The sequence below is a fragment of the Gymnoscopelus braueri genome (assembly GCF_963280865.1).
Source record: "Gymnoscopelus braueri genome assembly, chromosome: 5".
In the NCBI taxonomy this organism is placed as follows: Eukaryota; Metazoa; Chordata; class Actinopteri; order Myctophiformes; family Myctophidae; genus Gymnoscopelus; species Gymnoscopelus braueri.
Genome location: NC_137606.1, coordinates 22768189 through 22901770, shown reverse-complemented (window position 1 = coordinate 22901770; position 133582 = coordinate 22768189). Strand labels below are relative to the sequence as shown.

The window sequence follows — 133582 nt, the reverse complement described above, 5'->3', positions numbered from 1 at the left end:
ATTTGACCCGGGGCGAGCGTGTTTTTGGGCAAAACTCATACAGTATACAACCAGCTATTGCAGCATGAACAAACAAGGTAGCTAAGATTAACTTGAGACCTTAGTCACCACACTTACTGATTTAGTGTAGTCTAATACATATTTGCTTCTAAGTAACATCTGTCACCATCATCGATTCATTATGTTATGTACTAGCCTACGTAGTAAATATTATGCGTGATTTGTCTAGATAGCAATTCTTCATGTTTAACATGACCAGTTATAGACAAAATGTGGCCAAAAGTGTCTGAAAGCACACATTACACTGACGTGATTATTGAACAGTCAATTTTAAATGTAATTAAAGTACTACAAATTATTGAAGCTATTGTTTATCATCTGGAAATAGCATGTTTGAAGCAGAGGCGCTGGATTGAGAAACGACCATGGGGGACATTAATTGTGGGCGTAGAATGCATATATTGTACGCTAAATGTAATGTCTATTTCAGGGAAAATCAAGTTTACTAGTTTGAACTCCATGAGACATGTTTTCATTACTTTTGGAAAATAGCAGATCTACAATCTTGTAGATCGGCCATTTTCAAATAGCCGATGTATATAGCGTTAAAGTGGTTAAACTGATATTGATGCAACACATTTTGCCGTGAGGTGCCCCAAATTTGTATACAACAAAAAAAGAAATGATGACACAGTCATATTAATACCAGATTGCTCTCTCCAGCGTCCCTGCATAGAACCAAATGGACCCGTGGTCCTGTACCCTTTCGCTCGCGGACTAACAAAAACAGGCAAAATGGATCTTTTAAGCCACCCACTCATATTGAACATAATTACTAAGTAAATAGTTTATGAGCGGAGCTAAATCAGTTTGTGTGCCTCAGTAAGGGCTTGTGTGCGTTGTCTTGTTGCTGTTTGTTCTGGGTCGCTGTTGGAGGCAGCGCTGTGTGTGTGTATTCCCACCAGACTCAACCTTTCCCTCTGGTTTCCCACCACCCATTTACCTAATTGTTTGCATCACACCACAGGGCTTGTTACAGAAACCGTGTCTCACATTCTGAATGGCTGCTATGCCTATAAAGGGCTTTACATAGCACGCCACGACAGAATAGTTGATCTCATAACTAAGGACATATCTAAACATTTTACACCATCAGTGAGAATGTACAAACATTCCTGTGTCAAACCTTCCATGTTTCAACTCTGTACTGAAAACCCTGAAATCTTTGCACATCTCTCTGCTAATACACCAGATGTTGTTTTTGTCAATGAAGGCCCCATATCAGTTTCCATTCTTGAAATGGCCTGCACCTTTGACTCTAGCTTAGAGGAAGCTTTTATGACCAAAGTCATTAAATACCAGCCGCTCCTCCATACCATCACAGAGCTAGGTTATAGGTGCAATCTACTTGTGTTTATTTTTGGCAGCCTAGGACATGTACATAGGTTGTGTTGTAAGAGGCTTCCAACAAGGGGCACGGTGGCGCAGTCGGTAGCGCTGTCGCCTCACAGCTAGAAGGTCCTGGGTTCGATTCCCGCCGGGGACGCTGTGGGCGCTGGGGGCGTGTCTTCTCCTCCGCGTCATCAGCGCCCATACCCTAGGTGGGGTTGGCGAAAGGGCCTACTCTGTGTGGAGTTTGCATGTTCTCCCCGTGTCCCCTAGGGTAGTTAATACCCTCACAAAAACATGTAGTAATCCTGGTCGCTATACCGCCTCCCCCATGACAGCCGGGGCGCCTGATGGAGGGGAAGGGAACTGGTTGGAATAACGTGTTCCTTCCACGCGCTACGTCCAACCAGGGAAACTCCCCCCTGTCAGGTGACAAGAAGGTCAGTTGGCTCTCATGCCTGAAGGAAGCATGAGCTCGGCCCTGGCCTCCCTACTGTGGGGGACTGGTGTAGTGCTGGTGTAGGGCTGGTGTAGCGCCCAGGATCACTTAGGAAATTGGCACCGGGTGAAAAAAATGGGTTACAAAAATTGCGGGATAAAAAAAAAAAAAAAAAGAGGCTTCCAACAATTTGGGATGCCAAAAAAAGCAGCTAAACGGCTTGCAAAATTCTGTGGAATCTCTTCTACTATTGGTAGCCGCCAAATATGGCGAAGACGCTGTTATTTGTACCCCTGAAGGGTGTGGGGGTATTTGTCCATGATTTGCTGACTGTAAATTTTTTACAGCACCTTGTAATATTTGTTTACTTATTTGTTTATTGTATCTCTTATGTGGACATAAATAAATTATTATATGTGTATGAGGAGTCAAGTCAATAGTTTGTTTGGTGGCGACGACCACACATTTTTTTTTATAGTTTGTTTGGTGGCGACGACCACACGTATTTTTTTTTCTGGGCTGTTTTCTTTGTGTTTATTTCCCATGGGATCCCTCCAGCGGCAACTTGCCGGTGTCAATTTAACTCTGAGAGGGTACAAATAAGACCTTTTGGAGGCAGGCGTTTCTAGTAAGGTTATGATCCCATACCATGGGAGGACGGCCGTCGTTCAGAGTATGGGGAAGTCTCCCCATTGGCTTTAAGGACAGCCAAAACGGGGAAGTCTCCCCATTGGCTTAAAGGATTGAAGGACAGCCAATGATGAAAAGGTCGCTAGAAAGTGTTTCGAAAGTGTTTAGTAGTTGATCAGTCTCTTCCTAGACCAGGCTGCAAGCAACCTGGTAAAAAACAATCAAGGATACAAGGGGTAACCTCATCTGCTTGTTTACTCTCCAGAGCGTAGGCCTCTTCCCACTTAGTAAAATAATCAACCATTACACAAACTCTGTTTTACTTCCTGTTTACCTGAAAGAAAGTTGAGTGACAAGTTGGCATCTGTATAGCTGCTGGTAGCCTATCTTAGCATGTAGATGCATGGGACATTCAGTTGCACAAGGCTCACTGATATTGGATTGTTGAGCCTTTTCTTTGAGGCTTCCTCACTTCTGCTGACACTCAGGACACTGTGCAACCTTAAAGGAGTAGTTCACCCAAAAAGGGACTTATTTTCAATTTCACACCCCATGAAGCCTTGAATTCATGGAGATTTGTTAGTTTGTTCCACTCCTGAGACAATAATGTGATGACGGGGTGGCTGGTCGGTAGGAGACTCTACTGGAGACTACGCCGGTCATCAAATGATTGGCTCAGGAATCTAACAAACTAACAAATATCCACGAATTGAAGGCTTCATGGGGTGTGTAATTGATGGAAAATAAGTCATGTTTTGGGTGAACTACTCGTTAAGTCAAATAATATTCACATTAGTGTATGTCACAGGCCTTTGATCAAGCACAAACAGTAATTGAAGGGGATATATATATACGACCACACGAGTGTTTTTATTTAATTAATTAAGTAGGCCTGCATGTACAAAAAAATATACATGTGGATGACCCAACTTACCCATTTGTGGATATCCGCTTCCATTCAAGGACAGTAATATCGGCTGATCACTGCATGTGGGTTTTCTCCACACCACAGTGACCGCCAATATTACTGGCATGGATTTAACCAAAAACAGCACTGTCCTCGGCAGCCGATTCCACTACCTACAGAGATTAGTGATATATAGGGATGAGATGCCTCTTTTTGACGGATTAAGACTCACAGAGAGCCCTGGGCCAATTTTCTTTGAGGGCCCCCCATGCTACCCACAATGGGCATACAGACACAGTACTCGTTTGTGGGTGAAGAGAGAACCTTTGTTTGCATGATGTACAGTCTAAAACATATCTTTCTGGGGGCCACATGCGGCCCCCACCTTCACTTAATGCGGCCCCCAGGTTAATATTGGAATACTGATATGTACAGTTATTGATTTCAGCTGTAACAATTCCAAACATGCAAACATGACCCACTTTAAAGGCCTTTGCAGACAGGGTGCGATTTTCCGCATGGAAAAAACGGACAATATCATTCTTTAAATGAACACATGGTTCTCAATGACCTCATACACACCGGCTCCGAATTTACTGTGCGGCGAGGCGATGCGTTTTTTTTCTTCAATCGAACCCAGTTCGATTTGTGCGTCTTTTCGCATGTGGTAAAAACTGATTGACTAATCGCACCCTGTGTGCAAAGGCCTTAACTACTTCAGTCTGTATTAGTAGCTTAATGACTAATATTAAAATTCTATTGTCTTCTTTATATGTCCAATGTATTTGTATTTAAGAAAAAAAAAAATTAACATAAGTATAACTAACTAAATGCATTTGAAATTAAATAAAAATGTTACTTTTCAGGATTCCAATGAAAAAATATTTTAAAAAATCAGGATTCCAATTCAAAAATAGCAAAAATAGCAGATCTACAAGCTCAAAACGTGTCGCACTAAGACGCGTTTTGAGCTTGTAGATCGGCTATTTTTACTACTATTGTGTGACAGAATGGCGAAGTATGGCATTCATTTACGAAAATTTAAAATACGGAGATAAGAGGTCTCTGACAGTGTATGCAATGTGGCCTTTGGAGTGAGTGTGGAAATATAGTGGCCCTCTCCATCATCAAAGTTGCATCACCCCTGATGTACAGTCTAAAAGGGCCAGTACGGGGCCTTGTACTGTACTAGAAGTAACCCCCCCCCCCCCCCCCAAAAGAAAATATCGTTTGGGGGTACAAAATCATGGAATAAAAAATAAAATAAAAAAATACCCAGAGGGTCCGCCCCCCCCCACCCCTTAGGGGTCCCTGGAGACCCTTGGGGTCACGGCCTGGATTGGGGTCTCCAGGCCATGACCTACAGACACGGCGAAGGAAAACTGTAAATCCACAGCCACGCATGCAAGATGTTGCACATGAACTCTGCAGCCGCATTGAGGCGCTCCAACACAAACACTCTGACATTAAGCTTCACACAACAAACATCAGCAGCACACACAACATTCACCACAATGACAAACAAATGACGTCCGCGCTAAAATAAGCGAGGGCTCGCTTATTTTGGGGTTCAAAAATCGTGGGATAAAAATTTCCCCCAATTTTTCTTTTACATTTTTTTAAATAATTTTACTTAGTCTTGGGACCCCCGCGAGACATCGCGGACCCCCGTGAAACATCGCGAACCCCATCGGCTGTTTTTGTTTGCACTACAAAGCCTTGACTACAGCAACAGGTGTGTGTGTGTGTGTGTGTGTGTGTGTGTGTGTGTGTGTGTGTGTGTGTGTGTGTGTGTGTGTGTGTGTGTGTGTGTGTGTGTGTGTGTGTGTGTGTGTGTGTGTGTGTGTGTGTGTGTGTGTGTGTGTGTGTGTGTGTGTTGCCAACATACGCTGGTGGGTGAGTGTGAGTGCACCGTTTTTCCCCTTCAGCCAATTGCAGTGCATTTTTGCCACCTCCGCGACTAATGTGACGCAACGGGACTTTTGAGATAGCCATGCCCAAAATAGGTTGCCTTATTCGGATACATGCGTGTGACTGCCCGCCCCTGCCGGTTCTCTGAATTTTTATTTTTAAATAGGCTCTGTCATGATTAATTGACCACATATATGAAGTGAAACAACTAAATTCTATCCAAACGATATTTTATAAGTAAATTCCGTGCCTCAAAGAAGAAGTTTGAGAGCGTTTTATAACCGAAAGTAAGAAGTGAAGGCACTCGCACAAACAACAATGGCTGCCGTTCGTCTTTTGTCGGCTGCACTGAGGCTGCACTCGGAGCCATTCGGGCTCACTCGAACTCGCCACCTGATTGGCCAACTTTTGCTGTCAATCACAGAACGATGAGCGACGACGCTGATAGGCTCGGAGAGTGAGGTTGGGTTGCCATGTCTAGGTGTTGTAAGCGTGAAGTGGGTGTAATTGGTTAGAGAAAGTGCGTAGCTTTGTGTTTTTTCATGAAGCTGGTTGCTTGTTGCTCGCGCACAATCTGGCAACAGCGGTGAAAGACGTGACCAGCGTGACCAGTTACATCTCGCGCATGCGCTTCATCTCGAATTGTAGTATAGATAGGCTGAGAGCCCTATGTATTTGAGTGTTAACCTTTATACATTTTACTAAAGTCTTATTGATCTACGTGGCCCAAGGCTGCGCAAGGGCCCCTGTTAGTCAAGGGCCTCTGGCCCCATTGGCCTGGCCAATAGTCTTCCCCATGCATGGGGAAATTCAAGTGTTTGAGCACCAAAAGTAAACATGAAACACATTTACCTCGGCCAAATGCTGCTCTTGTTTCTTTCTTCAGGTGCAGATGAAGTGAAGCACTCCAAGTAAAATAAATATTTAAAATAAATCTCAAATTACTTTTAAACCTGATGGCAAAATCTTAATGTCTAACTATAAGACAATGCATATTTTATGGGGATTCTTAATGTCACAGAATACACACCCTTGAGCACATATCGTTCGGCTCTTCTTTTGATATTCCACCTCTGCTGTTTAGTGAGGGCTTCAGTTATGGATTTTTGGAATCCATAATTTCCTTGTACATCTTAGTATCCATAGCCTAATCTCTGTCATTGTTGTATTTTTGTTAGGTATTTCTTTTCACGCGATGTGTCCACTCTTGTTTTCTCGTTAATTGAGCAAGCCCAAGCCATATGTCGAGTGTCGAGTGTGTGTGGGCGGGGCTATGTTGCTGCACGGCCGGGGACTCAAGTGGGAAAATATAAGTCATCAGTGGCTGTATTATTAATGTGTTATTTTGGGGATCTTGACATGAAAATGTTTGAGAACCACTAATAGTGTTCTGGCAGCATGATATGAGGGTATAACAGTCATCTAGTGACTTCTCTGCCTTGGTCTTGAGGATCAACATCTCCATGGCGTAGAGTAGTGGTTCTCAAATATTTCCATGTTGAGGATGCCAAAATGTATACATATTAAGTCACAGTCCCCCATTTGAAAATGTTTGGTACCAGGTACCCCCGTAATAAAACATTGTAGTCGTTACAGAATTCTACAACTGGTAACAAAAGGGAGGGAGGATACATTACATTCTCTAATTGGATTACGTTCTAGATGGTGAAATTATAGTGGAATAAACCCCTATTTTATGCATACTGTAGGCAAAACATCTAAACAATATTCATGTTTGAGGAACACATTTTCAGTGATGGTGTGGTCCAACTGCCCGCCTGTCCTCCCTTAAGCCAATTTTAATATAGGATTACTGTATTGTATTATTATTATGAGGAACTTTTATTTGAATAATAATAAGAAATAACAAATGAGAATGTAGAAGAATAAAAGGTGTAACCAGTGGTGGAAATGGCCTGGATTCGCTTTGGGAACCCTACTTGTCACACATGCACGCGCGCGCGTGCGATTTTTTGCGGTTAATTTCGCGGATTTGGGTACTTTATTTTCGTTTTTTTGTTACTTTAATTCGGGGTTAGGGTTATGTTGTTTAATTCTTATTTTTTCGATTGGGTGCCCCTGATTACTCAATAAAAATACCTTAAAATTATACTCGAGTACAGTACTTGAGTACATGTACTTAGTTACTTTCCACCACTCACTCTCACTGTCAGCGTTAGATTAAAATTACTTACTCACCTTCTGCAAAGATTGTCTTGGTTTCAGAGAGCAGAGCATGGTGGTAAATATGAACTTTTGCCCCAAACTTTAAGTCTTTATATTCCATATGTCCACGTCCGTGTGTTGCTGTTGTTTACCTTTTACTCAAGCCAAATGGTGTGTGAGGAGAACGTAGGAACGTAGTCAAGCAAGCGGCCACAGAAGTCTGTTTCCTTTCAAAGCGATGTGCATTTCAAATCTTGAAATGTGTTATAATTCAACACACGTTTTATTTTGAAATACTACTGGAAATAGAAGTAGCCAGGTAGCCTAGTTGAAACTACTTCACACGCTATTTTTTCCTGGAGCCCCCCCCCCCCCCACACACACACACATTGTGTGGTCAACGCTACTTCCTGTAACCCTTGTAACCATAGGTGGAAAGCGGGGACCCTGCAGTATTACGGCTGCCTATTGGCTGTGTTCAGAGCCATGTGCGTGTGTTGACAAACACACCCACGGCTCAGCCCTGGCTGGAGTGATGCATCCAAGTGCCGTAAGACTTATGGACGATTTAGGAAAACAGTGCTAAACCTCATAAGCGATTATAAAAAAAGTTGGACACTCTGAAGAGCGTTCCCACACGTGTTCACACCGTTCCCACGCAACGGTTGCTATGGGAACGCCGTTCCCAAGCGTGCAACGCCATTTCCACCACTGGGTATAACATATTAATAATATAAACTTTAGGTTTGATCAACTGTCAGTGACATTTTCAGATTCTTCTTTAAGAAGATTAGTTAACAATCTTTGAAAAGTTACGATTTTTTCCCCATTCCAAGTGGCTATGACTGCCTGTCAAAGTTTGCGGGCCCTGGGTAGACAACCCGGCCAGGCGGAGATTGGCGAAGATCTGCACTGAGGAGGAGCGCAGCATTACGTGAATCAATTGTACATAGTGCAGCCCTTCAGTAACTCTTTTGGCTTCATTTGCACACATCGCAGGCAATGCAATGCCTGCGATGTGTGCATGCATTGTTTAAAGTGCAGTGTTTAAAGTGCTCATGTGGCCTATAGACGAATCCACAGAGCGCTCCCCTGGCGCAATCATACTGTCAGAATGCACACCACAGCAGGAGTCGCTCTGTGGATTTGTCCATAATAGTCGCTTCGTTTGGCCTTGTTTTCCTTGACCTGTGTGTGTGTGTGTGTGTGTGTGTGTGTGTGTGTGTGTGTGTGTGTGTGTGTGTGTGTGTGTGTGTGTGTGTGTGTGGTGCGTGGTGCTAAACTCCTTCTGAAATGCTTTGAATTTGTGTGAGAGAAAGTGGTAGTAGCCTAGGCTTGTAAGACCCGCAGTTGTTTGTTTGCTTTAAAGCAGTGTAACGTCTAGCCCCATTACAAACCTCTCTCCGCTATACAGCTCCAAGATCGTCTTGAGAAGTTTGAGAAAAAAGAGACGAAAACAGCGGACAAAATTTCAATGGAGGCCCGTTCCATTTTTGTCGGCTCCATTCGGGTTCCACCTGATTGGCCAACCTACACTGTCAATCACAGAACAATGAGCGAGGACGCTGATAGGACAGTTCCTGTTATGAACTCCAGAGAAACGCCCAGACAGGCCTGCGGGCCAGACTCCTTGAAATCAAATGCAAATGTGTGTGTGTGTGTGTGTGTGTGTGTGTTGTTCGTAGCATTAGTTGCAGTCAACACAACAGTGGAATGCTTATGGCGCCGCAACGCGAGGAGATTAGTAAAAAGGGGAGGGGCATGCCTGAGGAAAAAGGACAGATCTTCAAGCTCACAACGTGTCACTTGCGCGACGCACTGTAAGTAGGTCGGGGAGATGGCTTATTGTCGGTATCAGCCGAGTAGCATGCGGTACAGATGCGCGGATTACGGTTTTAGCCGCTGTTGCCGCAGTTAACCGCAGTTTGGGTGGATTTGGGTCAATCAAATACAATAATTAATTAATATTGTATAAACCGCGGGTGAAATAGTGCGGGAATTAAATGAATGATATCAATCTATAGGCCTATTATAGCTTTTAACATGTGCGGATTTGGATGACGATAAACCCTATCCGCGCATCTCTAGCACGCGGGATTCTGTCCCCGTTACAATGCGCTAGACCCCTGGGAGCGCCACACCTATCCTCAGCTCCCAGTACTGACCACACGACTTACCGCACCCAAGCCCTGCTACTCATGCGCTGAGTTGGCGGTGCCCGGGATCGAACCCATGACCTTGTGGTCTGAAGGCGAGAGCTCTACCGACTGAGCTTATACACCCGTTTAGCTAAATCCTGACGATAATGTCATTGGAGCACATGCGGAAGTAAAAAATATATGGAAGTAATAATGTATATAATTGCAAACATTTTGTGATTTTTAGAAGTGGAGACACATGTGAAGGTGGAAAAGTAGATGATGCTGTAGGCAGAGCCATGAGCGATTTTTGTAGCAATTTGGGAGAGAATTGGACATCTGCTTTGGTGCTGATCTGTACCTCTAGTTTTTGTACAGACGGGTACGGGTACAGGCTGGAATTATGTAGCAGGATTATAGTTTTTACACCAGATCACAACACTCTGCAACAGTTTGATTTGATTAAAATGTGATTTTGATTGAACAGAAAACTACCACTGCATTGTTGAAGCTCTTCAGTTATGTTCTCTGTGATATGTAAGGTAGCTGAATGATAACTAAAAGTTCTTTGTAATGGTGATTTCCACAGACCACTACATTATCAAGAGACGGACCCCCAAAAGCTATTCAACATTGTCAGAGGACCAGCGAGAAATGGACCAGGGATGTGGACTGCTTGATGCAAGGCTGAAACCTGTTGTAAAGTTGTACAGAATAGGTATGTATCATATTTTACTTGTTGTTTAAACCTGTAGTAAAGTTGTACAGGATAAAGCTGAACAAGATAGGTATGTCAATTCAGATTTTTTTTTTACGGGTGGTTTAATCCTGTGCGTCCCGCAGGTCTCAAGGCAAATCTTGCGGGCACAGGCGGTATTTACATACCTCTAGCCGGAATTGGCGGTAACCCCCGCCAATTCCCCTCCCCCCAATGATCTATGTGATCTATGAATTTGAATGGTTCGGGCCAAAGACACATGCCTTTTATAAAAGGATAGATGTATGGATTAGGAATTAAGCATTTTATTTTCAGTGGAAGTTCCTCCATATACCACAGCTATAAAAGAGAGGAAACACTTAACACATTTAGTGGAGATATGGACCTTTTTCTCAAGATCCTATCATTGGAGTGGACGGAAGTGACGTTTTTATGGACTGGATTCACATCCGTCCATTCCATTTTACAGGGTCCTGGGATCATTCCTAAACTGCGTTGGAGCGCCCCTGTGGGACTTTTTTTTTGTGTGGAAAAAACGCCTATTGCGTCTAAAGTTTTTTTTTCTCATTTTATCTTTTCTATAGACTTCTTGCACCTCCTTGTGTGTAAAGAGGAAGTTTCCCTTGAACAGCAGGAGAAGAGCTCCAGTCTGTTCCAGGAGGAACCACAACCTCCACAGATCAGAGAGGAACAGGAGGAGCTTCTTCAAAGACCAGGGGAGGCTGGTGTGTCAAGACCGACATTAGTAGCAGTGAAAAGTGAAGATGATGATGATGAGAACAGAGAGACAAAGCCTGTAGCCAGCACCTCCATTGATCACATGAAAACACAAGCTGATGTAGAGGACTGTGGAACATCACAATCAACTAGTGATGACCAGCTCCTCTCTTCACACTGTTCTGAATCTGACACTGAAGACAGTGATGAGTGGGAGGAACAAACTCGCCCCGTTAGGAGTTGCACAGGGAAAAAAAGGTTTAGTTGTACAGAGTGTGGCAAAATGTTTAATCGAAAGGAAAGTTTGAAGAGGCACACGGTAATTCACAAAGGTAAAAAACCCTTTAATTGTACAGTTTGTGAAAAAGTCTGCATTGATAAGGGTGATCTAAAAAAACATATGAGGACTCATACAGGGGAAAAACCTTTTACTTGTAAAGTTTGTGGAAAAGGCTGTGTTACCTCAAGTACTCTTGAAACACACATGAGGACTCATACAGATGGAAAACCTACTACTTGTTCAGAATGTGGCACATGTTTTGTTTTAAAGAGGGATCTAGAGAGACACATGATGACTCATACAGGGGAAAAGCCCTTTGCTTGTACAGTTTGTGGCAAAGGCTTTAATCGTAAGAGTCACACCAAAAGACACATGAGGACTCATACAGTGGAAAAGCCTTTTACTTGTAAAGTTTGTGGAAAAGGCTGTGTTACCTCAAGTACTCTTGAAACACACATGAGGACTCATCGAGGTGAAAAACCTAATACTTGTTCAGAATGTGGCAAATGTTTTGTTTCTAAGAGGGATCTAAAGAGACACATGATGACACATACAGGGGAAAAGCCCTTTACCTGTGCACTTTGTGGCAAAGGCTTTAATCGCATGAGTCATCTAAAATCACACATGAGAACTCATGCAGCGAAAAAGCTCTTCACTTGTACATTTTGTGGCAAAAACTGTCATAGAATCCATAATCTTAAAGTACACATGAGGTTGCATACAGGGCACCTCCCTGTGTGTAAGGAGCAGGTTTCCCCTGACCAGCAGGATAGGAGCCCCAGTCTGGTCCAAGAGGAACCAGAGCCTCCACAGACTAAAGATAATCAGGAGCAGGTACGTCAAAAACCAGAGGAGGCTGGTGGGACATTACCAGCAGTAAAATGTAAAGATGATGGTGATGAAGGCTGTGTTACCTCAAGTACTCTTGAAACACACATGAGGACTCATTCAGGTGGAAAACGTAATACTTGTTCAGAATGTGGCAAATGTTTTGTTTCTAAGAGGGATCTAAAGAGACACATGATGACACATACAGGGGAAAAGCCCTTTACCTGTGCACTTTGTGGCAAAGGCTTTAATCGCATGAGTCATCTAAAATCACACATGAGAACTCATGCAGCGAAAAAGCTCTTCACTTGTATATTTTGTGGCAAAAACTGTCATAGAATCCATAATCTTAAAGTACACATGAGTACGCATACAGGGCACCTCCCTGTGTGTAAGGAGCAGGTTTCCCCTGACCAGCAGGATAGGAGCCCCAGTCTGGTACAAGAGGAACTAGAGCCTCCACAGTCTAAAGAAAATCAGGAGGAGGTATGTCAAAGACCAGAGGTGGCTGATGGGACATTACTAGCAGTAAAAGGTAAAGATGATGATGAAAACAGAGAGACAGAGCCTGTAGCCAGCACCTCCACTGAACACATGAAAACACAAGCTGATGTAGGGGACTGTGGAACATCACAACCAACTAGTGATGACCAGCTCCTCTCTCCACACTGTTCTGAATCTGACACTGAAGACAGTGATGAGTGGGAGGAACAAACCCGCCCCGTTAGGAGTTGCAGAGGGGAAAAAAAGTTTAGTTGTACTGAGTGTGGCAAAATGTTTCATCGAAAGGAGAGTTTGAAGAGGCACGCAATATTTCATAAAAGTGAAAAACCCTTTACTTGTGCAGTTTGTGAAAAAGTCTGTATTGATAATGGTGATCTAAAAAAACATATGAGGACTCACTTTACTTGCAAGGTTTGTGGCAAAGCCTTTGATCACACTGGTATTCTAAATAGACACATGAAGACTCATACAGGGGAAAAGCCCTTCACTTGTAAGATTTGTGGTAAAGGCTGTAGTCAAAATGGTGATCTGAAACTACACCTAATGACTCATACCGGGGAGAAGCCCTTTGCTTGTACAGTTTGTGGCAAAGGCTTTAATCGCAAGGGTCACACTAAAAGACACATGATGACTCATACAGGGGAAAAGCCCTTCACTTGTGAAGTTTGTGGTAGAGGATGTATACTCAAAGCTGATCTACAAGCACACATGAGGACTCATACAGGGGAAAAGCCTTTTACCTGTAACATTTGTGGCAAAGGCTATGTTTCCCCAAGTACTCCTAAAACACACATGAGGACTCATACAGGTGAGAAGCCCTACACTTGTAATATTTGTGGCAAAGGCTGCAGTCAAAATAGTGATCTTAAATTACACCAAATGATTCATACTGGGGAAAAGCCCTTCACTTGTTCAGTTTGTGGCAAAGGCTTTAATCGCAAGGGTCACACTGAAAGACACATGATGACTCATACAGGGGACAAGCCCTTCACTTGTGCAGTTTGTGGCAAAGGCTGTAGGCTCAATGCTGAACTTGAAGTACACATGAGGACTCATACAGGGGAAAAGCCATTTACTTGTAACGTTTGTGGCAGAGGCTGTGTTACCTCAGGTAGTCTTTCAACACACATGAGGACTCATACAGGTGAAAAACCGTTAACTTGTTCAGTGTGTGGTAAATGTTTTGGTCCTAAAAGGGATCTGAAGAGACACATGATGACTCACACAGGGGAAAAGCCCTTCACTTGTGCTGTTTGTGGCAAAGGCTGTGCACAAAGGGTTCATCTAAAAGAACACATGAGGACTCATACAGGGGAAAAACCCTTTACCTGTGCAGTTTGTGGTAAAGGCTTTAATGAAAATGGTCACTTAAAAACACACTTGATGACTCATACAGGGGAAAAGCCCTATACTTGTGAGGTATGTGGCAAAGGTTGTAGACAAATGTGTGATCTAAAGAAACACCTGAGGACTCATACAGGGGAAAAACCTTATACTTGTAAAGTTTGTGGCAAAAGCTTTATTTCGACAAGTATTCTAAAAACACATATGATGACTCATACTGGCGAAAAACGCTTTACATGCTTAGTTTGTGGCAAAGTTTTTGGTTCGAAGAGTGAACTAAAAAGACACACGATAACTCATACAGGCAAAAAGCCCTTTACCTGTGCCGTTTGTGGCAAAGGCTGTCGTCGCATTACTCATCTAAAATCACACATGAGGACGCATGTAGAGACAAAGCTCTTTACTTGTACATTTTGCGGCAAAAACTGTCATTATATGCATAATCTAAAAAAATACATGAGGACGCATACAGGGGAAAACCCCTGTACTTGTGAAGTTTGTGGCACAAGCTTTGTTCACAATGGTGAACTAAAAAAACACATGAGGACTCATGCAGGAGCGGGAATGCTTTAGTTGCAGTTACTTTGCGGCAAATGCTTTGGTTAAAAAGAAAATGGGAGATGGAGGACTTCATACAGGGAAGAAACTGTTAGATGAACACCAATTTTGTGAGGCAAACTGTTGCCTCCCAGAATTTTGTGTGAGCCCTTTCTTGACACTACATATAATGGGCCTTTATACGACAAAGAATTATACCAATTTCTTTACACCTGTACTTGTGATATGATAATAAAGTTGAATGATGGACTATCAAATGTTTGTGTTGCATTTTTTATTTATTTTTATTTACTGCTGCTCATGTTTTATTATTACTTGAAGCTTATAGGTTAATGATAGAACAATATGATCATTTTGTCCACATTCTTTAGGATTGTAAATGTTATATTGATTATAACATAAATCACTGAACTAAGAAAAAAGTTTATCCCGTAATAGCTCTTCTGCATGAGAACACGAGGGGTTCAGGGAACACTCTTTGTAAGGGCGGGGTCACTTTCAATAATAGCCCAGTTAGCTCAGATGATCGGTTGAATACGGTGTACTGCCATGCTGTGTTGGGTGACAAAGAAGGGCCAGGATTGAGAAACGTTCGTGCGTTTCTTTTTAATTAACCCATTAAAATCAGGAAAGCATCTGTGTCATTTTAGATTTGAACCACTTTTATACTTTGGCAATTCAAAAAATGCAGATATACAAGCTCGAACATTTTTTACTCCAATATTTTGCTTTTGGGGGTCCCTGGAACAAAAATAGTTTGAGATGGGGTCTGTGGCCAAATACATATAATTTTGGGGGTCCTTGACATGAAAAAGTTGGAGAACCAAAAGAGTGAGTTAGGGCGCGCTCTCACCGCACTTTTATTTTACCTCTGGGGCAGAATATGCCAATGCATTGTCAATGTAAATGCGTGGATTCACGCAAGAGCGGATTTTTCCGCTTGTCGCGCAGACCTTGCGTTTATCTGCTCTACGCGACATGTCCATTTGAAGCAGAAAACTGTTGGAGGCAGGAGCTGATTTTCCCCCTCTGTCCAATCGGGTGAGTCGAAGGCGGACCGTCCCAAGACTCAGGAAGCAACATGGTGCTCAAGGCAGCAGGCGGTGCGGGCTACGGGGACGGTCCTGAAAGTGAGTGACAGGCGCGTCACTCCCGTTTTTTAGAATCCGCTGGCTGCAAAAAACTGTGGCCGCGCACAACCTGCGTTTAACAAAGGCCAGCCAACTTTTGGTGAGAGCGCGCCCTTAGGAGGTTTTGTTCATCCTTGATAAGAACAGCTGAGGTTGGAGGTCAAAAGGGTATGGAGCCTGGAGTCAGCAAAACCAGCTGTTTTTTTTTAGAAGCGCTTTTAATACTTTCATTGTTTCAATACTTTTTTTGACCAACACATATACGTAAAGGGTGTTCATTAGCACTGATTTATGGGAAAAAATTGAGTTAGCTGGTTTCTGCCTGACGGCGACGATAGGTTTTCTTTTTTTTTCCAGAAAACTGTTAGGATTTAGAAGACATTTGTGGAATCGGTCTTAATGTGTTAATAGATCGGGCGATTGACGCCATATGCCTCATTGTGCGCCCATGAGACATGCACAGGGCTGCAACCCCTCTCATTGAATCTCTTTGTCATGTCGGCAGCTTTTTGATCAAAATCGCTATCATAAATGCAACGTAATCGTTGAAATTGACCGAAGGGAACATTTTTAATCAGGTGTGGTGGATGGAAAGAGTTGGCTCTAAGAAGAGTGCTCAAAGATTGCGAAGATTACCAGACTCATCTTTAAAAATAGTTTAAATAGCGTGTACTCAATAGTAAGTTTGATGTTATCATTAACATTAACTGTGTTTTTCACAGGAAAAGTGATTTTTTTCTCAGTTTATTTTTTTACATTGAAGTGAATGGAGCAGCAACTTTTTGAATAGCGTTTTCTCCTAGTTCCTTTGAAAAAAATAAAATAATTTTTTTTTATTTTTTTTTAATTTTTTATAAGAGACGTCAAAAGACGTCATTGGCACTCATGGCACACTGAAAACAGCCGTCAAAAGACGTCATTGGCACTCAATGAGTTAACACATTCACTGCCAGGGGTTTTCTAAAACAGGCTGTAGCCTCTGCCAGCATTTTAAGCATCCTGACTAAATGTTTCAATAACCACAGAATATTCTTTGCTATCACTATGTAAACACCAAATATCTCAAAAGAAAGATTATAATCTCTACGTTCAGCTGGGAAAAAAGCAAGTTGATGGAATGTTCCGTTTTTTTGTTATTGGTAGTTGAATAGACCAATTATTTGTTTACACACATTGAGACTGGACGCACAGGTGACTGTTTCATGTAATCAATTCCCAACAGATCCCCAAACCTGTTGTTTTGGGATGCGCTGGTTTCAGTTCATTCAAACCCCCTCTTGTGTGTAGGCTAGTGGGGTGCGCCCTAGCGAGACATATATACTTCATCACGCAACGGTATTGTGCGCCGAGAACAGCTGACATACAAGCTCACAACCGCGTCGCGGATGCCACTTCTGTGAGCTTGGAGGTCTGCTATTCTCGGCCGTTCTCTGTGCGCGACACCTTCGCGGGACGGAGCATTAATTAGGCTTGACGGGCTGCAGCTGCGCGAGCAAGAGCAGGTTCTGTTGCGGTGATCATAGAGCACTCCCTCCGTTCTTATGACAGCCACTGGAGGTGGGCACATACTGGTTGTTATCAGTGTGACGTCGTCTGTTAAGGCGTCTATACAGCTTGTTTTCACCAAAAACAGCTGTCTCTAGAAACAGAGACAAAGACATTTTTGTGAAAGAGACACAAGACAGGCAGAAAAGTGATTTGACATTTATTTTTGCCTTCAGTGACATCAGACATATCAACAGTAGTTGTTTTCAAAATGAAGGGGGGAAAAAACTGCTTTTGAACATACTTTTATGTTGCTGTTTCACTCCAATGTCATTCAAGTGTAATCTTTGTTCAGCTCATTTCAAACTCAATTTCAAAGCTATATACATCAAATCATAATAAATCAAAGTCAAAATAAATACAAAATGATTAAATAGAAAAGGTTCAGAAAAGGTTCAGAAAAGGTTCACGTGTGTGTGTGTGTGTGTGTGTGTGTGTGTGTGTGTGTGTGTGTGTGTGTGTGTGTGTGTGTGTGTGTGTGTGTGTGTGTGTCAATACAATTATGCATCATAGTAGTTCACCCTTTGCACCGCTCCATCCATCCCTGTTGTCCGTGTTGGCTGTTTGAATCAGACAAATTCATGTTGTAAATAAAACACTGATAATCTAATGTGTACAAATGCAATGATTTAATGTTCCACTTTCATGTATTTTAAAGCTCAGCTGCTGTCAATACTAACTGGAGATAAAGTTTCAAAAGGTTGACTTTTTTTTCTTTCCAAGACTTAAAAAAAGTTCTGAATCTTTGAAAATATTTTTGCAAGACTGAAAAAAAGTTAAGAATTTATTATACATCCCAGATAAACATACATTTAAGAATGTGCTGATTTACCTGTGTTGTGTTTCACTGATTGATCTGCAATAAACCAGTGGTTCTCAACCTTTTCAGACCGCAACCCACCAAAATAATCTTATTTGAACTGGGGACCCCCCAAAATAATCTTATTTAACTCGGGACCCCCCAAAATAATCTTATATGAACTGGGGACCCCCCAAAATAATCGTATTTGAACTCGGGACCCCCCAGAATAATCATATTTGAACTCGGGACCCCCCAAAATAATCATATTTGAAGTCGGGACCCCCGACTTTGACTCAGTTCGCACAGATAAATAGATCTACATGCTCTAAAAGAGCTTGTAGATCGGCTATTTTCAAAAAAGTTAGCTCTTTCTTATATTAATTGACAATTTGGCCAATGTTTGCCCAGTTTTTAGAATAGTTTGTTGATTACTTATGAAGCAGCAGCTATATGCTATATCCTGTTCATGATATGTGCAATAATCCAGACTGTCGTCTTTCTGGAAACAGATGATGTAACATTGTATCTTTAATCTGATTGGCTGATTATTCTAAACTTCAGAACGAGTCCTCCTTCATTCTCTTTCAGACTCCAGAACTTCTCTTTCAGTAAACATCTGTTTATTCTCATCTGTTTATTCTCATCTGTTTATTCTCATCTGTTTATTCTCAACTGTTAAATTCAGTTCAGTTTTGATCGATGATGATAAAGATTACAGCCACCCTCCTCATCCTCTCCTCTGTACTTCATGTCAAAGCGATCCCATGGAAGTAAGTACATTATATGTATGTTATTATATAATATATACATTTATATCTAATGTTATTATATAAAACCAAATATGAACAATACACAATACAAACAAATGACACACACACACACACACACACACACACACACACACACCCACACCCACACCCACACCCACACCCACACACACACACCTTTTACTACCTGTATATACAGTATTAGATCTTGAATGTTGTCCAAATACATAAACATTAAAACAGATGTTAGGAACTGTTGTTGTGACATCATGAAATAAATCATTCTGTATGAATTACTTTCATAATAAAAATAAATAAATACATAAAACATTTGAATCTGTTTCAGTGTGTATAAAACGTTTGACAGGAAGCTACTTTTAATATCCAACCTTTCACTTCATATAAGAACCAAACATGATTGTTTAACATGATGAATATGTGTTATTGTCACTGTGAAGAAGTTTGTTGTTGAATTTAATGTAATCTTTTTTTAATTTTTTTTCAGTGTTCCATGAGTTGATTAATGTCCTTGGCTGTTCAGACACAGTTAAAGACTCATATAAAGAGTGCATTTATGCACTGGATGGTGAAGTGTTGATGTACGCAGACTACAACAAAGGGAAGGTGGTGTACCCTCAGCCTCCGTTTGTAGATCCAATCATCTACCCTGCAGCAGCTTATGAAATAGCTTTGGATCGGCAGCACTACTGCAAAGCCAACCTGGACGCACTGCCTTGAAGAAACCACCAGTGAAAGGTACATGAATACTATGAACACAATAGTTATTAACTAAAACGGTTGAATGTATTTAACATGAATGAAAATGTTTAAACATGTATATTAAGCATTTATGGTTGTTATGGTGAAATATTTTCTATATAATATTTATTTTTAGTAAACTTGAATATGTGCTCGAGGTGCAGATAATACGATGTTACCATAAAAATAAAACATATCAAGATGTATTCATATTGTGAGGCATTTCTCTCTCAAAATAACAACCTTTCTGTGAGTGTTATCTCTGTTATCCTGGAAATACATGATGGGGTCTGACTGACAGACAGACAGACAGACAGACAGACAGACAGTTTACGCCACATGGCCGGATTAACCCTTCATGGTGCGCGGTGCTACGACCCGTTTGGGTGGCCCCCTGGGGGGTGGGGGCGTGGCTGTGGGCGTGGCTTATCACCTTGGATTGTGGTTTTAAAGCCGTGGGCGTGGCCTATCGGCTAGTTAGGGGGTGTGTGGTTTAAAACCGGGGGCGTGGCCTATCACCTTGGGGGTGTGGTTTGACACTTTGGGCATAGCCTATCACCTTGGAGGTGTGGTTTGACGCTGTGGGCGTGGCCTAACGTCTTGGGGGTGTTGGTTTAAAGCTGTGGGCGTGGCCTATCAGCTTGGGTGCATGGTTTAAAGCTTTGGGCGTCAAAAATAGCAGATTTAATCCTATTTGAACTGGGACCCCCCAAAATTATCATATTTGAACTGGGGACCCCCCAAAATAATCCTATTTGAACTGGAGACCCCCCCAAAATAATCCTATTTGAACTGGGGACCTCCCAAATAATCATATTTCTGTGAGCTTGTAGATTGGTTATTTTCACGTTTGCCTCTTTCTTATTTATTTGACAATTTGACTAATTTGTATTAAAAAGGTCTCAAAAGTCATTACATTGTCACTTTATAAATGTGCAGATACCCTGTATACACTTATACTGTATGTTGTTTTGTTTACTGTTAAGTGAGAAAACAATGTTACCTATTAAGCTAATCATCTGGGGACCCCCAAAAAAAGTTATCTGGGGACCCCCCCCCCCCCCCGAGTCAATGCACTCATTCAATTATTTGAATTGAATGATGATTTATTTGATACATTTGGGGGTTTTATAAAATATTGCAATTTAATTTAAAAAGCAACAGTTTTGTGTTTTCATTTAGGTTTGCAATGCAGGCTTTAATTACAGTATAAATAATGACCTTTATTTGTTTAATATAACTCAGCTGATTGTTATAATGATTGACCTGGTATCCTATAGTTTCTTTGAGGCTCTACATTGTTCTCTCTACTCTCTACTTATGTGACTATTTACCTTGTTTATTGACTAGGGGTGGGAAAATTACTCAAATGTTTTACTTAAGTAAAAGTATCAATACTGCAATCTAGAAGTACTCTGTTACAAGTAAAAGTCCGGAATTCAAAATGTACATGAGTAAAAGTACAAAAGTATTGGCATTAAAATGTACTTAAAGTACCAAAAGTAAAAGTACTAAAATGTTTGAAAATAGCAGATCTACAAGCTCTTGGCGCAGCACTCGGTTACATGCTTGTAGATCTGCTATTTTCAAAGCCAGTGAGCTGAAGGACATACAGTACATAAGGTCATTGAATTTCGATGGTGATGAGCTGAACAGGTGGGACAGTAGAGTAGATCAGTATGTTGGATACACTGAGCTTGGTGTGAAGAACGCAGAGCGCTGGAATAAAGATCCTACACAACTGGCTGTGGTGAGAGCACAACGAGAGGCAACCTGTAAACCAGACTACTCCCATGCTCTGAACAAGAGAGGTGAGCTGATCTCAGAGCAGCACTCAACACTCATCACCTCATAAACTATAACATGAAATCATAATAAATCATTCTATTCAGAGATGATTAATGGTGTTAATATTGATCTGATAATGATTATAAAACATGACTTAATCTACTGAGAAACATTTCAGATCCTCTTAAACACTTAAAGGGATAGTTCACCCCCAAAATGACTTTTTTTCAAACGATTAGTCACCCCATGGAGACTCGAATTCATGGATATTTCTTTGTTTTTGTTTAAGCTTTCATTTTTAAGCTAATAATTTGATGACCGGCAGCGGTTCCGGTAGGAGACACAAAGAGTCTCCTTTGTATCTCCTACCGGTCCGCTTGTCATCAAATTATCGTCTTAGGAATGAGACAAAAACAAAACAATATCCATGAATTCAAGTCTCCATAGAATTTTTTTTTTTTGGGGTGAACTATCCCTTTAAGCCTGATTTATACTGTATCCTAACAGGCTGTCACACAGTGGAAATAGCAGATCTACAAGCTCACAGCATATGGTGTCACCATCGTACACCGAGTATAAATGAAACGTATAGATCTATTTCTGAGCGTTTTCACCTACATATAATGACCTGCCTAAAACAGAGACACCAGGATTGATGTTTTTTTAAATGAACTTTAAAAAGAACCATGCATGTTTAAGTTACTTTATATAAATGCACTACTTTGTAGAAAACTGTAGACTATTGTAGAATCTACAGTATTCTATGAAATGTTGTTCTCTGGTGCTATCTGGTGGCCAAACACTGACATTTACAATTTACAATGTAGGCATTTATCAGATGCTCTTAATCCAGAGTGATTTACAGTAAGCAAGGAAAACACAAGGTAATACATCAAATGCAAAGAAATAGTAATCTAGGATCATAGGTAAAGCAAGATCCTATCATCAGTCTAAACAGTATAATATCAAACAAATACATAATCTGTACATTGAAACTATACAAACCTATAGAATGCCAGGTCTACAAATGACCTGGCATATGTCTACATAACATGATATCTAAATTACATTTTAACCTTTGCATAAGCCTACAAGGTCATCAAGGCTAGGTCTAGTGCTACGGGCTGAGTTGGAATCTGAAGAGGTCAATGGGAAATTTTTGTTCCACCGTTTGGGAGCCAGAAGTGAGAAGAGTCTAGGACGTGTGGAGCATTGTCCAGGGTGTTTTAGAGAAGGGAGAAGAGTCTAGGACGTGTGGAGCGTTGTCCAGGGTGTTTTAGAGAAGGGAGAAGAGTCTGGGACGTGTGGAGCGTTGTCCAGGGTGTTTTAGAGAAAGGAGAAGAGTCTAGGACGTGTGGAGCGTTGACCAGGGTGTTTTAGAGAAGGGAGAAGAGTCTAGGACGTGTGGAGCGTTGACCAGGGTGTTTTAGAGAAGATTCAGACAGCTCCCATGTGTTAGCTGATATGAGTGAGAGGGAGGGGTTGTAGGGTTGGATCAGGTTTGAAGATATGGGGGTGTCATACCTTCTGTTGCTGTGTAGGCCAACATCAGTGTTTTGTACTCTGTGAGGGCAGCAACTGGGAGCCAATGGAGGGAGAGGATAATGGGGGAGAGCCGGGAAACGTGAACATTTTGGCTGGTTGACCAAGTGTGTTGCAGCTTTCTGGATCATTTGGATATAATTTGGATTATATACAATTATTAATGATAATGACATGTTCCTATGACTGGTATATAATAATAATAATAATAATAATAATAATAATAATAGAAAGACGTGAAAAAGAAGCCCAAAGTCGCTTATAATAAGCAGACATGGCAACATAGACTTGCTGCGCAGCAGTTCTCTCTCTCGCTTTGCCGGTCTGCGGGGGGTCTCGAGGTGTCAACTGCTCTTCCCTGGGGGAACATGTCATTATCATTAATAATTGTATATAATCCAAACCTATCGGTTGTCCAGAACCACTGTGCGACAATAGAACTCCATGTATATGTGAACCGATTGATGTCATCAGGGATCCCCTTATATGGAAATAAAATTACTTATACAAAGGAAAAGATCTCCATGTATGGACATGAAAGGCAGATGAGGGGTACGGTGAGTTGTCTGACAAAAAGGGTACAGGGCGTATTTCATTGTCAGAGGGGAATACGTTCCCAACAGGCATCGTTCCCTATGGACATCGATCGGCCTTGTGTATACACATAATTGTCTCCGCCAGGCCGAAGGCATGGTGGAGAGTATATTTTACCCTCCGTCCGTCCGTCCGTGTGTCCGTCCGTCTGTGAACACCTAACATTGGTCAATTGGTCATTTTCTAGTTTGATGTGGCACTGGTTTAAATCTCTGGCAGACATGTTAAGAGACAAGAAGGTGGCCACACACAGTGATAGCCAAAGTGCCAAAATGTTATCCTAGGATGCAAAAAAAACAAGGCATCTGTACTTACATTACATTACATTACAGTCATTTAGCAGACGCTTTTATCCAAAGCGACTTACAATAAGTGTATTCAACATAGGTAGGGAACGGAAACTACTAATCACCAGAAGTCTTTAGTGCATTTTCTGCAAAAACAAGCAACCAAGAGTATACCTAGCGCTAAGGTAAAAGTGCAATATATCAGCTACCTATTTCCTTAACAGATGAGACAAAATAGCTAAATCAAATGAGCATGAGCTAAAACAAATAAGTGTATCGACTAAACAAGATCCAATAAACAATCCAATAATCCAATAAACAATACAGCAATAGAAAACAAGCGTTCGTACAACTAGTTAACAACAAGTAGGTCAGGCAGAGAGGAAGGGTAGTGTTTCCTGAAGAGGTGGGTTTTCAGTCTGCGGCGAAATATGGGCAGTGACTCTGCTGTCCTAACATCAGTGGGAAGTTCATTCCACCACTGTGGGGCCAGAACAGAAAAGAGTCGTGACCGTGTGGATCGGCCAGAAGGACCCTTGAGTGACGAGGCAATCAGTCGCCCCGAGGTGGCAGACCGAAGTGGTCGGGCAGGGGTGTAGGCATCGACCATAGCCCGGAGGTAGTACTCTCTCTAGGCATCGGGTCCTCCAATAAAATATTGGCACTTTGGCTACCAGTGTGTGCGGCCACATTTAATAATGTGTTAACACACATTGTAGCGCATTTAGTTTTCAAAGTAATGATTAGAAAAGCACAGGTAAGGTGGTGTCTGGTGTTGAAGCCAGTTAGTACAATTGCTTTATATATGTATGCCTTCTGACTTCGTGTATCTGATTGCTGCTATAGATACCATACCTGTCTTAAATAGGTTTAGCATACCTGCTTTTGTAACTTGGCTATTGTTTCCTTATAATATAATGGTATTAAAGGTAGGGTAAGTGATTTGCAATTATTCAAATAATTGCAAAATGGGTCTATGTTCTGATAGTGCTCGTTACTATAGAGTGTCCTGTCCATATAAAAAGTCTCCATGTCTCTCCAGCTCTTTATAAAACAGAAAATGTATTTTGTAGTTTTTTTTTTTTTTTGTAGTTTCATTTCCAATTTTATCCAACCAGGACAGAGAACTCAATCAGGATATAGATTAAACAAGTGAAATTGGAAGTGATGACACTAAGAAATGAGCAACTGGAACACTATACAAATTAAGCTTAAAAATGGGTACTTTCTCCTGATTGGCTGAGATTTTGACACCTACCGAAAGATTTATTTTCTGTTTATTAAAGAGCTGGAGAGACAGGGAGACATCTGTTACTGAACAAACACTCTATAGCAATGATTACTATCAGAATATAGTATTTTAACCTTTTAACAAAATACTTTTTGTTTTAACCAAAAAATATCACTTACCCTACCTTTAACTTCATTAACAACCCTGTAAGACCCAGCGATGCTTTTTAGCAACAATTATATTTCATAAAGAAAGGAGTTTAAATAATTTATTTTTCAGTTATTTTTTAATCTTTTCACCTCTAAATCCTCATTGGGTCCTATTGTTTAGTCTTACAATGCCATTGGCCAGGATATTTGCATATAAATACCCCCCACAGAGCCAGGAATCATCACAACTTGAAAAGAATCCGGGTCTTACAGGGTTAAACCTAGTTGTTATATTGCATTGTTGTGTTATCACTGTTTTTGCTGAACATGTCCCATCAATATTTGACTTATTGTACCAAGTGAGTGACAAATAAACCCTTATTGATTCATTCTTTATGATTGTTTTCTTCTTTTGTCTTGTATGACGAATTTTCAAGGTAATAATGATAAAATCACAGTAAGTTGGTGTCTGGCAGTGCCGCCAGTTAGTGCACTAAACATTCTACTATTTGATAATTTATGTTTAAAAAAAAAAATCGTATCTGTATCCCGTTTATAATGACCAAAGTCATTGGGTGGTGTGTGTGCAATATAATGACTGTAGTTACAATAAACACAACCCCAAACTACACATGTATTTGTCTGTAAAGGACACTGCTATACGTTCTACATGTCCTGATGTACAATTAACAACTCTATCCATGTCCTCATGTGTGAGAGTCTCTCTCTGTGTCTTCTTGTTATTCATTTATCTATAGAAACCTATAGAAACATCACATGATCTTAATGTATCTTGAAAAAGTGTTTTTATTGCCTCCAAAAGGAGGATTTTTACTATCAATCAAAGTTAATGAGGCGATTCAATGGCTTATAATTTATCAACATGAAATAATAATGAATAGTCTTCACATCAGATCAGGGCACACAATAGCAATCGTATACAAATGAAGTTTCTACAACTTGGTTGGCCTTGCAAGTGTCTCAATGGCTCTGCTTGAATAACAAGATGAAAGTGAGAGAGACTCTCACACACACACACACACACACACACACACACACACACACACGCACATCAGGACACTAATAGTTGTTTATTTCACATGTAAATGAAAGCAGGACATGCATGAGATTAAGACATCAGATATATAGTTGAACATATATGTTTCACAAATAATAGTTTTATATCTTTATTTCACGTAATAACAGAGCTGAGCTGTTAAGCTTCACAACCACACTATGATAGCATAACTTATTATAAATAGTTTTAAAAGAAGGTGGGAACTTTCCTCTTTCTGTAGCAACGTGTTCAGAAGACTTGAAGAATGCCATTACTTGTTGATGTCACTAAAGGGGCAGTTCATACTTTGTACAGAGGGGGGAATGATTTGTGTAACGTGGTTGAGTGTGACTGAGGGCCAGAACTATAATGAGATTTTAATGATTTATTCATTAAAGCAATATTGTATGTAATGGAATAATGTATGGATTTATTTTGTATTTTTAGTAGTCATATCTCAAGTTTCTTAGGCAGGTAAAGAAGGAAAGCACAGTGATGTTGAATGGGATCCAGGCAGGTCCATGATTCGCACAGTATGGCATGCATTAAACATCAGCTTTTCATTAAGCTTTATTCAACATGTAAATGACAGCAGGATATGCAGAATAGCAATGATAGCGGTTAATAGTTTACTTTTCAAAGTCAGATAATGGTTGTGCAGTGCATGGTCTCCCATTACTTTTGAGCTTTCAAAGTACATAAAGTGAAATTCCCTTGTGCCACACAAATTGTACATCTTCACTTGTGCTATTGATGGAGTCCATGGATTTCAGAAGTTGGTCTATTTATTTACCTTTTAGTAATAACATGGTTACAAAATAAACAGATTAAGTAGATTAGACTCCCTTTCTTTCCCCCTATTAGAGGGTAGATGATTGTCCTCATCTTTGAGGGCATTTACTCCTGTATTATGAAACATCACTTTTGATCACCCAGGATGCAAATGGTGAACCGGCCCATCAACACCTAGGATGTATTGAAATTCAAAGATGCATGATGACCCATTGTTGTTCTTTTAAGCAGTTTTTTTTATTAAGTCTGCTGAGCTGTCATGAACCTTTATTATTTTGTAGTACTTTCTTATTTGTATCAAGAGTTTTCAAAGTAATAATTATAAAACAATAAAGACTATTATGTGGTCTCTGATGCTACAGACTTTGTCTATAAAGAAGGACCGGAATGTCTCAAATCTCTCAATAGAAATGACTTCATTGGAAATGGGAGGGAATAGTAGTGTGGGGTGTTGAGGGTTTGCAGCAATGAGGTGTGAGAAATATATTTGTTTACTTTACAAGTACTTTACAACCCTTTACAAGCTCTTTCATGGCAGCTAAATTGCTCCATAATTTATAAGCTTTCCATTTACGTTCAGGCAGCACATCTACATGTCCTTCAGGTCACGTCGTTAACCCAGGGTGGGTGAATCAATGTAGGAACATTTTAGATAATTTAAGGGGGGCTACAGTGTCCATAAGGCAGCACATCATTGCATGAATCTAGTTCAAGTACCTTCACAGAACATGAATCTAGTTCAAGTACCTTCACAGAACATGAATCTAGTTCAAGTACCTTCACAGAACATGAAGAATCTGTCAGGTCCGGCTATTGATGTGCAGTTTTGTTATAGGATGGCAGGGGAAGAGGAGACATTGTTTTGGTTGACTCATCGTCTTGGAACAGATGTGTTCCAAGACTTTTTAAAATTACTTAAAAACAAACATATCATGTACGGTTCGGGACCCTCCATGCATTCACATAAACTTCCTTGTTTGTGCAGGCAGTTGGGGGAATACATTCTGTAAAAATTAAATCAATATCACCATTATTTCAAACTTTTACTTCTACAATGAATTAATGATTATTAAAAAAGTGAAAGTAGCAGATATCTTACACTTGTAGATCTGCAACGCCCATGCCTTATTAATTTAATAATCTATTGGCAGGTTATGACTGTATGTGTGTTAGTGTACTGTATGTAACTGATCAGGAAGTTGTGAAACAGTGTAGATGTGTTAAATAACAACTCTTACCCCAGAATGTCAAACTGCACCTGCTCCATTAAGAGCAGATGGAAACAGGATGAACCAAATAGCACACTACACATACCATATACCATTATGTATCATAATTATGATATTCATGTTTATACAAACAGTTATTTAGTAGTTCTTAATAGATTGAGTCCATCGTTTTCAAAGACAATTAGAAAAGAACTGTATGCTGGTGTCTTGTGTTGGAGCCTGTTAATGTTGTCTTCTGCCATTTTGCATCTATCTGTATTCTACATTCTGCTTCATTACATCCATTTTGTATTATTATCCTTTTGCTATACTGTATTGTCTTTGTAGCACATAATATGTGCTACAAATATTATTGTGACATAGATAGAAATAAACAAATCTCAATATTGAATGACCTTGCAAGTGTCTCAATGGCTCTGATTGAATAACAATTAGGACACTAATAGTTGTTTATTTCACCAACCAGACCACTGTCTTCTATGCACTAAAGTGACATCAATTTAAATATTGAATTTACATTGCTTACTTACTTAATTCTAAAAATGTACGAAGGATGTTATTCGTGTACAAGTCCAGATGTGAAGGACTACTTTGTGTTCATGACTATTTCAGCCGGTAACATAACATATCCTTTCAGCTTAACCTTTGACTGTACTGCCTGTACTGTCAATAATCATGTTTTCTATATTATATGCTTTGACTCTGACAGTGTCTATTCTTTTGGATTTATACTCGCTCCTGCTTTGACATGACTCACGTTCACATGGACTAATAGGATGTACTGACTTGTAATGAATTCACTCATATATCCATTATTGTTAGACTGCACATATATTACTCAGATACTCATTTATGAATCCTGTTGACACTGTACATTTATTCATGTTATTGGTTCGATGTACCATAGAATATTGTCATACATATATTTTTTTTATAAACAAACACACATGACCAGCAATAAAGCACAGATAGATTTGTATGTTAATAGATTATTTTAGGATTTATTTGTATTTTTGTTAGTCGTATCTCAAGTTTCTTAGTGGGGAAAGAAGGAAAGCACAGTGATGGTGAATGGGATCCATGCAGGCAGGTCCATGATTTGAACAGTATGGCTTGCATTAAACATGTGTTTTTCATTAAGCTTTATTCAACATGTAAATGGCAGCAGGACATGCAGAATAGCAATGATAGCAGTTTATATTTTACTTTTCAAAGTCAGAGATAGGTTACCTTTTAGTAATAACATGGTTACAAAACAAACAGATTAAGTAGATTAGACTCCCTTTCTTTCCCCCTATTAGAGGGTAGATGATTGTCCTCATCTTTGAGGGCATTTACTCCTGTATTATGAAACACCACTTTTGATGACCCAGGATGCAAATGGTGACACCTAGGATGTATTGAAATGCAATGATGACCCATTGTTGTTCTTTTAAGCAGTTTTCTTTATTAAGTCTGCTGAGCTGTCATGAACCTTTATTATTTTGTAGTACTTTCTTATTTGTATCAAGAGTTTTCAAAGTAATAATTATAAAACAATAAAGACTATTATGTGGTCTCTGATGCTACATACTTTGTCTATAAAGAAGGACCGGAACGGTATTATCACATTCAGAGGAAGGCTTTTATTTTTTTACCATTATCAGTCATATGACTTGAACATTTCCAAAACTAAACAAAAAGTGCCTTATGATAAGTGCTAAATAAATCTACAGAAAATTAACCAGTGCCATCAAAAACAGAAATGGCTGAAAGTCATGACTTTGCCACCTTATGGCTTAAGTTTTACTTCTTGTACAGAAATGTGGCCCTCCTCTCCTTGAGAGATGCAAATCTTTCAATGACAAACACCTAGCTAGATTTGAGGATAAGTAGAAAAAATACCCCAAAAAAACTAAAATGAATATGATAATACCTTTGTGCATGTTTGCTTGATACATAATCGATGGCCAAAATGCAAAACCTCCTATGTGCAAATTTCATGATTTTCGGATTTCACTGTGGATGAGGACTTTAGGCTATGCTGCACATGCTCAGTCTGTCTGCAAGATAGTCCCGCCCCTCATTTTGTCACAAAAGTCATTTGACTAAAACCTCCTAGGCCTATCTTGTTCAGTGCCAATTAGTGCTAAAATGTTGAAGCGCAAAACCTCTTATCTGCACCAGAACTAGTTGAGCAGCAGACAGAGCTGAAACTTGGGAATTCTATGTTATGTAGGGCGTCTAAATGTCTTTCAGTTTGTAGTAATCAATTATTTTCAAAATAAAAAAGTGTCTTCCACCCTTACTAGTTAAGTATTGGTTAGTAACTCTGTCAAGTTAATTGCATTGCCTTGTTGATTGCTAATGATTAGTGTCAGGTGATGACACTTTTATCACACCAAGAGATTGAGTGTGAGTTGATCAAAAATGTTAATGGTAATACTTGTTACAGTACTATAGAATGTCTTGATCTCAAAATGAGCATAAAAATCACACCCTGTGTGAAGTGGGCGGTGTATTGCTAGCTAATCACAATACTGAATGGAGTCAACCAATCATGTACAAAAAATTAATACATTTATTGAAACACTCTTTATGATGGAAAAAACCATAACTTAAAAAAAAACAATTTATGGTTTTTTTTAAAGTTATGGTTTCTTATATAGGGTTATGCACATGTGTCATGTGACACTGGCCAATCACAGTCCTGAATAGACTGTGATTGGCCAATCATGGTGCAGGGTTAGGCGGGGTACATTTTTGTAATTTTTTGGCCAATCACAGCGCAGGATTTGTTGTACAAATATCCAAACCTCACTTATAGGGGCGGTTTCTCCGCCCAAAAAAGCATTATTTAACAAAATAATGTTTGTTTGTAAGCTGAACTATTTCTAGGTAAAAACCTCCTATGTGCATCTATGTAGATAGGAGGTCATTTTTAGGTATAGATAGGAGGTTTTGGCGTTGAACATTTTGAACTTGTGGTTATGTGGGTGGGATTTGGGGGTATGAGGGTATGGGGTGGGATGGGGTTTTGAGTTATGGGGGTTGAGAGGTGTGGGCTGGCAGTTGGGGGGTATGGGGTTTGTGGAAGTGGGGGAGTATTGCAGGTGGTGGAGGAGTTTGGGGGTAGAGGGTATGGGGGGATTATGTTGAGGGGGGGCATAGGCCAGTTAGGCCGGATCATACAGGATAGGGTCTTTGCGATGCGAGAGTGTGGTCTAGCCAACACCAACTCGGGACTCCTGAAGTGGGATGGGGGTTTGAGTTATGGAGGTGGAGATGTGTGGGCTGGCAGTTGGGGGGATGGGGTTTGTGGGAGTGGGGGAGTATTGCAGGTGGTGGAGTTGGGGGTAGAGGGTATGGGGGGGATTTTGTTGAGGGGGGCATGGGCCAGTTAGGCCGGATCATATAGGATAGGGTCTTTGCGATGCGAGTGTGGTTTAGCCAACACCAACTCGGGACTCCTGAATCGCTGCCCTCCACACTCTCCTATCTAGCATTAGGGTCTTGATACTGTGTTGTTAGCTAAGCTGTTACGCCGAAGTGCATCTACGTAGGTGGTGCACTTCTTGTCTTTCCTGGCTTTGCCCTGGGTTGGCTACCATAGTGTCAGTTTGCTTGCCACTAGTTATGGGTGCCTGACACAGTGCCCTGCCTCATCCTTCTCTCTCTGACTTTGTCTGTGACCCATGGTAGGTTCCCGTAGAGGGCCACATTTCTGATGTGGTCCGTCCATGTGACTCCTAGTGCCATTCTTGGCCCTCTGGTACTCATCCATGGTGAATGATCCGTCTGGTATGGGAAGGTCATGGAAGACAGGAGCATCGGATCATCCTCTTCTTCGGTTGAAGGAGGATTTCCTAGGAGTGTTTTGAAGTGCTGGTACCATGTTTCAACTCGTTCCTCTGTGCTTTCTCCCCAGAAGTCTGAGAAGAGCTTCTGCCAGAAATGGCATTGATGAGCTTCCAGCTCTTGCCATGCTTCTGGTTAACATGCACCTCTTTAATGTCCCTGATCTTTTGGGTCAGCTCCTGTTGTTCCAGTTGCATACACATGGTATAGCTCCTCCTTCCTCCGCTTATATTCCTCCCTCAGACCCTCTCCTTTTTGGTCAGCGACAAAGTCCCTGTGTGCTGCTCTCATCTCCTCCCTGGCTTTGGTGATTCTAGGGTCAAGGCATCCGTCTTTCCTCCTTGCTTGTAGGCTCTTTAAGACATTCAATGATCTTACATACTATTCCACTATCCACACTGGACACAAGGTTGGTGATCCAGTTGTATGAGTTAGGGGAGTTGGAGGGCATGAGGGTTGGGGGAATGGGGGTTGTGGGAGTGGGGGGGTATTTCAGGTGGTGGAGTTGGGGGGTAGAGAGTATAGGGGGGTTTATGTCGAGGGGTGCCTGGGCCAGTTGTTTTGTAGTCCACCAATTGTATTCCTGTTGTCCTTTTTGTACATTTTATTTGTAAGCACTTTTTGTTGCCAGACCCAGGGGGTCTGGCCTACATGAGGCTTTGTCGGTCTGTCCCTCTTTTCCTACCCAGCCAATCGGCATGTCACCTCGACGTCACCTCGAGTATTTAACCACTAGGGGTCTGGCACATCCAGGTCGCCTGGTCTAGTATTTTAGATTCTTGCTATGGACTATTGTTTTTGAATAAAATAAAAAAGCATTCAATGCAACTCAGTGGTGTGTTCTACCGTGTTAAGCTGGATACGCCGTATACAGGGCAGATTTTTTGGGGGAAAAGCGTATACAGTCTACTAACCATTTCATCCATTGAAAACGCGCTAGTGTATACCCAAGACCACGTGCATCTCGTGCAGGGAATGATTATCGTATACCTCCGGGAAAAAAACTAGACCACACCACTGATGCAACTGTTTGCAGCAGTAAATGTATGTATTTACAGCCAGTACTATGTGTCATTATTTAGTTATGCAATCACTTTGTAAGTGTCTGTGACACTTGTCCTTTTAACTTCAATTGTTTCTTAAGTTTGAAGTTAATTTATTATTATTTTGCTTATTTTGGGATACCTTTATTTTGACACTTCCTGTGTATTTTGGGCTACCTTTTATTTTGACACTTCCTGTTACTTGACCGGCCTTATCTGAGGCGTGCTAGCGTTACTCACAGGACAGATCCATTCAGAGACCGTCAGAGCAGAGTGACAGTAGAGAGAGACACGGCCGCTCACCAACGTGTTTCCTAAATCAGCGCGACACGGTACGAAATGTTTGTTTGTTTGCTTTAACGTTCTGTGGCCTGTAACCTGTAACCCTGTATTCTGCACTTTAAATGCGCAGTTGGAGTAAGGTTGTTTATATATTGTTCACAGTGCCTGTTGTGACGTTTAGGGCAACTATGACCGTTTGAGTTACCTGAAGCCAAGGTGGTTTTGTATGCAGCCCATAGCACCCTTTGGATAGCGGAGCGAGGTAAAGGAGTGTTCTCTTGTTTGTTTGTTTGTTTGGATTTTCTTTCTGATTTAATTTGGGATCTATTAATTGTTTGTCTGGTATTTTGATTTAATAAAAACATTATTTATTTCTATTTTTATAGTTTTCACGGTGTTCGAACAAAGCTTCATTCTGTGTTGAAGAGAAAATAAATACACCCGTTGAAACCATCCACCTTCGTCATCATTCAAATCCAAGGGCCGCTACACACTTTGAAATGCAAAAGCTCCTATCTGCAGAATTACCCAGGAAAAGTGGGGAAAAACCTCCTATCTGCATTTGCAATATGAGATCAGTGTAATTAACATATAATATTGTAATATAGTCCAGAAATCCAGAAACTGTGTATTATGTGATGGGTATCATAAAAAAAATAGCATTGTGCAAAAGAAATACACCATTTTGTAGTTTTCTTTTTCATTTTCCCAACAATGTAAATTTTTCAGATAGGAGGTTTTGCGTTTTGGCCATATGCATTGGTTAGAGGTAACAGAGCAATGTATGCGGCCCCCCCAAGAGAGTGTGACCTCATTTATATGTATTTTAAAGTCTGATCATTATTTTCTACAATTTCGTTGTACTACTGTTTACCTTTCATGTTAAACATCCATGGAGCAGTGAGGACGGAACGTTTGTTCTTAGCCCACTTTCTCTGGGGACCCAATATAAGGGAGCACCCCTTCCGGTTCTCTTCAGTTGCATTCTGGAAAGAGAAACAACAAGTCAAGTCTTTTCATTGTTCCGTGTCTTTTCCTTTTTAATTCAGGTCAGTACAATGTAAACAAACCAACGTTTTATCTCATAAGAGCAGGCTTTAGTAATTAGGTATTTTCGCTAAATGTTATTGGGGTAAATGAGTGTTTAAAGTGACGTCTTTTACCGGAGGAAAAGTTTGAATGAAACTGAAACTGTCTATGGGTGACGCCATTTTGTGCCTACCATGTTGTTCAGAGCGGGGTGTTTGTAAGGGCTCCTGTACACAGTGGATATTTTGATTTGGGGTTTTATTGTTTTGTTTATGCTTTGATTCATGAAAACATGCACTGTTATGATGATTTTGAGTAACACCTCGAGTTATTTTCTATATATATATTTTGTCAATGTTGTGGAACACAATCATTTCAAAACCTTCATTTCAGTGTCCTGTGAGCAGCACAGAAGTATCGTCGCTTTTGGTAGCCAGTAGTTAAAGGGACAGTGCACCTTAAAAATGCACGTTGATAATGCACTTTTAAACAGTGTACAAGCCAGTCAGATGCTGTGTAAATTATACTTTAGTGTTAAAGAGTATTATTGAACTTAAAGGCCAACTTGCAGGTTAAACCCTACTCTTCAATTATGTGTAGTTTACATCATTGGTATCTAATTTCAATATTTATTTTTTTCCATTTTACGCCGGAAATTCCGCTCAGAAAGGGTTAAAAACGTCCACGCACGAACAACATGTATGGAGCCAGTCAAAAACCTTGTTAGACGCTATCAGCGCCGTGACGTCACCGAAGGTTACTTTTCCCTTCCTCTCATCCACTACAATGGAGTTTGACTAGCGCGGAAAGACATTTTCTTGATCCAAAATGGACGCCTTACAAGAGGAAAATGGGTTTAATCGTCGGAGAGACTTTGACGGACCAGCACCATACAATTTCGAGCCTGTTAGGCAACCGAGACCAGCAGCAGATGCCTCTTCTGTCAGACCTCGATATCGCCAGGAGATGGAGACATGGGGTCACAACAACATGTGGCGGATCGGTCAGACGTCTTGGTAAGCGCCATTATCAACAGTATAGCCTAGCGTTGCATTGTATCAATAACGTGCTGGAAAAAGTACTTGTATTACTTAAGTAAAAGTATCAATACTGCAATGTAGAAATACTCTGTTACAAGTAAAATGTACTTGAGTAAAAGTACAAAAGTACTGTCAAAAAGTACCAAAAGTAAAAGTACTCATGGTGCAGAATGTCCCATTTCACAAGTACAAAATGTTTTTGAAAAATCTTTTGAAAATAGCAGATCTACAAGCTCACAAGTGCTTGTAGGGCTGAAGTGGTTAGTTATGTTTTGTAATAATAATCGAAATCTACAAAGTAACTAGTAACTAAAGTTTTCAAAAAAATAGTACAATATTTGCCTCTGAGATGTAGTGGAGTAGAAGTAAAAGTACTGAAAATTGGAAATACTCCAGTAAAGTAAAAAAAATACCTCAACATTGTACTTGAGTAAATGTACTTAGTTACTTTACACCACTGTCAACCTTATTAAAAGTATGATAATTTGCCTCTGACCTCCATTTTCACAAAGTAGGCTACAAATATGTTGATTGTTACTTGAATGCTGTTGCTAATAGAATAGTCCAGGTTGTTATATAGCCTAAATAACTCATTATCAGTATTTTTTAATTTCAAGGACCCCCAGTTTGATATGCATCAGGCCACAGACCACATTGATATAATATATAGACCTTTTCTTTTTTTTGTCTTTGAACTCAGGTGTCTGTGTGGAGAATGTCAACCTATGACCACTGGTATAGAGAGCGTGTGTTGCAGAGAGAGACAGCCCTACTGGAAGCTAGTAGAGGATTTAGCACCCAGACCTGAGAACATCCGGTGTCTAACACAACACCCTGGATTTGAAGGTTCCTGTCTGAATCCTTTCGTGCTGCAGATAGCATATCTCGCCTTCCGCCAGGAGCATGGAGCACTAACCCTCAGGACTTTTGAGTAAGTTGTACAATATTTTATGAAGTTTTATGACGCACCTGAAATGAACATGACCTGTATTTCATGCCTACTGCAGTGCTGACACCTGAATTTCCCTTGTAGGATTAATAAAGCACAATCTATCTCTCTCTTCCAGCCAATACCGCTACACAGCATACAGACAGATGGTTCGCTGGGCTTACGGTAAACTTGGTCGCCACAGTAGGAGGGTCGTACCTGCCTGTGTAGTCCACGCCATCAGACAGACATTTCCAGAGGAAGGTGGAAACTACAGAGGCTTCTCATGGCCAGACTTGAGCCAATAAAGTTATTGAACTGAATTGACGGTATTCATGTTTTTCTTCTTTAGATGCCAAAAACATTTGGTCACTATTGTCAAAGATATGATATACTATATGCCATCTATGTTATCATTTATCACAGATTGACCATATGGATTAAGGCAATACAATTGGACTTGCTATAGCATTACAAGTCATAAATAACCATGCAGGGTTTTGATTAAGAACACAAAATGATTTTCTCATCATTTGCTTCTTACACAGTAAACGGTCATGTGTAGTATAGTCAACATTTAATCTTTTCTTCTACTTACAGACCAGGTTGTCAAAATGTAAATACATGTCATTAACAGATATCAAGAAGTAGCATTTATGTCAAAGTGCTTACCTAAAGAGCAGTTGCTTACACAACACAAGTATATCATCTGTTATCAACAGGGGAAGCCAAACGCAAGATATAGACTGAGTTGAAGAAAACATTTATTTATCACAGACAGACACACATTTGAAATATTTATTTATGTCCACATAAACAGAAGTACACGATGTACAAAGGACCGAAGTACAAGATGTACAAAGGACATAAACACTGCCAGTGCAGTCAGATAATGGGGAAACAGCCAGTTACAAAGTGCATGTAAGGCAGAGCATTGTGCATACATCTGTAGCCTAGCTGAGAGATGGTCTGCTCTAGCCGATGATATTTCAGCACTTTGGTTAGGAAGGCTTACTCTAAGCTGTAATCAAAAGTACAGCCGACCTCGAGAATGAACACCTCCCTATGGTTTTCATTAACAACAATGACATCAGGGGTGTTAGCTGAAATGTTAGAGAACACAGAATCATCGTTACACAGGTTAAACATGCTCGGCTTCACAGTAGAATGCTTATACAGCATGATGGAGGACCTGAAAATAGAAGTGATATCTTTAGATAACAAATCCACTATTCTGTCATGCCTACATATACATGGCACCCATTTAAGATGTGGGACATGGTTTCAGCTATTTGTTCATGACCATGATGTATACAGTGAGGAGCATGGTTGCCTGGAAACCAGATGGAGAGGTTAAGTTTAGAAGGTAAAACCTGCAACCTCGCTTTCAGAGTAAAGACAACAATGCATTCGTCTAAAGCAAAATTTTTGAACACAGAATGACAGACAGAATGGTCCGCAGCAGCGAGACATGCAGTCTTCCCTTGCAACCTCAGTTCAGTCCAATGCCTTTGCTGTTGTGCCCATAGGAGGGGATTAGTCAGTGGGAGTTGGTGTTCTGTTCCACACACAGTCATAGATGCTCTGACAGAGATACTGGGGTCAGATATAAAGTCCTCCAAGACAGCCATCGCCTCAGAGTTAGACCCTACCCACTTCAAGGTGACATCAGCCCAACACCACAGATAGCAGAGCTAGCGATCCTGGTGGCCAGAAGAAAAGCGGGACTGCTGTGTCAGGTACTGGGTCACAGCTTCAGCCTTGTCGACCTGTTGGAAGGTTCTTGCAACGGGGGCAGGAGCAGCAGCAGCCAAACCTTCACTGACGGCTCTCAGGGCTGATGGACTTCTGGCATATTGGTCCTTCAAAGAGCCCATCAAATCAAATGCATAGTCTGAAGAGAAGAGAATATTATATTGAAACACACACATTATAAAAGTATAGCAGTATTTCCAAATGTGCAAATTGTTGATAATTCCAAATAGTTATTGAACACACACCGTAAGATGGTTTGTCTTTGATAGGATGCACAACATGTTGCCCTTTACGGAACCTAGGGTAGGACACTGCGTAGCGTGGTTCTCCAGCACAAGTAGTGGCCACTGTTCTGTTCCCATTGTGGTTGTAATGTATAGCTGCTAAAAGGAGCCTATGGAAAGGAGAAACATTTTATGAGAATTAATTTTATGATAATTAATGTCAGAGATGAGGATGAAAACTGAAACGCTCGCACACTGTGGGCTCCAGTTGTAAGAACAGTGCTGCTGTGACGTTTCGAGAGCCCGAAACATCACAGCAGCACTCAGGTGTAATAAAAGAAATCCTACAACTGGAGCCTGCAGTGTGCAAGCGTTCTCTTTCAGTTTTCATGTTATATTTTTTTGCTTAGCACCGGCCCAAGTTTGGTTGTGGATTGCGCATGTCTCTCCTTCATTTAGAGATGAGGATGAAGGCACAGTTACCAAGGGTGCAAGTGCACACCAGTCCTTGCAAGGTGCCAGCCAACGAAATAAACACTGTGGGATAAGAGTCGCCACACCCTCGTAGCTGCCGATTGCAAAAACATATTGTGTACACAGGAGTGTGCGGTGACTTTTTATTCTACTGTAATGAGGATAAGATCTTTTCATTCAGAATACATTTACTTAATCATTCTGAAATTTCAATGTATTGAAATTTCTAATTTTGCATTTTTACTGCCAAAACCAAATTATCTTACGACACTGATCCTTAATAGTCTGACTGTACCTGCTATGCATTCCAAGGAAGGAGAACCCTGTGTGCTTTGGGGCAAAGCGGATCATCAGGGAGTGGAACGCCTCGAGTGAGTAGGTTTGGTTCTGGGGAGACAGCTGCCGTACGTCTTTGATGAACAGTTTTTGACTCACAAGAGCCTCCAGTTGAACAGCTGCTGATGAACCTGCACACACATACAACATCAACTGATTTTTCAATCTCTCCCTGATCATATTCTTTTTTGTACATATTTGTGAAAGGTTATTATACAACAGGTAGTTCCGACCAAGCAATCTGATTGGTTGAAATAGCCATCTAGCCGTGCTTCAAACCAGCATGATAGCACGGGCCTAATCACATAATAAATCACTCCGCACTGCAGTCCGCACCTGATTAGACCATATATGGCACAGCTGTGCTGTGACGTCACGCTGTCCCACGGTAGGAAAACAAACAGCAAGGCGAAAATAACTGATCTACAAGCTGACAACGCGTCGCGATAAAGCACACCCTCTCGTGTAATATTGCTTAATTCACATAGATATTCATTCAGACCATCAACAAAGTAACAGATCATGAAAAAGTGAACGTTTGCACATTCCTGAGCGATAGATACCTGGTTCAAGCCACTCCTTGTTTCTGTCCTCTCCTTCCAATGGCTCATGCTGACAGGCAGGGAATGCAGGCGTGTCATGCTCATGTATGTCTTGAGCATGATTGACCAGGCTTCTCCACTTTGCCTCCATCATGTCTGCATTTCCACTGGGAGTAGAACCGGCGGTCCAGTAGAGGTGGTTCACAACAGACTGCTTCCAGAGCTTTATAACCTCACAGTCACGTTCTCTGGAAAGGGCATCCAACTTCTTGCCTACGGCTGTTATTGCACGCACACACACACACACGCGCACACACACAAACACACACTTTAAAATGGCACTGACAAAATTGAACTACTGTGATTGGTCTTGCCTTCCATGTAGCCATGCATTTTCAAGGACAAATACTTACATTTGGCAATATGCCAGATATCAAAGAAGTGTTGTGTTCCTTCAGCGCACAGCACATCTCGCACCCATTTTGCTACCTGCAGAATTGGTTGAATTGTACAGATATATGCCAGAATTTATGAGTTAACTAACCCTTCAAGTAAACTTGAAATGCATTCACATTCAAATATTTCTATTTCTAAAGTAAAAAAAATACAAAAAGTAATCTATCACCACAGAGCCCCTCTCAGTTTCTTGATCGCCACAAGTTGATCGCCACATGAGACCCATTGTAACCAAATTGCCATCTTATAAACACAGGAGACTTTATTCAACAGCTTTCAGAGGTAAATATCTCCAATTCCACTGCCAACATTTATTTGGTTACCCTTGACGTGGCCTCCCTTAGTTTACACCAATATCCCCCCATGACTTTTCTGCCAATTCAACTATCACCAGAGAAAGTGTGTGTGTGTTTGTGTGTGTCTGTCTGTCACTTGTACCTGGCGGTTTCTGTCGGTGACAAGGACTGCGACTTTCAAGTCCTGCTCCTTCAGTAACTTGATGCTGCGTTGCAGGCCCTCTATCTCACACCAGTTGCTGTTAGCAACTTCTGAACTCTGGAGCACAATCAGAGAAACAAAAAACAAACCTAAACAAATGGGAATCCCAAACACAAACAAAGTAGAATGTAGCCACATAGATATGGCAGAAGGTACATGATGCATGAATAACAGACCTGTACAAGCTGAAGGTCAATGACTTTATTCAGCCGGTCCTCAATAAGGGAGTATGTCCCGTATTTGGCACAGTGTCCTGGACTGTCCGATCTGTAAAAAGCACAAGGCAAGAGGAAAATTATGGATAGATGCCAAATGTCTTAATATACAAATTATTAATGTTGTACTTATGTGTATATTCTAATGATGAATATAACAATGAGCATGGTAACCAACCTGCAGTCTCCAGACAGAATCAATCCTCCTTCCATCTCCTTCAGCTCACTGAGGATACTGGCTTGCTGGCTCTGCCAGGCCTGGATGACGGTGGGAATGGTGTAGTAGCGCTGATGGCGGAAGTAGGTGTTCACGCTGGTGCACTGTAGGCCAAATAGCTGGAGCATTCTGAATGTCTGCTGGGGCATACACCCTGAAAAGTGTACAGCTCCACTGAGCTGCAGGTTGCACTCAGGCATATTTCTGTGCAGCATTGACTGGTTTCGCCAAACCCTCTTGAATCCACATGCTGAACAGACCTATGAAATATATTCAAATGATCAGTGGTGTACTGTCTGTGTGTACTTTCTTATGGCTGAGGAATAAAGTGAGAACGTTTTTGAAGAAGAAAAAAACACAGAATTCAGCATAAGACACTGGGTTTTATGCTGAAATCAGATTGAAAGCACTATAGACCGGGAGCCAGGCCCAGCCCTCACGATGTTCTCTGCTAACTCTGCTTTCACTATTATTTCCTGTTTGCATATACCTTGGGCCATCACAAGTTCATACTGAACACCCCCAACTCGGGGCCGTTTGGTCTCAGGGGCCCCAAAACCCCTTTTTGGGGCGAAATTAATGTTAATGGCAATACTAATGAATACTAATGAAGTACTCAATTCAGTGACCTACGTTCAATGAAGTGAATGGCAGGTCGTTAAAATATGTGAATTCCTTCACCAGTAGCCATTAATTATCACCCCAAGAACGATAGCCACACACATGATAAGCCTTCACGGCTTCACCTCAGAGTTAGACTAGTCAGACGGTCAGACCACATTCTTGCTGTTTGTATTGCTGCCCCCCAGCCCAGCCACTCCTGGGTGCAGCGTATCAGATGCGTATCAACGTATCAGATACGCCGTTTCGAACCGTTTTTGGATGTATACGGTGGCGACGAAAAAGATCTGCAGGCCATACTGCGTACACAGCGTACCACGGTAGAACACATCACTGGCCCTAGGAGGGGTCCACGCACGATTGCTTATTTATTTATTTTTCTAGTTTGGATTTTTGGCATCCATAGGACCCCTAATACAGGGATTTTGATCATCCCAAGAAAAAAAGTGGTCCAAAGTGTTTTTTTCCCAATGTTTTATTATCCCTATGAGACCTGCAGGATTGCTGGCTGGAACGCTGGCGAGACTGTCTTTCGGAGACTTTGGCAGGCTCAAATTTAGACGTAGCCCAAATATAGAGATATCATTTGATTCTAGACAACCTCAGGTTTCCAATGGGACCAACCTTGTCATGCTAGACCACATTTTGGCGAGGGAAAAACAGCCCTCACCATTTTCCAAATCTCATGCAGTTTTGGGCAAGAACCATGCAGTTTTTTGCACGCAGTACAAATATGTAATTTCTGCCTATTGTAAAAAGGAGACCACTTTACTGTATCTATAGCTGTATGAGACCACTGTACTGTATCTAGACCACTGTACTGCATCTATAGCTGTATGAGACCACTGTACTGCATCTATTGCTATATGAGACCACTGTACTGCATCTATAGCTGTATGAGACTATAACTGTATTGCATCTAGACCACTGTGCTGCATCTATATCCCACTGTACAGAATATATAAACCACTGTACTGAATCTTTAAACCATTGTACTGCATCTATAGACCAATGGTCCAGTGGTCTACAGAGCCTGGGGGGGGCCCAGGCTCTGGAACAGCTTGCCCTCAGTGGGGGGCGGTCGCCGCAAAGACTCGGTAGATGCAGTACATTGGTCCACAGATGCACTACAGTTGTCTACAGATGCACTACAGTGGTCTATAGATGCACTAGAGTGGTCTATAGATGCCCCACAGTGGTCTACATATGCAGTTGAGTGGTCTACAGATCACAACAGTGGTCTACAGATGCACTACAGTGGTCTATAGATGCACTAGAGTGGTCTATAGATGCCCCACAGTGGTCTACATATGCAGTTGAGTGGTCTACAGATCACAACAGTGGTCTACAGATGCACTACAGTGGTCTACAGATGCACTAGCGTGGTCTACAGATGCACTGTGGTGGTCTACAGATCACGACAACGGTCTACAGATGCAGTATAGTGGTCTACAGATGCACTACTGTGGTCTATAGATACAGTAGTTAGTCTATATATGCAGTACAGTAGTCCCATACAGCTATAGATCCAGTGCAGTGGTCTCTAGATGCAGTACAGTGGTCTTAAGATGTAGGATAATGGTCTGTAGATGCAGTACAGTGGTCTTAAGATGTAGTATAATGGTCTATAGATGCAGCACAGTGGTCTCAAGATGCTGTACAATGGTCTTTATATGCGCAGTACAGTGGGATATAGATGCAGCACAGTGGTCTAGATGCAATACAGTCATGGTCTCATACAGCTATAGATGCAGTACAGTGGTCCAAATACAGTACAGTGGTCTCATATCAGCAATAGATAAAGTACAGTGGTCTCATACAGCTATAGATACAGTACAGTGGTCTCCTTTTTAAAATAGGCAGAATACGCAGTACAAATATACATATTTGTACTGCGTGCAAAATGGTTCTTGCCCAAAACTGAATGAGATTTGAAAAGTGGTGATGGCTGTTTTTCCCTCGCCAAAATGTGTTCTAGCATGACAAGGTTGGTCCCATTGGAAACCTGAGGTTGTCTAGAATCAAGGATCTCCATCTTTGGGCTACGTCTAAATTTGAGCGTGCCACAGTCTCCGAAAGACAGTCTCGCCGGCGTTCCAGCCAGCAATCCCGCAGGTCTCATAGGGGTAATAAAACATTGAAAAAAAACACACTTTTTTTCTTGGGATGATCAAAATCCCTATATTAGAGGTCCTGGATGCCAAAAATCCAAACTAGAAAAATAGATAATAAGCAATCGCACGTGGACCCCTCCTAAGGCCTCTACTATGACTGAATATTACATTTTCTCCGATTTGATGTATAGTGCAGAATTTTGGCTACAGAAAGAGTAATTTTCAAGATACAAAGGTCATCTTGGGCTCAAATTGAAGTTTAGGGACATGGGAGGTTTTCTATATACAAGTGAGGCAGTGATATTCACCATAAAGTGCTGGAAAATAATCATCTTTGTTGTTATTTGTCAAGCAGACAGTTTTTTTGTGTGTGTTTCTGGGGATGTTGTAGGTCATATTTAAAAATACAATGGTAGCAAGCACCAGAATCCTATTTTGCTACTTACCCCTATGTGTCAGGATAGTCCATGCCGAATTTCATATGTGTAAGACAATTTATGTAATTTTAGTAAATTTATATTGCCATTAACATGAATTTCGCCCCAAAAAGGGGTTTTGGGGCCCCTGAGACCAAACGGCCCAGAGTTGGTGGTGTTCAGTATGAACTTGTGATGGCCCAAGGTATATGCAAACAGGAAATAATAGTGAAAAAAAGTTAGCAGAGAACATCCTGAGGGCTGGGCCTGGCTCCCGGTCTACTAGCATAATGCAAAGTGATAACCCGCTTCAAACTGCACTAAGATCAGACAAAACACATGAAGTCCACTATGCAAAGTGAATGCATGACATTGACACATTCCAAGAGGGTACACGCCACCAGAGCTTTCTACAGGTGCAGGATAAAAAGTACCTGTTGGATTTTCACAAATGTCCCCTCCTGTCTCTGTATGATGGCTTGCGTGGCCTCACAGCAGCTCGGGCAAGTGGCAAACAGCTCCATGAGTTGGCTGTGACACACTATATACTTATCGATATAGCTGAGAAAAAATAAAGGAAAAAAAAACAAAAGTTTGATTAACACTGAACAGTCAGTATCGTGACATGAACAGATTAGTGTAACTGTGTAGTGTGTCTTACCAAGGGGCAGAGGAAGCTTCAAGGTGTGGCGAGTCATCTGAGTTCTCAGAGAAGAGCTCGTCTTCAGCCTCTGGAACCCAATTGTCATCACCTTTCTTTGGTGCTGAAATGATTAGTCGATACATCGATTAGTTCATCAACATAATTAACACATTCTGATTTTAAAAGCAATTAATATCATTCATTCGGTAGGGGAAAAAATGATCTTTTTTTTTATTTGTTTTTTTATCCCACGATTTTGTAACCCTATTTTTTACACCCAGTGCCAATTGTCTATGTAATCCTGGGCACTACCTTCCCTCTGCCAACCTAGGGAGGCCAATATCGATTATAATTGGTTGCACGGCCCCTCACCTGACTGCTCGCTATCACTCTGAGAGATGGTGCATTGGCTTTGCATCGGACTGGCCTCAAAGCTTGAAATGTCTGTCTGTGTTTCCACAGACACCATTTGGGGGACTGCCTGTGTCCCCAAGGACAACATCTGGGGGAAAACCTGGATGCCTGTAGAAAACAACAAGTGATATAATCGTAACCATTCTCTATAAAAGGCTGTGTTGGCTAAAACGTGCAAAGCAAATTAAAACCTACCCAAAGAACGGTGTGGTGGTCTCCGGTAGCTATACTGAGTTGCCTTGTGTGCCGACTCCCTTTGTGGCTCAGAGGGTGGAAGAGAGGGTTCAGAAGATGGGCCAGCTTCCTCCTCTTCCATCATAGGCTCCTCTGTCACGTCAGGAGTCGCAGAGTGGCTTTGAAGCGTCTGTTGTTAAAAAAAAGGAGCATTCAGTGTTTACGGTTCTCATAGTGGGTTCCAGGAGGTACCCATTAAAATGAGAAAAAGTTTTATTTCACTATTATTAATTACACTCCAACACTTAGACCGCAGGCAGGGCACGGACTGTGGACCTCAACCTTTTCAAATATTGGAAATAATTGTATATCTTCAACCCCTACACTAAAGTAACAGAACTAAGGGATGTTCATTATGCAATCTACTTGATCTGATCATAACCTTGCTTTCAATGAATCAAACTCACTCTGGCCTGTGCTCTTACACAGTGGTAAAAAACATTTGCTGCCTGCTCCGAACGCCATGAAAAACACTTTTATCATTACAGATTTTCCATACTTGTGTAGGAAACCTGATTTTACATGACAAGATAGTCTACAGTACAAAATATTTTCAAATGGGGTCTGCAGCCTAACGTGTAATTGACAATACAATGAGAGCCACTGACTTAGGAAACAGCTTGCATTAGACAATGATATTCTTGTACCTCAAGCTTTTGCATGTGGATAACAATTTGTAACATTTTAATTTGCACATGAGCCTGCAAATAGATCACATACTACACATGATACTAAATGTACATAGGATATCATACATTGAATAGCAGTGGTGTAAAGTAACTCAGTACATTTACTCAATTACTGTACAAATAAAAATGTATGTAACAATTTCACTACTTCTACTCCACTACACCTCAGAGGCAAATATTGTACTTTTACTCCACTACAATTATTTGAAAACTTTAGCTACTAGTTACTTCATAGATTTAGATTATTATTATTACAAAATATACGCCACTTCACCCCTATGATTATTTGAAAATAGCCGATCTACAAGCTTACAACTTGTGACCTTGTATTGAACTGTACTTCCCTGTATTTGTCTTTGCAAACTGTAATAAAGTATTCAATCAATCAATCAAAGGCTGATTGATTAGATCTGCTATTTTCAATATATATATATATATTTGGAAATATGATAACGTCTGAAATGGGACATTCTGCATAATGAGTACTCTTACTTTTAGTACTTGTATAGTAAGTATATTTTGACGCCAATACTTTTGTACTTTTACTCAAGTAAATTTGAATTACCGGACTTTTACTTGTAACAGAGTATTTCTACATTGCAGTATTGATACTTTTACTTAGGTACAAAACTTGAGTACTTTTCCCACCACTGTTGAATAGCATTATAACTGCTCAGTTTCGCCTAGCTGAGGGCTCATACCAACATTTATACTTATAGTGTTCAGGGAAATGCTGATAGCTTCTATCCTCCCCCTCCCTAGCCCTGAAACATGACTGTCATACCATGACACTGTCATACCATAACAGTCATGGTGCCGAGTCCCCCCGGTTTATAGCGGTGTTCAATTTTTTTACATTGCCAACTCTCACATACATAAACGTTCAGATTTCAAATATAAAGTGCTTACCCCCGAGCCACGGATGTTACAAGGCGACCCGGACCGCGATAAGTACCCATATCTCCCGTATTGTTCAATAAAAAGCATTTTAATCCCATCGCCGGCCATTTTCTTTTTTTTTGGGTAATGTATCAGAGTGCAAATACACATCCCAACCGTTAGTGTCGCATGGTTGAAAGTATCGGAGACTTTGGAGAAAATGGCCGGCGATCGGATTAAAATGCTTTTTATTGAACAATACGGTTGATACGGGTACTTATCACGGTCCGGGTTGCCTTATAACATCCGTGGCTCGGGGGTAAGCAGTAAGCACTTTATATTTGAAATCTGAACGTGTATGTACATGTGAGAGTTGGCAATGTAAAAAAAAAACGAACACCGCTATAAACCAGGGGGACTCGGCACCATGACGCTTGTTTACAAGCGTCATGTGAAGCATGGCTACCCCCTCCCCTTCTGTTTTTGGCATCGCTACTGACTGCTTACCAGTGGTGTAAAGTAACTAAGTACATTTACTCAAGTACTGTACGCGTTGTGAGCTTGTAGATCGGCTATTTTCAAACATGTGCGTACTTTTACTCGCTGTGTACGGGCATGTACGGCTCTCCCGTGTTGCCCATCATGTGCGAGAAACAAGCGCTGGTGTTACGACATCCGAGCAAAACAACTAACCATCATCGGGTCCAAAACACGAGCAGGACGGGGACACACACATCGCGGGGTCCTGGGACTACCAGGGGGTCCGGGCACCACCAGGGGGTCCCGGGACCCCCGCGAAAACATTACAAACAACGTCATAAACAACAGTTCTGCGTGCTGCCCCATGCCAGGGTCGGTGTTGCCAGGTTTAGCGAGAGAAAAAAAGCAACCAGGTATATGAAAACAAGCCTAAAAGGAGCCCTTCGCCCCCGGTGGTCCCCCGGCCCCGACCCCCACTTCGGCAGTGGCACGTAGGTGTCGAACTCTAGAGGTTCATTTTGATACCAATACTTTTGTACTAGTACTCAAGTACATTTTTAATTCCGGACTTTTATTTGTAACAAGAGTACTTTTACTTTTACATTTTAGTACTTTTTCCACCGCTGCTGCTTACATGTACTTTTGATAGTCCTGCAAATCCTAACACATGTTAGCGTCAAAAAGATAGTTAGATCCACACTTACCCGAGACAAACCAAGTTTGTTTACTGCAGCAACAGATCTTGCACCCACAGAAGCTTGTCCAGGCGACTGTATAGAAGGTACAGCACCTTCCATAAGTCTCACCCGGTCCAAAGTCCGGAATCCCAATCTATGGGAGATGAGATCCCCTTGGATATAATCCTCCTCTTTGAAATGGGCTCCACATATTACTGAGTGCCGGTCTTTCACCGACGACGCAGTAAAATCAGCCCTCTTTACCTGTACAAACCTCACCCATGATCTAAAGGCTGGCGTGCCTTTCTTTGGAAAAGCATGCACTTTATGTCCAGAAAGGGTGGAATTGGTACACCCACCACACGCACAAATATTTACCATTCTTGCAACTAAAGTCAGGCTAGAGAAGATAAAATAGCAGATCTACAAGCTCACAACGTGTTGCCTCGGTTAGTAGTCAACAAGTGCAACCAGGATGTAGTAACAAGAGGGCTCTTTGCTTCCGCCACTACCTGCGTGTGAATCTCAGCGCCCCCTGCGGGCCTGATACCTGCTGTGACGTCATCATTACGCTGACACACGCACGCTATGAAATGTGGACCAAAATATGCGCGTGCATGAGGGTCGTGGTTGGGCGGACAAAATGTTCGATAAAAACGCTAAAACTGGGTCAATTTCGCTAATTTTTTTTTCCTCTTCATGAAAGTCACCTTTGTCCTAGTCCACATTGTGTATTGAACAAAAATACAACCTGCAAGTTGGCCTTTAAGGGTCAATTAAAATATTGAATAGTAAGTAAGTAAGTACATTTTATTTATAAAGCACATTTCAAAACAAGGTTACAAAGTGCTGTACAATGGAACACGATTAAACAAAATGAAGAAGTTAACAACAGAGTATAAAGGTATATAAATAGAGTAATAAAACAATACAACAAGGATTAAAACAAAGCAATTTGTCCATGAAAGTCAGGTAAAACTTCATGGGTAAAAATGCTTACGGAACAAATGTGTTTTTAACATCCTCTTAAAACCTTCAACAGACTCTGCATTTTTTAGGGCCAATGGTAGGGCGTTCCACAGTGTGGGAGCAGCCACTGCAAAAGCCCGGTCACCCTTTCTTTTGCGATTGGACGCAGGTATTTTAAGAAGGCCTTTGTCAGAGGACCTGAGGGATCTCACATTGTCCTTAGGGGGCAGTAGGTCCGAAATATAAGGTGGGGCCAGCCCGTGTAATGCTTTATAAGTAGTTAAAATAAATTTAAAATCTATTCTGGACCTAATTGGTAGCCAGTGCAGTGCGGCTAACACCGGAGTTATGTGTGCTCTGCGGTTGGTGTTAGTGAGGATTCTGGCTGCTGTATTCTGCACTAGTTGAAGTCGGGATAATGATGGTATAGAGTCCGTTGCAATAGTCAAGACGGGAGGAGACAAAAGCGTGCATGATTTTTTCCAGGTCTTGAGAAGTGAGCATTGATTTTATTTTTGCAATATTGCGTAGATGGTAGAAGCATGACTGGGTGACCTTTTTAATATGGAACTCGAAGTTCATTTGATTATCGAAGAAGACACCTAGGTTCTTTGCAGTCTGTTTGACATTAGTTGCCAAGGGACCAAGGGACAGACGAATTGCATTTGAGCTAATCTCAGGGCCTGATGAGGATTTCGGTTTTATCTGGGTTGTAAAAAGTTTTGTGCCATCCATTTGTTGATACCCAGCCTGATCGCCAGAGAATTAGTATACATTGCACGGATCCAGTGCACGTCATTCCGTGCATAGTCGCCTAGAAACCCCGAAATTCCGTGCATATGTACGGCGAGTCCCACGGTGGGCGTAACCAGTCGCAACCCGGAAAAACCCAGAAGCAGAGCAGTCCCCACAACAAAATTTACGATTCTGTGCCTATCGGTACATAACTCAAACGGCACTGAGTAGGCACAAAGGAATGTCGCTCGCCTTAGCTCGCTCGGTGGCCCCTTACGTGGCGACAATTCCCTTGAGACTGCGCGCCTCCGAAATGGTTTAGTCACAATGGGAGAGATGCGAGGCGGCTATGCACGGATTTTTGGGTTTTCCATTTGTCTATTCACGGAATTTTAAAAACGTTCAAAGAGAACGTTTCCTCTGGCGATCGGGTTGTGATACCGGTTAAACAGTCATGCAAGACTGTGAGTTTAGTGAGATCATTTTGCTTAAATGAGAGATAAGTGTGTATCATCAGCATCAACTAAGGGAATGAACTTGTTCTCATGCTATTCATCGAAAATGTGGAATGCCCTACCAAAAGGAGTAAAGGAGTGTAAAACCCTACTCACTTTCAAAACTGCCCTAAAGATACACCTTCAGGAGGCTGCAATTCGAAAATGGCCCCTGTCTAAGTCTTAACCTACCCCCCCTACCCCCCCCTCCTTCATTTTCCTCTTTTGTATGTGTGTGTATATATATATATATATATATATATATATATATATATATATATATATATATATATATATATATATATATATATTTTTTTTTTCTCTCTTCATACCAGTAACCTGAAAGCTGATTGTATGACATTCTGTATAGTAGTGTGTATATCTATCTGCCTTATATTTCATCATGATTTGTGTGCATGGGGGTCTCATCTTAAACAAGCGTAATGCTTAATGAGAGTTCCAGTTTAGTAGACCTTGTATTGTGAATTTGTACTTCCATGTACTGTCATGTACTATTCTCATGTCTTACTAAATAAACTACATCAATCAATCAATCAATGGGGTGGAGCAAAGTATGTTAGATTGTGATTGGTGGAGAGATGGCTCTATTGTTCTCTTTGACCAATCATTCAAAGCAGTGGACTCAGGTCTTAGCATAAGAAGAGTTTGTAGTTGACAGTTCTCCACAACTCCTCCAGGATATCATTGATTGCTGATCAGATCTGATTGTGGACTCCAGGTGAAGATGAACTCTCTCAACTCCACCAGGGACAATTCTGCTGAACAGGAGGAACACAAAGACCCCGGTATGTTACCTGCTCTCCCTGCTTATTATTTTCCCCTGTTCTGTCATAGTTCTGTTGTTGTTTGTTGCTTTCCTTTTCAAGTTTAAACATACACGTCGCACTATTCATTTTATACTCAATTGTATATGTTGTTTCATTGTAATTTGACTAGTAGTTTTGCTGTAGATTAGATTTAAATCGTTTCAGTTTAGCCTCACAGTTCAGCGTTATGAATTGTGTTGCATTATGAATTGTTGTGAGCTTGTAGAATGGCTATTTTATATTAGGGTTTATATTGTATTATGGTTATTAAGGACATTGTTAGCTAGCTACTTGGCTAAAATGATTGTGCAATATAGTGTCTAAGAATACAAAAGTACTATCTTTTTACCTCTCAAATATATTTCCTTTATCTTTGTTTCCAATCCAGTGTTGCATCATCAGTCTGGCTTCCCTGTCATACCAGAGGTGAATGAACAAAGAAGCTTGGCTAAGCAAAAACTCCACTGCTGTGATCAGTGTGGAAAAAACTTCCCTAAAATGTCTAAGCTTAAAATACACCAGAGAATTCACACTGGTGAGAAACCCTATGGATGTGACCAGTGTGGAAAACACTTCTCTCACATTACCAATCTTAAAAGCCACAAGCAAATTCACACTGGAGAGAAACCCTATGGATGTGACCAGTGTGGACAACACTTCTCTCACGTGTCCTACCTTAAAAGACACCAGACAATTCACACTGGAGAGAAAGCATACGGATGTGAGCAATGTGGACAACACTTCTCTGAGATGTCCAAACTTAAAATACATCAGAGAATTCACACCGGAGAGAAACCCTATGGATGTGATCAGTGTCGTCAACACTTCTCTCAGATGTCCACTCTTAAAACACACCAGAGAATTCACACCGGAGAGAAACCCCAGCATGGATGTGACCAGTGTGGACAACACTTCTCTACAATGGCCCACCTTAAAACACACCAGAGAATTCACACTGGAGAAAAACCCTATGGATGTGGTCAGTGTGGACAACACTTTTCTCTGATGTCTAACCTTAAAAGACACCAGAGAATTCACACTGGCGAGAAACCCTATGGGTGTGAACATTGTGGACAACACTTCTCTCAAATGTCCAGCCTTAAAACACACCAAAGAATTCACACTGGAGAGAAACCCTATGGGTGTGAACAGTGTGGACAACACTTCTCTCAAATGACCAGCCTTAAAACACACCAAAGAATTCACACTGGAGAGAAACCCTATAGCTGCGAAAGGTGTCTGAGCAACTTTACGACACAATCTTCTTTAAATAAGCACCAGAGAATTCACACATGATTGAAATCCTAATTTTGGTCAATGTGGAATTAATTTTACTCTGTTAAGTGCACACATCAATGCAAAATGATTGTGAACAGTGTGACAAGCACATCATTAGAAGCCCATTGTTGTTCTTTTAAGCAGTTGTTTATTAAGTCTGCTGAGCTGTTATGAACCTATTACATGTATATTAGCATTGCTGACCGAGACAAGAAGGTGGGTGCACACAGTGGTCAGTGTGGAAAGGGTTTTACTTAGTCTAAATGAGCATGCACGCACACACATGAAAGATACATCTGATTAGTGTGAACAGTTTGACAAGAGCTTCATTTTTTATTATTGTTTATTTAGACTGGTAAACTGTTATGAAGTCATACAGATGTTCATCTTAGATAGGGTGACAATAGTATGAAGATGAATTAAATCTTGGTTGTGATACTCAATGAATTGCATGTACAATTTTAAATGACAATTTTCTGGGGGAAAATCTGTGTTGAAAAAACAAACAAACTATAACTGTTTGTCAATTGCAAATTGCGTTAGCACAGTCTTTGTGGAACTTGTCCCACCAAATGTTTACTTCTTGTACCCGAGTGACAAATAAACCTCACCTTATTGATCTTTATTATGTTGTAGTACTTTCTTATTCACTAGGTAAGGTGGTGTCTGGTGTTGAAGCCAGTTAGTACAAATTGCTTTATATATGTATGCTTTCTGACTTCTTGTATATTCCTAATTGCTGCTATAGATACCATACCTGTCTTAAATAGGTTTAGCATACCTGTTTTTAACTTGGCTATTGTTTCCTTATATGATGGTATTTTGAATTTCATTACACCTAGTTGTTATATTGCATTGTTTTGTTATTACTGTCTTTGCTGAACATGTCCCATAAATATTTGACTTATTGTACCAAGTGAGTGACAAATAACCCCTTCTTGATTCATTCTTGATGATTTTTTTTCTTCTTTTCTCTCGTATGAAGAATTTTCAATGTAATAATGATAAAATCACAGTAAGTTGGTGTGTGGCAGTGCCAGTTTCTACAACTTGAATGGCCTTGCAAGTGTCTCAATTCAAACACATCAGGACACTAATAGCGTTGTTTATTTCACATGTAAATGACAGCAGGACAAGCAATGAGATTAAGACATCAGATATATTGTTGAAAATATATTTTTCACAAATAACTTTGTATTTATTAAAACAACTAAACATGACCAGCAATAAAGCACAGATATATTTCTATGTTCATGGAATAATTTATGGATTCATTTTTATTTTTTAGTTATGTTCGGTATAGCATTCATTAAACATTGGCTTTTCATTAAACTTTATTCAACATGTAAATGTCCCGCTGTGTAACAGCAGGACATGCAGAATAGCAATGATAGCGGTTTATATTTCACTTTTCAAAGTCAGAGATAGGTTGTGCAGTGGTCTCCCATTACTTTTTGAGCCTTCAAAGTATATAAAGTGAAATTCCCTTGTGCCAAATAAATTGTACATCTTCACTTGTGCTATTGATGGAGTGGAGTCCATTGATTTCAGAAGTTAGTCTATTTATTTACCTTTTAGTAATAACATGGTTACAAAACAAACAGATTAAGTAGATTAGACTCCCTTTCTTTCCCCCTATTAGAGAATAGATGATAGTCCTCCTCTTTGAGGGCATTTACACCTGTATTATGAGACACCACTTTTGATCACCCAGGATGCAAATGGTGAACCGGCCCATCGACACCTAGATGAAAGATACATCTGATTAGTGTGAACAGTTTGACAAGAGCTTCATTTTTTATTATTGTTTATTTAGACTGGTAAACTGTTATGAAGTCATACAGATGTTCATCTTAGATAGGGTGACAATAGTATGAAGATGAATTAAATCTTGGTTGTAATACTCAATGAATTGCATGTACAATTTTAAATGACAATTTTCTGGGGGGAAATCTGTGTTGAAAAAACAAACAAACTATAACTGTTTGTCAATTGCAAATTGCGTTAGCACAGTCTTTGTGGAACTTGTCCCACCAAATGTTTACTTCTTGTACCCGAGTGACAAATAAACCTCACCTTATTGATCTTTATTATGTTGTAGTACTTTCTTATTCAATAGGTAAGGTGGTGTCTGGTGTTGAAGCCAGTTAGTACAAATTGCTTTATATATGTATGCTTTCTGACTTCTTGTATATTCCTAATTGCTGCTATAGATACCATACCTGTCTTAAATAGGTTTAGCATACCTGTTTTTAACTTGGCTATTGTTTCCTTATATGATGGTATTTTGAATTTCATTACACCTAGTTGTTATATTGCATTGTTTTGTTATTACTGTCTTTGCTGAACATGTCCCATAAATATTTGACTTATTGTACCAAGTGAGTGACAAATAACCCCTTCTTGATTCATTCTTGATGATTTTTTTTCTTCTTTTCTCTCGTATGAAGAATGTTCAATGTAATAATGATAAAATCACAGTAAGTTGGTGTGTGGCAGTGCCAGTTTCTACAACTTCAATGGCCTTGCAAGTGTCTCAATTCAAACACATCAGGACACTAATAGCGTTGTTTATTTCACATGTAAATGACAGCAGGACAACAATGAGATTAAGACATCAGATATATTGTTGAAAATATATTTTTCACAAACAACTTTGTATTTATTAAAACAACTAAACATGACCAGCAATAAAGCACAGATATATTTCTATGTTCATGGAATAATTTATGGATTCATTTTTATTTTTTAGTTATGTTCGGTATAGCATTCATTAAACATTGGCTTTTCATTAAACTTTATTCAACATGTAAATGTCCCGCTGTGTAACAGCAGGACATGCAGAATAGCAATGATAGCGGTTTATATTTCACTTTTCAAAGTCAGAGATAGGTTGTGCAGTGGTCTCCCATTACTTTTTGAGCCTTCAAAGTATATAAAGTGAAATTCCCTTGTGCCAAATAAATTGTACATCTTCACTTGTGCTATTGATGGAGTGGAGTCCATTGATTTCAGAAGTTAGTCTATTTATTTACCTTTTAGTAATAACATGGTTACAAAACAAACAGATTAAGTAGATTAGACTCCCTTTCTTTCCCCCTATTAGAGAATAGATGATAGTCCTCCTCTTTGAGGGCATTTACACCTGTATTATGAGACACCACTTTTGATCACCCAGGATGCAAATGGTGAACCGGCCCATCGACACCTAGGATGTATTGAAATGCAAAGTATGACAAGGTCTATGAGAACAGATGACCGTTCTGTACAAAACAACAACAGCCCTGTAGAGAACCAGACCACTGTCTTCTATGTACTAAAGTGAAATCCATTTAAAGTTTGAACTTACATTGCTTACTTACTTAATTCAAAAAATGTACAGGGGATGTTATACGTGTACAAGTCCAGATGTGAAGGACTACTTTGTGTTCATGACTATTTCAGTCAGTAACATAACATATCCTTTCAGCTTAACCTTTGACTGTACTACCTGTACTGTCAATAATCATGTTTTCTATATGATATGCTTTGACTCTGACTGTCTATTCTTTTGAATTTACACTTGCTCCTGCTTTGACATGACTCACGTTCACATGGACTAATAGGATGTACTGACTTGTAATGAATTCACTCACATATCCATTATTGTTAGACTGCGCATGTATTACTCAGATACTCATTTATGAATCCTGTTGACACTGTACATTTATTCATGTTATTGGTTCTATGTACCATAGAATATTGTCATACATATATGCATTGGTTAGAGGTAGGTTCATATATTGAAACTAACAGAGCAATGTATGTAATAGATAGATGCTTTTGTTACCACTTTCTTTGTAGAAGGTTGCATGGAGCATGTCTGGGGGGTGGGGGTGGAGCAAAGTATGTTAGATTGTGATTGGTGGAGAGATGGCTCTATTGTTCTCTTTGACCAATCATTCAAAGCAGTGGACTCAGGCCTTAGCATAAGAAGAGTTTGTAGTTGACAGTTCTCCACAACTCCTCCAGGATATCATTGATTGCTGATCAGATCTGATTGTGGACTGCAGACTTCAGGTGAAGATGAACTCTCTCAACTCCACCAAGGACAATTCTGCTGAACAGGAGGAACACAAAGACCCCGGTATGTTACCTGCTCTCCCTCCTTTTCATTTGCCCCTGTTCTGTCATAGTTCTGTTGTTGTTGTTTGTTTCTTTCCTTTTCAAGTTTAAACATACACATCATGGGGCGGCAGTGGCTCAAGGGTAAAGTGGCCGGGTAGAGTGAACTGGAAAACCGCAAGGTTCCCAGTTCGATCCCGGGCTGGGGCGCTCCCCTAGAGTTAGTGTCGAAGTGTCCTTGAGCAAGACGCTGAACCCCTAATTGCTCCCGATGAGCAGGTTGGTGCCTTGCATGGTTTCCTCCGCCATCGGTGTATGAATGTGTGTGTGAATGGGTTAATGGCACCATCAATGTAAAGCGCTTCGGATAGAAGCGCTATATAAATGCACCATTTACCATTTACACATCGCACTATTCATTTTATACTCAATAGTATATGTTGTTTCATTGTAATTTGACTAGTAGTTTTGCTGTAGATTATATTTAAATCATTTCAGTTTAGCCTCACAGTTCAGCCAAATGTTAAATGTAGAATGCAAGTGCCTTTAGTATTACTTCAGTTTGAATGAACCACTTAATATTATCATTTTCCAAAAGCAGTGTGTTGCATCATGAGTTGTTGTGAGCTTGTAACATGGCTATTTTAGCCATGTTAGGGTTATGAAGGACATTGTTAGTTAGATACTTGACACAATTGTTGCAGATTTATTGCACCATATAGTGTCTAAGTCCACAAAGTACTGTCTATCTAATTCTCAACGATCTTTCCTTTATCTTTGTTTCCAATCTAGTGTTGCATCATCAGTCTGGCTTCCCTGTCATACCAGAGGTGAATGAACAAAGAAGCTTGGCTAAGCAAAAACTCCACTGCTGTGATCAGTGTGGAAAAAACTTCCCTAAAATGTCTAAACTAAAAATACACCAGAGAATTCACACTGGAGAGAAACCCTATGGATGTGACCAGTGTGGACAGCACTTCTCTCGAATTTTCAGCCTTAAAAGTCACAAACGAATTCACACTGGAGAGAAACCCTATGGATGTGACCAGTGTGGTCAACACTTCTCTGATGTATCCACCCTTAGAAAACACCGGAGAATTCACACTGGAGAAAAACCCTATGGATGTGATCTGTGTGGACAACACTTTTCTGATAGGTCCACCCTTAAAATACACCAGAGAATTCACACTGGCGAGAAACCCAATGGATGTGACCAGTGTGGACAGCACTTCTCTCAAATTGCCAGCCTTAAAAGTCACCAGATAATTCACACTGGAGAGAAACCCTATGGATGTGGTCAGTGTGGACAACACTTCTCTCTGATGTGTAACCTTAAAACACACCAGAGAATTCACACTGGCGAGAAACCCTATGGGTGTGTACAGTGTGGACAACACTTCTCTCGAATGGCCCACCTTAAAACACACCAGAGAATTCACACTGGAGAGAAACCCTACAGCTGCGAAAGGTGTCTGAGCAACTTTACGACACAATCTGCTTTAAATAAACACCAGAGAATTCACACATGATTGAAATCCTAATTGTGCATGCACGCACACACATGAAAGATACATCTGATTAGTGTGAACAGTTTGACAAGAGCTTCATTTTTTATTATTGTTTATTTAGACTGGTAAACTGTTATGAAGTCATACGGATGTTCATCTTAGATAGGGTGACAATAGTATGAAGATGAATTAAATCTTGGTTGTAATCCTCAATGAATTGCATGTAGAATTTTAAATGACTTTTCTGGGAAAAATCTGTGTTGAAAAAATAAACAAACTATAACTGTTTGTCAAATTGCAAATTGCGTTAGCACAGTCTTTGTGGAACTTGTCCCACCAAATGTTTACTTCTTGTACCCGAGTGACAAATAAACCTCACCTTATTGATTCTTTATTATTTTGTAGTACGTTCTTATTCACTAGGTAAGGTGGTGTCTGGTGTTGAAGCCAGTTTGTACAAATTGCTTTATATATGTATGCTTTCTGACTGCTTGTATATTCCTAATTGCTGCTATAGATACCATACCTGTCTTAAATAGGTTTAGCATACCTGTTTTTAACTTGGGTATTGTTTCCTTATATTATGGTATTTTTAACTTAATTACACCTAGTTGTTATATTGTCTTGTTTTGCTATTATTGTCTTTGCTGAACATGTCCCATCAATATTTGACTTACTGTACCAACTGAGTGACAAATAAACCCTTCTTGATTCATTCTTGATGATTTGTTTCTTTTTTTTCTTGTATGAAGAATTTTCAATGTAATAATGATAAAATCACAGTAAGTTGGTGCGTGGCAGTGCCCTCAGTTAGTATACTAAATATTAGTGATTAAATCACTCGTGAGTGGTAAGGGTTTATATATTATTTTTGAATATCTTATAAATAATGTATTAAACATTAAATAATAATATATAGTCTTCACATCAGATCAGGGCAACAATAACATCTGCAAATGGTTTATAGAGTCTTATAAATGATTTGTTGGCGAGAAACCCTATGGGTGTGTACAGTGTGGAGAACACTTCTCTCGAATGACCAGCCTTAAAACACACCAAATAATTCACACTGGAGAGAAACCCTACAGCTGCGAAAGGTGTCTGAGCAACTTAACGAAACAATCTTCTTTAAATAAACACCAGAGAATTCACACATGATTGAAATCCTAATTTTGGTCAATGTGGAAATAAATGTACTCGGTTAAGCAGTCTAAAATGTCATTCATGCACACATCAATGCAAAATGATTGTGAACAGTGTGACAAGCACATCATTAGAAGTAGAAACATGCAACATGATGACCCATTGTTGTTCTTTTAAGCAGTTGCTTATTAAGTCTGCTGAGCTGTTATGAACCTATTACATGTATATTAGCATTGCTGACCAAGACAAGAAGGCGGACGCACACAATGGTCAGTGTGGAAAGGGTTTTACTTAGTCTAAATGAGCATGCACGCACACACATGAAAGATACATCTGATTAGTGTGAACAGTTGGACAAGAGTCTAGTACAGTACAGCCTAGTACATCCAAGACTAGTCCAGCCTTTTGGGAGAACAGACTAGGGGAGGGTGGTATAGGCTATACTAGCATGGAACAGGCTGGACTAGGCTAGACTAGGTTGTACTAGGCTGTACCACACTCTAATAATCTCTATTAGGCTGTACTAGTCCCTTGTCAGCCCTGTAGATACTCAGACCATAGGGAATAACCACTGTGTACACGGGCCATAGCTTGTGTGTGCACGAGCAATAGTTTTGCATGAACCTTTGTAGACCATAGTCCAGATCTGCCTTGTTCAGCCTAATATAGCCTAGTACAGCCTAGCACAGCCTACTAGAGATTAAAACAGCCTATTAGAGACCAGTAGAGTCTAGTACAGTACAGCCTAGTACATCCAAGACTAGTCCAGCCTTTTGGGAGAACAGACTAGGGGAGGGTGGTATAGGCTATACTAGCATGGAACAGGCTGGACTAGGCTAGACTAGGTTGTACTAGGCTGTACCAGACTCTAATACTCTCTATTAGGCTGTACTAGTCCCTTGTCAGCCCTGTAGATACTCAGACCATAGGGACTAACCACTGTGTACACGGGCCATAGCTTGTGTGTGCACGAGCAATAGTTTTGCATGAACCTTTGTAGACCATAGTACAGATCTGCCTTGTACAGCCTAATATAGCCTAGTACAGCCAGCCTACTAGAGATTAAAACAGCCTATTAGAGACCAGTAGAGTCTAGTACAGTACAGCCTAGTACATCCAAGACTAGTCCAGCCTTTTGGGAGAACAGACTAGGGGAGGGTGGTATAGGCTATACTAGCATGGAAAAGGCTGGACTAGGCTAGACTAGGTTTTACTAGGTTGTACCAGACTCTAATACTCTCTATTAGGCTTTACTAGTCCCTTGTCAGCCCTATAGATACTCAGACCATAGGGACTAACCACTGTGTACACGGGCCATAGCTTTTGTGTGCACGAGCAATAGTTTTGCATGAACCTTTGTAGACCATAGTACAGATCTGCCTTCTACAGCCAAATATACCCTAGTACAGCCTAGCACAGCCTACTAGAGATTAAAACAGCCTATTAGAGACCAGTAGAGTCTAGTACAGTACAGCCTAGTACATCCAAGACTAGTCCAGCCTTTTGGGAGAACAGACTAGGGGAGGGTGGTATAGGCTATACTAGCATGGAACAGGCTGGACTAGGTTAGACTAGGTTGTACTAGGCTGTACCAGACTCTAATACTCTCTATTAGGCTGTACTAGTCCCTTGTCAGCCCTGTAGATACTCAGACCATAGGGACTAACCACTGTGTACACGGGCCATAGCTTGTGTGTGCACGAGCAATAGTTTTGCATGAACCTTCGTAGGCCAAAGTAAAGTACTGTCTTCTATAGCCTAATAGAGCCCAGTACAGCCTAGCACAGCCTACTAGAGATTAAAACAGCCTATTAGAGACCAGTAGAGTCTAGTACAGTACAGTACAGTACAGCCTAGTACACCCAAGACTAGTATAGTCCAGCCTGTTGGGAGAAGAGACTAGGGGAGGGTGGTATAGGCTATACTAGCATGGAACAGGCTGGACTAGGCTAGACTAGGTTGTACTAGGCTGTACCAGACTCTAATACTCTCTATTAGGCTGTACTAGTCCCTTGTCAGCCCTGTAGATACTCAGACCAACCACTGTGTACACGGGCCATAGCTTTTGTGTGCACGAGCAATAGTTTAGCATGAACCTTTTGGGGGACTAACCACTGTGTACACGGGCAATAGCTTGTGTGTGCACGAGCAATAGTTTTGCATGAACATTTGTAGGCCAAAGTAAAGTACTGCCTTCTATAGCCTAATAGAGGTGGTCACACCCTCGAGGTCATGCCCTCGACGTTCTGTGTACAACACAAGCCTGTATGGCAATCAACTGAAAAGTTAGGCTACATAGCTTAAACGATTTGAGCCTTTCCCTGTTGGCCGTCTAAGTGCATCTAGGAAGTTTCATAGGTTTTCGATGCTGGGAATTGGAGTTATGGCTGTTTAAAGCCCAGCCAATAGGAACACAGAGGGGGCGGGGCTTAATACATTTCAGCTAATCCCTGTTGGCCGTCTAAGTGTACCTAGGGAGTTTCGCAGGTTTTCGATGCTTGGAACTGGAATTATGGCTGTTCGAAGCCCAGCCAATAGGAACACAGAGGGGGCGGGGCTTAATACATTTCAGCCTGTCCCTGTTGGCCGTCTAATTGTACCTAAGAGGTTTCATAGGTTTTCGATGCTGGGAATTGTAGTTATGGCTGTTTAAAGCCCAGCCAATAGGAACACAGAGGGGGCGGGACTTAATACATTTGAGCCTGTCCCTGTTGGCCGTCTAAGTGTACCTCGGGAGTTTTGTAGGTTTTCGATGCCGGGAACTGGAGTTATGACTGTGTAACGAATTTGGCGAGACTCCTCCCAGAAACAGCGGCCCGGAAGGTCACATGATTGTAAATGCCATTTACCATAGCATAGTTTGGGAGGTGTACACGCCATGTACACAGAGCACATTTCTAATAGTTGGCCTTGATTGATTGATTGATTGAGGCTAGCCTATCCTCGAGAGGGCCCATCGGAGGGGGGGGGGGGGCTTGGCACGAATTTGTGTGGGAGGTGTACACAGTTCATTTCTAATAGTTTTGGCTCATAGCCTGCCACCCTGCCACCCTGCCACCCTGTGGAATTATGCTTGAACTGCAAGATAGGACCCTAAAACGTAAACAAAGGGAAAAACATCCGTGTGGGTAATCCGTAAGACTGATGGGCGAACAAGTGGTGTCCACGCGCAGAGGGGGGCCCAGTGGAGCCCAAAGTGAGACTGAAGTCAGAGACTCCCCCTCGTCGTGGTGAACACACTCACATGCTGAGGTGCAGCAGCTACGACTTCTATCCTAAAGTGATCCTGGTGACCTGGTGGATAGGTCAAGAACCTTTGACCTCTGGTCTCTCCTCTACCGATGAGCTGTCTGATGGAGACTGGTACTACCAGTACCATTCCTACCTGGAGTACACACCCAGGTACACACCTAATAGACACCTATACATAGAAATACACACCTAATAGACACCTATACATATATTCTTTAAAAATAAAACAAGTGTTACTCACTAGCTGAAAATGGACCATTAATTGGTAGGCTTATATTAAGACACACACACACACACACACACACACACACACACACACACAATTCCTCCCGAGTCCCGACCATGTTTATCACCAGTCCACTCCAGACACAACCACGCAGCAAGCTCGTCGTCGTGCACGCATGACAAACGCACACAGAGACATGCGTGCGAGCGTGCTATACATGAATACACACACAGGAATACGCTATAACCTGCGTATCTCGTTACTAAGTTTCTTCTGCCTCTTGCCTTCCTATTTTTCCTGCAATGGGGAGGGAATAGTTGAATACACAATAAACACTAGAGCGGAGGAGAGCCCAGCGGGGCATTCACACTCCTACACAAAAATAGTCAAACAAAATATTAACAAAGATCAACGGATCAATGTGTCGAATCGCGGTGCGTTTCAGTGTGTAGATCGGCTACTACTACTGTGTGTGTGTGTGTGTGTGTGTGTGTGTGTGTGTGTTGCAGATCAGGAGAGAAGATCACATGCATGGTGGAACATCCCAGCCTGACCGTGCCTATCAAGATGGACTGGGGTCAGTTACTGTAATCTACTGTATCTCTCTAACTTTTTATTTTCAAGCACCCCCATAACTCAGAGAGTGCACACATTTTAAAGGTTTGTGTGTTTCTGGTAATATCATTTTCCACACATTTTTACGTCTATGGCAAAGATAGAATTTTGACAAAAATGTCCACCACAAGCCAGCATGGTGATGACCCCTGTTACTTACTTAATCCATTAAGACCGGGAACGCATCTGTGTCATTTTTAGATTTCTTTGGCTATTCTAAAATAGCAGATATACAATAGTGTGCGGCACTCTGTGCCGCACTATGAGCTTGTATATCTGCTATTTTTGAAAACATTTGTGCAAATCTTTGAATATATATATTTTTTGAAGCCAACCTTTTCTATTCAATATTATCTTCATTCTTCTGAAAGAAACTATTGTTGCTATATCAGTGGTGCTCAAACTTTTTCTTGTCAAGGACCGCCAAAAGTATTGGTCGCTGATCCCCATCAAAATATGTTGTTCCAGGGACCCCCCAGAAGCAAAGATTTGAGTAAAAAATGTTGTTTAAAAAATATATATATATATAAATGAATTATAATCAAAGATTTGCACAAATGTTCAAGATTTTTCAAAAGTAGCAGATCTAGAAGATCAAATACCAGATTGATTTGATAAAAGCAGATCAAAGAGTCATCATGGTTTTATCAATGTGAAAACAAGACAGTTTTCTAAGACAGAACAAGCGCTGATGTTCTTTTTTACAAACTGCCTCACAGTTCTGAGTCTATGACTCTGTCCCAAGATACTTTCTGCACATTCCACAGCCTGGTTTATAATCATCACAGTAAAAGGTTGATTCATGTCTTCTAAAATCTATCATCATATCCTTTGTTTTGGATGTATTTAGCTCTAAGAAGGACATGTCACATCAGGTGACAAACTCCTCAAGGACTGGACCAATAGGGTTGGACTCATTATTACTGAACAGACTCACAATGACTGTGTCGTCTGTTTATTGTTTATTGTGTTTGGTTGTTGTAGCTTATTGTCAGATGACTCCATGTCAGAGTCTGTGAAGAACAAGGTGTTTTAATCTACTGTAATAATATGATATGATATGATATAATGTTTGTATTGTCAGATGACTCCATGCCAGAGTCAGTGAAGAACAAGGTGGCCATGGGAGCATCAGGTCTGGTTCTGGGTCTGGTCTTCTTCCTGTCTGGATTCATCTACTTCCAGTGGAAGAAACAAGGTGATTAGCATGTTTAATTAACATGTTTAATAACATGTTTCATTAATTATTATACTACCAGTGGAAGAAATGAGGTCAGATCAACAGAGGATCCATGACATGTGGAACCCTCACAGAAATGCAAACACACAAACAAACATGTAAAGCCACAACCTAAACTGGTTTATATTGGTTTAGAACCTTAACCGGTTTAGACCAGAGATGTCCACGAGTCTCTGAGCTCGAGTCCGAGTCAAGTCTCAAGTCTTTGAGGCACGAGTCGAGTCAAGTCTCAAGTCTTTGAGGGTTGAGTCGAGTCGAGTCCGAGTCAAATCTCAAGTCTTTGAGGGTCGAGTCGAGTCAAGTCTCAAGTCTTTGAGGGTTGAGTCGAGTCGAGTCCGAGTCAAGTCTTTGAGGGTCGAGTCCGAGTCAAGTCTCGAGTCTTTTTAAAGTCTTAAAAAAAAATAAAAAAAAAATGGGGGGGGGGATTCTATTCTTAATTTATTTAATTATGTATTTATATGATGTAGCCTAAGGCTGAAATACAGTTATTACACACACACACACACACACACACACACACACACACACACACACACACACACACAAACACGAAGGCATAGATGTAAAAGTATAGACAGGTCATAATAAATCACATTAGATTCACAGATTAGAGATTTTATGTATTTTCCCCACAATTTATTTTCATTCAAATGAAATGTGATTGAACTTGCACTAATAATGACTTTAGTTGATTTTTCACTCTTTAAAATATAGTATTTCTTAATTATTAATAATTACAGCTTGTAGATTGGCTATTTTCACGATTTTAAATTGTTTTTAAATAATAATAAAAAAGGAACATACAAGATTTCCACCCGACAGCGATAATATATAGCCAATATGGTTCTGTATCAGTATATGAGTCAGTTTTTGCAGATTTCATTCTAATTGGCTACTATGCCTGCATATGAATTTCATGGGCCTGGGTAGGTCACCCTGGCTTGGCGGAGATATGCCCTGTTGCGCACAGGTTAGGCGAGCAGAGCAGTGGCGTCTTATCTTCTCAGCAGTGGCGTGATATCTCTGTGTCTCCTCAGCTGTCATAGACATGTCACTTGCTTGTAGTCAGTGGTTCTCAACCTGTGGGTCGGGACCACAACGGAGCTCACAATGCCTCGCAAGCTTGTAGATCTGCTATTTTCACAATATTTATCTGTGGAACCGAGTCAAACTAAATGTGGATCCCCAGTTCAAATATGATTCTTTTGGGGGGTCACGGCCTGAAAAGGTTTGAGAACCACAGCTTTTATGCAGTGAACATTACATGAGCGTAGCATTTACCGTGGTGAAGTGTTGAATATTCACCCAGCTGGGTTTAACGAAATGAAAATCCGATGTTTCCTAAACGTGCTGTCACAGATGATCCGACCATCTTATAAAAAATGTAAGCATATGCCAAGATAACTGAGGTTATATAGCTGATTCTGAGCTAAACATATTTGTTTAATTTCGAAGTTTTTATATTTAAACTTTATGATGAAAGGCCGCGGCGGCCACACACATAGCAGCTGTTGCGCTCGCCTCTCCATGTTTAGGTTAATGAGCAGCACGAAACAGCTTGACTGAAGCCGGCTCCGCGCAGCGCGCACTGGAGCGGAGGTTTCTTTGCGGGGGGGGGACAGGGGAGTGGAAGTTTTTTGGGCATTTCATTCATTTATTTGTCCAAAAAAAAAACATAAAATAAAGATTGTCCACGAGTCTTTGAGGCTCGAGTCGAGTCAAGTCTCAAGTCTTTGAGGCTCGAGTCAAGTCTCAAGTCTTTGAGGGGCGAGTCAGAGTCGACTCGAGTGCGACTCGAGTCCGAGTCCCTAATTCGAGTCCCCATCTCTGGTTTAGACCAGTTTAAACAACCTAGTCAAAGTGTGTTCTATGTTGTCACATTTAGCTTTAATACATCAGTGTTACATTTAGTCATAAATAAGAGTCAAATGTTCACATTAGTTCTGATGCAACATGCAATGACCCTGATGACTGTTCCCCACATGACTTGTGTTGTTCTGTTAAATGGTAAATTAATGGTGCATTTGTGTAGCGCTTTTCACCCATTCACACACCGATGGCGGAGGAAACCATGCAAGGCACCAACCTGCTCATCGGGAGCAATTAGGGGTTCAGCGTCTTGCTCAAGGACACTTCAACACTAACTCTGGGGGAGCCCCCCAGCCCGGGATCGAACTGGGAATCAGTTCACCCTACCCGGCCACTCTACCCCTGAGCCACTGCCGCCCCCTGTTATTGTGTTATTGTGTGTACATTTATGCATTTTATAGAGAAATACACACAATACAGTACATAGGATTTATTTGTGTGTCTGTTTTAACTGTCTCTCTTCTTCTATCAGGTCGTATTCTGGTGCCGACAACCAACGACGATCTTTAGACTCCTCCCACTCACCCAGGTTCACTTCCTCTTTCTTTTTACTGAACATTTTTTTTCTTTTTAATAAATAAAAGTGTATAAAACTAGAAAACATAAACAAAACAACATGCTTGTGTAAGAAGTGAAACAACTAGCCTGGTAAACCATCCCGGTCGCGTGAATTCACATTATCATGTGTCTATTGCATAATTTCTTATAATAATTAATCTAATAATCAAATTTAATAATCAAATGATTTGTTGTATCAGACAGCACTGATGACAATGTGGTCAGATGGGGGGTCCTCTTGGTAAACTGTGTAGTTTGGACCATTCATCAATCAAATATAAACAGGTGCAGGAGTTTAGATCCCATAGCCTGAGAAGACGGTGATCAAGTCAGGTGTCACAAGTGTCTGTGATTCAGTTCAGTGAAGAAACGACACAATGCAGCCAAACTCTGAACCGATCATTTGTCAGTGAACTGTACCAATGATTCAGTACATTGAACACAACATTTCAGTGAACTGTACCAATGATTCAGTTCATTGAAAACATTGATCATTCCATCACTAGCAGGATCAAAGACAGAACCTTGTGGTCCAAAGGAGAGTGTTCTACCAACTGAGCTGCCCTTCCTACTAAGATACACTATTGACAAAGTATTGGTCAAATGTTGTTTGAATGGACTGAGTTGTTTCTACTTGATGGTTACTGTAGTTGCAGGGAGGGTGCTGGGAGGTTAAGTTTTTAAGAAGTTTACTAATAACTTGTTCATGATCTATTAACTATTCATAGCATCGTTTTAAATCATTAACTGAATGTTAACAAACATTTAACAAGTTATGTTGTAACACATTAACTGATTATTTGGGAATGATTAATTTTACAATGAATTAACAATTATAAGGGAAGGTTATTCTAAAGTGTTAACATGTTCACACAGTTAATACATTCTGATTCTTATTGGTTTATTGTCTTTTCACAGAAAACCTGTGTGTGTCTTCAGAGAAGCAGAGAGTCATCGCTGCCCTCTGGTAGAGAGAGGAGGAAAATTGTGTGTCCATTCAGCTTTAAATACTCACAGCAGCATAATAACAGCAGCACAATGATGACATCATCAACCTTTTTCACAAATGTGTCCTTTAAAAATGCTAATTGGCTAGCCAAGGCTAACGATAATTAGTGTGCGCCCATGTCGACGTGGTTTTGAGGTTAGGGTTAAGGTTAGGTTTATGGACGTAATTTCTGTGAGGTTAAAGGTCAGGGTTGAGGGTTTAGGTTAGGTTTATAGACATAGTGTTTGTGAGGTTAAAGGTCAGGGTTTAGGCGCCACCTGGGCGACACACCAAAGGAAGAGGAAGTCCCAATTAGTGTGGGCGGTTCATCAAATTACTTTGTATAGTTTCTGTTGTCAGAAAACACAAACATAATATTTCAGTTCTACACTATATTGAAACATTAAATAAATGATCACACACACAATCAGAGTTCTTCATAACATTAATATTAATATCCATCTGAATGGAAGTCAGTCAACAATGTTTGTGAAAAAGGTTTTATTATTTTATAATTGACCATAAGTCATTTATTATGTATTCATTTATAATGTGTGATAATTAATGTGTTAGGATCATTATGACATCACTGTTTCCCTGTGATGGGTGGACCTGATCCTCTAGGGTGGTCTGAGGTGATGGGTGGACCTGAACCCTCTAGGGTGGTCTGAGGTGATGGGTGGACCTAGACCTTCTAGGGTGGTCTGAGGTGATGGGTGGACCTAAACCTTCTAGGGTGGTCTGAGGTGAGAATGGTAGACTGCCACAGTCTATGACATTAATGGGAAACGCTGATGACATGCAATCATTTATAATTGCATGTGCATATAAATCATTACTTAATATAATGATTTATATGTAATCATTCGTATAATGAGCAGGGGAGCATATCTTATTACAACTGGGGGGGGGGGGGCACAAACAAGGAACATTCTCATCAATAATATCACCAACACAGAGTTCAGTTCTTATTTTTGGATCCTGATTTGACTAATGATCAATACATCCAGTAATCAGTACGTTCCGTTTATTATCAATAATATCTACTGTAAATGATCAATTTCTAAAATGCTTAGAAAACTGGGCAGGGCTGCCTGTCAGTTAATAAATAATAATTCATTACTCAGCACTAATTGAAGGACACATGGTGAAGTGTCCTAAATGTGTCCTATATGTATAAACTTCAATTTAATACATGATCCATTGTTGGATCCATACATTCAGTCTATCCTGTCCCATCGTCCCATGAGGTTTTAATTATTAACAACTCTGTGGACAAATGATGATGATGATGATTAAGCTTGTGGATTCATTTATTTGGCAGTTGTTGATGATCAGGACACACGGGTGGCAAAAACAAAACCTTCAAAAAGTATTGTGTTTACTGTATGTGAGAATGATTTCAAAAGTGGAATCACTTTCTTGTAAATATATATTTTAAATTATATCATCTATTTCTAAATACTTTATTGGAGGAACATGTCAGACAAGACATGTCCCCTCCTTCCCCCCTGGGATCTGCGCCCCTGATCATGAATGGTTTGAAGTTCAGATGTAGGCTTTAATTTGCTTGGTTTGAATAGAATGTCACAATATCAATAAAGGAATGAGAAAACATAATTGTGCCTCATGTTCTCTTAAATTTCACTGCAGGTGGGTTGCCATTCCCATGTCCAGTTAAGGCAGTCTCCCTACATGACTAACAACTGTGGGAGAGTCCACCAGATTGTTTTTACTCACTATCACTAATGTCAGGTGAAAATCTCCCAATCACCCAATCACCCAAAAACCAGGGTGGGGTCAGCAACACAATGAAAATCACATAAATAATGATTTTGTAATAATAATAAAATCTACAAAGTAACTCAAAATAAGTAAAATTTACAATATTTCCCTCTGAGATGTAGTGGAGTAGAAGTAAATGTACAGTAAAAAATACCTCATAATTGTACTTAAGTACAGTACTTGAGTAAATGTACTTTGTTACTTAAATCAGTAGTTAAACAGTAGGGGGGAGAAGGAAAAAAGAGGTTAAGGGAAATTGAATGCTTAGAAAATGAATTGCTTAGAAAATGGAAGAGGAAATTAAGAAAATGTATGATTTGAAATGTTTAATTAAGTCTGATATAGAGCAGTGGGAAATAATTAAATATATGATTGAAGACATTAACATTGAACGCAATCACAGATATGGCCAGCTGACAAAACATGTCATCGAACTAAAATTTAAAAATATATTGAGTGAGATTGAAAATAATTATATGATTTAAAAAAGGAATTGAATAATTACAATAATGAGTTTTTGTTCAATATAAAGAAGGAAGCTGGTTTTAGTACCATATCTGATTCAGGAGTCCTTGTTTCTAAAGCTCTGTCTCTGTAAAAAAAAAAGAAGAGAAAAACGCTTCCTAGAATCTGTTGAAGATAAAGAGGGCCTTGTGGGTCTCTGATGAAAAAGAGAGAAAAGTGTTCTGAAATGTATAGGAAAGTTGAGCCCAATTTTGGTAAAATATCAGATTTTTTTAGAAGATATTCAACCTTTGTCTAGTGAGGAAACAATATCAATACCAGGTGAAATTACAAAGGAAGAAGTAAAAAATGCCAGTCTGCGCAACCAATTGGTAGAGCACATTTTAAGTCACTGTTTCCCAGTCACATGGATTCTCAGGTAGCCACTTTTTAGGAAGTGAAAATCAATTAAGCCACTCCTGAAAGGTGGGCTTTTTTGGTTGAAATTTCAGAGGTAAGATTATTTTTTTTGTCATATTATCATCTCAGAGGTGTTACTGAACCTGATTATGTAACTTGATACAATTTTAAAAAATCTAATAATGGTCTAATGATTTATTGAAAACATGCTCTACCAAACGGGTTGTTTGTCACTTTATGGTAAAAGTAGTGAAGCTAAACTAAAGTAATTAAAATGTACTATTTGCTATGGATAAATAGGGCTTCTGCTAATTCAGTGTTGTTAATATAATACATATAATGTTATTTCATTATATTTATGTTGAAAAAAATGTATTAGTATGATTTTATTCCCATCTAAAAAAACATGCTCAACCAAATGGTTGAATTGTCATTTAGTGGTAAAGGCAGTGCTGAAATAATAAATGGACCAATTTGATGATCTGAGTGATGAAGAAGATGACCAAACAGATGATGCTGATCAACTCTCACAAGCAGAAGAGACTGGGGAACATTATGGGAGACATTGATCTTTCTGACATTCTGGTACAAGACCCCAGGCCCAGCCAAGTCGAGGCGATGGCACTTTCCCCTGTTTGGATACATCCTAAACCTGTGCATCTCAAATTCCTCGCTGGTCTACAAGTGGGATTGTGTTCTACTGAACGGGAAACCAATGTCTCTCAAAAGGTTCTGGCTGGCAATTGTCCACAGTTTGAAGCAAGTCAACAAACCAGCATTCATAGTTGGTTAGCCATCATCTTCCTCTCCACCACAGGTGCCTTTTCAGAAGAAACGCTAAACAAGACCATCACAACCAGATGTGCACTATGACAACTGTGGACATTGACCACTTCGTTGTGACAAGCAGGGACAACGCATACTCTGTCCAAAGGGTGTGTCCAGATGAAGGTGCCAGAAATGCATGGTTTTCCTGTGTTTTAATCCAAAATGGAAATGCTTCGTAGCGTACCACCAGATAAGACAGTGTATCTAACACCCCAAAACATGTGTGCTGTTGCACCACACTCAAATCAGGCACCCAGCAGCCATATTGGAAAAACTTTGGGCCCCTTCCAAAGATACTATTGAAGGCTCTGTTCCATTCTGGTCAAACAGAGTCAGGGTGCTGATATTGTGCATGTTGGCTCACTGGAAACACTCTGTTACACCAGTGGGTCTCAGAGTGTGGTCCTGGGACCCTCATGGTTTATTGAGAGGGTTCCGAATGGCCCGTTACAGGTGTGTAACACTGAGAGTGTACAAATAAGGGTACATTTGGTTCCATTTGTACTCTCTCAAAGTTTTGGGGGTCCTTGAAATTAAAACGTTTTAGAACCACTGTGCTACACTAAATGGACCAGAGCCTTCATTAGCATCATTGGTAATGCCTGTGAAGCAAGTAAGGAAGAGGCTCAATTTCTTTCAAATATGTCTGCTGTGCATAGAGCCTATTAGTTTGGACTCAGGCCAGGTGTGATTGCCTAAATCAGCCACCACCCACCCTATTTCTACATAGGCTTGCACTTTTGAATGTATTTTGATAAATTCACTATGATAATGTATTTTGTTTTTGTTGATTATTTACATTTCCAACTTGTATACATAGTCATGTACATAGACAGAGATATGTATGAATAGAAATATCTATATTTCTCAGTGAATGCATAGAAATCAATGTTAATGCATGAAACTTTTACCATTACCATAAAGTGACATCTCAACTGTTTGGTAGAGGCCTATATTTGGAAAACTGTTGGGTCTGTTAAAGAAATTATAATTGATTGTTGTTACTATTGCCCCAAATAAATAAAAAAATGCAAAGAAATACTTTTTCCAATGCTTTTTTCTTGGGGTGACCTTTAAAGGGTTAAACAACTTAATGTAAATAAAAACCCAGGACCAGATGGCCTACCAGCCGAATTGTACAAGTTACTTTTTGAAAAGTACTTCTCACTCTTACTGCAGATTTTAATCAAGGGATTAACAAAGGTAGATTAAGTAACTCGTTTTTACCATGTGATGACAATGTTGCATACAAAAAGGAGACCGGAGCAATTTAGAAAATTATAGACATTTGACATGGATGAATACAAATGATAAAATACTGGCCAAAGTAATAATGAATAAATTGATTAACATTTTAGAGCAATTTGGGTTGGGGATACAATTTCTGGGGGGGAAATATATGGTAGCAATCGGAATGGCATTCCCAACTAACTACCAACTGCTACAATGATTTTATAAAAACTTTATAAAGATTTTTGAATATTGATTGGAGCACATTATCTTGTAAAATGATTTATTCTATGATTAATGAGGAAGTAAATGGGGGCATGACTCAATATGAAGGGTTAAATGAGGAATACAATTAAATGTGTAAAAAAAAAAACATCTATTCAAGAAATATATCATATGAAATGCAAGACAGAGCTTTTCTTATCTAAAGAAGCTTCCAGTTAGACGTGTTTTTTTTTTTTCTAAATTATTATCCCACGATTTTGTAACCCCTATTTTTTCACCCTAGTGCCAATGCCTAAGCGTGTAATCCTGGGCACTACCTTCCCTCTGCCAACCCAGGGAGGCCAGGGCCGAGCTCATGCCTCCTTCAATGCATGAGAGCCGTCTGACCTTCTTATCACCTGACAGGGGAGAGTTGGACGTAGCGCGTGGAAGGAACACGTTATTCCAACCAGTTCCCTTCCCCTCCATCAGGCGCCCCGGCTGGCCAGGGGGAGGCAGTATAGTGACCAGGATTACTGCATGTTTTTTGTGAGGGTACCTACCCTAGGAGACACGGGGAGAACATGCAAACTCCACACAGAAAGGCCCTTTCGCCAACCCAACCTAGGGTGTGGGCACTGATGACGCGGAGGAGAGAACACGCCCACAGCGTCCCCTGCGGGAATCGAACCCAGGACCTTCTAGCTGTGAGGCGACAGCGCTACCGACTGCGCCACCGTGCCCCCCAGTTAGACGAGTTTTGAGTGAATGTCCAGAACCCAATTGTTGCCATCCTGAAACTCTTCAACATGTCTTATTTGAATGCGACAGATCTAGAGAAGTGAGCCAGCATATGGAAGGAATTGGCTTCAATATTGAAATAAATAACAAATCATGCAGGTGTGGTATATTCAAAGATAAAATTGAGAAGGAAAAACATGTTTTCTTTTGGTGGATGTTACGGCCCTATGTGGCCTTATATTGTGTTGTAACCCTCTGAGTGTTTTCAGTGCCCTATTTGGTAATTAGAGGGTGGAGTGGAGATTGGAGGAGTGGCGTGGTGTCTCCAGCCAGCATAAAAGCCTGGGAGATTTTCAGGTAGGGTTGGAGTATTTTGGCTTTGGCCACCCTGAAGTTTGTTGCTTTCCCTGATCTGCTTAATTATCCATTGTAAACTTAAGGTTGATCCTGTTAATAAATTGTATACTTTTTACGTTACTCTGGTTTGTGATATTTTTTAGATATGTTACCCCTTTATAGCTTCTTGACCCTATAAGGTCGTAACAGTGGATTATGTGTGTTATATTTTGGAAAAACTTTGGAAAACAGGATGCAAAATATCACTGGGTCAAGTTCAAACAATCCCCTATAATGTTGTTTTTAACCAGATACTGACAGGTCTCCAAAGCGCTCGTACTCTGGATAAGGTTAGAAGTAAAGAAACACCTTGGCACCTTCTCGATTTTTAACAGTAGCCTTAGTGAATGGAAAGAATACCTGACAATGTTATCTTTTGGTGAATTAATAGAAGAATATATGTGAGTATTTAAATATGTGGTATTTGAGGGTCTGTCTGGATGTATTTTGTTCTGTAAGAATAAACAAAAGGAAACACACACACACCTTCGGTCAATTTCAACGAATATGTTGCATTTATGATAGTGATTTTGATCAAAAAGCTGCCGACATGACAAAGAGATTCAATGAGAGGGGTTGCACGCCTGTGCATGTCTCATGGGCGCACAGGCACTTGGCGTTAATTGCCCAGATATTTTAAAGACCTGAGGCCGATTACACAAATGTCTTCTAAATCCTAAGTAAAAAAAAAGAAAAACGTAATTCTATGTCAGTGGTTCTCAAACTTTTCATGTCATGTCACAATTATATGTATTTAGCCGTGGACCCCATCTCAAAAATATTTTTGTTCCAGGGACCCCCAAAAGCAAAGATTGGAATTTAAAATGTTCGAGCAATTTTTGAATAATCAACGTTTAAAAGCGGTTAAAATAAAAAATGACACAGATGCTTTCCTGGTTTTAATGGGTTAATTACAAAGAAATGCACTAACATTTCTCAATCCTGGCCCTTCTTTGTCACCCAACACAGCCTGGCAGATGGCAGTACACCGTATTCAACCGATCATCTGAGCTAACTGGGCTATTATTGAAAGTGACCCGCCTTTAAAAAGAGTGTTCCCTGAACCCCTCGTGTTCTCATGCAGAAGAGCTCCCACATTACAGGATAAACTTTTTCGCAATTCAGACACATTATCTTATAATCAATATAACATTTACAATCCTGAAGAATGCGGACAGAATGATCATGTTGTTCTACCAGTAACCTATAAGATGCAAGTAATAGTAAAACATGACCAGCAGTAAAATAAAAAAACACAACGCACACATTTAATAGTCCATCAGATTCAACTTTATCATCATATCACAAGTTTACAGGTGTAAAAAAGTGGGTATAATTCTTTGTCGTACAAAGGCCCATTAATTGTAGTTTCAAGAAAGGGCTCACACAAAATTATGGGAGGCAGTTTGGCTTGCGAAATTGGTGTTCATCTAACAGTTTCTTCCCTGTATGAGGTCTTCTATATTCCAATTAGCTTTTTAACCAAAGCATTTGTCACAAACTGCAACTAAAGCATTCTCTTCTCCTGCATGAGTCCTCACGTGTTTTTTTTGTTCACTCTTGTGAACAAAGTTTGTGCCACAAACTTACAGGGTTTTTCCCCCTGTATGTGTCCTCATGTGTACTTTTAGATGAGTAATGCGACTACAGCCTTTGCCACAAACACCACAGGTAAAGGGCTTTTCGCCTGTATGAGTCATCGTGTGTCTTTTTAGATCATTCTTGAGACCAAAACCTTTGCCACAAACTAAACACGTAAAGCGTTTTTCGCCTGTATGAATCATCATATGTGTTTTTAGATTACATGTGGAAATAGAGCCTTTACCACAAACTGTACAAGTAAAAGGTTTTTCCTTTGTATGGGTCCTCAGGTGCATCTTTAGATCACCGGTATGTCTACAGCCTTTACCACATATCTCACAAGTATAAGGCCTTTCCCCTGTATGAGTTATCAAGTGTCTTTTTAAGTGACCACTTTCATTAAAGCCTTTACCACAAACTGTACAAGTAAAGTTTTTTTCCCCAGTGTGAGTTCTCATGTGTGATTTTAGATGACTCATCTTTCTACAGCCTTTGTCACAAATTGTACAGGCAAAGGGCCTTTCCCCTGTATGAGTCATCGTGTGTCTTTTTAGATCACTCTTGAGACCAAAACCTTTGCCACAAACTAAACATGTAAAGCGTTTTTTGCCTGTATGAGTCATCATGTGTGTCTTTAGATCACACGCACGTATACAGCCTTTGCCACATATCTCACAAGTATAGGGCCTTTCCCCTGTATGAGTCATCAAGTGCATTTTTAAGTGGCCATTTTCATTAAAGCCTTTACCACAAACTGCACAAGTAAAGGGTTTTTCCCCAGTGTGAGTTCTCATGTGTGATTTTAAATAACTCATGCGCCTACAGCCTTTGCCACAAATTGTACAAGTAAAGGGCCTTTCCCCGGTATGAGTCATTAGGTGTTGTTTCAGATCACCATTTTGACCACAGCCTTTGCCACAAATGTTACAAGTGAAGGGTTTTTCCCCTGTATGAGTCCTCATGTGTCTTTTTAGATTACCAGTGTGATCAAAGGCTTTGCCACAAACCTTACAAGTAAAGTGAGTCCTCATATGTTTTTTTAGATCACCCTTATCAATACAGACTTTTTCACAAACTGCACAAGTAAAAGGTTTTTCCCCTTTATGAATTATTGTGTGCCTCTTCAAACTCTCCTTTCGATTAAACATTTTGCCACCCTCTGTACAACTAAACCTTTTTTCCCCTCTGCAACTCCTAACGGGGCGAGTTTGTTCCTCCCACTCATCACTGTCTTCAGTGTCAGATTCAGAACAGTGTGAAGAGGGGAGCTGGTCATCGCTATTTGGTTGTGATGTTCCACAGTCCTCAGCTTGTGTTTTCATGTGTTCAGTGGAGGTGCTGGCTACAGGCTCTGTCTCTCTGTTTTCATCATCATCTTCACTTTTCACTGCTACTAATGTCCCACCATTCTCCTCTGGTCTCTGAAGTAGCTCCTCCAGTTCCTCTTTAATCTGTGGAGGCTCTGGTTCCTCCTTGACCAGACTTTGGCTCCACTCCTGCTGTTCAAGGGAGACTTCCTCTTTACACACAGGGAGGTGCAGGAGGTCTATAGAAAAGATAAAATGAGAGAAAACGGTTTGAACTTCATACTTTTATATTAACCCATTGCCAAGGAACACTTGCCTGCCAAGGACGTAAACATACGTAATAAAAAAAATAAAAAAAAACAAGAGGGCACTCTAACACGACTTAGGAATGATCCCTTGACGTTGAGAGATCTTATATTAGGATTTGTAGGAAAACACATGTAGGTCGGATTTCGATTTCTTTTGGTGAAAACAAGCCTTATTCAACGGGCGATAGCAACAAAATGGCCGATCACTGTAAAAATGTCCTCCAGTGTATAGAGGAGACCCTCCCCCACCCCCCTTGTTTACTTCCGTGTCTAAAACATGGCTTCTGCGGCTCTCCAAAGATTGTCAATTGAACTCATTCAGTGCCATGACAAAAATACATTTAATTATTATCATAAAAATGTTTTACACAGGAGATAACGTGATCCGAAGATTTACTGCTCCATTCACTTCCTGCTTTAAGTATTTGGGAAATATTTTGTATCTCGGCTCCTGTGTTTTACTATGTATTTTTGGCGAGACATGCTATTTTCAACGGCGTATTACAAACGAACCGGAGGTCGTGATGACATTTTTTTTTCTTCGCGGAAGCACAGTGAAAGTAGGAACATCGAAAAATCTCTGGGACTGGGCAAACACAGCCAGAAAGAAGTCTGGCACTGAATGAGTTACGGTACAAAACGCTGGCATGGGGATACAAAAAAATATGTTTTAATCTCAGGGAGTCAAAGTGTTTCCACTCTTTTATAGCTGTGGTACATGGAGGAACTTCCACTGTAAATAAAATGCTTTTGAAATTGAACAGTCTCAGTTTTGTACTGTAATGTTTGAACCTTGGTGTATATAATACATAATCAGGACTTCATTTACTAAACTCCCGCTCTTGTTTTTTGGTTTGTTCCTTGTTTCTTTTTTTTCTTTTCCCTGTGGGACGCACAGGATTAAACAACCCGTAAAAATAATAAAAAAATAATTGACACACCTATCTTGTACAGCTTTAATCTATAGGGCTACAGGCTTAAACAACCAGTAAAATATGATACATACCTATTCTGTACAACTTTACTACAGGTTTCAGCCTTGCATCAAGCATTCCACATCCCTGGTCCATCTCTCGCTGGTCCTCTGACAATGTTGAATAGCTTTTGGGGGGCCGTCTCTTGATAATGTCTGTGGAAATCACCATTACAAAAAACTTTGTTATCATTCAGCTACCTTACAGAGAATATAACTGAAGAGCTTCAACAATGCGGTGGTAGTTTTCTGTTCAATCAAATCACATTTTAATCAAATCAAACTGTTGCAGAGTGTTGTGATCTGGTGTAAAAGCTATAATCCAGTACAATGGAGATGAACAATGCTGCAGAATTAATGTACAGGAAGTTGAACATGAAAAATGGTGTTTCATGAGCTGGTTGGGTTCTATAAAATCTGTTCCTCAAACATGAATATTGTTTAGATGTTTTGCCTACAGCATGCATAAAATAGGGGTTTATTCCACTATAATATTTGCTGTCCCACCGGCCTCCTCTGGTCTCTGAAGTAGCTCCTCCAGTTCCGCTTTAATCTGTGGAGGCTCTGGTTCCTCCTTGACCAGACTTTGGCTCCACTCCTGCGGTTCAAGGGAGACTTCCTCTTTACACACAGGGAGGTGCAGGTGGTCTATAGAAAAGATAAAATGAGAGAAAACGGTTTGAACATCATACTTTTATATTAACCCATTGCCAAGGAACACTTGCCTGCCAAGGACGTAAACATAAGTCTTTAAAAAAAAAACACAAGAGGGCGCTCTAACACAACTTAGGAATGATCCCTTGATGTTGAGAGATCTTATATTAAGATTTGTAGGAAAACACATTTCGATTTCTTTTGGTGAAAACGAGCCTTATTCAACGGGCGATAGCAACAAAATGGCCGATCACTGTAAAAATGTTTTTCCTCCAGTGTATAGAGGAGACCCTCCCCCACCCCCCTGTTTACTTCCGTGTCTACAACGTGGCTTCTGCGGCTCTCCAAAGATTGTCAATTTAACTCATTCAGTGCCATTGATGTCTCAGACGTCTACATTTTCAAAAGCCCAGAGCGCCATTGACGTCTTGTTAAGCTTTTTTGGAAAAACAACATTTAATCAATATCATACATTTTTTTTACACAGAACCAGGAGATAACGTGATCCGAAGATTTACTGCTCCATTCACTTCCTGCTTTAGGTATTTGGGAAATATTTTTTATCTCGGCTCCAGTGTTTTCATGTATTCCATGTATTTTTGTATTTTTGGTGAGACATGCTATTTTCAACGGCGTATTACAAGCGAACGGGAGGTCGTGATGACTTTTTTCTTCGCGGAAGCACAGTGAAAGGTAAGAAGGTTCTTCTCCTTGTTACCTCTAATCGCCCCACCTCATGCTCCCTGGACCCGGTCCCATCCACTCTGCTGCAGTCCACTGCACCCGAACTTCTTCCCTTCTTAACCCACCTTATTAACACCTCTCTGACGTCTGGCTACTTTCCCTCTGCTTTCAAGACTGCCAGAGTCACCCCCCTCCTGAAGAAACCGACACTTTCTGAGATCAAGAACTACAGATCGGTTTCCCTTCTATCCTTCCTATCTAAAACTCTCGAACGTGCTGTCTTCAAACAACTGTCCTCGTACCTCCACCAGAACAACCTCCTGGACTCCCACCAGTCAGGGTTCAAAGTGGGTCACTCGACCGAGACTGCCCTCCTGGCAGTGACGGAATCACTCCATGCCGCTAGAGCGAACTCTCTCTCCTCCATCCTGATACTCCTGGACCTGTCTGCAGCATTCGACACAGTGAACCATCAGATCCTCCTCTCCACCCTTGAGGGGATGGGCGTCTCAGGCTCTGCACTCTCCCTGTTTGCATCCTACCTGACGGGTTGCTCCTATCAGGTGATGCTGAGAGGATCTGTGTCAGAACCACACAGGCTCACTACTGGGGTTCCCCAAGGCTCGGTTCTGGGTCCTCTTCTTTTCTCTCTCTACACTACATCTCTTGGTGCTGTCATCCACTCCCATGGCTTTTCCTACCACTGCTATGCCGATGACACCCAGCTGATCCTCTCATTCCCCCCCTCTGACACACAAGTGGAGGCACGCATTGCTGCTTGTGTGGCTGACATCTCGGAGTGGATGTCGACGCACCACCTGAAGCTCAACCTGGACAAGACCGAGCTGATGTTCATCCCGGGGAAGGGCTGTCCGCACCGAGACATGGCCATCACCATTGATAATGCTGTGGTGACGTCAACTCGGACTGCGAAGAATCTGGGTGTGACCCTGGACGATCAACTGTCGTTCTCGGCAAACATCGCATCAGTGACACGGTCCTGCAGATTCCTCCTCTACAACATCAGGAGGATTCGCCCCTTCCTCACGGAGAAGGCAGCCCAGGTGCTCATCCAGGCTCTTGTCATCTCCCGCCTGGACTACTGCAACTCCCTCCTTGCTGGTGCTCCGGCATCTGCCATCAGACCTCTGGAGCTTGTTCAGAAAGCTGCGGCTCGTCTGGTTTTCAACCGCCCCAAGTTCTCCCACACAACTATCCTTCTCCGTTCTCTACAATGGCTCCCCGTAGCGGCTCGCATCCAGTTTAAAACCCTGGTGCTAGGGCAGTGAAAGAAACAGCTCCTTCTTACCTCCGGGCTATGGTCAATGCCTACACCCCTGCCCGACCACTTCGGTCTGCCACCTCGGGGCGACTGATTGCCTCGTCACTCAAGGGCCCTTCTGGCCGATCCACACGGTCACAACTTTTTTCTGTTCTGGCCCCACAGTGGTGGAATGAACTTCCCACTGATGTCAGGACAGCAGAGTCACTGCCCATCTTTCGCCGCAGGCTGAAAACCCACCTCTTCAGTAAACACTACCCTTCCTCTCTGCCTGGCCTACTTGTTAACTAGTTGTACAAACGCTTGTTTTATTGTTGTACTGTTTTATTGGATCTTGTTTAGTCGATACACTTATTTGTTTTAGCTCCTGCTCATTTGATTTTGCTATTTTGTCTCATCTGTTTAAGGAAATAGGTAGCTGATATATTGCACTTTTACCTTAGAATGCACTTATTGTAAGTCGCTTTGGATAAAAGCGTCTGCTAAATGACTGTAATGTAATGTAATGTAAGAACATCGAAAAAATCTCTGGGACTGGGCAAACACAGCCAGAAATAAGTCTGGCACTGAATGAGTTACGGTACAAAACGCTGGCATGGGGATACAAAAAACAATGTTTTAATCTCAGGGAGTCAAAGTGTTTCCACTCTTTTATAGCTGTGGTACATGGAGGAACTTCCACTGTAAATAAAATGCTTTAGTCCAAACCATTCAAATTCATCAAAACACTGACTGTGGTAGAAATTGAACAGTCTCAGTTTTGTACTGTAATGTTTGAACCTTGGTGTATAAGTGTCATAATACATAATCAGGACTTTATTTACTAAACTCCCGCTCTTGTTTTTTTTGTTTGTTCCTTGTTTCTTTTTTTTTCTTTTCCCTGTGGGACGCACAGGATTAAACAACCCGTAAAAAAATTTAAGAAAATAATTGACATACCTATCTTGTACAGCTTTATTCTGTACAACTTTACTACAGGTTTAAACAACCAGTAAAATATGATACATACCTATTCTGTACAACTTTACTACAGGTTTCAGCCTTGCATCAAGCAGTCCACATCCCTGGTCCATCTCTCGCTAGTCCTCTGACAATGTTGAATAGCTTTTGGGGGTCCGTCTCTTGATAATGTAGTGGTCTGTGGAAATCACCATTACAAAGAACTTTTAGTTATCATTCAGCTACCTTACATACCACAGAGCAGGGGTCTTCAACAGGGGGTCCGGGACCCCTAGGGGGTCCTCAGAGGTACTACAGGGGGTCCACCAAATCATTGTGTGATAGGAACTTAGTTTTTTACATTAACCACTTGAACCCTAGCATCCCTATTTTAAGGACAACTTTAGCCGAAAATAGCCGATCTACAAGCTCACAATGCCTCTCACTGCGAGGCGTTGTGAGCTTGTAGATCGGCTATTTTCGGCAAAGAGAGAAGGTAAAAGAGCAGACTAAGTACAGAGTGAAAGTTTACTAAGTATTGATGGTTTAAGTGGTTAAATGTCTGAAAATACACATTAACATGATTCCAACATCTATGAAAAGCTTTAATCTGCAACACAATTTCATGCAATATATAGTGGGGGTCCCTGCTTGGCTGCTTCATATCTTTCTCAGAGAGGGGGTCCTTGGGCTGAAAACGTTGAAGACCCCTGCCAGAGAGAATATAACTAAACTGAAGAGCTTCAACAATGTGGTGGTAGTTTTTCTGTTCAATCAAAGTCACATTTTAATCAAATCAAACTGTTGCAGAGTGTTGTGATCTGGTGTAAAAGCTATAATCCACTACAATGGAGATGAACAATGCTGCAGAATGAATGTACAGGAAGATGAACATTAAAAATTGTGCTTCATGAGCTGGATGGGTTCTAGAAAAGTCTGTGCCTCAAACATGAATATGTTTATAGTTTTGCCTACAGCATGCATAAAATAGGGGTTTATTCCACTATAATTACACCAGCTAGAACGCAATCCAATAAGACATACATGGGCAACTGGCGGCCCCCACCTTCACTTAATGCGGCCCGCAGGTTAATATCAGAATACTGATATATTATTGATTTCAGCTGTTCCAATTCCAAACATGCAAACATGACCCGCTTCAATAACTTCGGTCTATATTAGTAGCTCAATGACTAGTATTCAAATTCTATTGTCTTTTTTATGTCCAATGTATTTGTATTTAAGTTCATAAAGTTAATATAAAGTACAACTAACTGCATTTGAAATTAAATAAAAATGTTACTTTTCAGGATTCCAATTCAAAAATTGCAAAAAGAAACAATCACAACTCCAATTCAAAAATAGCAAAAATATCATATCTACAAGCTCAAAACGCGTTGCACTGCGACGCTTGAAGATCGGCTACTTTTGCTACCTTTGTGTGACATAGAATGGCGAAAAAGTTCAAATACAGAGATAAGAGGTGTCTGCCCGACAGTAAATGCAATGCGGCCCCCTGGAGTGAGTGTGGAAATATAGTGGCCCTCTCCATCATCAAAGTTGCATCACCCCTGCAATAAGATAATGTATCCTCCCTGGCCTGTGCTGTGGCGTGGCGGTCCAGGCACCCTAGGCTGCAATGCCAGCCTGACAGCGCGTCGCAGGTTCGACTCCCGTTCCCGACGACCTTTTCTGCGTGTCACCCCCCCCCCATCTCTCTCCCCATTTCCTGTCAGCCTACTTTCCCTCTCTAAATAAAGGCATAAAAAGCCCCAAAAAAACCTTTTCTTTTAAATAGAATGTATCCTCCCTCGCTTTTGTTACCAGTTGTAGAATAAATTCTGTAACGACTACATTGTTTTATTATGGGGGTCCCTGGTACCTAATATTTTCAAATTGGGGACTGTGACTTAACCCATTTAGGGCGGGAACCCCTATTTGTAACAATACCTTTCAAGATGGGAACCCCTTTTGGGGTTCCTGTTGCTATGTACAGTATATAGCAACATACATTTTTTGTCGTTTTTGAATAAATATTTGACGTTTTTCAGAAAACTTAGGTCAGGATTTAGAAGGCGTTTTTAGAATCGGCCTCTGGTCTAAATGGGTTCATATGTATACATTTTCGCATCCTCAACGAAAATATTTGAGAACCACTTTACTTGATGGAGTGCTTCACTACATCTGCACCTGAAGAAAGAAACAAGAGCAGCATTTGGCCGAGGTAAATGTGTTTCATGTTTACTTTTGGTGCTCAAACACCTCTGGAATGTCCCCATGCATGGGGAAGACTATAGGCCAGGCTAATGGGGCCAGAGGCCCTTGACTACCAGGCCTGGGGCCCTGTTACTGGCTGGCCTTACTGGCTGTAACAGGGCCCCAGGCCGTCCTATAGGGCCTTTTTAGACACATACATCATGTAAACACGTCTCTACAGGTGCTCTCTTCACTGTGTTTGCTGTGTTTGTATGCCCACCGACTACCCATTCTGGGTAGCATGGGGGGCCCTCAAAGATAATTGGCCCAGGGGTCTCTGTGAGTCTTAATCCGTCCCTGTCCCCATGGGGATCAAAAGAGGCATCTCATCTCTATATCACTATCTATCTCTGTAGGTAGTGGAATCGGCTGCCGAGGCCAGTGCTGTTTTTGGTTAAATCCATGCCAGTAATATTGGCGGTCACTGTGGTGTGGAGAAAACCCAGCATGCAGTGATCAGCCGATATTACTGGCCTTGAATGGAAGCGGATATCCACAAATGGGTAAGTTGAAGGGTCATCCACATGCATATATTTTTTTGTAAATGCAGGCCTACTTAATTAAAAAAAAAACACTCACGTGGTCGTATATCCCCTTCACTTACTGTTTGTGCTTGACCAAAGGCCTGTGATAAACACTAATGTGAATATTATTTGACTTAAGGAGTTGATTCTTGTTAATAATTTGATGACCGGCGGAGTCTCCAGTAGAGTCTCCTACCGACCAGTCACCCCGTAATCAAATTATTGGCTCAGGAATGCAACAAAAAACTAACAAATCTCCATGAATATGGCTTCATGGGGTGTGTAATTGATAGAAAATAAGTCTAACTACTCCTTAATTTAATTTAACTCCTTAATCCTTTAAGGTTGCACAGTGTCCTAAGTGTCAGCAGAAGTGAGGAAGCCTCAAAGAAAAGGCTCAACAATCCAATATCAGTGAGTCTTGTGCAACTGAATGTCCCATGCATCTAAATGTTAATATAGGCTACCAGCAGCTATACAACAGATGTCAAATTGTCACTCAACTTCTTTTCAGGTAAACCGGAAGGATAACAGAGTTTGTGTAATGGTTGATTATTTTACTTAGTGGGAAGAGGCCAACGCTCAAGCAGATGAGGTTACCCCTTGCATCCTTGATTGTTTTTTTTTTGTATACAAATTTGGGGCACCTCACAGCAAAATGTGTCCCATCAATATCAGTTTAACCACTTTAACCCTATATACATTGGCTATTTGAAAATGGCCGATCTACAAGATTGTATATCTGTCACCATCGTTGCCAGATTTTGTGAGAGAAATAAGCAACCAGGTATATATATATATATATATATATATATATATATATATATATATATATATATATATATACACACACACATACACATACACACACACACACACACACAAATTGAAAATAGCCTGTGTCTACAAGCTCACAACGCGTCGAGATGTGACACATTGTGAGCTTGTAGATCTGCTATTTAAGAAGAAGAATCTTGAAATAAAATGTGGAATATTTGAGAAAAAAATTAAACATTCTAAAAACACAAATCTGGTACAGGGCTCCCTGGCACAAAACATTGTAAGACAAACATTTTGACAACCACTGGTTTAAATAACAATTAAAACATTTGGAAGCAAGCCCAAATAAGCAACTACACTTTAGAAACTAGCCCCAAGATACCGCAACCCGCTAGCCTGGTATCCAGCCTGCTTCGCTACGTTCGGCGGACTTTTTTTTCTCTCGAAGCGAAGAGAGAAAAAAAAGTCAGCCGAACGTAGCGAAGCAGGCTGGATACCAGGCTAGCAACCCGCAACTACTCCACCCCAAAGTGCCCACTCTTCCAAGGTGCCCAGTTTTCCCCAGTTCCCAGCAGTGGTGGAAAAGGTACTCCATTTTTTCATTCAAAATTGACTTGGGTAAAAGTACAAAAGTAGTACCAAAAGTAGAAAGTACTCATTATGCAGAATGTCCCATTTCACAAGTTTTCAAATGTGTAAAATATATTTTAATGTACGTTTAGTAATAATAATCAAAATCTACAAAGTAACTAGTAACTAAGTTTTCTAATAATTGTAGTGGAGTAAAAAGTACAATATTTGCCTCTGAGATGTAGTGGAGTAGAAGTAAAAATACTGAAAATTGGAATACTCCAGTAACATATACGATACCACAAAATGTTACACTGGAATTTCACCAGTACAACCCGTATTTCTCCGAACATGTACAAATGCAAAATATAAGGTGCTTACCCGCTTGCCCCAAATGTTAACTAAGTGTCCGGCGTGTTTGTGCAATGTATTAGTCCATATTTTTCAATAAAGAAGTGTTTTAATCCCGTCTGTGGCCGAACACCATTTCTCTCCACGTTTACATCATGTTTGCATTGAGTGTAATTCCGACTTTGACCAGATGCGCCCCGTCCCTACCATCCATTGGGAACTTCCGATAGAATCGGCCACAGACGGGATTAAAACACTTCTCTATTGAACAATATGGGCTAATACATTGCACAAACATACCGTACACCTAGTTAACATTTAAGGCAAGCGGGTAAAGCACATTATATTTTGCATTTGTACATGTTTGGAGAAATACGGGCTTTACTGGTGACATTTCAGGGCAAACTGCCGGGGTGATCGTTAAGACTCTCGTAGATACGAAAGTAAAAGTCAGAGTCAGACTCGATAAAATACATCTACGATAGTCTTGATCTAAGGCTATGTATCTTCCATGTGTGTCTTTGTTAGCCTCCCTGTTCCAAGTGAGGCTTCGTGGCTCATTAGTTTTTCTCCACACATTTACACAAGCATAAAGTGTTTTACCTTCAAGATGTTTATCCGTGGAAGCAGACCGTTTGTGTTGTGAATATTATTGTTGTTGTTGTTGTTCAATGACGAGCTGTTTGAATCCCGTCTGGATCATAGAGTTATAATAGATCTGGATCATAGAGTTATAATAAATCTGGATGCTTTGTTGTTGTTCCCGGTTGTTCCACCATGAAAAACTACAAAACATTGCTTCCGGGTCACTGTGTTTCAGGCATGGGCAATAAAGGATCCAGGCACTGTTTGCCTTAATGCCTTTCGCCCCCTGGTGGAGGAGATATGTAACTGTCACTGCAGACAGAGACAGACAGACAGACAGACAGACAAACAGACAGACAGACAAAAACAAAAAGCATGTTGGCCATAAACAAGAAATTGAAGGGTAACTTTACGTCAGATAATGATGCACCGTGCATGTTCAACACATGTTTACTGATATCTAATTATTAAGCTTTGATTTTATTAATAATACTAATAATTTCCAACCATTTTCCAAAGCTGTCTGTCTGTCTGTCTATCTGTCTGTCTGTCTGTCTGTCTGACTTAGTCCACTTTTACTTTACTGGCTATTTGAAAATAGCTGATCTACAAGCTCACAACGTGTCGTGAGCTTTCAAAAGATTTTCATGCAAACTTGTGAAATGTGACATTCACATTCTACATAATGAATGGGACATTTTGTTTATTGTTGGTACTTAAAGTATATTTTGATGCCAAAACTGTCCTTACAGAGCAGCTCCCTGACACACTGTAATGACCATGTACATTATGTACTGTTCAAACTCAACTCATCTTAATGTCACATGGGTCAATATATAATTGCGGGACTTTTGAAGTCCATGGGATATAACTTGCATGCATTTTTATTAAAAGTATTTATGTTCATTATGATCATGTCTTTACAAATACCATCATTATTCACTATGGAAACAGTCACTTATTAATACAAAATGGCTGGATATCACTAAAATGTAATAACAACCACCTTCTAATTAGTTAAACAACACTAAAATGAGCTTAATCGAAAAATGTTTTGATCATTTTAATTTTTATGAAGCTAAGATAATCATGGCAGATACAAAATATTTCTAAATATATCAAATATTGTATGGAAAATAACACATTTTATCTGTGTCCGAGAAATCACTGTCAACTAAGTTACCCATTACAAAAACACCTCTCAAGGAGGTGTGTCATTTCCAAATCACATGACCTGCTCCACATGATGTCATTAACTCCTGAAAAACAGACTGGCAAGACTCCAAAGTATGTTCTTTCTCCTCTTTCTAATAATTTAACATGAAGTAGTGTGTGAGTCAAGTGTGGATTTATCGCATGTCAACAGTGTTACTACAATATTGTTATAAATAACTTTAAATTTTAATTTTACTCAATTGTATATCTAATATTTAGAAGAATCTTTCTGTAAAAATGCCATGTGGTGTTTGGTGATAGGCTGCCATGTTGATTTTAGACCTGAAAACAGCAAATATGTCAACTATGTTACCTGTCAACTATGTTACCCTGTAAAGGTAACTTAGTGGACTAAGTCTAACATAGTTGACAACATAGTTGATGTTCTTATAGTTTTCAGGAGTTAATTTACTATTCTAACTGTACAGTAAATAAAAACACTGTTTTCCATAAATATTCTAAAAGGTAAACTTGTTTTTCAGGAAAATGCCACGATTATCTGCTGCAGAAAAGCAGCGTCGGTATTCAGATTGGTCTCTGCACCCCGGGGTCACGGACCAGATCTGGGTCAGGTTTGGACGGTCCCAGGTAGACTTATTTGCCTCGGAGGAGTACACAAAATGCTCGCTGTTCTTCTCGATGAGAGGACAGGCTCTGCTGGGGCACTCTAGCGCACAAATGCTTTAAGCGTTCCCTCCGCTGGAACTGATCCACCCCACTCTGGAACGGATCAGGCTCCAAGGCCTGACGGTGTTGTTGGTGGCGCCGGCATGGGGCTCTCTACGAACAACCTTGGCCCCTCCCGCTGCGCTGGGATCTGCTACAGCAGGCGGGGGGCGAAATCTTTCATCCCAGCCCGTGAGAGGGAAAACTTGACTGTGACTGGACTTCCACCTAGAGTGGTGGCTACTATTCAGGCCAAAAGGGCACACTCCACAAGGTCCGCCTACGGGGCAAAGTGGGGCGTGTTCGAGGAGTGGTGTCTCCACCAAAAACCACCTAGCGGTGGTTACACCGACTGAGCTGGTGGCTTTTCACCCGCCTCCGTTTGCCTCGGAAGACGATCAGAGGCTGCACTGTCTCTGTCCAGTGAGAGCCCTGCGGCTGTATGTCCGGAGGACTGCGGTCCAGAACCGACCCAGCCAGCTGTTCATTTATTTGGGACTCGGGTCATGGGGAAAGGCGGTGACAAAGTCAGCGCTTTCCCGGTGGATTGTGGATGCTATTCGCTTGGCCTACACTAGTAGAGGAGCCCCAGTGCCTGAAGGCCTGAGAGCGCACTCTACTAGGGGTGTGTCGACGTCCTGGGCCCTCTGCAGAGGTGTGTCTATTCAGGACGTCTGCACGGCAGCGAGTTGGTCGTCTCCCTCGACTTTCGCTGCTTTTTATAGTCTGGACGTGGCGGCGTCTTCCATGGCGCACGCAGTACTGGGTGTGGCTTCCACCTGAGGGTGGGCATGTGCATGGAACGGACGTAGGGTCTGTTCATGCCCCTGTGCCTTAGTGTAAGATAGGCCGACGTCTGGGCCTTAGATCAATAAGGTGGACTTCGGTCTGTCAGGGCCCTCCACTAATATGGACAGGCTGTGCCTGTCTTTTAGTTCATAAGGCAGACCAATTGTATGTCAGGGCCCCACTTTATTCATGATCCTTGCCTCAGACCCGGGGGGTCTGATGGGGCCTGGGTGCCGAGGGCCACGCCCCGGGAGGGGCGGGGCCCTGGCGCATGGAGTGGGGCAGGTTTGTGATATATCGAATTTGAAGATACATTCCGGGGGTTTATATCTCCCATATGTGAACGACGAGAGAGTAATGAAACAAAACTATGGGTTACTTGCGTAACCCCGGTTTTGTAAATTGCGAACGAGTCATTCACAAAGATACCCTTCTTTCGCTTGGCAGAAGGAAGCTGGTGTGTAAGAGGAAGTACGTCCGCTTCCGGGGTCCTTCTATACCCTCTGGGGGAGGGACTTCCGGAAAGCGACTGACGCCCCACCGGACCAATAGGGATTGTTCCGAGGGAGTAAATGTGAAGCTTCTGTATCATCGCCAGAGGGCGCTGTTTCCCTAGGCCTGGCATGGGAATGTGAACTGGGAACTGCAAACTTCAAAATACTGATCCAATGAAGCACGCTTATTTATTTTTTTACTCAATGTAAATGTAATTTTTTCTTCAATATTTTGACCAGAAGCACTATTTCCAAAAAACATTACTGAGGTGTGAGTAAGTTTTGATACCTTTGTTGTTGTTTTTTTGCAGGTTAGGATCACTGTTTAATTTTACAATGTGTGTAAAATCTGTTTTAATAAACTTGCATGTGATCCATGTTAACTACTCTGTATCATTTATTTATGTCACAATTATATCAAATGGTCTTAATTAAATACACTAACAGGTGGAATATGCAGTTTGCGAACATAAAATAATTCATTCATAATTCATTTTGTTCATGATTAGGTTATTTGATAAATAAATCATTATACTTTTTCCAGTTTCCAGTCAACTCTGTTACTTTTGTCAACTAAGTTACCGTTAGGTTTTGTTTTAGAATATATATTTAATTGTTCCCTAAACTCTAGGTAAATAACTTAGAAACTTAGTAGCAGTGAAAAGCTCAGTATAATTTAATCTAGAAAATTACCATGAATTTCAGGAGTTTTGGAAGAAAACATCTAGACCGTTAACTGCATTCTGTGAATTTAGGGGGTTTACTGCAAAAAAAGGGCACATTTTCTTTTTAAATTGGGGATTATAATTATTCTTCCAAGAACATAGATTTTTTTAATATCTGACATTTATCCAAAGTTAAAACGTTATAGTTTTTGTCCGTAACATAGTTGACCAAATAAATAAATAAATACATATCTGAAATCAGTTATGCCTGAGCTTGGCAATTACTGAAAACATAATCTCTCAGGAATACTCTGTAAGTAAAAATTATAATATATTGGAAAAACATTTCCCCAGAAAATTTAAAACTCAAAAAGTCCCGCAATTATATATTGACTAACATCACATTGACACAACTTTTATGGTAGACTATATGAATATGTATTACATACATTAAAATGTATAACATGTATACAAATCCTTTGAAAATAGCAGATCTGCAATCTCACAATTGTGAGCTTGTAGATATTCTAGTCTATTTTTAAAGTATATATATATAAAGGTCAGAAGTGGTTTTGTAATAATAATCAAAATCTACAAACACTTAGCAGTGGTGGAAAAAGTACTCAGATGTTTTACATAAGTACAAATTATCGGTAGCACTTTACAATAATGACCCGTTATAAAGCATTTATAAACGTTTATAAGCAGTTTGTAGACTATTAACAAATCATTAACAACCTGTTTGTTGACATTTGTAAATTATCACTAAAACCTTTATAACTACAGTTACAAATCATTTATAAAGTATTAGTAAGTAGTGAACTAATCATGAATAAGCCATTTATATACATCTGTAAATGATTATTAAATCATTTGTAACGACCCATTCTAAAGCATTTATAAACGTTTATAAGCAGTTTGAAGACTATTAACAAATCATTAACAACCTGTTTATTGACATTCGTAAATGATTACTAAAACCTTTATAACTATGGTTACAAATCATCTATAAAGGTATTAGTAAGTAGCAAAACTTTTCATGAATAAGCCATGTATAATACATCTGTAAATGATTATTAAATCATTTGTAACTGATGTTACACAATATATACAAGCTATTGGTAGCTTGTTCATGTTTAACATATGCTTTGTAAAACATTCCTAAAGTATCTATAAATCCTTAGTACATGTTATTATGTGCCCTATAGTAAAGTGAAGACAGTTCATCATTTACAACTGTCTGTTAATGTGTTTGTTCATGTTTAACATATGCTTTGTAAAACATTCCTAAAGTATCTATAAATCCTTAGTACATGTTATTATGTGCCCTACAGTAAAGTGAAGACAGTTCATCATTTATGACTGTCTGTTAATGTGGACTTTCTCCTTACCTGTTGCAAACTACCTGGCTTTCATGAATGCAGACACCAAACAATTACTAGAATTATCTTTCATGTTAAGCAAATGATGCGTAAGACATTCGTAAAGAGTATGTAAACCATTTGCAGACGTTATCATAGGCCTGAGCCTAGTTGCTTCTTTTGGGCTTGTTTTCATAGACCTGTCCGCTTGTTTCTTTTGCAAAATCTGGCAACACACTGATTACCTGCATTACACCTGCAGTAGCCTACTAGGGAGGAAGTGAACAGTGATGCAGTTGCAGACTGGACAGAAATATGTCTAATTCATGTTTTATGTGTTTTAACTGTCTTGTTGCAGGTGATGAAAAAAATGGCTAATCTTACACACATGAAGTAGCATTATGACCAGGGGGTATTTTGATGGTGGCTGTTTGTATCCACAATGTTTGTTTTGATGTGTAGGCTAGTAATGTCCTCCATGCTTAGCAGTTTAGCTTAGCAGCTAAAGCTAACTTGCACTGGGAGGTGGTGACTGCAGAGGCTCCAAGCTGCTACTCTGTGATTCTGTTGTGATGAATTTCTTTGTTTAAATGTCAGTGTGTGTGCTGTGGCCAAGAGTTGCTACATTTTATATCTTAATAAATTGTTTTATACTTTTATACTCTATAACGTTACTTCTGCCACTTTTTGATGTCACATGTTTTACTAATCATTGTTAAACATGAAATAATAATGCATAGTCTTCACTTTACAACAAGGCCCATGATAACGTTTGCAAATGGTCAACATACTCTTTACGAATGTCTTACGAATCATATATTAAACATGAAAGATAATTCTAGTAATTGTTTGGTGTCTGCATTCATGAAAGCCAGGTAGTTTGCAACAGGTAAGGAGAAAGTCACATTAACAGACAGTTGTAAATGATGAACTGTCTTCACTTTACTATAGGGCACATAATAACATGTACTAAGGATTTATAGATACTTTAGGAATGTTTTACAAAGCATATGTTAAACATGAACAAACACATTAACAGACAGTTGTAAATGATGAACTGTCTTCACTTTACTATAGGGCACATAATAACATGTACTAAGGATTTATAGATACTTTAGGAATGTTTAAAAAAGCATATGTTAAACATGAACAAGCTACCAATAGCTTGTATATATTATGTAACATCAGTTACAAATGATTTAATAATCATTTACAGATGTATTATACATGGCTTATTCATGAATAGTTTTACTACTTACTAATACCTTTATAGATGATTTGTAACCGTAGTTATAAAGGTTTTAGTGATCACTTACGAATGTCAATAAACAGGTTGTTAATGATTTGTTAATAGTCTACAAACTGCTTATAAACGTTTATAAATGCTTTAGAATGGGTCGTGACAAATGATTTAATAATCATTTAGAGATGTATATAAATGGCTTATTCATGAATAGTTCACTACTTACTAATACTTTATAAATGATTTGTAACTGTAGTTATAAAGGTTTTAGTAATCATTTACAAATGTCAACAAACAGGTTGTTAATGATTCGTTAATAGTCTACAAACTGCTTGTAAACGTTTATAAATGCTTTATAACGGGTCATTATTGTAAAGTGCTACCAAATTATCAATACTGCAATGTAGAAGTACATTGTACAGTAAATTAAAAATACCTCAACATTGTACTTAAGTGCAGTACTTGAGTAAATGTACGTAGTTACTTTACACCATGGGTTGATATGTTGACAACAACATTATTCTATGGGGAGATATTTTGGTATTGGATTCACAAATACTTTTTGAGACAAATCTCTCCCCATACTGGAGGGGTCATTATATGTTTTTATGTATTCTGAAATATTGCCCTTTTCATGATGGGCTGTTCAAATTAAGCTACATTTGAAAGACAATGTGTTGGACCTGTTTTGAGGCAAAATCTTCAAGACAGTGAAGTAGTTATGGGGTCAGTACACATTTCAACATAAATATTAGGTGTATAATCTGAACAAGTAATACATTAAAGCAGGGGTGTCGAACTCATTTTGGGGTCCGGGCCACATTGGTCAAATGATGTGGGCCGAAACCAGTTGCGGACGCGCATACGCGCTCACACGCATTCAGTTCAGTTATACAGCATCTGTTGTCTCAGAAACACCAGTTTGACACCACTGCATTTAAGGGATGATGTGGACTGTCTCATAAGATATATATTAATGAATATAATAATGTATGTCTTTTAAAATCCTGGAAAAAGGTGAACACATTTATTATTACCTATGAGCTGCAAGCAATACAGACAAGACAAGCTTTTAATATTCCTTCATGGTGAATGTATGCACTCAAAATCCTTCTTTCACTACAGCTTTTACACATACTGTAAAGGTAAAGGGCTTTTCGTCTGTATGAGTCTACATGTGTGCTTTTAGATTACCTATGTTGATAAACCTCTGCTAAAACTCTGTACAAGTAAAGGACTTATCCCCTGTATGAATCCTCATGTGTTCTTTAAAGTCGGATTTGGAAAGTCAAAAAAAATAAATGGTTTTAGCAACCTCTGCTGGTCACTATCGTCATTGCATTACCCAGAATTCCATTTGTTTTCACCGGAAGGCGGAAGCGTTTCAAAAAGCGTTCTTTTTGTTGTTTTATACTATCTACGGATCGTTTCTCTTAGCCAGTGGAGCTTTAGTTACCGTGAGCTGTGTTTTCTTTTGCTGTTGTTTTTCCATCTTCAAATCCTGTAATGCCATAAAAACAGCGTGAGGGTGCGGTCCACCGTCCTTTTATTTTACCTCTGGGACGGAATCTGCCAATGATTTGTCAATACAAATGCGTGGATTCATGGTCTTGCACATTTTTTCCAAGAATCCACACATTGACAAAACATTGGCAGATTCTGCCCCAGAGGTAAAATAAAAGTGCAGTGTGACCGTGCCCTAAAATTCCTTTTTGTTACTAGCACGTTAGTTCCGGGACAAACAGGAAACCGGTGCATTTCCGTTTCCGTTTTCCGGCCGGATGACGTCATTTTCGTGGGAAAGACGCCCCTGTCCACTTTCAATAGAAAATATGTTTATAAAAGGCTTTCAGGGGTGAAATTCATGGAATGGGTGTTGTGAAACATTTGCCACTCACAAAAGATATACAATTTAACTTTAGTTTTATTTTAAATGTTACCTAGTATAACTTTAAATGAACCTTTACACACATTTTCTTTTCTGTCTGGATCCTCATTTGTGTTTTTATAAGACCCTTATCATTGGAGCCCTTGCCACAAACTGTAAAAGTGAAGGCATTTACGGCTTTATGGGTTCTCACATGTTTTTAAATGTCTCATGCGGTTGCAGCCTTTGCCACAAACTGTGCAAGCAAAGGGCTTTTCACCTTGAGTGAGTCCTCATGTGTGATACTAGATTACATTTTTGACTGTAGGCTTTGCAACAAACTGTACAAGCAAAGGGCCTTTCCCCTGTATGTGTCCTCATGTGTGTTTTTAGTTCCCCCGTTTGACTACAACCTTTGCCACAAACTGTGCAAGTAAAGGGCTTTTCCCCTGTATGTGTCCTCATATGTGTTTTTAGTTCATCCCTTCGACTACAGCCCTTGCCACAGACTGTACATGTAAAGGGCTTTTCGCCTGTATGAGTCCTCGTGTGTGTTTCAAGATGTGCCTTTTTACTACAGGCTTTGCCACAAACCGTACAAGTGAAAGGCTTTTCCCCGGTGTGAATCCCCATGTGCGTTTTTAGTTCATCCTTCTCACCGCAGCCTTTTCCACAAACCCCACAAGTAAAGGGTTTTTCTCCTGTATGGGTCTTCATGTGTCTTTTTAAATGACTTGTGTGACTACAGCCTTTACCACAAACTGTGCAAGTGAAAGGCCTTTCGCCTGTATGAGTCCGCATGTGTATTTTTAGATTACTAGTCGTAACACAGCCTTTGCCACAAACTGTACACGTAAAGGGTTTTTCACCTGTATGAGTCCTCATGTGTATTTTCAGTACTCCCTTGTGACTACACGCTTTGCCACACACTGTACAAGCAAAGGGCTTTTCACCCGTATGAGTCCTCATGTGTGTTTCTAAGTGTGCTCTTTTACTACAGCCTTTGCCACAAACCTCACAAGTAAAGGGTTTTTCGGCTTCATGAGTCCTCATGTGTTTCTTTAAATCACCATTTAGACCACAGTCTTTGCCACAGATTGTACAAGTAAAAGGTGTTTCGCCTGTCTCCCAGTCATCACTGTTGTCAGTGTCAGATTCAGAACAGTTTGAAGAGAGGAGCTGGTCCTCACTAGTTGGTTGTGACGGTATCCAGTACTCTGTATAAGCTTGTGTTTTCATGTGTTCAGCTGAGGTGCTGGCTACAGGCTCTGTCTCTCTGTTTTCATCATCATCTTCCCTTTTCACTGCTAGTAACGTCCAATCAGCCTCCTCTGGTCTCTGAAGTAGCCCCTCCTGTTCCTCTTTAATCTGTGGAGGCTCTGGTTCCTCCTGGAACAGACTGGGGCTCCTCTCCTGCTGTTCAGGGGAAACCTCTTCTTTACACACAGTGATGTGCAGGAAGTCTAGACAAAAGAAACATTTGAGAAACTATTAGTTTGACCTTCTCATTTTTCTATCAAGTGTTTCCACTGTTTTATAGCTGTGGTAGTTGGAAGGACATCCAGCGGGAAAAATACATTTGTTATTGGCTCCAACCATTCTAATTTACCAATTCTATTCTATTTGAATCTACTAAGATTCAAATAGACATTCAGACAATTTCCACCATCGTGTGATGGTGGAAATTGTCTGAATGTCTATTTGAATCTTAGTGTACAACTGTCTAATCATAATACATGATCATCACTTTATTTACTTAACTTCCCTACAACTTGATTGGATCCTCAAATCATCACTTAATGGTCATCCCATTGCTGAACAATTTACAGGAGAGCTCCATTATTTCACAGGTATTATTCACCAATGTTAAGATAAGATAAGATTTTATCGGAGTTTGACGTTGTCAGTGGTCTGATACAATTGTTAAATTATTAAATTAGATTATTATTCATTGAACTCTGCGATCTACAAGCTCACAACGGGTCGTATCTTAACGTGTTGTGAACTTACAGATCTGCTATTTTCACTACTTCAGTGCGACACTTGTATGACACAGAAGTGCATTCATTTATGAAAACAATTATGAAATGAAATATGGAGATACAAGGTTTCTGCACGACAGCGATTATATATATGATTTTGCATTTATACATCAACACATTATTTGTTTATTTGTATTTATTTATGTGCTTGCTTTTTGTTTAAATGTTATCAACTTCAATACAAAAGTATTTTAGTATATTAGTTTTTCAAATTGATTTGGAAACTTTACATTTTCTGACAATATTTCGGTCATAACATCGGTAATCGGCGGTCTAGGACTGTCCAAAATCGGTATCAGCATTGGACTAAAAAATCTGGCATTGGTCGGGGTCTACAATAAATAAGGTGACCATATTCTGAATTACCAAAAAGAGGACACATGCATGCGTGACCAGAGTGTGACCAGAGCGTTTCTTTTTGGCGTTTTTCCCCCTTTTTATTTCGGGTTTTTCTTACTTTAATTCGGTTCATTCGGATAATTCGGTACAAAAAAATGTACTCCACGAAGCGTAGAGGCAAAAAGGAAACGTCGCAGCCGAGGGGCTTCGTGGATGCATATTTATAGTAGAAAGAGGTTCACACAGCCATACTCATTCAATACTGAACCGATTCTTAAAATAAAAAATTCGCTATTAGCTGTGAAGGGTCTTCTTTCATGTGTATCAGTCATGATTGTTTCGCCATCAAACGATATCAAGCAAAAAGGAAACATTGGCGGGTCCTTCTTCTCTCCATCGCGCTGCTCACGCACCTCTCCGAATGGAAATGGAAGAACCGTCATCCTAAAACACCCTCGCCCCGGGTCTAATCCGGCGACCTCGGCCCGCGAAAGAAATGGGCCAGTGTCTTTATGGACGAGCGTTCCGTTTTACACCCATAAAAACCTCCGGCTCGTCTGAGGATTTTTCTTTTTATGTTTTCTTCGTCCCAGAAGTGGGGGGGATATCACCCAAACTCTAAAAACCCCGGACATTTGAAGGATTTTCAATTCATTTCAGGCCGGACAGCCCCCCAAAAGAGGACATGTCCGGGTAAAAGAGGACGAATGGTTACCCTACAATAAACAAGACCAGGAGACCTGGTTCTGCAAGACCCAGAATGAAGTCATGACAATAACGATGTCATGAATAGTTCGTGACGAAAGGGACTTTTTTGGGGGGGACAGAATTTTTTTTGGCTGGGGCCGGAGGACAAAGTGACAGACTTTTTTTTGGCTGGGGCCGGAGGACAAAGTGACCATGCCCATGTATGGACTGGCAACAATGTGAAAGGTTAATTTAGAGCAGTGTCTTTTTAAATTACTAGATGTCTTCATGTTTCTTCCACCACTGAAGTGGATCAGCATCCTCGTTTAAATCAGGGGTCAGATGAAGAAAGGTTGATAAGGTGATGGTCCTACAACAGAAAATAATAAAACAAAGAGCATGAAACTTACTATGGTCCAGGTGGTCTTCAGGTTCCTGTTTAATAGAAACAGTGCAGGTGTCCAGGTGGTCTTCAGGTTCCTGCTTAACAGAAACACTCCTGGACGGTTCTGGAGAACTCATCTTCACCTGCAGGCTGGACTCCACAGGCTGGTCTGGAATGAAGGAACAGAATAAGGACTTTGATGGGACATGGGTTGTAGATGAAGGTTGAATATTAAAATAGAGGGAACAGAGGGTGTAAAGAAGTGTTTTTCAAAGACAGGACAGTGATCCAAAATACATCCCCATGCTTAAAGCAATATTTTGTTGTGAAGTAATTTCTGCTAGTATACTGTAGGTGTTTAAAGAGATTGCCGTTAGAAGTGAGTTTATGACTGGCACCTGAGCATGGGTCCTGCAACTTTGGCGTCTGTCTTTGGTACCGTTCGCACTGGCAAATCTTGCCTGTAAATCTCTGGAAGAAAGCCTATGGTTCCTCAGTGAAGCAAGGGTGAGGAACCGGTCTTCTTGGGGTGGTGTCTTCCTTTGACTTCACCAGTCTCACAGAACTTGGTCCTAAGTTTGGAAATGGTACCAAGGCTGACACCAAATAATGCTGCCACTCCGCGTACCGGAACACCAGCTTCCACTTGCCCTATGCACAGGCTTTATCCTGAAGGGGCAAACGTGGCATCTTTCCATGGGGGGAAGTGTTGCTGCTTGGAGCATACGCAAACTCAAGAAAGTTGCAGGAACCATTCTCAGGTGCCAGTCACACACCTGCCAGCAGATCGCTCAAAACGTGAGCGATTACCAACAGAAGCATATTGGGGGATTTTGGTAAATATTTGGGGGGCGCTACCTACACGTTTAGCTGTGTTGCTCATTCTACGATATGTATAAAATACAATACCAATTGGTATTATTGTAGAAATAATCGACCGAAGTTATAGGCCGTGAGCCAGGGGGGTTGGTCGGAATAATGCTCATAGTGATTTTTGTCAAGGTGTACATGTCTAGAGTTCGAAAATATGTGATAGCATTAGACAAGCTTTATGGGTGCATTTTATTTTATAATAATACCCGGAAATATGGGTCAATGTGAAAAAATTATACAAAAGGTTTTTCCAATTACAATCTAAGAACATACTAAAAATCTAGGAAAATCTATGTCTGGAAAGGCGTCATTTTCGAGATGGCGTCCAAGATGGCTACCAGCAGCTTAAAATGGCCATATAATACTAATACTAGCGCTCGGGTGGCGCAGTGGTTAAGTGCCTGCCCACCACCACCACGGAGGTTGTGGGTTCAAATCCACCGTGGTGCATCCGGCTTTGTTGGGCGTCAACACGAACACAATTGGCCCGTGTTCGTGGGAGGGAAGCCGGGCGGGGAGGGTGATAATTGTCATTGCACGCACTCCTACGGGCTGGGGCTGGAGTAGGACGAAGGCTCTACGTATCCTCCCCGTGGGGGCTCCTTACTGGCAGGTGAGTCAGTAGGATACGACAGCAGTGACAACACAGATATGTGTGTGGGGAGGAATCAATTGGCATAACAACTAAATTGGGGCGGAAAAGGGGGTGAAAAATGATTGGCTTTTAAGAAGAAAACTTAAATATCACTATTACTATAGAGCATCGCAGTTCCCGCCCACTTCCTGTTTTTTCCTGGTGCCGGAAGGAAAAACTCAATGCATTTTTCCCATTGACATTTCCAAAAATATTTATATCAATTAATTTAAGCCTAGAATCAAGCCAATAAAACATGACCATCATCATGACCATAAAACGTTTTTTTCTGTGATCTTTTTTTTTTTTATATTTAATTATATGATATACTATATTTAATAAATACCCTTTGTTTTGCCGTTTAAAAAAATAATAAATCACAGAATCAAACGTTTTATGGTCATGATGATGGTCATGTTTTATTGGCTTGATTCTAGGCTTAAATTAATTGATATAAATATTTTTGGAAATGTCAATGGGAAAAATGCATTGAGTATTTTGCGGTGGAACCCGGAAGGCGGGAACTGCGATGCTCTATTACTTTCCAACCTACAAAGGTGATTTTGGTGTCTAACCCTAGGTTTTAGGGCTCACGGAATGTGGCTGAATCAGTGAAATTACCGTCAGTTCATAATTTATTGCCAAACTCAAGATGGCGTCCATCCCAAGGTGATGTCTCGTTCTACTAAATTATGTAAAAACTACAAATCGACCTTTGTTTAATGGAAAATTAACACAATTGTCACATAGAATCCATTTCTTATTTCTTCTGCAAGTCAAATCTTATGTTAAAGGTTAAGTCAAGGGCTATCTTCCTATCGTCCTATATCACCCTATATCACACCCTATATCATCCTATCAGACCTTCTCATCCAAGCAGGCGTCCAAGCAGGCAGCAGATATGGTCACTGGTTGAAATGACATGTAACATAGGTATGACCCCAGTATTCACCTCACCATTTATATGCAGCTGGTTGTTGTCACCTACAGCATAGCAGTTATGCTGGAACCAGCTGGTACAGTTCTAAAATGTAATTATTGTGCAGTCCTGTGCAAACTCAAATATTCTTATGACAAAGGCAAGATCAGAGCAGTAAAAATGTCGCTGGCAGGAAACGTCCCAAGCTATCCTTATGTGCTGGGTGAGGTGGGTGCCACAAGTTGACAACAACCAGTTGCCTTGTTGCACCACCAGGGGAGTACGGGTGACCTCTGCCACTGCCAGAGCTACATGACGTGGTCGTGGTCCGGTATCAATGTAGGGCACAGAGTAAGAAGTGCATCGCTGAGCTACTCTGTAACTGCTCTGGTGTAGCCTGGTTCCAGACGAATCTGCCTTTGCGAAATTGCATTGCACTTTAGCCCTAGGCAGATTAGGTCTGGCCCCCCTCCATAGAGATTCCATTTCTCTCCCTCCGCAGTTGTGCGGAACCAACCAGGGCCCAGTATCCAAATGTGGGCGGGCTTATCACCTTATATGGAGCAATGACGCACATTGAAGGAGACGCATTTTCAGTTTTTCACAACAAAGATGGACGCCGCCATAGCATCGGTAGTAAACGCGTTAGAAAATATTTATTTTCTAAAAAACGAACAAACAATTGCCCTTAAAGCTTTTGTTGGAAAGAAAGATGTGTTTGCCGTACTTCCTACAGGATTTGGTAAAAGCTTAATTTACCAACTGGCTCCGCTCGTCGGTAAGAAGTTGGGACTGAGTGAAAACCCAGTAGTTGTAGTTGTTTCTCCGTTGAACGCTCTAATAGAGGAACAGATTAAAGAAGCTACGAATATGGGACTCACAGCCTTTCAGCTCAGAGTCCACGACGATGCTGAAATACTCAGTGGACGTTGTGGAGTCTCGCTACGAGACCGCCTGGCAGGTAAGCGTCTCACCATGGGGAGACAGTGGAGGAGAGACAGAGAGAAGACCAGGAGACAGCGCTGTAGCCTAGGCTGCGTCATCGAGGGGCGGTACCTGCCACTCTACCTCCTCGATCAGCCCCAACTCAGGGCACCTGTGTGACAGGCCGGGCGTTGGCTACAAACACTCTCTGCTCTGTCTCTCTCACTAGTATTCTGACTCTCCATGGTGAAGGACGGGCAGCCAGGCGGTAAGACAATACTCCACTATTTCCCTTCCAAAGCTCTGTGGTTGATAAGTGAAATGTCCGCTAAGGTTATGTTTTTTATATGTTATAGGCACCGTAAGGAACTTATAAAAAAGCCTGTTGGTGTGAGGACAGAACGAGGCCTACAGCCAGGGGAGAGGACTGCCCCTTTAAAGATGTGATCCACTGTATAAACAATGCTCTCTGAGCCTGAGGTGTGAGCCGGAGCGCTACTGCCCCCCCCCCCCTTTAAAAATGTGTCGCACCTTGCTGAATAATTGATGTCTGGACTGAGCCCCAAACCTGGGAAGAACTTTGGTTAACAATTATTCACCGTGCTAGATACTTACCTCGATTTGATTTGAACGTTATGCAGTAACTCTGTGCCATTCTTTGAATAAAAACCCATGTTTGGGCTTGTACCACCACTGTCTGACTCTTGGCTTTGATCGATACCCCACAAATGGTGGAGAATACGGGTATATGCTGATCAACGCCAAGACCTCAAACAATGGAGCACACCACCGCCTTGACGGCGTTGCTAAAATGCCAAACTGATTTGCAGACAGCGGTGCAACGATTAATTGACAGAATGGCCAGAGATGTAGCTAATGCACGCGCACCTAGAGAGGTGCTCACCAAACTCTCTCCTGACGATGATGTAGAGGTTTTCCTGGAAGTGTTCGAGCACACCGCAGCCCGAGAGCGGTGGCCAGTGGCCGACTGGGCCTCCCTCCTGGCTCCTTTCCTCAGCGGCGACGCACAGCGCGTCTACCACGACCTGACGCACGCCGATGCTCGAAACTACCCCACCCTGAGGGACGCCATCTTGGCCAGCCAGGGCCACAGCCTCCCCGGCCGTGCGCAACGATTCCACACCTGGGCCTACCAGGCCGCACAACCACCACGGCCCCAAGTGGCGGCCCTCCTCCGCATTACGCACAGCTGGCTAGCGGGAGGAGGTGAGGCCCCCATCGTGGACCGTGTGGTCATCGACCGCTGCATTCGTTCCCTGCCGCCTGATACCCGCCGATACGCCTCGCAAGTGAGTCCCACCTCACTCGAGGCCCTCGTGACCCTCCTCGAGAACCACCAAGTGAGTGTGGAGATGATGAGGACCACCCGACCCGAGCCGACGAAGGGCCCCGCCGACGGGAGGCCCAGCCGGGACCGCAAGCGGACGCCGCCGCCGACCCCCTCCCCCACTCGGACCCGAGGCCCGGGCCCCACAAGGCCCAGCCAGGCCCAGCAGCAGAGGAGGTGCTACGTCTGTGGGCAGGCGGACCACATCTCCTGGACCTGCCCAGACCGCGACGCGACCATGGCCTCCGCCACCGGATCCGACGGGTCCCGGCCCTGTCTGCACACGGGGACCAGTCACAACCAGCGCGCCACCCTGCCCGTGAAAGTGGGGGGCCATGACGCCCACGCCCTCTTGGATTCCGGGAGCGTGGTCACGCTCGTCCGCGCCGACCTGGCGGGACCGACCAGCGACGCCACCCTGCCAGGGTACACGGCGACGTCCGCCACTACCCCGTCACTCAGCTCCACGTCCAGACGCCCCGTGGGAGCGCCGTCGTGACGGCCGGCGTCGTGCCGAACCTCCCGGTCCCCCTGCGCCCTGTTCGGCCGATACTGGTCCCCCGGCCGGCAGAGCGGACCACCCCGCCGCCGGCGCCGCCGGGCGCCGCGGCCCAGACCACAAGAACCCCTGCCTGCCTGTCCGGCGTTCCGGCCCACCACCGACGCCCCCGTGAGTGACAGCTCCCCCGAAGAGGAGCCACAGCGAGAAGAGGAGGAGGAGGAGGAAGGAGAAGAAAACCAGGGTTCGGCGGAGCCAGGCACCCCGACCCTGACCGAAGGCGGAGACCCCTTCGCCGAGTTCCCCGTGGCAGAGCCGAGTCGGCGAGTTCGCCACGGCGCAGTGGACCGACCCCAACCTTGAGATGGCCCGCCAGCGCGTAATGGCCATAGACGGCAAGAAGTGTGATGGGGTGAGTGAACTGACTTCCCCATACTTCCTAGTAAAAAACGGCTTGTTGTATAGGGGGGTGCTGAGCAAGGGGGGATGTTATTGAGCAACTCTTAGTGCCAAAACAGTATGCCTCACGGGTGTTATATCTGGGCCACACTCACCAGCTAGGGGCCCACCTGGGGGTTCAGAAAACGTACGAGCGCATTCTAGCCCGCTTCAATTGGCCTGGTGTGAAACGGGCCATAGAAGATTTTTGCAAGGGCTGCCCCGAATGCCAGCGGACCGCCCCTCGGCCCACCTTCCATAACCCCCTGGTGCCCCTCCCCATCATCAGCACCCCGTTCTCGCGTCTGGCCATGGATATAGTGGGCCCACTGCCGAAGTCGGCCCGTGGCCACCGCTATATCCTGGTGATCTTAGATTACGCAACACGCTATCCAGAGGCCATACCATTACGCGCGGCCTCGGCAAAGGCCGTGGCACATGAGCTGTTAATGATGTTTAGTCGGCTGGGCATAGCAGAGGAGCTACTTACGGACCAAGGGACCTGCTTCATGTCCCGTGTCATGACCCAACTGTACAAGTGGCTGAAGATTAAGCGCATACGCACCTCCGTGTACCACCCCCAGACAGACGGTTTAGTAGAGCGGTTTAACCAAACTTTAAAGAAGATGTTAAAGAAACTGACCGATGTCGATGGGAAAGATTGGGACCAATTAATCCCCTATGTTCTGTTTGCCATTCGAGAGGTACCACAAGCATCCACGGGGTTCTCACCGTTAGAGCTGGTGTACGGCCGGAGACCCCGTGGACTCCTTGATATTGCCAAAGAGGCCTGGGAGAGCCAGCCATCGCCCCACCGCAGCGTCGTAGAGCATGTGGACCGGCTCCAGGCCCAGGCGAAGAAGATCTGGCCCCTGGTCCGGGAACACATGGCCCAAGCACAGCGCGACCAAGCGCGCACGTACAATCGCGGCGCCACTCTCCGAGAGTTCGAGGTGGGGGAAAAGGTGCTAGTGCTGGTGCCCTCCAGCGAGTGCAAGTTTCTGGCCAAGTGGCAGGGGCCCTACGAGATTGTGAAGAAAATGGGGCCCGTGAACTACGAAGTGAGGCAGCCGGGCCGGCGGAAGAGCCACCAGGTGTACCATGTGAACATTCTAAAAAACTGGAACGCGGCCAACCCACTACCCATGCCGGCCCTGCTAGCCTCTCTTCCTCCCCAGAGCTTGCCCCCGTGCCCATAGGAGAGGACCTCTCGCCCGCCCAGACCCAAGACGTCAAGAACCTCCTGGGACGGAACCAGGACCGCTTCTCTGACCTCCCGGGCGGACGAGTTCCATACAACACGACATCCACACCAAACCCGGGACAGTGATACGCCAGCGGCCGTACCGCATTCCCGAGGCCCGGAGGATCGCCATTAAAGAAAACTTATTTTTGGTACTCCTGAAAAATGGATGCTGGATAAAAAGTGGAGAGGCATGTTGGCTTCCAAAGTTTTCAAGGACAATTTAATGGGGATTGTCCCATTAACATTGAGGTTCACCTTACGTACAAATGGTAAGTGTTGGTTGCTAAATATTGTCATGCCTAACGTCTCTGTATTGTGTTGAACTAAAAGCCACGAATATTGAAGCAAACCACATATCCTATTGGTAACACTAACTGTGGATGCTTAGTATGGCTAACAGAACTTAAGCTAGCTCGCTTGCTAACAACACCAATCCTAACAAAGGGATTCACGTCGATCAATGGGGGGGTTGCTAACCGTTAACAGTAAAATGTTCCAGTAGCCTTGCCTTGTAAACCATCATTGCTATTGTTGTGTTGAAGCCATGCTAATCTTGCCTAGCACTCAGTACTAATTTCAGTGGTAATTTATTTGAAATGAAGTGTAAATCTGTCCAAGCGGACTTTAAATACATCATACATTTCACCTTTGTTTTTGTACTTTATCTGTGCTGTGCATTTTCTGTTCTCACATAAATCGTGATATTCGTGATATTCCAGCAAGCAAAATCTAAATGTTTCTAAACCATTCCAATTTATGTTGTCTTTCCCAGGGGACAGGGCAAAGGGGAGACTGCAGCCTTCAGAGAGAGCTTTTCGAAGTTGGGAGACTTGAGATCGATCGTCAAGGAGGGTCAGTATATATATAGAAAAAAAATAACCCAATTTAATATTTTCTTAACCACTTGAACCCTAGCATTCTTAATCTGGGAATAACATTGTGGGTAAATATCAAGACCTACACTATTTTAAATGTAGAAATCAAGGTTGTAAGTCTGATTTATACACCAACATTTTTGGGTTGTCCATGGGTGTAGTAAATTAATTTAATCCAATTGTAGGTTAAAATTGTTTAGACAGCTCCATATTGTGGTTACTAGCTGTAGCTGAACAGTGTCATTGTTACAACTTTGGTTGGAAGATATCTAGAAGGATGGCCTGAGACATTGTTGTTAGTCACATCAGTGTGATTGTGTATTTTTTTCATTTAATTTGTTTTGTAAAGTGATGGCTTTATTAACAGTTAGTATTCTTATACTAGGTGTTTTCTCAGAAAATGTAGTCTTGGCCATAACACATGACACTACTACATGGAATGTCTTATTAAACATTTGCCTGTTACAATACAAGCTAACATTTAACATTAGTGCATTTATTTGTCTTTTCAGGTACACCTGTGTTGGCAATGACTGCATCAGCTGATCTTGATTCCAGAGCCATGGTGAAGAGACAACTGCTCATGGACAATGTCAATACAACAACTGTGACAGTTAGCCCCAACCGTAGTAACATCAGACTAGGATTGGTTTCTGTCTGTGAGGACACGCTGGAATGCCTGGATTGGGTTGTGAGGGAGGTGAAAGACAAGGGGCTTTCCATGGCTCCCATTCTTATTTACTGCCGCACCATAAAGGCACTTGCCAGACTTCATAATTACTTCAAAGGAGAGCTAGATGAAGATAGATGGGTTGAAAGAGACCCTGAACACGAGGACGAAAACCTACTGCTAGGAATGTTTCATAGCCAAACGCATGCAGACGACAAAACACAAATCCTGTCATCTCTTAGAGGAGAGGGGAGTTGCAGAGTTGTTGTTGCAACAACCGCTCTCGGGTTGGGCTTAAATTTTCCAAATGTATCTCATGTTATTATGTATGGGGCACCTGAAGACGTTGAAGCCATTGTTCAGCAAGCAGGCCGGGCAGGCCGAGATAGCTCACAGTCACATGCTGCAGTGTATGTTATTAAACAGCATAAAAGGACAGATGAGGCAGTCAAAGAGTTGATACGCAAAGGCAAAATTGGCTGCTTTCGAAGCGCCCTATACAGTAGGTATAAAAGAACAGACTACTAGTGTTGAGCCAGGACATCTATGTTGCACCTTTTGTCACTCTGTATGTTCTTGCCCCAATGAAGTTTGTGAAGAATTGACACCCAATTATGAGGAGTTGCAACTGGAGGAGGTTTCTACTAGATGTAGGGAGGTACTACCAGAACTTAAGATCTTGATCAGGGAGAAGCTGGAGGTATATGGGGATAGTTTGGTTCCTAAAAATGCACATCTATTCACCTCAAAGAAAGGTGCCACTGGTTTTGGCTCAGAACTCATTGAAGGTGTTCTAAAACACAGTCCCAAGATATTTGACTTGGCATACATTAACCACAATCTCCCAATATTTTGTGAGAGCTATGCAAAGCAAATTCTGAAGATAATTGGTGAGGTATTTCAGGACATTGACGGCATAGAGGACTTGGAGACAAGTCCTCCTTCTCCTGTGGAACTCCCAGATATGTATTATACTGGCTACTATGATGAGACAGATGATGTAGACCAGATGCAAACACCACTCAGCAGCTCAGCATCGGCAATGTCAGTGTCAGGAATCTCAGGATGTTCAGAACTTAATTCAGACTGAAAAAAAAATCTGTTTGGAAATGTAATGTCCTGCTTAGTGGTAAAATGTGATTTAGCAGAATGTTTGGAAATAAATCATCTACAGGCTTAGAAGGTGCCTCATTGTCATGCATTGTGAGCTTGTAGATATTGTCACATAATAACAAGAGCTTGTGACTAGAGAACTACATTTGAGTCGTTGAAACACTGGTTCTTTCGTTTCCAGCGAGAATATGAACAAATACTGTACACATGCAACTTCTAGAATTGTTGTGAAAATGGATGACCACATGCAAAACTGTATTATCACCTGTATTGACAAATGTTGGCACATTAATAAAGTGGACAACCTATAAAAAGTTCATTGATATCTTCATTTCTTCAAGGTTAGTGGAACTAGAAAGAGGAAAAATGTTGAAATTTAAGGTCTGAATCAAACATTCTGTAAGCTTTATTGCCACGTGATACATGTATCTTTATTAGAAAAATGTAATTATTCCAAAATAAGCCATGCTAAAATTACTACTTAATTAATGTAACTACATTACATGCCTGAAGATCAGAGGTGTAAAGTAACTAAGTACATTTACTCACTTAAACTTTACTGGAGTATTTCCAATTTGTAATACTTTTACTCCACTACAATTCCGGTACTAGTTGCTTTGTAATTTTTGATTATTACAAAAAATACATCAACCCCTTCAGCCCTAAATACATTGTTGGCCATTTGAAAATAGCCGATCTACAAGCGTTGCATTGTGAGCTTGTAGATCTGCTATTTTCAAGGATTTGTATAAATTTGAAAACATGTGAAATGGGTCATTATGAAAAATGTGTACCTTCTACTTTAAGTACATTTTGACACCAATACTTCTGTACTTTTACTCAAATCAATTTTGAATACGGGACTTTTACTTGTGACAGTTTTTCCAACATTGCATTATTGATACTTTTACTTGAGTAAAAATGTGAGTACTTTTTCCACTACTGCTGAAAATACTGAAGTATCTCCCAGACACTCATATATAGAAATTAGGATATAAACATTACAGGTCTGTTATGTCCCCCTTTTTGGACATGGTAGGAGAGACCTGGCTATTTGGTCTGGAATGTCGGCACAGTGGGTGTTTGGGAAAAACAAAGAGAAACACCTCCCCTTGGTTAACAAAATAAACTTGTGTTTACCTTTATGAGCTTTTGTCCTATTGTGTTCATTTTGTTTGAAGCATGGTCCCCTGTGTGACAGAGTGTCAAGCTCTGATTCATTTAGCATACCTGTATGAGCAGCCTATACTTAAAGTTTACTTAAATCACTGGGTTAAAACACAGTCACTTTTAAATATATAATTATTTCTGAGTAAAACATATGCTGTAGTTAAAATGAACAAAGTCTCGATAACTATGACCTGCATTGTTTCAATATAGGTAAAAGCCATGCGAGGTAAAAAGGGGTCACTCTGGACTTATTTCTGTGTCATTAAAAGCCTCATTGGGTTAACTAATGTTTACAAATTAATGAGTCTACTGTGTCCACACAGTAGACCAGGGGTCTTCAACAGGGGGTCCTCAGAGTTAGTACAGGGGGTCCGCCAAATATTTGTGTGATAGGATTTTTCTTTTTACCTTAACCACTTGAACCCTAGCATCCCTTTTCTGAGGAGAACTTTAGCCAAAAATAGCCGATCTACAAGCTCACAACTGCGAGGCGTTGTGAGCTTGTAGATCGGCTATTTTTGGCAAAGAGGTTTGGTGTAGAGGGAAAAAAGAGCAGACCAAGTAAACAAAAGTATAATCTGAAACACAATTTTATACAATATAGAGGGGGTCCCTGCTTCATCTCTCTCTCAGCTAGGGGGTCCTTGGCCTGAAAACGTTGAAGACCCCTGCAGTAGACAGTTAATTACAAATGGGAAATCCAGTGTGGCATGATTATTATGCATGTTCAAAATAATATATGCAGGCGATGTAATCAAGAAGGTTTTATTAATGACGACAGGTACTTATTATTAAGCCCTGAACCTCCTCACCACATGTGTTCGCCAACTCCTTCTGCTTCCCTACAGCATGATTATGAGTGGTTGTGATGCCCATTTTGCTCAGCCTCTGAAAGACAGCCTTCTTTGCACCCCCATACTGTAGTATGTTGTTCATAAAATATGCAAAGGCTGACAGGCGGGGCTCTCTTCCTCTCAACGCTGTAGCGGCTGCAGCACACGTGGCAGGCAGAGAACCTTTGGTGATCTTTGAAATTGTGGATAGCAAGAATGGCGCTAGACGTCTGAGGTCCGACTCTAATTGTTCAAAAGAAAAAGTCTTCAGATCCTCAGGTGCTGACCTCCACAGCATGAAACCACTGTCACTGTTACAGAGGGTTTTGCACTCATTCTCAATTACATCAAGAATCTTAATCTTGACCTCTTCTGCTAGTTCCTTGTGATTAAGAATTTTGCTTGCAGCTGTCTTCCAGTTTCTATTGCTGATGTTGTTCAAAATCCCAGCCTCTTCTGGCTGGCTAACCTTGACAACAGTTTTAGAGGGGAATTTGGTGATTACCTGCAAAATAAAAAGAAATTCTTTCAAACACTATCCCAGTATCACTAAACTATCATTATCAGTATCATTACAAAATCACAGCAAAACAGACACAAGTCACTGCCCAACCCCCCATCCCAGATGAAAGCCACAGCCAAGTACAGGGCTAAAGTACTATGTGGGGGCTGGGCACTGTAGTACAATGGTTCTCTTTTGTTTGGACTAGGGCTGTTGGCTACGTTCTAGGTAGGTCTCAGGCTAGCCCTAGAATGTCTGTGATCTTACATACATTTCAAGTATTCCAAATACACAGTCATAGATCTCTCTCGGTCCCCCACTGTGTAGTGCCCATCTGCGCGGCCATAAAAGTGCTCTAAACTCCGTCTGTACTCACCCAATAATTAATTCCTAAGACGTGGAGTCATATTTTGTCCTCTAGTTTCATATCCATGTGAAAGTTCTGCCAGAAAACGTGTGTTTAGTCAAATATCTCCACTTTTTCACGAGCTGCACACGGACGTCTTTCTGTACGACGCGAGGGGCCAGGAATGATTGCAGCACTGAATATACGTAACTTCCTTTAGGACGCACAAATGTTTGGGACACACAATTGGCAGGTGATGATTCATTACCCCGCAGCAATCACAAGCACCTGTCAATTGTGTGTCCCAAACATTTGTGCGTCCTAAAGGAAGTTACGTATATTCAGTGCTGCAATCATTCCTGGCCCCTCGCGTCGTACAGAAAGACGTCCGTGTGCAGCTCGTGAAAAAGTGGAGATATTTGACTAAACACACGTTTTCTGGCAGAACTTTCACATGGATATGAAACTAGAGGACAAAATATGACTACACGTCTTAGGAATTAATTATTGGGTGAGTACAGACGGAGTTTAGAGCACTTTTATGGCCGCGCAGATGGGCACTACACAGTGGGGGACCGAGAGAGATCTATGACTGTGTATTTGGAATACTTGAAATGTATGTAAGATCACAGACATTCTAGGGCTAGGTCTCAGGCCAAAGTGAAAACAAAGAAGTTAGAGAACCCTGTAAGAACAGTGCCCAGCCCCCGCATAATCACATAGCCTTACTCTTTACAAACATTTTAGATACTATGGTACTCCTTGAGTACGCAGATTCATTTCGAAATAACACAAAAGAGAAAAGTACATTAGTATTTTATGGTCAAAGGGCAGTTTGTTTATTTCGGCACATCAGGGAAATAATTACAAGCTCACATATGAACTTTGAAGTGTCTGTTAGCCTACACATGCACTCTATATGGCGACACGTTTATGAAGTAGGACTTTCATTGTTTAACGCCACTTTAATACAATCTTACCTCAGTAATACTTCGCCGGGCGGCGGTTGATGTGGAAGCACATGGCTCAGTAGAAGCAGGACTTTGAGGAGTTGGACGTATTTTTTTCGAAGACCTTGGCGTTTTCGATGGTGTCAGTGCCACTCGGGTCCTTTTATCTGAAGTTGAAGACGATGATCCATGGCTAGATGGTGTCGGTGATGCCGAGGCGGCCGATAATGGCCGATCCGAGGTAGCCGACGCTGCTGGATTCGAACCGGATCCTTTTTCGTTCTCTTCCCATTTTCGGAAGGCGGGTAATGCAGTTTCTAATCTCTTTATTAGGTTATCACACCTAACACAGGATCGAAAGGATTTATCCAGACATTTAGTCAAAGGTAAGCCTAAATCAAAAAGTCGCTCGTAATTATTCCTTTCCTTTGATCCAATTCTAGGTTTCTCAAAGATTAATTTAGAGTGACTTATTTTTCCAGCTTCATTTCTTAAACGATCACTGCAAAAACGACAATAATCATTCACATCAACCATGTCTACGACTCTCTCTGTTGCTGTTCACTAAGTCTTTACGATGAATAAGAATAGTTTCATCTGGTTACCAGACTAAATAGAAGTGAAGCTAGCTTCAGTTGTTTACTATTTCAGCACAGGCGCTTGTGTGTGACGTAGCAGGAAGCACTGCTCTGATTGGTTTTAGGTCTAACCAATAGAGTCCGTTTGGATCTTTTTGTAACCGCCCCTTGGAAAAAAATCTATCGTTGAGGGGGACCAGACTAATATCCACGCAGTGTGTCGTGTGATATTGTCTGGCCACGCGAGGCTAGCTCTGGTGAGGATGGTTGCTGACGAGATGTTCAAGCTACAGATATCGACTTGGAGGACACTATACTCACTATGTTGTCAATGCCTGTAATACATTTCTAGAAATGCCAATTTTAACGTTTCTGAAAAAATATATGGTCTGAACTGTATCCCAACCATTTTTCATAGAGAGGGTCAATAATAAGAGAGAGCCATCAGTTTGAAGTAGAACGTTTTCAGCCTGGCGCGCTCTCTCTCTCTCTCTCCCTAAACCCCCCCCTCTCTCTTTCTCCCCCTCTCTCTTTCTCTCCCCCCCTCTCCCTCTAACCCTCTCTCGCTCAATCGCTCGCACGCACGCGTCACAAACACACACACACACATTTGTTGTCTAGCATTAGCACCTATGCTAACACACTATGCTAAGTGAAGCTCCGTGTTACCTGTACATATATAAAGTGTTTTACCTTCAAGCCACAGAGTTGTATAATATGTCTGAATCCATAGAGTTATAAAAGATATGTTTAAATCCCGTCTGGATGCTTTGTTGTTCCACCATGACGATCCTGCTGCAGTGTTGCCAGATACTGGCAGTGTTGCCAGATATGCGAGAAAAATAAGCAACCAGGTTTATGAAAACAAGATTATTCCTAACCTCAGTAAAACTATGCCTCACCTTATTATTCCTAACCTTAACCTCAGTAAAACTATGTCTAAACCTAACCTTATTCCTAAACGTAACCTCAGTAAAGCTATGTCTAAACATAACCTTATTCCTAAACTTAACCTCAGTAAACTTATGCGTAAACCTAACCTTATTCCTAACCTTAAACTCAGTAAAACTATGCTTAAACCTAACCTTATTCCTAAACTTAACCTCAGTAAAACGATGCCTAAATCTAACCTTATTCTTAAACGTAACCGCAGTAAAACTATGCCTAAACTTAACCTTATTCCTAAACGTAACCTCAGTAAAACTATGCCTGAATCTAACCTTATTCCTAAACTTAACCTCAGTAAAACTATGCCTAAACCTAACATTATTCCTAAACGTAACCGCAGTAAAACTATGCCTGAATCTAACTTTATTCCTAAACTTAACCTCAGTAAAACTATGCCTAAACCTAACCTTATTCCTAAACGTAACCTCAGTAAAACTATGCCTAAACCTAACCTTATTCCTAAACGTAACCTCAGTAAAACTATGCCTAAACCTAACCTTATTCCTAAACTTAACCTCAGTAAAACTATGCCTAAACCTAGCCCTGAAACATGACTGTCATACCATGACAGTCATGGTGCCGAGTCCCCCTGGTCTAAAGTTGTGTTCGATTTTTTGCCATCTCTCACATAAACGTTCAGATTTCAAATATAAAGTGCTTACCACCGAGCCACGGATGTTACAAGGCGATGCGGACCGCGATGAGTACCCGTATCTCCCGTATTGTTCAATAAAAAGCATTTTAATCCCATCGCCGGCCATTTTCTTTTTTTGTTTTTTTTTGTTTTGTAATGTATCAGAGTGCAATACACCTCCCAACCATTAGTGTCGCATGGTTGAAAGTATCGGAGACAATTTGGAGAAAATGGCCGGCGATGGGATTAAAATGCTTTTTATTGAACAATACGGGAGATACGGGTACTCATCGCGGTCCGCATCGCCTTGTAACATCCGTGGCTCGGTGGTAAGCACTTTATATTTGAAATCTGAACGTTTATGTTTATGTGAGAGATGGCAATGTGAAAGAATCGAACACAACTTTAGACCAGGGGGACTCGGCACCATGACGCTTGTATACAAGCGTCATGTGAACCATGGCTAGCCTAAACCTAACCTTATTCCTAAACGTAACCTCAGTAAAACTATGCCTAAACCTAACCTTATTCCTAAACGTAACCTCAGTAAAACTATGCCTAAACCTAACCTTATTCCTAAACGTAACCTCAGTAAAACTATGCCTAAACCTAACCTTATTCCTAAACGTAACCGGTAAAACTATGCCTAAGAAACTATGCCTAAACCTAACCTTATTCCTAAACGTAACCGGTAAAACTATGCCCATGCCTAACCCTAAACGTATTTCTAACCTTATCCTCAGTAAAAAACGAATACAAGTACCACTGGGGGCGAGCGGTCCGCGGAAAAAAATAGGGGCGAGCGTGTTTTTGTGAGAGTCTTCCAGTTACCCAGTGGTTTGATTGATTGATGTAGTTTATTTAGAAAGACATGAGAATAGTACATGACAGTACATAACAGTACATGGAAGTACAAATTCACAATACTAGGTCAACTAAACTGGAAACCCTCATTAAGCATTACGCTTGTTTAAGATGAGAACCCCATGCACACAAATCATGATGAAATATAAGAGGCAGGCAGATATACACACTACTATACAGAATGTCATACAATCAGCTTTCAGGTTACTGGTATGACGAGAGAAAAAAAATATATATATATATATACAAAAGAGGAAAATGAAGGAGGGGGGGGGGTAGGGAGGTGTAGGTTAAGACTTAGACAGGGGCCATTTTCGAATTGCAGCCTCCTGAAGGTGTATCTTTAGGGCAGTTTTGAAAGTGAGTAGGGTTTTACACTCCTTTACTCCTTTTGGTAGGGCATTCCACATTTTTGATGAATAGCATGAGAACGAGTTCATACCCTTAGTTGAGCCAAATCTGGGTTGAACATGATCAGTGGAGCTGCCTCTGGTGTTATGATCATGGACTTCATTAACATTTTTGAAGTATTTTGACAAATACAGGGGGATCCCAATGTTGTGGTGTATCTTGAAGACCAGGCCCATAGCAAGTTGCTGGGGTGCTCCTTCCATTCCGACATCTCACCACTCCGACTAGTGGCTTCCGCGTGCGGTTAGGGTTAGGGTTAGGGTTAGGTATAGGGTTCGTCAACGTCGGAAAGGCGACATGTCGGAAAGGAGAAATGCACCCCAAGTTGCTGTACTCTGTCCTCAACCCTAAGCCATCCAATCCTAGCAAAATGAGCAGGGGTTAGATGGGTTCTGTGATTGAGGCCAAGAAGTAGCCTTACAAGTTTGTTTTGGGATGTTTGGAGCCTTGTTTTTAAGGCCTTGGAGGTGTTGTGATACCATGAAGTGCATGCATAATCATAATGACCTTGAATGAGGGCCCCTGCAAGAATCTTCAGAGTATTCTTACTGACTAGGCGATCAATCCTCCACAAATAGCGTGTTGTTCGGTTGACATTTTTGATCACTTTTTCGGCGTTTTTGTTACCAGAGATGTTTGCCTCCAAGATGGAGCCCAGGTAGGTAATTTCATCCTTTCTTTTGATGACATTATCACCCACTTTGATCGTGAAACTCTCTGCCTTGCTAAGGTTAGGACTGGACCCAAAGAGGATGGATTCAGTTTTGGTGTGTTCTACGTACCGTGTTACGCTGTATACAGTGCAGATTTTTTTGGGGAAAAGCGTATACAGTCTACTTACCATTTCATCCCACGACCACGCACATCTCGTGCAGGGAATGATTATCGTATACCTCCGGGAAAAAAAACTCTAGACCACACCACTGCAGTTCCCACATGAGCAATTTAAACCCAAGTGACACAAGTGACAAATTCTGTAAATATTCCACAGTCTGTGTCGCCCTCAAGTGGACAAAGTGAATATTGTAGGCACTATTGCTCCAGGTGGTGAGAACAGAGCGTGATTTGGGAACGTACGAGACCGGGGGCGGGGTTTGCCGGCGTGGGCCTTGCTGTATAGAGACACACGGGGACTACAAATTTCACGCCCACTTTTGAGACAGCGCCGCTACTCGAGGTCCGTTAGAACGATGAACTGCAGCTGCCAATGCATTCCCTATGAGAGGATATGAAAGTTAGCCTACTTTTAAAATTATCCTGCATTAACTGAAGACGATATTGATTTAAATAAAAATATGTTTCCAAATGTATGGAGTGTCTTTGTCAACATATCTTCTTGTTTTCTTAATAGTTGATGTGTTTCACATTTAATTTGCCACTTTAACGAGTTACCCATAATGCTAACACAGCAGAGGGTAGACAGCAGACAGGCATTTCAGTGACATCACTGTCTTTACGAGTGCCGAGCGCCGACCGACAGCGTACCCACTGTAGAGGCAGGAGAGGCGGTCGCCTGCCCAACTAAGATCTCGCCTCCCCTAAAAAAAAAAAAACCCCGAAAATGTGTCATTGCGTGCTTAATGTCCTCAAAGTCACGCATCCAACAAGCTTTGAACTGAGCAGATTGGACCTTCTGTTCCAGAGATAATGACCAAAACCTATTGAAAACGGCCACTTTCGCCAGTTTTCTGGGTATTGAAAACCTCAAGGGATGCGTCCGTGATGCGACCACTTAAAGTCTGGATCTCCGATGCTAGCGGTTTTGACATACTGATGGAGTATATTATAGTATATTGTGGGTAGTATATCGAGATGAAAGATATGGGACATTAAAAAGGACAAATTAAACAAATGGGACAGATTATTAGAACACAAAAAAAATCGCTACAGCCTCAGTAGTTAACCAGTGAAATGACGGTATTTTACAATGCCTCTCATAGAGATTGCATTGAGAGCTGCAGTTCATCGTTCTAACGGACCCCGAGTGTCAAAAGTGGGCGTGGATTTGTAGGCCTTCCGCTTCCGGCCGTGTGTCTCTATGTTATGCCACACAGTTGGTGACAGGACAATGTTACTAAAAAAACACAATATAAAAGACAGCTTTTGTGCATTTGTGTAGTAGGAGAGGCGTTCTCACATGCCCTATTTTCCTGCACAGTTTGCGTTATGTACTGTTCTAATTGTTTGCGGAATAGTCGAGTACAGCACTTGCTACTCACCTGAGATATATGACAGTAGCCTACAGTACAGACTAACTGAGACTAGGCATTTGGTGATGAGAACTATCAATATAGCATCCATGATCCATCCATCGCAAGGCTGGCAGACGGCTGTTACTAATCCATTGAAATAAAGAAAAGGAACGGATGGTTTTCTGCTGAGGAGGAAACCGCAATGAAAGCGACTAATTCCAAAATAATCATTATCTCAATATATTCTATATCATCTATATTATTATCACAGGGATGCGGGGGTTAACAGAGCTGCTTATGGGGGGGGGGGGGGTTTGACCAACCGGTCCCGTACGTTCCCAAATCACGCGCCTCTCACAGCACAAGGGAGAAGTCTCCCCTCTGGGCTTTCTGTCAGAAATACTTGGCCACGCCCATGAAGAGGAAACTTCTCCCGTGTGCTTTTGCAACAAGTCTGGTCAACAGCCATGGCCTTTAACCTCACAGAAACTATGCCTAACCCTAACCTCACATTAAAAGGTATGGTAAGTGATTTTATTTGGTTAAAATAAGTCCTAAATATATATTCTATATTATATAAGTCTATATTCTGATAGTAACAAGTAAGACGCGCGAACGCTGGAAGCGAACGCAGCTCGGAAATATTGTGTATTTACGGACTTGTAATCCGTGTTATGTCACCGTGATGGGGAGAGAAGTGTGTGTGTGTGTGTGTGTGTGTGTGTGTGTGTGTGTGTGTGTGTGTGTGTGCGCTGTTGTGCATTTTCATTCCTGCACTCTGCCGCCCTCTGGGGGCCAGAGTGCACAGTGCATGCACACAGAGACGCAGAGACGCAGACACACAACCCGAGCACGTTTACATAGTAAGCTCCACTTGGTCGGAGGCGCGGCGAATCATTGCTATAGAGTGTTTGTTCAGTAACAGGGGTCTCCATGTCTCTCCAGCTCTTTATTAAACAGAAAATACATTTTCGGGTCGGATACCAATTTTATCCAATCAGGATAGGGAACTCAGTCAGGATACAGATTAAACAAGTGAAATTGGAAGTGGTAACACAAGCAGAACTGGATCACTAAAAGGGAAGCTGATAAATGGGTACTCTCTCCTGATTGGCTGAAATTGTGTCACCTACCTGAAAATGTATTTTCTGTTCATTAAAGAGCTGGAGAGACAGGGAGACCCCTGTTACTGAACAAACACTCTATAGCAATGATTACTATCAGAATATAGTGCTTTAACCTTTTTTAAAAATCTGCTTTTGTTTTAACTAAGCAATATCACTTACCCTACCTTTAACATAACATTTGTTGGGTCAAAAAACAAAAGAAAGGAGGTGCAAACTTAACACAGTGAGCCACAGGGCTGTTGAAGCTTCAGGGTGAGTGGGCCCCTGGGCCCCTATTTCTGTCAGAAAACCACACATGAACTATGAGATTTTTAACAACATACCATTATGTACGTAGTTAATGTACTACGCATCATTACTTTCTCATTTTCCATGTTGCCTGCAGTTATTTCACATATAACGGTTGACCATGAAGTCCATCAACAAGTGTTGTGGTTTCGCTCAGCGGTCAGTGTTGCTCCCTCCTTTTGCGGTGTTGCCGGCAGCCCTGTTTCTGAAAGGGACCTACGGCAGGGTCGGCCATCACTAACCCGTCCGTCATCCTCTGGTAGACCAGACTGGAGTCAGACCCCACCGCGCACAACAGCATGGGAGGTCCTCTGTCCAACACCTGCCGAATACTTCTGTGGCTCAGAGATTTGTGAACAGGCAGTGGCAGAACAGTTTGGAAGGGAGCTCCATCCTTCTCCCTTCCCTCCAACAACACCACCTGGAGTTCAGGACATTTCGTGCCAGAGACATGTGTCCACTGACGCACCTCAACCAGATCCATGTAAACAAGGAAAGCTGCATGAACCTGAGCAGTGTCCTCCACCTCTAGATCCATCAGGTGCATGTACACCGGGTGCTGTAACATCCAGTTAGATGGGAAAGGTTTCTCTAACACTGCCATGACATGTTGTACGTACTAAACGTGTAATTAATATGAATCAAGTTTATGGTGTTATGGACATGCGGTTGTTTTTGTAGATCGTCTTTGCTGACATCAGTTTATTCTACATAATGACATCATAATGCAATGACATCACACTGTCACCGTGTAACTGTCCTTTAAAATGAGTTGTCCAATAAACAAAACATCATTCCGAAACTTTTAGCGTGATAGCTTATATCTTATATCTGTGTCCCTGGATAATTACTGTACTTGGTGACACTGTTTGACGGTGGTGTTGATGTGTGAAATGTTACGCTGGACGGTACATCTGAGAGAAGAACGAAAGACAGACCATGCTGCTGTTGCAGTAAGACACAAGCTGTACTCCTTTGGAGGGGAAAAGAACAACAGTGATCAGCTTGAAGTGCACATCTTCAACACTGAGTCTTTACTCTGTATGAAGTTGCCCCCAGTGACGACTGGAAGAGGAGAAGGTCTACCTGATGTTCCCTCCAGGCGCTGGGGCCACACAGCTGTACTTATAGCAGATTGCATCTACATCTGGGGAGGTGTTCATTACTGCAAACTGCTCTATTGATGTTGACTCCCATAGATGGTTCAAGCCCGAGATTTCTGGAACCGTTCCAATGGCGAGGTGCTACCATACAGCCTGTGTCTTGGAGAAGGTCATGTATATCTATGGAGGATTAGCCCAGCTGACTGGATACACTAATGACATGTACAAGTTGGACACCACCACAATGGTCTGGTCTTTAATTAACACCAGAGGCACTCCACCACCAGTCACTCTGCCACCATCATCAGGACAAAGATGTTTGTATTTGGGGGCTATGGGGACCAGGGGGACATCTGCAACATCACAGTGTTTGACACAGAGACCAGCAGCTGGCTGAACACACCTTCTGCACAGCCTCTCCCAGAAGGACGCTTTGGTCATTCAGCCTTTGCTGAAAAACGGGGGAAACGGCCCTTCTCAGAGGTATAGGATGTGCTGTTGCATGGGTGGGAGATCGTATCATCCTCTTTGGAGGATACAAATATAACCACAAAATCTCTGATGATCTGTACATCTTAGATTTACGTCCAACACTGAAGACACTATGCAAGCTAGTAGTTATTCACTACGGTGTGGAGCAGTCAGAGTTCCTTGAGAGGGTCCGTCAAAAAGGTCAAATTATGGCCGATATGTATCGGTCTGGCTCAGGTAAAAAAAAAGTGATACAGTGACGACAAAATTGTTTAACTCCAATTTTAATTTCCAGCAGTTGATTGGTGTTGTGACTTACAGTGTAACATACAGTGTGATTAAAAACAGCCTTCACCTGAAGTGGAACATTAAATACATAATAAAGAAAAAAAATTTACAGTAACTGGTAGGCCTACACATTCTAACGCCCCTTCATTGTCTTTTAGAGTAGCCGGTACACCATATAAATCAACTTCATTGTCGGAGTGTTTGGGGTGCTCAACACGCGGGGCGAGGCCTACCACGGGGTCTTTCTTAACCCATTAAGACCGGGAGACGCATCCGTGTAACCACTTTAACCATTATTTTATAGTTTTGGCTATTCAAAAATAGCAGATCTACAAGCTCATAGCGCGGCACTCGGTGCCGCGCTATGAGCTTGTAGATCTGCTATTTTTGAGAAATTGTGAAAATGTGTGCAAATCTTTGAATATATATATTTTTTAAAGCGATTTTTTTTTACTCAAAATCAAAAACTGATAGATCTTGCACACTTATAGATCTGCTATTTTTGAACAGTCAAAGAAATCTAAAAATGACACGGATGCGTTCCCGGGTCTCAAATGGTTAAGATGAGCACACAATGGTCTTCAGATCTTGGGTCGGTGGGAAACTAAATGATTCAAGTTGTAAAAATGGAACCGAGATATATATAAACGTAAGATTTAACGACAAATTATCTCTTAAGAATCGACAGCGAACTGAAGGGTGACATTACGGCTCACTTCCATGCCTCAGTAACAAAGGTAGTTAAAGGAGGAGTTCACCGAAAAATGACTTATTTTCTATCAATTGCACACCCTATGAAGCCTTGAATCCATGGATTCTTTATTGTTTTTGTCGCATTCCTAAGCTAATAATTCTCCTACCGGCTAATGTATCCGGTAGGAGACACAAAGTAGATTATGTGTGTCTCCTACCGGAAATACACACGGTCATCAAATTATTGTCTTAGGAATGCCACAAAAACAAAAATAAATCCATGAAATCAAGGCTTCATGGGGTGTGTAATTGATAGAAAATAAGTCTTTTTTTTCGGTGAACTCCTCCTTTAAAAGCTTATAAACTTATATAAACTAAAGTAGAAGAAAAAAAAACACACCAAATGACTTTTAAAAAATGGTAAAGTGGTTAAAGTGGTCACTGTGAAACGTCTGGGTGGGCAAAATCAAATTAAACCATATTTTTGACCCGATACCTTGATATGGATATTGGCACGATATCGTAGTGTGATAACAATATAAACATTTTATATTTCTAAAAATGTTCTAAAATAGCATGTCTACATGCTTGTTGATCTGCTATCTGAGATATTTTAAAAAGTGTAAAATAAAAGGTCCTTACACACCGGGGCGATTTTTTCATGCGAATAATACGTATTTTTTTAAAACCTTATAAAGTCAATGGAAGCGTACATGGAGTGAAAAAGCGTCTTTTAATTATTCGGAACGAGTCCGAATTTTGCGTATATTCGCCGGTGTGTAACCGCCTTAAGGCTTAAAGGGGAATTTGGACCACGGTTTTCTACACCTTTTCTATGATGTCATGATATCCTATGATAGCAATTGACGCGCGTGTTTAGCTGTGGCGGACCCGGGATGGAGTTATGAAAATCTTCTACCGTACCATTCATCCTAGGATATCATAACATCATAGAAAAGGTCAGAAAACTGTGGTCCAAAATTCCCCATTAAGTGATTAAAACACGCTATCGATATAATATCAATGTTTTCATTTGTTCATTTTACGATCAGCTACAAATGTAGCGTGCTCAGCCCTTCGACCTTACAGTGCATTACGGAGTGGAATTCTATATGCAAGTAAACAAAACAAAAAGTATACGATAGTCGTCCTATTTGGTCCCGAAAGATTCATGTCACCCTCTTACAGGTACAAGTAAGTAGTCTTTACAACATTGGTTCTCAAAGTGGGGTCCGGGGAGCCCCAGGGGTCCGTGGGGGAGTTCCAGGGGGTCCCCAGCAAAATGTGTTAATATAGCATCATAATCATTTTAACCAGTTTAACCTTTTATACGTTGGCCATTCAAAAATAACAGATCTACAAGCGCTGCGCTATGAGCTTGTAGATCTGCTCTTTTTCTTTTTAAATTGTGAAAACTTCTCAAATCTTTGAATAAATGTATATATATTTCAAAGTGAACATTTGTAACTCAAATCTTTGCTTCTGGGGGGGTCCCTGGAACAAAATATTTTGAGATGGGGGTCCGCGGTCAAATACATATCATTTTGGGGGTCCTTGACATGAAGAAAGTCTGAGAACCACTGCTTTACAAAACAAATAGAGTTTAGAGGACTTTAAGTTAACAGTGAGTATGAAGGAACAGCTATTTAAAAGTGACCACACACTTGGCTAAACATAGCTAACATACTAAATCACCAAATCCTCCCTAAAATGTCAATTCACACGCCGTTCGCACAGATCATACAAATCACGCCCGATATATACTTTGTGGTGCGACGGTGTCGCTCGGTCAAAAATAGCCGCTCTCCGTAGCTTGGAAATAGTCTATTTTTGACAGCGCGAAACCATCGTAAAACAAAGTTTAAATTCAATCCGGGAACGCGTCTGGGTCATTTTAAGATTTTTTGGTTTTTTTTTAAATAGCAGACCTACAAGCTCATAGCGCAGCACCGAGTGCCACGCTATGAGCTTGTAGATCTGCTATTATTTACACCCAAGCGGGCTGGCGTTTTAGGCCTTGCCCATCACGGGGCTCCCAGGGGCCGACACAGACTCCACCGAGGACTGCTCGTCTGACTCCGGAATCAACTCCTCCTTATCACTGTATATATGAGAGAGAGACACAGACACAGACACAGACACAGACACAGACACAGACACAGAGAGAGAGAGAGAGAGAGAGAGAGAGACACAGCGAGAGAGAGAGACACAGAGAGAGAGAGAGAGAGAGAGACAGAGACAGAGACAGAGAGACAGAGAGACAGAGAGACAGAGACAGAGAGAGAAGGGGGGTTATACATTTGTGAAAGAATTTGAGCATTTGTTGGCATTTCAAAGTGTTTTAACCCATTATGACCGGGAAAGCATCCGTCTACTTTTGATTTTAAAGTTTTTTGAGTAGCCAACTTGTAAGTGCTTACAATGATTGTGATGCTAGAACTAGCCTGGAACTAGCCTGGAATCCAGACTGATTCGCCATGTTCGTCTTTTTCTCACTTCGCTACTCAGTCTGGCCAGGGTCCTATTTGACTCGTATTTCAGTTACGTGGGCAAGTCAGGAAGTGACTCCAGTTTTACATTGGTTTATTTTTAACACATGATTATTTTGAGAGGGTCCAAACTTCAAATATGGGGGGTCCCCAGTTCAAATATGGGGGGTCCCCAGTTCAAATATGATTTGTTTTGGGGGTCACGGCCTTAAAAGATTGAGAACCAATGATCATGCGGGGCAGGGCAGCAGCAGTGTTTACCTGACAGTGGAGGCCCTGCGGGGCAGGGCGGTGTATCTGGAGCGCCTCAGGGTGATCACCACCAGGACAGTCAGCAGCAGAGCGGACATCACGGCCAGAGTGGCGACCAGGAAGAACGCTGTGAGACAGGACAACGCTGTTAGAGATGGCAGGCAGACAGACAGACAGACGGGCAGACAGGCAGGCAGGCAGGCAGGCAGACCCGCGATTAACCCATTCAAAACCGGGAATGCATCTCTGTCATTTTTAGATTTCTTTGGGCTATTAGATCTGATTTTCTTTTTATCGTGAAAATGTGTGCAAATCTTTGAATATACATATTTAAACATTTGAAAGATATTTTGTTCCAGGGACCCCCCAGAAGTTAAAAATATAAGATTTGCACCCTTTTTTTAATTTTTTTTATAGCAGATATACAAGCTCATAGCTTGTAGATCAAACATTTTTTTGTAGATCTACAAGCTTACAAGACGTCGCAACGTGAAGCGTTTCTGGCAAAGAGATTTGGTGTGGACTGAAAAAAAAGCGGTCCAAGAACAGACAAAGCCAAATCCAGGTCCAGAGTATGACGGACAATTTCATGATAAATTTAAATCTTCGCGATATGCTTATTGTGTGACAGACAGACAGACAGACAGACAGACAGGACAGACGTCCACATTGTAATAATTATACCTGCTGTCCCTCTGTTGCGTGGTCTGGGGTGTCCTCGCTCGTCAAAGTGACCTGAAGACACACAAGACATGAGTCAACATTACAACAATTGACCACAAGAGCAACACAATTACCGTAAATTTCGCACTATAAGCCGCACCTGAATATAAGCCGCACCTGAATATAAGCCGCAGCAGCTAAATTGAATGATTTGTACATATATAAGCCGCACTGGACTATAAGCCGCGGGTGTAAAATCCATAGATTTAGGAGGTCCCCTAGTGGCCGTTAGCTGTAAAAATCCATAGATAAGCCGCACCGTTATATAAGCCGCAGGGTCGAAAAATTTGAAAAAAGTTGCGGCTTATAGTCCGAAATTTACGGTAGACACACCTCTAGAAATATGGATTCTAGCCATAGCGATGATAACCATGGTCCAACAGTTCAAAACCTTTTAAAGGGATATTTCACTTTTTTAATGGGTCATTTTATCATTTACTCAGGCTTTTGTGAGCCCCATACAGTTTTTTAGACCTGAGGCCGATTCTAAAAACGCCTTCCAAAACCTAACCTAAGTTTTCTGAAAACGTTCAAATTCCTACTAAAAATAATTAATAAAAAATGATGTTGCTATAAGTATAACGAGACACAGAGGTGGCTCCCGGATTGAAAGCTATAACAACCTATAGGTTACAACAGGTCTAAATAGGTTAAGTTGCTTGATTCAGTATTTAGATATTTATTTTATCGGACACGCCCCCCAGCGTTGATTTCGTCGACTAAAACTATGACGAAAAACGTTTGTCGACTACCTTTTTTCAATGATGAAAACTAAATAAAAAACTAATCTACCATGACTAAGACTAAGACAAAATATATTGACAACGTTCGTCAACAAATAAAAACTAGATTAAAATGTTAAGGAGGGACTAGTGGAGAAGAGATCCAGTAGAACTAAAAGACAAGTCATTTTATGTTTGGTTGCGCTCGGGTGTTCTGCTCAGAAAATAGCAGATCTACAAGTTCACAACGCGCCGCAGCGCGAAGCTATGAGCTTGTATATCTGCTATTTTCGAATAGCCAAAGAAATCTCAAAATGACACAGATGCGTTCCCGGTTTGAATGGGTCAAAGTAATAACAGGTCACCTTTGGCCCCGGCGGCGCAGCGGCCCATGCAGTCCTCAGAGGTCAGGTAGCGGTTGTTGTTCCCGCGGCAGCCGCCGTAGACGAAGGGACGGCAGGACCCGGAGGATGCATCGTAGAAGAACTGAGGGAAGTACGCCCTGCACGGGCCTGGATCTGATGCACTGAGGCAGAACTCTGTGAGAGAGAGAGAGACACACACACACACACAGTGGTGGAAAAAGTACTCACATTCTTTACTTAAGTAAAAGTATCGATACTGTAATATAGAAGTACTCCGTTACGAGTAAAAGTCTGGAATTAAAAATGTACTTGAGTAAAAGAACAAAAGTATTGGCATCAAAATGTACTTAAAGTACCAAAAGTAAAAGTACGCTTTATGCAGAATGTCCCATTTCAAGTTTTCAAATGTATACAAATATTTTGAAAATAGCAGATCTACAAGCTCACAATGCGTCGCATCTGTGAGCTTTCAGATCTGCTATTTTCAAATGGCTGAAATGTATATATATGGCTGAAGTGGTTACTGTATGATTTGTAATAATAATCTAAATCTACAAAGTGACTAAAGTTTTCAAATACTTGCAGTGGAGTAAAAGTACAATATTTGCCTCTGAGGTGGAGTAGAAGTAAAAGTATTGGAAATTGGAAATACTCAAGTAAAGTACAAACACCTCAAAATTGTACTTAAGTACAGTACTTGAGTACATGTACTCGATCCCATATTCTGGGACGAACATTGTGCAAAAGAAACGTTGCAACGGCAGTCACATCCACAGTGGTATGAATGAAGGCGTTGTGATGCGTTTGCTTTGGTACCTGCATAGTCCTCAGCATCCACCTCGTGGTCAGGGGTCTCGGGTTGGGGGGGTAGGAGCCTTCTGGAGGAGGGAACGACTGTCACTGGAGGAGGAGAGGAGAGGAGAGCAGTGTGTGAGACAGACAGAGGTGGAAAAAGTACTCAATTTTTTTACTTAAGTAAAAGTATCAATACTGCAATGTAGAAATGCTCTGCTACAAGTAAAAGTCCAGAATTCAAAATTTACTTGAGTCCACAGTGCCAAGACATTTTTCAGTGGTTTTCCATCAGATGGCGCTGTTATCTACTCTATGAATGGCGCTTTCACTGCCTGATGACGACAAGACCCGGAAATGACGTCATTAAAAAAAATAAAGGCTCATTTACTTCCTGTTTATTTCCTATGGGGAAATCATAGATATAGAAACCTAGATACCTCTTTGGCCTCTGCAGTTCGTTGGAGCGACTGGTATCGCGGTCGCCATTTTAGAGTAGGCAAGCTACCATTCAAAGTGACTACTGGCCAATCACAGCGCGTTGACTACTGGCCAATCACAGCGCGTAGACTACTGGCCAATCACAACGCGTCTAACTGACCCTTTCCTCCCCGAGACTCACGAGATCCCCGTGCGTGAAATGAGGCGATCTCCGTGAGGACAGGGATCACCGAAAATATTCCATGAAAACACTCGTTTTCGCTGGCACTGGGTGACACTATTACATTATTACTCCGGCAGTTAAAGAGTTCCAAGAGCTGGAGAGACTGGGAGTCTCCTGTTACTGAACAAACACTCCATAGCAATGAATACCATCACAAAATAGAGCTAATTAACACTTACACCAGTGGTTTTCAACCTTTTTCATGCCACGGAACCCTAAATTGATATACATTTGGCCGCGGACCCCCATCTGAAAAGGTTTTGTGCCAGGGACCCCCAGAAGCAAAGATTTGAGTTAAAAATGTTCGCTTTAAATATATTCAAACATATGCACACATTTTCAAGAATTTTCAAAAATAGCAGATCTACAAGCTCATGTGCCGCGCTATTAGCTTGTACATCTGCTATTTTTGAATAGCCAAAGCTAAGTGATTGTGACGCTATGTTAACACATTTCCCTGGGGAGCCCCTGGTACACCCCAAGGACCACTGGTGGTCCCCGGACCACAGGTTGAGAACCACTGACTTACACACTTAACACACACAAGTTGATACAAAGAGACAGACTGAAAGACAGACAGGGAGACAGACAACGGGTCAGACAGACATACAGACCTGTGCAGGTAGCTATGCAGCTCTCTTGGTCGTTGTAGTTGTTCTCGTTGCCCCGGCAGCCTCCGTAGATGAATGATTGACAGGTGCCAGCGCTGCTGTCGTAGAACCAGTGTGTCATGGAGGCGCGGCACGGACCCGCCTCTGGCTTCGCCTCGCAACGACCTGATTGGGCCACAGGACATGGGGGAGGGGCCGTTATTCAAATGAGTCCAAGTTTGCTCAAATAATAGCGTTAGAAATGGCACAATACTATGGAATGAGTTACCTCCCCCCCACTTCCGTTTCGTCTTTGCAGTCACGTAAATGTGTAAATCTATAAATCTACTGTAAATCTAACTTGTCGAAGCATATATAACGGAAATAACGATCAGATGACAGCTTCTTTTCTCTGCTTTTGGGAGGTGTAGTTTCAGACTCTATACAGTATAGCATTTGGAGAATGTGGAATAGTAGTCTGGCCACGCGAGACTAACTGAAACCATTAAGACCGGGAACGCATCTGCCATTTTAAATTTCTTTGGGCTATTCAAAAATAGCAGATCTACAAGCTCATAGCCACAGCTTGTAGATCTGCTATATTATTTTTAAATAGTGAAAATGTGTGCAAATCTTTGAATATATATATAATATTATTTTAACTCAAATCTTTGCTTCTGGGGGTTCCTGGAACAAAATATTTTCAGATGGGGGTCCGCGGCCAAATACATTTTGGGGGTCCTTGACATGAAAAAGTTTGAGATCCACTGATATAGCAACATACGTTTTTTTCAACAAAAAAAAAACTGTTAGGATTTAGAAGACATTTGTAGAATCCCACAGAAGCAAAGATTTGATTGAAACATTTTCGCTTTTTAAAAAGAACATTCTGGGAGTACTCTGTCCAACATAGTAAGCTGTGGTGATGCAGTGCCTACCTGCAAAGTCCTCCTGAGACATCTCTGGAAGAGAGACCTTCTGATCCACTGTCACACCTAGAGAGAGAGAGAGGAGAGAATTTAGATTTTTTTTGTAAGTGGCTTGATGTACAAGTACAGAGTGCTAAGCAGGGAGGCATTGGGTCCCATTTTTAATAGTCTTAGGTATGACCCGGCCGGCGGAATTGAACCCTGACCTCCCAATGTCAGGGCGGACACTCGAACCGCAAGGCCTCTGAGCTGGTGCTTATTACATGCCCATGCATATTCATAAAAACAACCGTGTGTGTGTGTGTGTGTGTGTGTGTGTGTGTGTGTGTGTGTGTGTGTGTGTGTGTGTGTGTGTGTGTGTGTGTGTGTGTGTGTGTGTGTGTGTGTGTGTGTGTGTGTGTGTGTGGTTAAAAACATTGGAGAACCACTAAATGTTTTGTCATGTGAGCGGTCTAAAAGGTGTAGTACCTCTCGTCGCCAGTAGGTGTCCTACCAGACCACAGGATCCTACACGTCTCAACAGAGCAGCAGGTAAACCAACAACCCATCATATCAACAGACTTTACCACAGTGGTTCTCAAAGGACCCCCGGGGGTCCCGTGTATGGATGTACTTCAAACCGGTGGTTCTCAAGGACCCCCAAATTGATATGCATATTAGCCCATGGACCCCCATTTGAAAACATAATGCCAAAGACCCCATAAGAGATTTATTTTGTCTCTATAGCTATGTTTTTGAACCTTTGTAATTCCAAGGACCCCCCAGTTTCAGAGTTACAGACCTGTAACGGTCCATTTGGTTCCAATAACCATCAATCATTTGGCTGAGGACCACCTGGAACACCTCACAACGCGCCGCGATGCGACGCGTTGTGAGCTTGTAGATCGGCTATTTTCAAATAGCCTAGGTATAAAATAGGGCTAAAGTGGATAAAGTATGTTTTATAATGTAATAATTTATATCTGCAAAGTAACTAAAGTTTTCAAATAATTGTAGTGGAGTAAAAGTACACTATTTGACTCTGAGATGTAGTGGAGTAGGAGTAAAAGTATTGACAATGTGGAAATACTAAAGTACAGTAGCCTACGGTACTTGAGTAAATGTACTTAGTTACTTTACACCACTGTTATTAGAGATAAGTTTAGGCTGTGTGAAGAAAGCAGTGTTTTACCAGCAGACTGGTCGTCTGTGATGAGGGTTTCAGCATGGTCCATGTCCTCTGCTTCTACGGCCTTCTCCAACGCTAGAGAGACAGAGACACGTGTGTCAACACCACCAGTGGTGGAAGAAGTACTCCGATATTTCACTCGAGTAAAAGTAGCAACACCACAATATAAAAAATACTCCGTTACAAGAAAAAAGGCCTGTGTTCAAAATGTTACTTGAGTAAAAGTACAAAAGCATTGGCATTAAAATATACCTAAAAGTATCAAAAGTAAATGTACTAACATTTTTGAAAAAAGCAGATCTACAAGCTCACAATGAGTCGCGATGCAACACGTTGTGAGCTTGTAGATCGGCTATTTTCAAATAGCCTAGGTATGAAATAGGGCTGAAGTGGTTAATGTATGTTTTATAATATAATTTATATCTGCAGAGTAACAAGTAACTAAAGTTTTCAAATAATTGTAGTGGAGTAAAAGTACAATATTTGCCTCTGAGATGTAGTGGTATAGAAGCAAAAGTACTGAAAATTTAAAATACTCCAGTAAATAAAAAATACCTCAAACTTTTACTAGTACTGCACTTGAGTAAATGCACTCAGTTACTTTACACCACTGGTCAACACAGCAGAAAGATGTGTGAGCTGTTGTGAAAGGAGAAAAAGAGCAGATCTACAAGCTGGTGAGCTTGTAGATCTGCTATTTATTTTTTTAAATCGTGGAAAATGTGTGCAAATCTTTGAATATATGTTTTTTAAAGCAAACATTTTTAACTCAAATCTTTGCTTCTGGGGGATTCTACAAATGTCCTCTAAAATAAATCCTAACAGTTTTTTTGGAAAAAAAACGTATGTTGCTATAATCAGTGGTTTTTTCATGTCAAGGACCCCTGAAATTACATGTATTTGGCCGCGGACCCCCATCCCAAAATATTTACTCCCAGCCAGGGCTGGGAGTAATTGTAATCCTGGTAAAATAAATCATTAAGAAATAATATGTTTGAAATAATTGTGATATTGTTTTGAAGACATATGGCCCTCGTCCTACTCCACAGTTTACAGGACGACAATAACGGTACTAAAAAGTAGGCGTTGTACTTTCTGTGCGGATGGGCTCCTCCTCCATGCTGCGGCCTGCTATGGGGAGAACATCTGCAGGTGCTGGGGTCTCCTCCTCAAGTACGCTCCCTGGAAAAACACACACACTTAAACATTTAACTCTTTCATTGCCATGGACGGGAATTCCCGTGCAATTCTGCATTGCCACGGACGAGTTTGGACGGAAATTATTTTTCGGTAGTTTTCCACTAGATGGCGCTGTTACCTATCCTATGGATGCTGCTTTCACTTCCTGATGATGACAGACCCGGAAATGAAGTCATTTAAAAAAGATAAAAGCTTGTTTACTTCCTGCAGTGAAATGCCCATATCTCTCCTAGATCCCCGTTTTACGGCAAAACAAGCCTCATTGAAACGGCCATAGCACTTGAATGGAGGATCGCGGCCGGCCAATTGTCCCCCCCCCGCCCCCCCCCCGATTCTACCGGACCCCTGTGTGTGTAATGAGCTGATCTCCGTGAGGAAGGAAGTCACAGAGAATATTGCAATTAATGAATTCCGTGGCAATTAATTCCGCAAAAGTAGCAATACCACAATATAAAAATACTCTGTTAAAAGTAAAAGGCCTGTGTTCAAAATGTTACTGGAGTAAAAGTACAAAAGCATTGGCGTCAATATATACTCAAAGTACCAAAACTAAAAGTACAAACCCACACATTTCCGTCTCCTCATTGGGTGGGCTGTGGACAGATCAGAGACCCGCCTACCAGTGACATAATCGATGGGGATTCCAAGCCAACATAAACTAGAGCCTCTATCTCTTCCTGGAAAGTTACTCAAGTAAAAAAGAAAGGAATACTTTTTCCATTATGTCTAAAAAAATAGTTTTTCAAGTCAAACATTTTCCATTTTGTTCTAGAATTTTCTAAAATAGCAGAGGTAAAAGCTCGCAGCGTGGCACGAAGTGACACGCTGTGAGCTTGTACATCTGCTATCTCTGAATAGCCAACGTATAAATGTATAAATTATTGTGATTACTTTTGTTGAGAACCACTGATTAAGAGAACAGAATAACTTTACTTTCAGCTTGTCCTCTTTTCCTCACTACTTTGACTGTCTTTACTCCGACCGGTTTATCCACATATAGTACACCGTTGTGACGATGAACCGTTGCAACGTGTGTCATTCGTCAAAACGCGACTCTGGTGGGACTCGAACCCACAACCTTTGAATTGCTGCAGCTTTTACTAGAAGTCCAATGCGCTATCCATTGCGCCACAGAGCCACCTGTTGACATGGCCTGCCAGCTGGCCCTATGAACACACACACACACACACACTATCACTCACTCACACACACACACACACACACAGAGAGGCTGTCACTTCCATGTACACACACACACACACACACACACACACACACACACACTAAGCTGAGCTGTCGAATGCCTTTGTGTCGACGAGGCGTGTAATTCTAGCAGTGCGTCTGAGTCTCTTGCAAACACACACACACACACACACACACACACACACACACACACACAGAGGGCGGTTGAGCCATGAGCAATGGCACTATTTAGGGCCAGCTCTTGGTGTGTGTGTGTGTGTGTGTGTATTACTATACTTGTGAGGGCCAAAATGTCCCCACAAGTATAGTATAATATTGTGAGGTTCCATTTTCCTGGTCCTCACAAGAGAAAGTGTTTTTTATGGTTAAAACAGATGTTTAGAGTTAGAGGTACAATTAGGAACAGATTCCGGTTAGGGTTAGACATTAAAAGAGGTCAGGTTAAAGCCAGGAAAGCATCAGAAAAGTGTCATTTTAAATTTGAGCTACATAATGTACATATAGCAACATAAGTTTCTCAAAAAACTAATTTAGAACAGTGTTTGAAAATTGTTGAATATATATATATTTTTTAAACACAAATCTTCTCTTCTGGGGCTCCCTGGCACAAAATATTTTCAGATGAGGATTCTGCGGCCAAACACACATCATTTTGGGGGTCCTTCGGACAAAAAGGTTTCGACGCGTTGTGAGCTTGTAGATCATCTATTTTCAAATAGCCTACGTATAAAATAGGGCTAAAGTGGTTAATGTATGTTTTATAATGTAATAATTTATATCTACAAAGTAACTAAAGTTTTCAAATAATTGTAAGTGCAGTAACAGTACAATGTTTGCCTCTGAGATGTAGTGGAGTAGAAGTAAAAGTATGGAAAATTGGCAATACTCCACGAAAGTGTGTGT

The 133582-nt window shown here is 41.3% G+C and overlaps 3 protein-coding genes and 1 long non-coding RNA gene across 4 annotated transcripts in view; 2 read left to right on the top strand and 2 right to left on the bottom strand.

Moving 5' to 3' along the window:
• Window positions 1-12003: 12003 nt before the first annotated feature.
• LOC308085809 (H-2 class II histocompatibility antigen, E-S beta chain-like) lies at window positions 12004-68769 on the top strand (the record flags this gene model as incomplete). The annotated part of the gene is made up of 8 exons (XM_080429119.1): window positions 12004-12129; window positions 12526-12609; window positions 21241-21343; window positions 62488-62704; window positions 63290-63357; window positions 64480-64593; window positions 66977-67033; window positions 67981-68769. 7 exons carry the CDS (start codon window positions 12004-12006, stop codon window positions 67012-67014), a joined length of 750 nt encoding a protein of 249 aa, XP_080285245.1. The 3' UTR covers window positions 67015-67033; window positions 67981-68769.
• On the top strand, window positions 35074-36699 carry LOC308085562. The gene is made up of 3 exons (XR_013933187.1): window positions 35074-35408; window positions 36133-36363; window positions 36500-36699. It is a non-coding gene; the product is annotated as an uncharacterized lncRNA (long non-coding RNA).
• Window positions 68770-88790: 20021 nt separating the features above from the next.
• Window positions 88791-113339, bottom strand: LOC308085808 (uncharacterized protein; the record flags this gene model as incomplete). The annotated part of the gene is made up of 5 exons (XM_080429118.1): window positions 113257-113339; window positions 98671-98814; window positions 96314-96655; window positions 89763-89826; window positions 88791-89016 (listed from the first exon to the last, which is right to left on the bottom strand). Exons 2-5 carry the CDS (start codon window positions 98780-98782, stop codon window positions 88791-88793), a joined length of 744 nt encoding a protein of 247 aa, XP_080285244.1. The 5' UTR covers window positions 98783-98814; window positions 113257-113339.
• Window positions 113340-120869: 7530 nt separating this feature from the next.
• The window catches only part of spint2 (serine peptidase inhibitor, Kunitz type, 2), a 29402-nt gene continuing 16689 nt past the window's right edge, over window positions 120870-133582 (bottom strand). The window contains exons 5-13 of the mRNA XM_080427889.1: window positions 131369-131458; window positions 130280-130351; window positions 129118-129174; window positions 128204-128365; window positions 126950-127033; window positions 126134-126307; window positions 125008-125058; window positions 124333-124450; window positions 120870-123683 (exon numbers count right to left, since the gene is read on the bottom strand). Of these exons, the coding sequence (XP_080284015.1) occupies window positions 123593-123683; window positions 124333-124450; window positions 125008-125058; window positions 126134-126307; window positions 126950-127033; window positions 128204-128365; window positions 129118-129174; window positions 130280-130351; window positions 131369-131458 (899 nt within the window). The 3' untranslated portion in view covers window positions 120870-123592. The remainder of the gene's footprint in view (window positions 123684-124332; window positions 124451-125007; window positions 125059-126133; window positions 126308-126949; window positions 127034-128203; window positions 128366-129117; window positions 129175-130279; window positions 130352-131368; window positions 131459-133582) is intronic.